The following is a 144179-nucleotide window of genomic DNA, read 5'->3' as shown; positions in this document are numbered from 1 at the left end:
AGCACCATAGTGGTTCGATGATGGATAAATGGATGTGGGAGAACTTTTTGCGAAATGCCACTCACAGATTTTGAAAATAAAAATGTTTAAAAAAAAAAAAAAAACCCGATGCGTGACTGTAACCTATGCATGTGCGTAGACAATGAGTTAATACTTTATTGAGAAAGAGAGATTAGCCCCATAGTGGTTCGATGATGGATAAATGGATGTGGGAAAACTTTTTGCGAAATGCCACTCACGGATTTTGAAAATAAAAATGTTTAAACAAAAAAAAAAAAAAAAAAAAACCCAGTGCGTGACTGTAAATTAAGCATGTGCATAGACAATGAGTTTTCCAAACCTGAAACAAATTTGGGATTTGTTGTAGGACACAACCGAAAACCGAATAAAGTTACCGTGAAGTCCCTTAAAACAAATGCAAACAAAAGTTTAAAAAAATAGAAATAGACGGATAAAGAGTCATCATCTGAAAGCGTCGGGTTTCGCTGGTGAACTAATCAAACAAATGGATGGTGGATTAGTATTTGTGTAATGCCACAATCTGGGGGAAAAAAAAACGTAAAAGTCTGTGCGTGATCTTATTGTAGGCATGTGCATGTATAATGACATTGGTGCACCCGCTATTAAAAATAAATGGAACATGAAGGAACATCATTATTACGGAAATGTTTACGTGGAAATCCAAAAAATACCACCAACAACTGGGAAATGGGGACACGCGTGTAACACCACATTATTAGGATATCCGAAATAATGAAAAAAAAAATTAAAACAAATGAGCGGCCTTCAACGGCCTGCAGCATTCAAGCTCTTAACACGGGCGACATTCACGGCCCTATGCGTGTTGCGTTGGAACAACAAAATATCGAACATGTACCGAACACATAATTCAAGTAAGGTACGCGCATCACCCCTACGGAGCCCACAATCCCATGAAGAATACGCCTGGCCAACATAACACTCCATGTGACGCATGGCAAACACACCGCAATCGAGTTTGTTCTTTGCATCCCGCCATGGTAACCGAACTCTACGAGGCACCAATTTTGAAGCCTTCAGATACAATGCGATCACTCCCACATCCTCAAAGAAAACGGTAAGCAAATCATGCTACAAAAAAACTCCAAACATTTAAAACGCAAACAACGGAAACATATATTACTGAGGGAAACTCAGAAAAAATGAAGGAATACAACAAATAAAAAGAACATGCACTGACTGCACATAGCAACGCCGTTAGGGTATGACCATATTTGTTGAGCGACGGATCATCCGTGGACGAATTATCAATAACGTCAAAACGCATACGCCTGAAATCCACTAACACGACATAGTAGTGCTGCGTCTGATGTATAGGGAAAAACAACTGCAACACAAACAAATGCAACAAAACCCATTTTAAAAAATAAAGGATGGCAAATGCGCAGTCCCCAAATGAACACAAAGTTCACAAACCATGTCTATAGCATCCCACGGATTATAAGGAGACAACTTCAACTCGTCCTGCATGCTATCTGTAAACCACTGTAAGCGACTTCCACGAGGAGCCGAAACATCAACCACGGTGTACAACTACAACGTTAAAAAACAACCCAAAATCTAAACACCGGACCATGAAAAATCAAGGGATCAAAAAATGACAGCTAGAGACAAACCGTAGTTATTGTGGAGACGAAGAGCCCGGACGGTTCACCAGCAACCTTTGACATTTCCCTATAAGATAACACACAAGTCCACTCATTTAATATGCCCACTAGCACTTCATTACCTTCCAACAGAGACACAAACTCAGCCCGGCGTGCTGAACGACCACACCAAAGAAACAGCTCCTCATCCCTGTTTACAAAACCCCAAAAGAATAAGGAAAATCATATCACGCATAAAATTGGGAATAAAAAATCAAGTTATCACAATGGAAATACATGTCGGCACGCCCAGATCTAGCAATCCAATCGTAAACGTCTTGCGCAACAGGTCCCTGTGCATGTTGAACGTGTATAGCACGTGAGCGTGTCCGATGTTCGTATGAATTCAAGTCAAGAGTTCTCAACGCGCGAACATTATCGAACGGCTGACGGGACTGCTTTGTTGGTGCACGGCAACGTTCTGAGTCAACTATGGTGCTAACGGGCTGCATCCCTGGACGAATGCGCTGCACAGCAAACCAATCCCGAGTACCACATTGTGTAACAAAATAATAGTTCCACATATAATAACATATATTGTAGAAATGGAAACGCCATTGCACAACATACCTCACCAGGAGTGAATAGGCTGACAGCATCAACATTAACCCCCTCCGGACGAAGACGTTTAGTAAAAGCTCGTCCGCGAACATCATCGCCAAGAGAACCAGTAACACGAGCACCAGACAAAAGAGTGCCGGGTGCAACAACCTACCACCATAAATAAAAAAGATAAATGATGCTGGGTAAACCCCAAAAGTACACGCACAGACCAATATTAAATATATTTAAAAGCGATCGGAACGTATCCAAGCATACTTACAGCATCAAATGGGCCCGAAGAGCACCCCCGAGGCATTACATTCGTTGAATGTGCGTTATATTCACGAACAATTGCATCCACCACGTCCTAACATTGGGAAGGCAGATCCTGCGACAAACCATCACCCACACCCGAAAAATCCTGAGACAACCCATGACTGAACGAGGGGCGGAATGCATCATCCTAATAAATGAAAAAAACCGTCATACAAACTCCCCAATATATACAAACATACCATATCTAATTGGACACCGAAGGAAAAAATGGAATAATAAAAACTTGTAAGTAGACATCACATGAACGCATAGCACCAAACATCCTGCACCTGCATAAACACCGTGCAGTACCAAAAAAATATACATAGTTACCAACATGTCAAAGATACAACCACAACCCATTCATGCCATCAAAACACATCAACTCCCCCCCCCCCCCCCCAACACCTACTAGCAAAAAAAGTCCAAAACAAATACATACTAGAACAACCACTCCAAATCTAATAACGCCTTCTTTTCCTACAACGACGAACAACCTTACTTACAGCATCGGGCCTACCCCCTCCAGTCTCCGCCTCACTCGGAGCATCACCGGCAGCCTCAACGCACTGACCGGCACCCTCTACAACATATGCCTGCTGCACAATGGGATCCTGCTGGTCCAAACCCGCACCAGATAGTGGAACTTCATCGACTGTAGACTTCTGCTGAACAGCACTAACAACCGCATCGACCGTCTGCAAGTTCTCTGGGTTATCCCAGATATCATCATCGCTGAGCACACCAACCCCTCCCAGCTCAGCAGACAGTGCCCCACTGGTGGACCCAAATTGATCAGCCAGCAAGATTATCCTCCGAGCACCTGCAACAACTCTAAGAAAGCCATCTGTCGGTCCTGGGTGGTCATCATGGTGGTCCATAAAGTGGACCATGTCCTCAAGAGCTGCAGCTACGGCATCGGTCTTTTCAGCATAAATCTCAGCCACAGTCTGCATCAATACACAAATTGAGATTATGCGACAATGCATCCACCACTATACCCCCCCCCCCCATGCACACAGCATACTACCACCCCAAGAATAGGTAAAGGCACACATGTTTATACTATAATGCATTCACCTCCCCCCGTACGCACGCACGTGCTTGTCACACATGTAAAGACACACATGGTTATACCCCCCCCCCCCCCCCCCCCCCCGTACGCACACAGCATGCTGCCACCCCCAGAATAGGTAAAGGCACTCATGCGTATACTATAACGCATTCACCTCCCCCTCCGTACGCACACACATGCTTATTCAATAATAAAACAAAACCCAAACAACATTACCTGCACCAAACCAAGATCATTACAAAAAAAAAAAAAAAAAAAAAAAAAAAAAAAAAAAAAAAAAAAACATTTCGGAGGAACAATGACACACCCCGAACCAGAAAAGCACAAACAGCATGACCACCAACCACCCCTCCCCCCCCCCCCCCCCCCTCTCTGGACAAAATAGTAATACGCACAAATTAATGGCTATAAACGCACAAACACATACTGATCATAGAAATACCACGATTATGCTGTACTGCACTCACCTCCTGCCCCATGCGCATACAGCATACTTGTAAAAACAAATGGTATTACCACACAACACATAACCACGGACACATGCCAACCTCATCACAAAAAAACAAAAATAAAAAAGAAAAGACCATTACGGAACAAAAACACACACCGAACCATTTAAGCACATCAATAGCATGACCACCACCCGCACCCCCCCCCCCCCCCCCCCCCCGAATAGCAAAACACACGAATTACAAGCTATAAACAACCCAACCCTATAGTAAACATAGAAACAATTCGATTATACTGTACTGCACTCACCTACCGCCCATGCGCATATAGCATACTTGTAAAAATCAAACAGTATTACCACACCCCCAACACCCCTCATGCCAAAAAAACTAATAGTTGGCACAAATCGAAGACTCTATACGCACAAACGGATATTACGTAAAGCTACAAAAACAGTATAGAATACTTCATCACCCGCCGAATCAGTTACGCGCATAGCATACTTGGAAGAAATAATTAAACAATATCACCAGCAAAAACCCACCCCCTTTGCAAAGATTATCCATTACAAAACAAATAGAAACACAACACCAAAAGCATGACCACCACAACACCCTACACCCCCCCCCCCCCCACACACACACACAAAAAAGCAGTATGCACTAGGTACCAGCTCTGTACGCACAAACTGATTCGCAAACACATACGAACCGCCCTCATAGACCACCCAAAATCACGGTACACACGTTCACCCAGAAATAACACCCCCTTCACGAAAATGACAAAATTACCTTTTCAGGAGCAGCAACGTCAGGTGGATTGAGACCCCCTCTTCATCGTGACCCTACTCCCAACACAAAGATAAAACACGCATATAAGGACAAACGAATACTTAACAAGACACTTTGAAGAGACTATTCCCTAGATACACAATTTCACAATTCAATCAATTTTAAAAAAGACCTAAAGTTAGAGATTGATCAATAGGTAATGTTGCACCAATGCCCAACCAAAGGGCAACGGGTAAACAACAAAAAGTATCTGCACTAATAATACCTGCGAACTGAATGGTCCAACCACCTCACCCCGTCCAAACCCACCACACCTGAACTCAGCTAGTTCTCGGGCCTTTAAAAGCCTAGTGGACCACCCTCGACATGCTGACATCGCACGGGGCACAACCCTCTTTCCGTGTACAAGTCTATCCACATACAGCAGCTGCAAGAATGAAAAAGAGTCATTGATACGCACCAAAAACAAATAAAACACAAACACATATATTCACGAATTAGAACATACCAACAAGAAAACAGTAGGGCCCGAGAAAGGCTGATTGGGATCCTTGAACCAATTCCCATGCCGATGAACCAAACACTCAATGACGAACCTGCACCAATTGAGGTTCTTAATCTCATCCACGTCCTCAAAGTGGTGATACACACGCTGATTGGCATATCCATTCATCATGGGAGAAGCCAACACACTGATTGCCAGCATCGCGAAGTTTCTCTTCAACCATACATCGCCCTCAAGTTGGGTCTTGATCTTAGTAGCAATCATAGGCAGTGTAACAGAATGATTGACCTTCTTGAACTTCCATCGCCATTCTTTAAGGGAGTCACTGATATCATCTTTAGCCCTTTTGAAAATAACAATCTCGCCGCGGGCAGACCTAAAACCAAATGCACATCTGCCTCCGACACTCGAATAACGGACCCATTCTCCACACGCAAAGACATATCAACCGGATCGAAGTTTGAAAGCAGCCACCTAGCTAGCGGTTTCGGAATGTCATACACATCAAGGTTGAACAGCGCCCCCAAACCCAGCTCGTAAACGGCTTTCCGTTGGCAAGCATTGAACCGCTTCATTGGTTTCACGAGATGCGTGGGCGAAGCACGGATCTTCAATGGTGGAAATAAAGCGTGGTCGACTTCGTCGGGCTGGACATCCGAAACATCCGAATCCGGGGGTTGATGTGCCAGCTCAGTGGGTATTTCAACCGCAGCAGTCTCGGGCAAATCTGTCACCACATCTGCCGCAACCACAGGCGCACTAGCGACGTCGAAAGGCACTGCAGAAAATACCACACACGAACACAAAAAAAAAAAAAAAAAAAAAAAAAAAAAAAAAAAAAAAAACATATTACAATCAAATAGTGACACACAACTATAACTATAACCTGGAAGCACACAACTAGAAATAACCACAACCCCCCCCCCCCCCCCCCCCCCCCCCCGTATTCTATGGATTCCACCCCCATGCACCCACTAACCTGCAGACGCACATACCGAAACGACATAAACCACAACGACATAAAGAAACAAAGAAACATAAACCCTGGTAGCCCACAACAAGAAACAACCACAATCCCCACCAATATTCTACGGATTCCACCCATGCACCCACCAAACTTTCAAATGCACATACCAGTAATTCAACAGTAATGCCAATTTCCAGAAAAAAAGAATACGCACACGGTTACACCCCCAAACGCACACACCATGTTTATAATGACATTGTGAGTAATCCATTATGATTATGGCATGGGATGATGCCATCCCATGACTGTACTAAACCAAGTTATAACTAGAGGTATTTGAATCCGTTTTCTATTTTCCATAAAAAATGGAAAATTTTCAGAAACTAAACCCACCTTAAACTTTGTCATACACACGTAACAAAATTTGATTACAACAAACTAATAAAAAACTTAAAAATTATACTTTTTTTTTTTTTTTTTTTGTGGTCTGAAACTAAGATATGAAGAATGTTGAAAAATATATGGGTAGAGCTAGTTCTGGGCATGGCTGGAAGTGAACAAATTGAATTAAAGAGATGAACCCAAATTACCAAAAACGAAAAGAGCCATTCAATAGTAGTTCCAAGTTCCAAAAACAAAGAATATGCACATGGTTACAAACCAAACCGCACACACCATGAACCGCACCCCCCCCCCCCCCCCCACTTACATACATCACAACATACGACACCCACAAATACAACAGAACATACAGACAAAAAAACACTTTCCAATCCCCCACAAATTAAAAAATAATAATAATAACCACCAAACGCCCCACCATAGCTCCGGCCAAAAACACCATGAACACCGCAATCCCCGTCCTCCCAGCCATGGGCATCACCAATCCGCCCACCACCCCCACCCCAAAACCACCAACAAACAACGAAATACACAATGACCACCCCCACCCCAAAACCCCCAACAAACAACGAAATACACAATGACCACCCCCACCCCAAAACCCCAACAAACAACGAAATACACAATGACCACCCCCCCCGATACCAAACCTGAGATACACCAGTCGACCCGCCCCTCGCCCCCCTCCCCCGTACCGGCCGATAACCCATCAAACAAGACCCTCATACATCACCCAAAAGAGAAACTCATGAAACCCACAGCAGAAATTGCAGAAAAATTTAAAAAAAAAAAAACAAAAAAAAAAAAAAAAAAAAAAAAAAACAAAACAAAACAAAACAAAACAAAGAATCCGAAACCCCAACCCGGAACCCCAACAAACCCCAAATCAGTGAACACACACCCCCACACCAGAAACGACACTACATAGCCAAGAAACACACGAAGATAAGCGCGAAACGAACAAAAACCATACGATCAACTGAAAAAATGGGTATAAAGGTTAAAACCTGGAATAGGAACGGGCGCGACACCTTTACGCCACTTAGAATTCCTCGACCTCGACCCTGCCATGACCAACATCGGTACAAGCACTGCACACCCGCCGCGAATGGAGATGAACCTGCGAGAAAACCCCTTGTCTACGCGAATGAGGATGACCCTTCACGATGAAGCTACCCCTTTGAATCGACGGCAAAGTGAGAGAAACGGGCAAGACTCCTAATTTAACTCGTGACACGACACCACACACACGCGAATCAAGGACTTGACATAAATGGACCCCATCGCAAAAGACAACAATACCCCCCAATTTAATAAAACAGAGAAACACACGGCTAAATAAAAATACATCATCCGTACCGTTAAACGTTGATAATGAAGGACCCAGATTAAAACTCACAAACACACCTAAATAGGGGGTGCATCGGATTCAAAATCTATATATATTATCATAATTCTTTTTTCTTTTTGAACTTATACTGAATAGTGCGTTATTCACTATATCTCAAGTAGTGAAAAGGACAGAGAGAAAACATTCTCAAGAGATATTCCAAGGCAATTTGTTAAGTATAAATGTTCAAGCTTAAACTTAAACAATTACATTCAAGTTTGTTCAAATCCAAATCATATTTGTTAAAATCAAATTTCTTTGTGTAAAGACATTATAAGCACCAAATTTTAAATCTTGATACAATTCACTTGAAACTTTCTGTATTAACAAATGGGCAATAGGATCTACATCACCTATTCCAAACTCTTCTTACAACAGTTAAGAGATTTGCACAACTAATTTTCTACTTTATTCATCGCCACCAAACTCTCATACATCATACCATCATGTTCTTCCAGTGTATGCATTGCAGGACACTGGACATAACATAGTTCTAAACAGGATAAAAAATAGTTGAAAACAAAACGGATCGACAAAGGCAAACACCAAGAGATCGATGAGGGGGGAAGTCAGAATCCATTCCTCAAACTGCTCTCACAGCGGTAGTGTGGCTTGAGATCCGATTCTCCTCTTTCTCAAGCGTTCCGCGATAATGAATGCAAGCTCGAGGGATTGGGAGGCGTTCAATCTAGGATCACAGTGGGTGTGGTAACGTGAGCTCAGATCATCGAAAGTCACAGTTCGAGATCCACCAATGCACTCTGTCACGTTTTGGCCCGTCATTTCTAAGTGCACACCTCCAGGGTGGCTCCCCTCTTGCTCGTGCACATCAAAGAAAGCTCTCACTTCGGCCTGATTGCAGAAAATGACACTTTGAGATATACATTCTAGCATTTAATGTGCATTCTTGAACATTGAAACTATATCATTAACAACATCTTCAACAAGAAATCATTATTAGATATAAGTTTTCTAAAAAGATTGCCACTTGAGAAGAAGATGAAAAGAAAGCCACACCAAAACTAGTGGGTCCATCACAGATAGAGACGCAAACCTAACTACATATAGTATCACAGTGATATTCTTTGTATGATTGAATCCATAGTTTAAAAACTCAAAAACAAAATATTACCTTTGACTACTTAACACCCAAAATGCATTTTCCACAGCTAAACAATCTATTTGAGATTCTTAGTCATAGTCTTTGTTAATTGAATATCATTAAATTTTTTGTCTAAACGTAACTAGTTTTTTCCCTCATTATTTAATGTTGATTTAGTAGGGTCATCTGTTCAACTTGTCAAACAATTGTAGAGAGCGGCCCTATGGGCAAATCCCGATAAAAGCTAGAATCTGCTGCCATGATTATTCATGAAATATTCAATTATTGGCCCTTCTGATGAATTATTGAGTGGGATACCGCAGCATAAATGTTTCCTCAGACAGTTCTATTTGTAGGGAAAGATATCATCCATGATATTAGTTAACAAAGTACGAACCACACAATTATGGCTAGTAGAAGGCATGCTAAATTAAGGATATCCATATGAAACATGAAGGAACTTAAAATCGAAATGGAAGTATTTACCCGGATTGAATCAAAAGGTCGAGTTTTTAGACCGCAAGGAGCCTTAATAGTATTTCCATGCATGGGATCTGATACCCAAGTAACGATTTGCCCTGCCCTTCGGATTGCCCTAATCAAATGAGGAAGCTTGACCCTCATGTTCTCCGCTCCCATCCTTGTAATTATTGTGATCCGCCCTGGCTTGTTCTGGGGATTCAAAATTTCAATGAGCTTGACTAAATCGCCTGGATTCATCTTGTCACTCACCTGCAGAGCAACACTCTGTTAGTTACAGATTTCTATCATGGGTTTCATATAATCAGCAAACAAACAGAGCCATGTTATCGAAACGAATACAAGCAACTGTAGTCTAACAACACGGAAGAATATTCACCTTAATTCCCAGAGGGTTAGCAACTCCTCTCAAGAACTCGACATGAGCGCCATCCAATTGCCGGGTTCGCTCTCCAGCCCAAAGAAAATGAGCAGAGCAGTCATAGTACAGGCCAGACGTTGAATCCAGCCTGGTGAGTGACTGCTCATATGGCAAGTGCAAGCACTCATGGGATGTCCAAAAATCAGTGGTTTTCATGATAGGATGATCCATTGTAAGACCAGCAGCATTCATGAAACCAAGGGCCTCATCAACTCTATGAGCTAGTTCACGATACCTGATCAAGCCAAAAGAAGAAATCACAATATATTCTATGAGCTAGTTGAAAAAAAAAAAAAAAAAAAAAAAAAAACTACTTCATCATCTAAATTTAGCTTCTAGTTTTTGAGTTTTTTTTTTTGTTATCAGACCACCAGGTGTCCTGAACAGGCCCTAACTGTAGGAAGCACCTTTAAGCCCGTACCATACTCAGATTAATCCCCATTTGCACCGGCCCGCCCCAATTAAGGGGCAAAGTGCTGGCCAGATTGGTTTTGGCATACGAGAGGAGGTTCGAACTTCCAACCTCTCTTAAGAGACAAGAGTGCACGGTCACCCACACCAACCAAGCTAGTTTCTAGTTTTTGAGTTTAAACGTGTTCTATAAATTCATTTTTTTGGACTTTTGGAATAGAAGTAATACTCTGAAACCAAACAAAGTATGCAGAACCTGAACATCACAAAACACATATTGCACATAGATACAGTATGGGAGAAAATACCTATCCCCCTGCTCACTATGCTCGGTGAAATCCAAGTTCCATTGAGTTACCCTCTGCATAGAGGCATAACCTCCAGTAGCAAAAGCCCTCAAGAGATTCAATGTAGCTGCAGATTGGCAATAGGCCCTGATCAACCTCTGGGGGTCAGGAATCCTCGACTTCTCATCAAATGCATCTCCATTCACGTTGTCTCCCCTGTAACTTGGCAACTTTACACCATCCTTTTCCTCAAAGGACTCTGATCTTGGCTTAGCGAATTGCCCAGCCATTCTTCCTACCTATTTATAAAGATATTAGGTATATAATACATGTTAGAATCAAAATACTAGGTCCTCACCAAAAAAAATAATCAAAATACTAGGTATCGAATTCAATTTATTATCATTACAACATAAGTTTTAGTATGTAAACAATAACCAGAATCCAAACGAGATTGATTCTCAATATTAATCAAACAATAAGCTGAATAACAAGATACGTAGGAAATTAACATTAGCCCGAAATGTGAGATTTTACAAAAATTGGAAATTTTAATTCTCTGAGAGATTTTTTTTTTTTTTTTAAAGCAAGAAACTTGATGAAAATGAGGATAAAAATGGTTTAACCTTGATAACGGGCATTTGACCACCGAACATGAGAACAGCTCCCATCTGAAGGAGGATTCTGAAAGTGTCCCTTATGTTGTTAGCATTGAACTCCTTGAAACTCTCGGCACAATCTCCACCTTGGAGCAAGAACGCCCTACCCATTGCGGCCTCTCCGAGCTTCTCCTCCAAGCTGCGTGCCTCTCCAGCAAACACGATCGGCGGGAAAGACTCAATAGTCTTGAGCACCGATTCAAGCTCAGCCTGATCAGGGTACTCGGGGAGCTGAAGCGCCTTCTTGGATTTCCAGCTTTCCACGGCCCACTTACCCTCACCACCTCCCGACTTCGACACAGTCGGAGCCGCCGCCGCGGAGGCAGAAGTGGAGGCAGGCGGGGTTTGCTTGGAAGACGACTTGGAAGGGTCGGCAGAATGGACGGCGGAGATGGGGCGGACGGATCTGGCTGGGGGTTTGAGGGAAACCCCATGCTTGTAGAAAGGTGAAACGGGTTGTTGGTGGGTAGGGGGAGCAAGGGTTTTGTTGGGGAGAAGAGAGGTGGCACTGCCGGATGCAAGAGCCATTGTTAGAGAGTTATCCAAGGTGTTCGACGATATGCCTGTGAGAAGCTTTTTAGCGTGTTGTGTTGAGAAAATGCGAATGCGGGCGGTGGCGCTTGAAGAATGGGGAGGGAGAGGAGTTTATAAGAGCATTTGGGTAGTGAGTTTGGTAGTTGTGGGGAGGTTGATGAATGAAGGAAGGAAGAGCAGAGGAAATAGGGTGGGGCCCAAGCTGCCAAATGCAGTGGTGGTTGAGAGGGACTGTCTCGTCATTTTACCATTTGGTTGGTGCAACTCGCTCATTCCTGCAATCCTGCTTATCACTTATCACCTACTCAAATAGTGTTAGACTTCTCCCCAAAAATTGTCACCCAATAAATAACATAATTTTTTTTTTATATACCAAGGCTTCAGAAAATGACTCCTTTTTAAAAAAATATTATAATTTTTTAGTGTTTGGTTGAAAGTAAGAAAATTTTCTTCTTTTTTTGGTTAAAAGTTAAGAAATTTTATTTTTTATTTGATTTACTTCCATAAAAATGAACAATTATTTGTTTATAATAATAATAATAATAATATTATTATTATTATGTAGTGGTGGTGGTGATGTTTGTGGTGATGGTGGTGGTGTGCTCATGGTCGTGGTGGTGGTGCGCTCGTGGTTGTGATTGTGGTTGTGATAATAATAATTCAGAAATTAACTTGAAAAAAGAAGAGAGTGAAGAGAGATGAAAAAATAAAGAAATTGTAAAATGTCTTCCACCAAAGAAACTAGGATGACATTTTCTATCAAATTGGTCATTTTTTATGTTGACCATAATGAATATTTTACTTTGACTTTATTTTTTTTGAATACTAAAACACGTGAAAATCTGAAAAATAACTTCCAAATTTTCATATAGACCCTTAATTCTTGTCATCAACACTTTATTAGTGGAGCTGGTTGCATAAACTTTTCTAATATGACAATTTATCTATATTATATGATTTATTTACAAGTTACCACATAAGAATGCTATATATCTATCTAAACAAAAAGTGCTAGACTAATTCTATTTACAATAAATTTAATAAGCATATGATAATAAATAAATCTAAAAACATAATAAGCCTCAATCAAAGTTATATCCCTCATTTATGTCTATATTTTGAATGCTAATCATTTTGTATATTATGCTTTTAGAGTTGTACTATATAATTTTTTGGACAAAAATATCCCTACCGTTATAACTTCCGTTATCTTTTCCATTATTGTTACCATACACATGCATCCACCATATATTTCTTATATTCTTTAATGAGAATAATATTTGTAGACATTATATATTGGATTATTATAATAAATAAATTTGATTTTATATAGATTTTAATTAGTAAGAATTTGTTAATTATTTTTAAAAAATATAAATATTAGACATATATTTTTGCACATCCCGCATAGAAAAGATTAGTTAAAGCAATAAGAATGAAAAGAGTATTTTCGATTTAGCATTGATAATAGTTTTTTTTTTTTTTTTTTTTTTTGAGTGAGCTGATAATAGTTTATTACACGTGGCTTCTTGGCCGTTTGCTTTGAGACTTGGGTACGCCAATGATAATCTAAAGCGAGTGTATTAAATCATAATTTCTATAACCTTTTCAAAACTTTAAAATTCGGTGGTATTCGATTTAAACTTTTAGGGAGTGTTTGATTCAAGTTATATAACATAATCTAGGGGATGTGAGTTTTGAAATGTCACATTCCCATATTTGGTTCAAGTTATATTATTTTTTCAAAAGTGTTTAGTAAATTAGTTGTTAGCTGATAGTTGATTACATGCAAAATGATCATCTAAAAAAGTTGATCGAAAAAGCTACTTTGAGCAGTTTTTTAAATTTTAGTATTTTGGTGCAATAAGCTGTTACAAAAAAAAAAAAAAAAAAAAAAAAAACTAATTAATCAAACACTCATATTGATAGTTTTTTTTTTTAATGAAAAGGAAGGGGTGGAGCCCCGTGAGAAACAAAACAACAAAGACAGTCACCACGGGTGTAAGGAACCCCGATACTATCACAATGAACCCGTGCCGCTAGGTCGGCATTGGGACAAAAGTAAAACAAAACCAAATTAGGTTCAGAACTATGATTTTTAGCAAGACAATCCGTCACTTGGTTCTGTTCCCGCAGCACGTGATGGCAAATGACACTCCATCTTCTTTTGATCAAACTTTTGCACTCTAAAATGATGTTATTCAGGGTTCCGCCGCACGTAGCTGTTGGATATATGTTAGTAAAAACACTGCTGGAAATCATCAGATTTCTGACCACCCAAAAGTGGTCGGAAACAGCCTAAATTGGGTCAGAAACCGTGTTTCCGACCACTTTTCTGATCAAAATGGGGATCCGGAAAAAGGCCCGTCGCTAATTCCGACCACCATAGAGAGTGGTCGGAAACAACGAGCACATTTTTATAATCGTCGGAAACAAACGACGGGTTTGATACTTGGACAGATCCATATTTCCGACCACCATGTGGTCGGAAATTCCACGATCGGGCGGTCGGAAATTTGGAACCAAGAATTCGTTCATTCCAGATTTCCGACCCATAGTGGTCGGAAAACTAATAAATAAATAAATATATATATATATATATATTTTTTTTTCTTTTGTAATTTACAATTTCTATTGCTACTTTTTCTACAAATTATACACTGCTTTACCAATTTTAAAACTAGTAATTTCATAACACAAATATTATACATTTCAATATCAAATTTAATTATACATAATGTTGCAATTCTAATATCCACCATCATTCAAAATGTGCTAATACAATCAAAATATTTCCTAAATCACAAAAAAGTTAGAAGCTTGGATCTATTGCTGAAGATCATCTAACCCATCACAAAAAAAAAGTTAGAATCTTGGATCTATTGCTCAAGATCATCTAACCCATCACCAAAAAAAAAAACGTTAGAATGTTGGATCTATTGCTCAAGATCATCTAATCCAACACCACTACTTTCATGGCTAACGGCGGGATTAGTAGACTGAAAAGAAGGTTGATTTGCACCACGAATTGCAACAAATTCCGCTTCTAACCATGCCATTTTTTCCTTCATTTGCTTGTTCTCTTCTTTTAGTTCCTTAATTTGATCCTCATAAACTGCATGTGCCAATGATTGTCCGGATTTTGAATTCTTTTGCGTCACAGCCTCAGGGAAGTAGCGCGGTGTATCTGATCCAAATCCATAAACAGATCCTCTTTTCTTGAGGCCACCGGCTGCCAAGAACCATGCATTTGACTCTCCAAGCTCAGGTTGAGTTTGTTGTTTTTGAATTGCAGCCTCCTATATTTAACAATTTTTACCAAACACAATCATTTTATCATCTCAAAATCTAATAAATGTTATGACAATCATTTTCCTAGAAATTCCTCAAACAATTACCAACAAAGTGTAGCAAAACTCAATAAGACTCTCAAGGTAGTAAGACTTCATAGTAGTAAGACTCTTGAAGTAGTAGAAGGCAGTAACTCTATCTTCTCTTCATTATAAATAAAAAGATTCAATACAGTAAAGGTTTGCACAATGAAAATGATATTTTGAGTTCTGGTTTGTGAAACCAGAACTCAAAATAATTTTTTGAGTTCTGGTTTCACAAACCAGAACTCAAAATGATGTTTTGAGTTCTGGTATGTGAAACCAGAACTCAAAATAATTTTTTGAGTTTTGGTTTCACAAACCAGAACTCAAAATGATGTTTCTGCTCTAATATAATCTGCATGTTCCATCCCCTAACATGTCTAAACTAAGCATATTTTTAATTAGTTCTCAAGTCCGTATAGTTTCTGCTCTAATATAATCTGCATTCTAAATATCAAGATATGGGGTATTCTTACTACTATATTTGGATGTTGGCACAAGTATATTATGGAATATACTTTTTAAAACAAGTAAAACTGCTTTACTAGGCCTACACTTTTAATTCTAGGAAAAGTTTTAGTATCTTACATTTACATGATCAGCCTTTTTGCAAACAAACTCATTTGTCTTTTTGCGTTTGTGAGTTGCTTGGAACAACACTGCATGGGAGGGCTCTTCTCCAGACTTTTCTTTCTATCCAAGACAATAAACCAAATATTAATGTTGTTGTTTAACTATGAATTGTATTTAAATAGTAGTAAATGACTTATTAATCTTCTCCTATGCTCAGAAATGGAGATTGAACCTACAGTGTGCAGTGATGGTCCCAATCCCCCGCAATCTGAATTTCTATTTCTTTTGTTCTTCGCAGCAGTCTTCTTAAACTCCTCCGTATTCCAAATGCTGCGGTATTGGGCCAAAACCTGATCATTCATCCAATTTGGTGGTGCATGGCCTCTTGCCAAATTGATGCGAACCTGCCCCAACGTGTCACATAATCTTCTAGCAGCCTTTTTGTGAAATATACTCTGAATTACTGCCTCATCTTCTAGATTCCACTTATACTTTTTCTTTGATAAGATTAAAAAAAATCAAATTGTAATTAGTAAATGTATAAAGTAATAGTTATAGCATCTGGAGCATAAAGTAGGTATAAAGTAATTAGTAAATGTATAAATTATTAAATGTATATATTAGTAGTTCCCTATGGTAGTTATAAAGTAATTTACTAATAGCAGTTATAAAATAAGTTACCCTGAATTCATTAAACCATACGTCCTTCATATGTGTAGGAGCATCATTGTATGATTTTATAGCATCTGGAAATATTTTAGTTACATAATCGATAACTTTATTCGCACGTCATGGCTCAAACCTGTAACAAATTATAAATGTTAGAGATAAATGTTAAACACATTATAATTATTATAGTTATCAATATAAGACTTACAAATTGTTCCCAATGGGGCTTACTATGGGCCTGTTGCTTGGTGAAGTTGGAGGTGATGGAACATCATTTGGTAAGGCTGATATAGTTCGCTCCGAATCACTATTTCGGCTGGACTGTGGGAGAGTATTTGATGGTGGACTTTCAGAGTTAGATATTGGTGGTTGGGACATCAACGTTGTACTATTTTGCCTTGCACATTGAGACATTTTCTGCTTAAAATTCAAAGAAAGTTAGTAGTGTAAAATGTCATTTCTAAATTTTGTGTTTGTAAATGATCATTTTGAGTTCTGCTTTGTGAAACCAAAACTCAAAATGATCTTTTGAGTTCTGGTTTCACAAACCAAAACTCAAAATGATCTTTTGAGTTCTGGTTTGTGAAACTAGAACTCAAAAAATTATTTGAATTCTGGTTTCACAAACCAGAACTCGAAATGATGTTTTGAGTTCTGGTATGCGAAACCAGAACTCAAAATGATCTTGAGTTCTGGTTTCACAAACCAGAACTCAAAATAATTTTTTGAGTTCTGGTTTCACAAACCAGAACTCAAAATGATCTTTTGAGTTCTGATTTGTGAAACCAGAACTCAAAATGATCCTTTTGTAACGTCGTAAACCATTTTCATACATTCTACAATACTGATATATATATATATATATATATATATATATATATATATATATATATATACACACACACATTTGAAATCAAAATGAGAAAAAGTGGAGTACACATACCTTAAAATCGGTTGAACCTCCTCACAATTCAGTAACACATATTGATGAGCGGTGAAACGTTCTTCTACACTCAAATATCTTGTCTTTCTCCTGCCCATCGACCGACCAGGTCGATTGAATATTGACAAAGTAACTGGTAAGTTCTGATCAATGTCGTCATCATTTAGGTTCCGACCTATCCTTGTTCTTCTACTCTGCACATCATCTTCAAAATAAAATGATGCAAAGTGTGTTGCCTCTTCAAGCATATATGCATCAGCAATTGAACCTTTAACATATCTCTTATTTTTCATTTTGGACTTCAAGTGATTGAGGAAGCGTTCAAATGGATACATCCAACGATATTGTACTGGGCCACCTAAACGTGCTTCATAGGGAAGATGGACAGGCAAGTGTTCCATGCAATCAAACAGTGCTGGAGGGAAAAATCGTTCTAACTTACACAATGTTAAAACAATTGAGTTTTCCATTTCCTGTATTTTGTCTACACGTAGGGATGTAGAGCAAAGATTTCTAAAAAACGCACTTAACTCAGTCAAAGGCTTCCAGTGACAGCTTGGTAAAAACATGAAGGCTACAGGCATAAGAAACTGCATAAAAATATGACAATCATGACTTTTCATCCCTATTAATTTAGAATATGTGGAATCAACACATGTAGCCAAATTAGAAGAAAACCCATCAGGTAACTTCAAAGTTCGTAACCACTCATAGACAGCTAATTGATTAGTACGATTCAAACTGTAGCTTGCCTTGGGCATAAGATAACGTCCATTCTTTTCCACCAACTCAAGTTCGGGCCTATTACACACGTCCTTCATATCGAGACGTGCATTAGGCGTGTCTTTATTTTTAGCTGTGCCTTTGACATCCATAACTGTGTGGAAAATGTTATCAAACACATTTTTCTCTATATGCATCACATCAAGATTGTGACGTAACAAATTATCCTTCCAATAAGGCAAATCCCAAAATATGCTTTTTTTTTTCCAGTTGTGTGCTTGTCCAAACGCCTCAATGCGACCAATTGGACCATCAATAATCCTTGGGATATTTTCCAAACTATGAAACAACTCATCTCCTGTCCAAATTGGTTGAGGTCTTGATTTCTCAGCTCGTTGTTTGACGAAGGTATCTCGATTCTTCCTCCATGAGTGATTCATTGGAAGGAATTGACGATGACAATCAAACCAACATGTTTTATGACCATTCTTCAGATAAAATGATTTAGAATAATGAAGACAATAAGGACATGCTAGTTTCCCGGCTGTCTGCCATCCAGATAACATACCGTATGCAGGAAAGTCATTGATGGTCCACATTAACGCAGCGCGCATCATAAAATTTTGTTTAAGTGATGCATCATAAGTTAAGACACCTGTTTCCCATAACAATTGAAGTTCATCAATTAAAGGCTGAAGATAGACATCAATATTGGCCTTTGGATTCTTCGGTCCAGGAATAATACAGGTTAAGAATGTGTATGGTGTAGTCATACACATTGAAGGTGGGAGATTATACGGAACAACCATAACAGGCCAACAAGAGTACGGCTTTGCATTGAAACCAAAAGGAGAAAATCCATCAGAACATAAGCCCAGTCTTACATTTCGGGGATCTACTGAGAAATCAGGGAACCTTCTATCAAAGTGCTTCCATGCTTCACCATCAGAGGGATGACACATAATACCAGGTTCGCGACGATTTTCATAATGCCATCGCATGTGTGAAGCAGAGCTATGTGATGCATACAAACGTTGCAATCGAGGAATGAGAGGAAGGTAATGCATTCTTTTACGAGGCACCTCTTTTGCACGAGTAGATCCAGATGGGCAAGGTTTAAATCTTGTCTCACCACAAAACTTACAGTGCTTGTCATTTATTTCAGACTTAGAGTACAACATACAATTGTTTACACAACAATCAATCTTCTCATGTCCAAGACCAAGCTTTGTAAGTAACTTTTTTGCATCATAATACCTGGTAGGTACTCGATTATCGGGACCCATCAAATGGTTAATATACTGAAATATCTGATCCATTGCTAGCTGTGGTATATTAAAAGTTGACTTGATATTCATCATCCTCAATGTATATGCCATCTCTGTTTCTTCATTAACATTCATTGATAAAGGTTGTCTCGCAGCATCTAACAATTCATAGAAGTTTTTTGCACTACTATGTGGTTCTTCATCTTGGTCATTTTCGACATTTAATGGAAAAAATGATGGACCAGATGCATCAAAAACCATTTGTTCATATTGGTTATTTTCACTAGGGCCCTCATTCATGTGGGGTTGTATTGAAGGTGGAAGCTCACCGTGACATGTCCAAATCCAATAACTTGGTTCAAAACCCTTCCTATATAAATGAACACGAACATCATCTGCAGACAAGTGTACTCTATTCTTACACTTACTACATGGACACCTAATCTTCATTGAAGCCTTGTATACAGGAAGTGTGCTTGCATAATTTACAAATTCCTCAACACCCAATAAGAACTCATCTGTGTACCCCCTTTTTCCGGGTAACAATCGATTATACATCCATTTCCGATGTTCAGGTATATTAGCCATGTAAAACAACTGTAAAAACATATATACAGTGCAAACACATATATAAATGTATTAAAAATAATACTAATATTTTAAATAATCATATACACTCATACTAATAATTAGACACATATAAAATGTCATTTGTAAAAAGTACAAATATATAAATAATTATAAACATACTCACATATACATATATGCACACTATACATTCTTCAATCATATTAAAATAAATAATCTAAATAAGTATTCACAAAAATATATTTAAAAAATCAAACTAGATCTAAGGAAAAAAAAATCATACTAGTTAATAGACACACATATAAAATGTAATTTTAAAAATGTACAAATATACAAATAATTATAAACATATTCACATAAATACACATATACATATATGCACACTATACATTCTTCAATCATATTAAAATAAATAATCTAAATAAGTATCCACAAAAATATATTTAAAAAATTAAACTAGATCTAAAAAAATTCATACTAGTAAATAGACACACACATATAAAATGTAATTTTTAAAAAGTAAAAATACACAAATAATTATAAACATATTCACATACACACATATACATTCTTCAATCATATTAAAATAAATAATCTAAATAAGTATTCACAAAAATATATTAAAAAAATCTAACTAGATCTAAAAAAAGTCTTAATAAATAGTAGATTTAAGAATGTAAACACATACCTTAACTTGATATGATGTAGTACAACTTGCTTTTAGCACTATTATGCATGAATTATTGAAAGAAAACCTGCAAAGAAGAAAAAAAGCAGTAGAAAGGGGTAAAAAACAGAGAAAATAGGTCTGGAAATACGCAGTGGAAGCATTTATATATAAAGGTATTTCCGACCACCATTAATTGTCGTCGGAAAAAATATATTTAAAATTCAAACCGCCGACAGTTTCCGACCACTGTTAGCATGTGGTCGGAAGTTCCGACCACCTACTAATAATGGTCGGAAATTCCGACCCCGTTCCGACCCCTTACCCATTCGCCGGAAAATTGCAAAAAAATGATTTTTTCCGACCACTTTTTGCGGTGGTCGGAAAGTGGTCGGAAATACGATGATTTCCAGCAGTGAAACCCAATAATAATCCTACGAAAATATTATTATTTTAGGGAAATATTTGGGAAGGAAAGGACGAACAAATACAGTATAGGTTCGGGTTGGTGGTTAGCACGAGTCGAGCGAAACACTCTTTCCTTAAAACCTTATTTGCTACCTCTCACAAGTGCTAGGAACGTTGTAGCTTAGGTTTACCAAGATAAAACGTACTACGGTTCAATTGTTTGAGCACCCAAATAGAGAGCCCGGCAAACTAGAGCATAGCTTACAACACAATTGGCTAGAAAGGAGTAGAAGCAGAATTTTGAGAGCTGAAAAATATGATTTTCGTTGTTGTATAATCGGGTTAATTCCACCAGAGGTCCCTTGCCTTTGATGGCAATTCCAAATTTAGTCCCAGACTATCGTTTTTTGGACACTTTTAGTCATTCTTATGACTTTTTCTATTTTTAGTAAGGGCATTTTTGTCTATTCATATTTTTCTTTTGTTATTTTTCCAGTTGCAAGCGGTTTAATTGGTTTAGGACTTTACTAAAAATTGGTTGAAAAATATGGTTACTAAAAATCAGAAGTTACCTAAAGTTCTAAACCAATTAAAATTGTTGAAACCGGAAAAATAACAAAAGAAAAATATGAAGAGACAAAAATTCCCTTACTAAAAATAGAGAAAGTCATGAGAAGGACTAAAAGTGTCCAAAAAATAATAGTCTCAAACCAATGCTATACAATTCAATAAATCTTAGAAAGGCTCTTGTATAAATAGTGGTGCAAACCTACTTCCCAAACCAATGTGGGACAAAAGCAACTTTCAAGCTTTTCCCTTCATTTTCCAACTCAAATGGATCTACTTTGAGAATCAATTTCTCATTCACTCATTATCCGTTTTGAGCGTACAGTATATCAATCTCTTCGTCTCACTACGAAAAACCCGAATCTACTTTGACCCGACTCAAATCAGAAGTAGACCCCATTAATATTTGTACCACAAAATAACTACTTAAAATGTCATTTTTATGTTATTTTTCCAACTGTAGCTTCAAAAAGGGGGCCATTGATCATCTTGACCACATTCGCTAAGTCGCATTGAATAATAACTTTAGTGAAAGCCTCTTGCCAAGCAACTTTGAGCCCAAACAGGACAACCCAAGCTTCAGCAACATCCGCCGAGCACGCACCAAGGTTGGTTTGGAAGCTAACTAACCAGTGGCCAAGGTGGTCTCTCAAGATGCCGCCACAGCCAGTAGTGTGACTAGAGGTTCTGCTACTCCCGTCGATGTTGATCACAATCCATTCCTCCTCAGGTTTGTCCCACGCTCATAGAGTCCTCCTTTGCTCTCCTGGATGGCAGCCGGTAATCAAGTTCCGTTTAAGAGCCCTGTGGATTTTGTTACAGTATCTCCTGATCCAGTCGACTTTGAAATTTTTATGAACGTTTTCATTATTGAAAAGCATATTGATTGTTTAACCAAGTCAAACAACTTATAGTGGTCAAATAAGTTAAAATTGACGGATAAGCTAACTATGTTACCAAACATGGCCTAAAGGAGGGTGGGTGTATTCAATAATCACGACTTTTGTATACTTTTAAAGACTTTTAAAATGATAGATTTTAATAAATTTTTATTAACTTTCATAGAGTCGTTCAAAACTTTTTAAAATTTTGTAAGATTCTATAAAAGTCTATATAAAAAATATTTATAAACTTTTATTAACTTTTTTATTTTAAAAAGTTTACAAAGTTCATTGAAATTCTAAATTGAATACATCTTTACAAACTCTCAATGATTTTTATTCTTATCATTTATAATTTTCTTACAAAACATGTTATAATAAATCATAAAATTTTCTTATTACATAGTTCTTCATCCACATCAACATTCTTATTTTTATTCATAGTATGATAATAGTTATATGCTAATTATTTATATCAATAAGCATAAAAAAACTACTATAATAAATTCATAACAACATCGAATACTAAAATTTATAGTAACATAATTGTTCAAATAAAATATTTTAAAATATAATTACTAGTCGCATAAAATATATAAAAAAAATTAAAAATATAATATTAATAATATATAAAAATAATATTACTTATAATTTTTTGAGGAAGATTGTAAAGTTTAGGAGAGAGAAAAAATTGGTAGAGTATGATATATATGAAGAAACTATGGGATAATGAAGAAAAATAATTTATTGAATTTATATATCTACTATCTATCTACTATACTAATAAGAACCCAAGAGAGTTAGGCCTATAATGGGTAGAAAAAATGGCGGTCAAATTTTTTAATCAAATGAATTGCTCAGATTGATCATATTTTAATTTGTCCTTATGATTTCCTAATTTATCCTTAATGAATATGTTAATTTGTCCTTATGATTTCCTAATTTATCCTTAATGAATATGATTATCTGTTAACTTTTCCGTTAAATATTGTCTTTTCCGTTAATTTCTGTTAGTTCACCGTTAACTTACTCATTGATTTCAATAAGAAAGATCTTAGGTTCGAACCACATCCCAATCAAAGTTGGCATAATTAGTACTCTATTTCACTCTTATTAAATTAAAAATAAAAATAATAATAATTTAGTAGCTACAACAAAAAATAATACATATGCATTTCTTTAATTTAGAATTATGTGTCTACAATGTCTTTATTAAAAAAATTCATTACATTCAAATTCATCATTATATTCGCTACATTTTCCCTACAATGTCTTTATTAAAAAAAAATTATTCATTATCAATAAATTAATTAAGAGAAATAATTTTATTAGTTACATTGTCTTTATATTTCTCCAATGTAAAAATTCTTTACATTTAAATTCAATTCATCAATTGATTATATTCACTACATTGTCTATTATTTTTTTTTTGTGAACTATTTTTTAATTAAATATCAAAGTTATAATACAAAATAATGCTATATATTTATTTACCAAGTATTTTATTAATACCATGAAAAAATTAAAAAATATAATTAATAAAATCAATCATATTAACTACTAGAGAGATATGTTGACAAAGAGAGTATTCAAATCACACAACAGATTGAAGTGAGAACTATCTCGCAATGTCCTTATTTGACAATCAGCAGTTAGCGGTTAGCGTTAGTCGATTATATTAGCGAATTTGACTAGTGAATTATATCAACGGTTGGTAAAAAGATATTTAAAAAAATTAACTGTTTAGATTAACATGTAAAATGACCTAAGGGTATATATATATATATATATATATATATATATATATATATATATATATATATATATATATATATATATATATATATATATATATATATATATATATATATATATATATATATATATATATAATTGTTTTAAAAAAATAAAAAAATAATAAAAAATAATTAAGCCAATCATATTAACTACTTGGGGAATTTATTGACAAAAAAGAGTATTCAAATCACACAATAAGTTGAAATGGGACACTATCTCGCAATGTCCTTGTTTGGCAATCAGCAATTAGCTCTTCAATAATAGTATATATTTAATATTTTATAACCTAATTTTTGTTTGCTCTCTCTTATATCCTGTATTTGGTTTCAACCATACCTATACAATTATTTTATTGACAATTATAATCAATCTTGACTATATTATCTTGCATTTGTAAACTTAGATTTGTCTATTTAAATACGCAAATTTAACATTCAATTATCTATGCATGGACAATTCCAATAAAATCTTGCAATGATATACTTTAAAGTACTTATTAAAAAAAACATTGGGCATTATCCCAATCGCGCAATGCGCGTAAAAAACTAGTAAGGTTTATAAAGTTTAAATAGGAAGAAAAAATAGAGTTCCCTTCAAAAAAAAAAAATAGAGTTTAAATAGAGAGAATAAAAAAAACATTCAGAGTTAGATAGAAAGAAAATTTTGAAATCTTGACATTGATGGTTGGATTTCAACTATTTATATTTGAAAACGAAAAGTCTACAAAAGTCCTAAAATTAAAAAGTCTATAAAAGTTCATGACTTTAAAAAACTCTTAACCACCCGACTTTAATTTTAAAGACCATTTACAAATCTTGATTGAATACCTCATGATTACTTTTAAAACTCCCTAAAAGTTTGAAGTGAACACCTCCAAACTTTTAAAGTTCATAAAAGTCTTTAAAAATCTATGAAAGTTAAGATTGAATACATGTCCCTAAGTTATTTTAATCTTACGAATAAGCTATTTCCTTTACAAAGAAATAACTATTCTGAGGGATTGATATTAAGTTATTTGTGAGTTTTTAAAAATAACTTAATTTTAGAATTACCTAATTTTGGTTTACTTATTATATCTCTTATTTTAGACAGATTTAATTTCTACACGAAACATAGTGCAAAGAGTTATTAATATGAACTTAAATTGGTCATTCAAATAGTTGATTGAAAAGGATACATATCCAACGTAGGTATAAAGTTTTGAATTGGCATTTAAAATAAAGTAAAATAAGCTCTTATTTAAAAGGATTTTACTATTTTCTTTTAAAATAAATGATAAAGGAGTGGACAAGTGGTGTGCTAAACAGGTGACAGGTGTTACTTGCCTAATTGTACACGACACTATCTGGGCTTCATTTCCATTTTATTAATATTATTAATTAATATATACTCCTTAAAGACTTATTTGGGTGGTAGTAGGGATTCACCGACCCTCTTTTCATGCCTTCGCTCTTTAGGAGTTAGGACTTTACCAATCGTTATGCCATGGAACCGTGTTCACCATCCATGGTAAATACGGTCCCAACGGTGTTAGTGCACCGTCATCTTATTTTCTTTTATTTTTTTTCTTAATTAATTACGTAATTTTTTTTCTTCATTTTCACATTTCGCGGTTTCACTTTAATTTGAGGTGAGTAATGATTTCGGACATTTATAAATTATGAATCCATGCCTGCACATTTACTTTGGAACAATGCCTACACATTCCTGTCCGAAACCATGGCCTCACAAACTTCTTCAACATTCATAAATTATGAATTTTCTGTTATGAGATTATGAATTTACAGTACATTCATAATCTCATAATAGAAAATTCATAATCTGACCAAACGCTCGCCGTTAACACCACTGATAGTGTTAATTACCACGTAAGCAATAATTAAACAAATACGAGACCAATTAAAGCAAGTAAATATCTTTATTGATCACGGTGAAGGCCCTAAGTACAATCTACTTGGTTGCTCTGAGTACCGACTGACTGCGGTCGTGATTCTCTAACAACAACCTATCGATCGTCCAAAAGTCCTCCACACTGTAGCTATCGTGGGTATTTATAGCCGCTGCGCCGGAGACACAAATCCGGTCGTTCGGCATGCTCTCCACGTAGCCACCACATGTCATCCTCCCGGGTGCCCTGTCTGTCGTCGCATGGAGCCGCCACGTGTCCTTTGTCAGCTCTCTCGCCAAAGGGCTACCGCTCGGTGGTCGACACTGCCGCTCGGGCAACTCCCGGTCGGACGCCGACCGGGTTCTTCACAAGAAGCCCGACCTGTTACCTGCAAAGACAGGAAGACAAAGATAAAGGCACACCAGCCGGGGTAAAGTTATGCCGGTCGGGATATTCCCTACCAAGAGCCCCCCAGCCCGGGCCTTTTTAACCGTCCGGGAAAAAATGGGACGGGATGAAGAAGCCCAACCGTCGGCTACCAAACCGACCGGCCAGCTGTCATTCCTCCTCTCGCCACGTGTCGGCAACTGCCGGCATCTACGACTGCAACGGTCGCCTCGGAATCAGTGCGGGTCACGTCGCGCAAGTGGATTGGTTTCCCGCCCAAATGCTCTCCTATAAATAGGCCTTTGGGGCCCTCATTTGAACTTTCCTCAATCTTCTGAATCAACCGGTACCCACAGAGAGTCCCGAGCGAGCTATTCAGCAGATCAACCGAGCAACTCACCTGCTACCTTCAGCAAAGTCTCCCTGATCGGTAAGCTCTCTACTCCCTAGCTTTTGTTTATTTTTAGCTTTGCATAGGAGTAGGATAGGACTAACTCCGACCTAACGTCCCGAGCCCTGTACTAACCCCGACCGACCTTTAGGTAGAAAAGATGTCAGACTCGGATAGCCAGAATGTCTCGGTCGCAGATTACGACGACGCGGTCGAGCAAATCAGCGAAGAGGTGGACATCATGTCCTATTCTCCAGAGGTCGAGCAACGACCGCAGCAAATCCCCGACCGAGCCCTCGAGCAAGAAAGGTCGTCAGGCTCATCAGGAACGTCGGGGTCGAGCTCCAATGGGTCGGGGAGCTCGAGCGGAGAAAGCGGGAAAACGTCCACAAGCGGACGGGATTCCCCGGTCGAAGGCGTTAGGGAAACGCCTACGAGGGTAATAGGGGATTACCCTCAGGTTGAGCCCGAAGAGGGCCACCGGGCGGACGACGCGGAAGCGGTCGAGGAAGACCCGGCCGGGCCGGCGGCGCCAAGCGGGGACGGGTTCGAATTCCTTAACAGCGAAAGCGTCGAAAGCGAGATGAGCTTGCTGACAAAAGGAGAAGCAAGCAGAATCGCTGCAACTCTTGCCGGTCGGGTCGAGTTCGACACTAGCAGGCAGCTCGGGAACATCATCGAGCGGCACCGAGGGAAGTGGCTCGGGATGCATTACGACTCACTAATGGCCCCGATCACTTTCCCATTTTCAAGCCTCCTCACCGCATTCTTGGGCTACTACCAGGTTATGCCCGGACAGATCTGCCCGAACGCACACCGGATGATCGCGTGCTTCCCCCAGATCTGCAGTCGGCACAACTTGGCCTGCACCATGGAGCTATTCAATTTTGTTTACCAGGTGAAGGTGTTGGCAGCCGCGTACGGGGGCGGATTCTTGATGACCCAGATAAGTGCTCGATTGAGGGGCTGCCCGGGAACAACCGGGGGTGGAAGAACCGGATCTTCTCAGTGAAATACGATCCGTGGATCCTCCCGGTCGAGAGGGTCTGGAGTCAGCGCTTTCGAAAGCAAGTTATCCCAACCGAGACCCAGGCCCTTATAGACGCCGTTACCAAGATCTCGGGCGAGATTTATGAGTACCGAATCTTCAAATCGCCCGAATGCTACGAAGCGGCCCAGCTGCCCGATCCGGTCTATGATCTGACCGAGAAATACAAACCCGAGCCGGCGGGTGTAACAATCGCAAGGATGCCCGCTCGGGGCAAAAGGAAGGGTAAAGGTTTGAGGCTAACCATTTTTCCCGACCCTTAACATCCCGATCGTTCATTGCTTTCCCGAACTAACTGCCTTTATTTTCAATTTGCAGAAATGGCGGAATTTGGAGACGAAGATGCCCCTCTACCCCCGCCCGCCAAGATCTCACTGGGCGGCAAGAAGAAGCCGAAGGCCAAACCGGCCGGGCAAAAGGAGGTCCCCCTAGCCCGACCCATCGAGGCCTCGACCATTACAACGGCCGAGGGCTTCGTGGTCGAACCGACCGAAGTCCTGGTCACCCGGGTGGAGGTCGCCCGAGGAAAAGAGAAGATGCCCGAGAAGGGCGTAACCGAGACCGGCGGCATCAAACGCCGCAGGAAGCAGAACAGTCCAAGCCCCTCGGCCGGGGGAAATAAGGATGGTTCGTCCGTCCTCGCCCGGATCGGCAATGCCGGGCCAGCTCGGGAGGATCTAAGCAAGATGACCTCGACCCAAGTGGCCGAGAAAATCGGCCTCGACCTGGCCGAGGTAAACATTCTTCTCTTGATTTTTATGCAAGTGCCTCTAACCGGGCTAACTTTGACCGTCTTCTGTATTGCAGATCTCCCAAGCGGCTTAGCTCCTGCAAGGTCGAGCTATGCTGGCCGACGAGGCCGATCGGCACAAGAAGGCCGCTGCTCGACGCCTTCAAGAGGTCCGGGAAGTCCAAGCGGAGCTGGAGAAGGTCCAGAAGGACCTAAAGAAGAGCGAAGAAGACCGGGTCCTGGCGGAAAAGGTCGCACAACGGGCGATCGGGGAAGCCAAAGAGCTAAAGGCCCGTCTGGAGAACCCAAACGATCTGGCCCGGTCCGTTTTTAAGGACAATGAGACGGGCTCGGCGTTCCTCACGGCGGCACGAGGAACAAGGATCGGGGAAGACCTGATCCTATCGTTCGGTCGATGGGCCTTTAACGCCGGGCAACGAAAAATGCTCGAGCGGGCCCATAAACGACTGGGGCAAGCTCTTGAGGGGGACGACCTCCAGTTAGTTCTTTCTGCGCTTCCTCCCGACCTGGCCGATCCCGGTCCTTCCCCCTTCGCCCCAAAGGATAGAGCGGCAGAGCCAAGCGGGTCCACGGCGGCTACCTCGAGCGGAAAAGAGCCGTCCAAAAAGGGTGAGGCCCAGGAAACGAAGAAGTAGAATTAGTACTTCTTATTTTTTGTAAAGGGACGCTGATCGGGAGCTCGGTCCCGAGATTGTACCGGGCACTTCTTTTTAATTAATGAAATTCGTCTTTTTCCCTTTGTTCGCACTTATCCTTATTCAAACACACGCCTAACCCTTAACGCTCGACCTCATAGCCTTTTGGCCCGGTCATGCGTTACTCAACTTCATCGACACCCGACCTAATGGCCTTAAGGCCCGGTCGTACTTCTGTAATTTTGACGTCAAGCTGGCCTACCCGATCGGGATTTTCCCGAACGACGGGCCTATAATTACTTCTTTCATCCCAGCCCCCACACTATTGTGCCCTCGAGGCACGAGTGGGTGCGATAGTGGAAAGAAGTTGGACAGATCGGGGAATTATGCTAGGAGCTCTAGCTTTCCCGATCGGTGGCGTGACCTAGGTGTCCGCCGAAGAGGAGCGCATGACCGGTCGATAGACTCGTCCGGTCGATGTAACTTGACGATGAACTGACCTGCATGTAATGAAGGTAAAGAAAATAACCGATCGGGCCGCCGTATGCAAACGGTCGAGCAATCACCGATCGTATATACATTAAACCTTCCCGCTCGCAGGCGGTTGAAGACATATTTACAACAGTAAATTTAATTACAACTGACGACCAGGACTAACTCGCAGGTCTAGCCCCCACTTCGTCCAAAAATTACAAAAAATAGGCTAATGCCTAAACATAACGAGGTACTCGGAATTCCAAGTCCCCTCGATTACTCGACCGATTGTCGTCTCCAGTCGGTATGTTCCCGGCCGTATTACAGCGCTGATGATGTACGGCCCTTCCCAATTTTGAGCTAGCTTCCCGCCTTCCAAAGGTTGACTGGCCTCCCTTCGTCGTAGAACGTAATCTCCCACCTGAAAGTAACGAGGGTTGACCCGGACGTCCTTTGAACTCTTGACTCGCTTCTGATACTCGGCCATACGCCGAGCGGCTAGCTCTCTTTTTTCCTCGACCCCATCGAGATCCACGACCATCGCATGTTCGTTCTCCTCCGCGTTGTAAGTTCTTTCTCGATCGGTCGGGATCCAAGCCTCGATCGGGAGTCGGGCTTCTGCTCCATAGACAAGGGCGAACGGAGTTTCCAAAGTAGCTTCCCTCGGGGTCGTCCGATAAGTCCAAAGAACATATGGCAACTCATCGGCCCAACTACGACCGGCCGAGTGTAGCTTCTTTTTCAGACCTTCCAGAATCGTCCGATTGGCGTTCTCTACTTGTCCGTTCCCCTGTGGGTAAGTCACCGACGACCGGACATGGGTCGTCCCGATCGTGGCCAAGAAGTTTTGGAAATACTGGCTTACGAATTGGCGACCGTTGTCGCTGATGAGATGCACAGGCACGCCAAAGCGGGAAATCACATTGCGCCAAAGGAACCGAGCACACTGCTGAGAGGTGATCGTGGCTAAAGGCTCGGCTTCTATCCACTTGGAAAAATAATCAATGGCGACAATCACGAACTTTCTCCGACCGGAGAGCTGAGGGAAAGGGCCCAAGATGTCTACCCCCCACCTAGCAAAGGGAATTGCAGTCGTGACCGGCTGATAGAAGGTCGCCGGTCGTCCAGGCATCCGGGCAAACAGTTGGCACGTCTCACATTCCCGAGCTAACTTTTCACAGTCTAGCTGGTGGGACGGCCAATAGTACCCGATCAGCATGATACGACGGGCTAGCGATCGGCCTCCTTGATGTGAAGAACATATTCCCTAGTGCAATTCCTTCATGACCAAATCGGCCTCAAATGCGGTCAAGCAACGCATGAGAGGACCTCCATACGATCGCCTGTAAAGACGACCGTCCAAGACTTGGAACCTCGGGGCTCTAAGCTTGGCCTTCCGAGCACGTTGAGGGTCGTCCGGAAGCCGACCGTGCTCGAGGAACTCTTTCAGATAGGTGATCCAACTGTCTTCTACCGGTTGGATTGGATTGACCGGTAGGCGATGGATGCTGTGTCTCGGGATCACCAGAATTCGAGCTATCTTCGACATGTGTTCCGGGCGTCTTGAGCCAACTTAGACAAGATGTCCACGTCGGCATTATCCAATCGGGGTATGTGCCTGACGGTATACCCCCGGAACTGAGCAAGCTTCTCCATGGCTAGGTCTCAGTATAGTTGTAGACGCTCTCCATTAACTTCATAATCTCCGAGAACTTGCCCGACCACGAGCGCGGAATCTGTTTGAGCTCGAATATATTCAGCCCCCAAGTCCCGAGCGCACTGTAAGCCATTAACAAAGGCTTCGTACTCGGCTTCATTGTTGGTCGGATGGAACTGATACATAAGAGCGAAATAAACTTTGAATCCTTCCGGGCTCGTGACCACCACTCCTCCTCCTGCTCCTTTCTTGCTACTCGACCCGTCAGTAGCTAACGACCACCACTCGGCCTCGGGATCCGCATCCTCAGGGGGTCGGGTATCCCGGGCGGTGCACTCGACCAAGAAATCAGCAAGGGCTTGACCTTTGGTGGCTGGTCTTGGTCGGTATTCGATCGCGTATTGGGTCAGCATTAACGCCCACTTGACTAGGCGACCGGATGATGAAGCAGTTCGGAGGACTGGCCCGATCGGCTGATCGGTCAACACGCGAATTGCTCGACCGTGGAAGTAGGGAGCCAACTTCTTCGCGGCAATGTATAAGGCGTAGACGACCTTCTCTAACCGGGAGTACCGGAGCTCCGGACCATGTAGCGCGTGGCTTACATAGTACACCGGTCGCTGGACCCCTTCCGGATTGGTTCGGCACAATACTGCGCTTACTGCACGATCGGAGACGGCGAGGTATACGTCTAGCTCTTCCCCGAGCTCGGGCTTTGAGAGCACGATTGGTGACATGAGATACTCCTTTAACTCATCAACAGCCGCTCGACATGCTTCGTCCCAGACGAAACCGTTGACTTTATCCAGTACCTTTTAGAAAGGTAAAGCGCGCTCGGCTAACTTAGAGAGGAACCGGCTGAGAGCTGCCAACCGACCGGTCAATTGCTGGACCTCCCGAACGGTAGAAGGTGGTTGCATGTCCAGAATCGCTTTCACTTTGGCCGGGTTGGGCTCGATTCCCCTCTTGGTCATCATGTAGCCGAGGAACTTGCCGGTCTGAACCGCAAATGTGCACTTGGTCGGGTTCAGCCGCAGCTGGTACTTCCTCATGATCTGGAAGCACTCCCGGAGATCCCGAGTGTGGTCGGATCGGTCCCGACTCTTGACCAACATATCATCTATGTAAGCTTCCATCGTTCGGCCTAGCAGATCGGTGAAGAGCATATTGACCATCCTCTGGTAGGTCGCTCCCGCGTTACGGAGGCCGAACGGCATCACTTGGTAGCAATACAGCCCGTCCGGGGTCACAAAGGTTGTCTTGCTCTCATCTTCATGGTGCATCATGATCTGATGATATCCCTTGAATGCATCCATGAAACTCATCAGCTCGGCCCCGGCCGTCTCGTCGACCATCTGGTGGATACTTGGTAGAGGATATGGGTCGAGCGGACAGGCCTTATTGAGGTCGGTGAAGTCAATGCACATCCTCCAAGCTGGGGGCTTCGGAACAAGAACAATGTTGGCCACCCACTCGGGATAGATCACCGGTCGGATGTGCTCGATCGCCGCCATCTTCTTAACTTCTTCCCTGACAAACTCGCGGCGATCGGAAGAAAGGTGCCGTGTCTTCTGTACGACCGTCTTTGCTGCGGGATCGACGGCAAGCTTGTGACAAATTACTGATCGATCGATCCCGGGCATGTCTTCAAGCCCCCATGCAAAGATATCGGCATACTCCCGGAGTATGGCCAAGATTTCCGCTCGAAGCTCGGGGGTGAGGGCCCGGCCAATCTTAATCTTCCTGTCCGGTCGGTCCTCGGACAGGGGAACTTCCTCTATCTCCTCGGAAGGCTCGGGTTGTTCCTTTCGATCCTTAGCCTCCTCCTTGGCTATGGTGTTCACCCGGGAAGACGGACCGGAATCGCATCTATTGACCGCTCGGGTGTAACACTTCCGGGCGGATTGAACGTCGCCGCGGACTACACCGACCCCATTAGGGGTGGGGAATTTCATGCACAGGTGGGGCATAGAAATTATCCCACCGATCTTCATAATGGCGGGTCGGCCCAAGATAATTTTGTGGACGCAATGGAGGTTGACCACAACGAACTCTAGCTCCGTCTTGATCGACTTTGGGGATGTGCCGATCTCAACCGAGAGCGTTATTTTTCCCTCGGGGTAAACAAGAGCCCCGGTAAAACCCGACAGTGGCACACCGACCGGAGTCAGCTCCTTCCTGTCAAGTCCAAGTTTCTCAAACACGTCCAAATAAAGGAAGTTCACACTGCTGCCAGTGTCCACCATAACCCTCTAGACATCCGTCCCTTTGACATCAATCGTGACCACGAGCGCCTCCATACCGTGGTCACCGCTGCTGGGTTGATCTTCGAGGGTGAAGGTTATGGGCTCCATCTTTTGCCTCTTCCCGGTCTCCCGGGAATCCACTATGGCGACCGGGCAATTACCCCTCGGTCGGGAAGCGTCATCCAATCCACCAAAAATGACGTGGATGGTTGACTTTCCAGCTGGTCGGCTGCTAGACGGAGGGTCAGGGTCCCGTCGGTCATCATGACGATCGTCTCTTCGGTCCTGACCTGACCGATCGGAGTGTCCCTCACGATCGGAACGATCGGAGCGGTGATGGGAGCGCCGGTGATCTCTCCGATCGGTATTCCTTTTGGTGTCCACTCTCTTCCCCACACACTTGTCCAACTTTCCAAGATTCAGCAAATCCTCCAACAGTTGGCGCAAGTGGGTACACTCCTCAGTGTCATGCCCGGCACATCGATGGTAAGCGCAATGCTTACTCTTGTCAGGGCCATCTCGATCGGGATGGGGGAGTTTGATGAGATTGCAGGACTGAGCGTACTGCATGGCCTCCGCTGCGGATCGGTTCAAGGCCGTAAACTCACCAGGCCTGGTGCGGGATCGCGGATGGTCATCACCCGATCGGTGTTCCGCCCGCCCGGCCGGTTTACGGGACGAAGACCCGACCTCCTACTAGCGCTTTACGGCATTCGCCTCGCCGGCGTTGGCATAATCTGTGACCCTTCGAAGGGCCTCCTCATAAGTGGCCGGGGGGTGTAGAATGAAATCCTGATACAAATAACCCGCCCGGAGGGAGATGTGAAGCATGTGGGTGGCGGTCGCATCATCCATGGGCTCGACCTCCCCGACCGCCGCCTTCCATTTGACGAGGAAGTCGGTCAAGCTCTCTCCTTCAAGCTGCTTGGCCTTCTCCAGGTACATATAGGACTTCTTCACCACCTTGGAGGTGATGAATTTCCTCACGAACTTAATCGCCAAGGCATCAAAATTTTCAATTGAGCCCGGCTGCAAAGTTCGGAACCATTCCGCCGCCCGACCGGTAAGCGTGGAATAAAAAGCCCTACACATTACGGCGTCTGATACGCCCTTCAATATCATGTTGCCGTAGAAATCATTAACATGGACCTCAGGGTCCGTTCGGCCATCGTAACTTTTTTCCCCGGAGACCTTTAAATCGAGCGGGTAAGGCTGAGCCATCACTGTCGTTGTAAAGGGCGTCCTAAGCAAGGTCGATTGGTCGACCGGGGGTGTTGCAGGGTGCGCGTTCCTGAATTGCGCAAACTCCGCCTAGAGGGTGTTCAGCAATCCTCGGGTCTCAATGAGCTGGGCCGTCTGGGCGGCTTGGGCGGTATCCCGAGCGCGTCACCGACGGTGAGATCTCGACCCACTATGCCCGGATGAAGCCTCCTGGCTGGCTTCCTGCATCTGCACGTCTTCCGGCTGCTGGTTCGGGTCTTGGGGCCCCAAACGTTGTCGCATCTCCAGTCGAAGACGATTAAAAGCTACCGCTCGGGCAACTTCCTCGGGGTCCTCCGCTCGGGCGGGAACCTCCTACGCTTGCTGGGCCTGCCGTGGTGCCTCCATCGCATCAGCACCCCCCGACCCCAACCGCGAACGAGCCGAGCGTCGAGCCCGGGAAGTGGGCTGATGCTGCGGCTCTACATGGGCGGTCGGGTAAACTGGAGGGGCGGCGGCTGGAGCCGTGTACGCAGGCGTGAAAGGTGGGTAGCCAACCGGGGGCGTGTAATGCATCGGTTGGCCTGGCCAATACCTGTACGGTTGAGGCGGAACCGGGTATGGATACTGGCCGGGGTACATCATCGGCTGTTGCTGATATTGCTGACCGGGTGTCGGGAATCCCGGTTGTATGTAGTTCACCGGCTGTTGGGCGGCCGGGTATGTGTTGGATGGGTGCGGTGGTGAAAGATTGAGGTTTAGATCCACCGTCTGACCTTGCTGTTGGGTTGCGTGGTGATCGGATGAGCTCGCTGCATCCGCTTGGTCGTCAGCGAAATTGTTGTATGCCCACGGATACATTGTTGATGAGGGACCGGGTGCTCGTCAAGACGTTTGCTTTCTTGCACGGGTTCCCCACAGACGGCGCCAAAATGATAGTGTTAATTACCACGTAAGCAATAATTAAACAAATACGAGACCAATTAAAGCAAGTAAATATCTTTATTGATCACGGTGAAGGCCCTAAGTACAATCTACTTGGTTGCTCTGAGTACCGACTGACTGCGGTCGTGATTCTCTAACAACAACCTATCAATCGTCCAAAAGTCCTCCACACTGTAGCTATCGTGGGTATTTATAGCTGTAACACCCCGTGTTACGACCTTCAATCCCGGATTAATTATTTAATTAATCCCGTTAATAATAATTAAATATGATTTAATTCGGTTAGGTTTCCTTTAATTAATTAATAAGGTCCACCATGAACCGTGGACCCTTGCCTAAATTAGAGTCTTAAGCCTATTAGGAATAAAGAAAGTAAACCCTTTACTATTCAGATTCTAATTAGGAATCCTAGACCTAGGAATAAAGGAAGTAGGCCTTTTACTATTCAGACTACGATTAGGATTCCCTTTAATTAATTAATATGGTCCACTATGGACCATGGACCCTTATCCCTAAAATAAGCCCTTAGTCCTATAAGGAATAGAATTAGTAAACCCATACCATTCATACCCTAATTAGGAGTCTTAAATATATAAATAGGGATATAGGAGACACCTAGATCTTTCACCACCATAATCTCTCACCACACAAGAAGCTCCAAGAATCCCCTTAGGAGGAATCAAGAAAGAAGAAAGCTTAAAGAAAGACCCTTCGTAGCCAAGGAATTAATTAAGGCTAAGAGGTAACCCATGTCTCAACAAAACCTATTTTCATAGCTATGATTTCCCCCGTAGGATTTCCCCATATTATTGTGTATTGATGATTTGTGATATTATTATTGATGATTGATGGGATAATTCCATGGGTGATCTTGATATTGGGAGATTCTTGATAACTATGGTGTTCTCGATAATTATGTGGAGTTCTTGATGATTATATGTCGTTCTTGATAATTGTATGGCATTCTTGATGCTTATGTGTTATTTGTACCGAATCTTGTAATTAGAGGACGAATCGTATTCTTGTTGATGTAAAAGTAATTAGAACTCTAGGTTGATGTTCTTGTTGGCATTCTTGATGCTTGTGTGATGTTCTTGATTGCTATGTGATATTCTTACCGAATCTTGTAATTAGAAGACGAATCGTATTCTTGTTGGTATAAAAGTGATTAGAACCCTAGGTTGTATCGTATGATATTATTCTTGGTGTATCGGGTGGGGAAATCGCATGTTTGGGTGTCGATTATGTTTAGAAAAGCATGATAGGTTATGTGCCGTACGTTTCTCGTATTTGATCCGTTAATTGTCTACGTGTTGATCGTTAATTGCGTTGTAAAGTGTCTAAGCATGGTTTCGGGTTCCACAATGGTTCCCGGGGCGTTTTGTGTATAAAGAGTCAGTGGGGGGTAGGTGGGGGGTAAGGGACCCACCACCTACCCGCGGCCAGAAGGGACGTCTCCGGCAGCGGGCAGCCGGTGGGCAGCTGCCCGCCGGCGACCCGCTGCCCGGAACAGTGCTTACCGGCAGGCAGCCGACGGGTGGCCCCCCACCCACCGGCTACCCGCTGGAAATCTCCCCCATTCGGGACCCCGGCTTCCCCGTTTGATGTTCCCCCGTTCCCCGTGGCGTCCCAACGGACTCCGTCTATCGTGCCTATGTCTAGTTTGATGCTTCGGGTACCGTTCGTAGGTTTATGAGTCTTTTATATTACATACTAGTTGAATTGGTATCCCGTTGACCTAGGTGGAAGAAGTATGAACCCCTTAGGACCATTCTTAGTATGTGAAGAATCACGCATAGGTTTTATTATACGCTTTCTCCCCTTCCCAATGTGTTAATGTGGGTTACATGTGCTTGCTATGTGTTATGTGTGCATGATACCCCAATTCGGTTGCGATCGGATTGGTTACCCTGAGCTGCGGTTCAGAAGCTGGCTGCGGTCAGATTTACACTTGTAGACACAGAAAATTTGAAGCCGACAAGTGGACCGATTAAATCATTATCAAGCCCAATTTCAGGGTTAATCATTAGTCCAATTTAATTAATTGGGCTATGATAATTAAATTAATTTAATTAGCCCAAGTAAATTTGATTTGGGCTATTGAATTAAGTAATTAATTGGTCCAAACCCATTTCATAATTGAATTATAATTATAATTATAATTTAAATATAATATGATTTTATTATATTTGAATTAGATAATTATAATTTAATTTGAATTTGAATTAGATGATAGAATAATGAACCTATACTTGATTTTGGCAAGGTTTATTTTAGTAGATAATTAATTAATTTAATTAACTAAATATTAGTGGAGTTTGTTGAGGGATTTTAGTTACAAACTTCACTATAAATAGAGCCTCAATTCCATTCTTCAAATCACACCTTAAATACATTGAGAACAACTTGAAGACTTGAGAGCTTGAAGGCATTGAAGAACGCTTGACAACTTGAAGGCTTGAAGATTTGAGAGCTCTTTTGAAGGCATTTGAAGATCTGGAAGAATTAAAGGCATTGAAGGCATTTTTTGCAGGTTTTAAAGATCTTGAAGCAACTTGAAGCCTTTTTGTAGGTACTTTGAAGATCTTGGAGCCTTTTGAATGCAACTTGAAGCCATTGCAGGAGCTTTAATTTGATGTTTTCCAGAGTTTATTGCTTCGGAGCTTGACGTTTGCTGTTGAAGATCGCGCCACTTGAATCCCGGAAGCTACGCTATTTAAATCCCGGAGACACGCGCCACTTGAATCTCGAAGGCTACGCTATTTGAATCCTGGAGGCACTTCAATAGATAACGACATTGAAGAACGCTTGAAGACTTGAACGCATTTTTTGATTTTGCAGGCAATTGCAATCCATTGCAGGGTTGATTACTTCTAAATTCTTGACGCTCGTTGTTGGAAGTCACGCCACTTAGATCCCGGAAGCTACGCCACTTAAATCCCGGAGGCACGCGCCACTTGAATCCTGGAGGCTACGCTATTTGAATCCCGGAGGCACTTCCATAGATAACGTCAGTGAAGAATCAGAGGACTAGACAGAGATTTTGTACCTGCATTGAATTATACACACACTGTACAAGGAATTCTGTGAATATATACAAAGTTTACTTTTTTGTGTTTACAACACTCTTGGGCTGCGGTCCACCGTTTGGTTGCGATCAAACGTTTCTACATGAGCTGCGGTTCATATTTCCTGGCTGCGGTCAGATGACATTCTCTTGGGCTGCGGTCCACTGTTTGGTTGCGATCAAACATTATGATGAGCTGCGGTTCATCGGTCGGTTGCGATCGACCCCTCCGTGTTGCGATACGGGGCAGGGTGCTGCGGGGCCGTGTCAGGGCTATATGCGCTGACCCTCATGTATGGGCATGCGATTGGTCCTGTGGCGCCAACAAAGTGTGCTATGTGATGAGATATGGATGGGTTGTGATTATGAGTATCTTGGGGGATGTGACTATGGGATTTATGCTGGGGATTGTTTATGTTGGGTTATGATTATTAATTGTGCTCAGCTTTATCTGTCTTGCCTGTTGTGGATTGTATACGCTTGTTATAATTGTTGCTTGTGTCCAGCCTTATCTGTCGAGTCATTCCCGGTTTTAAAAGCTAGAGTTCGTAGGATATATCTTCATGCTCAAAATGGTTTTCGTATATCTATATATATCTCTATATGTATTGTATTTCAACGCGTTGGAGTGGGTTACCAGCATCTCTCGCTGAACAGATATATTTGGCTTTCAGGCACAGAAGAATAAGTCACTGGAGCGCGCTAGAACTTGGAACGTAGAAGTAGATAGTTTCCCTTTCGGCCTGCGTGCCATGCTTATGCATTTACATTATTGAGGATATTAGTTAGTTAGCCTGTGCACCTGAGTTCTCTAGCTCAGGTGTGGCATAGCACCCCGTACTCTTGTATTATGTTTTGGGATTTAATGAGATTTCACCTTTATTTTATAAGTTTTAAATGTCTTGAAAATCTAGGGTGTTACAATAGCCGCTGCGCCGGAGACACAAATCCGGTCGTTCGGCATGCTCTCCACGTAGCCACCACGTGTCATCCTCCCGGGTGCCCTGTCTGTCGTCGCATGGAGCCGCCACGTGTCCTTTGTCAGCTCTCTCGCCAAAGGGCTACCGCTCGGTGGTCGACACTGCCGCTCGGGCAACTTCCGGTCGGATGCCGACCGGGTTCTTCACAAGATGCCCGACCTGTTACCTGCAAAGACAGGAAGACAAAGACAAAGGCACACCAGCCGGGGTAAAGTTATACCGGTTGGGATATTCCCTACCAACCACATTAGTGATTTTTTTTTTATGTAAAAACGGCGTCGTTTGGACCCGCGTTCACCATGACAGGGCATAATTTGCCGGACTTTACCATCCCAACAAATTCCATATTGTTGTAATTTGTTGTCTATGCTTGTTGGCCCGTGAATTGAATATTATTTTTAAAGTATAAAATAAAACAAGAAATAACAACATAGTATAGAGAGTAGAGAGATATGGAGAAGAGTCAAGTTTTCAATCCACTATCATCCATTGTACATCTTACAAGAGGATATATATATATATATATAATAATAAACTATAACGGAAAACATAAATGTGGACATAAATATGTTCGTCACATAATAATGTCCACTAATGATATTATTTATTATACTCACCCTTCGACATTATTTGACTATGATCTCGTCTCGTTAAAAAATTGTTAGGAAAATCTTATAGAAAAAACCTAGACAAGAAAATAGTGCAAGGTATATGAATAATATATTTGTTAAAAACTTCACTAGGAAAATCACGTGGGAAAAACCTAGTTGAAGAAAAGAATACATGATATTTGTAAAATCATATGTTGTACTGATTGCCTTATTAAAAACCTTAACTTAAGAAAATCCTTTGAGAAAAAAACTTAGTTAAGGGAAAAAGAGTACAACCATCAACCTTCAAGGCATAATCTTCAGGATGGGGGTTTGTCTATTTAATTAAGTATTTATTTGTAACTTTCACCCATTGACATTACTATATCATACTCATGTCTCGTTAAAAATCACGCTAGAAAAACCCAATTATGATATACTAACAGGATGAGCTACTAACAGTATAAGGGGGAGGGGGGAGGGGGGGGGGGGTTCTGGTATGGTCCGTATAAGACACACTTGAAGACATTGAGACTTCTCTGGTCAAGTGATCTGGTTTCCTCCCTCTTGCTAGTATATCTAGGGTCAATTCCTTAGTAACACATTTAGCTTTATTTTATTTATTAGTTCTTGGTCTATTTATTTATTCCTTTGGACCGCCATTCTGGGCCTGCATTTTGGGCTTTGTATATATTTTATTGGGTCTCATACCCCTGGCTATAAGAATATTATTTTCCTGTCCCCGCTCTATAATTTCGTACTCGATTTATTTTGGACCCGATCCCTATAAAACCATCTATTATATATATATATATATATATATATATATATATATATATATATATATATATATATATATAATTGTGTTAACCATTATGTTGAATTGTTATTAACAAGTAACAACTTATGTTTATTATATTTTTATTTGAAATTATATTTTTAATATTGAATTATGACACCGTATTAACTACTATACAAAGTATTTCTTTATAATTATAACAATATTAATAATAAAACAAAAAATAATTAATAATAACACAACTATAACAATAAAGTATAAAAATATTTTAAAAGTTAAGTAAATAGCATAATACAATTATGCCCTTATACGTCATTTTACTCGTAATCAGCAAAGAGTAAACAACTAATTTACTAAACACATTTTTATAATCAACTAATATTAAATAACGGGTTAAACTAACTAATACAATCACATTTCAGCTAATTGTCAGTTATAAACTAATTAATAATAAATTGTCAAACACCCCTAAATATTATTCCTTCAACTCAAGCATGTTGCAAGTGACACGTTGAAATCCTTGTTATCTGCATGAAAGATCAAGAGAAGCTTGGTTATTTCTTCAAAGTGCCAAACTACCTGTAAAGAAAATACGAATTCCATATATTACGTTGGAGGTTAAACAAATAGGACGATTTCAGTTTTCAAAAAAAAAAAAAAAAAAAAAAAAGGACGATTTCTAATAATATATATAATGGATGGATATATGTGTAAAAGTTAAAAAAAAAATATTATTGTTATTTACACTTATGAGTTATGAGACAAAATAAAATTAAAGCAACTACGAATAACAAATAAGACGTAATATAAAATAGATAGTATATTGTAAAAAATTATGAGTATTTTAAAATATCATGAGTATTTTTTTAACAAAAAATAATAAAACAACATTAAGAATAAACAACACTGTGAACAAAGAAAATTGAATAAAATATTGTAATATTCAAAATTCTGAATTACATGTCAAGTATCAATGTGGTGTGGGTACAAGTCTCTGGATGATCTTCTGATTCTTCAATTGGATGCCTTGAACACTCCACCATTGAAGGGCCTCCGGGATTCAAGTGGCTTGATCTTCAAAGAAGGGCTGGTATATATAGCTTGATCTTCAAAGAAGGGCTAGTATATATAGCTTGTTCTTCTTGAAGGGCCTTTCCGGGTTCAAATGGCTTGATCTTCAATAGAGGTTTGGATCAACATGCATCAACATATGGAGGAGGAGGGGTTTTTGCTTTCAAGATCACATTTTTATTGTGATCTCTGAATAAGCTTTAAAGTTCTTTCTATGATTTTTCCTAAGATGTGTGTGATTACATAGAAATAAGATGTCCTATTTATAGCTGTAAGATAGAAGAGTTTTGATAAACTCAAACTCTTTTGATATTATCTAATTAAACAAATTAGATACTATCAATATTATCCAAAATATTTTAAATATATTCAAATATACTAATATTGATAAATAATCAATATTTATCAAAATTTAAGTGTCTACAAATGCCCCCTCGAGACTTGCTTGTACGCCACTTGAGAGCATATAACACTCGAAAGTATGTAGTGCAAGAAAGTCTCGACACTACAACTTAAAGATATAAGGCCGTTTCAACTCGTGCCAAGGAGCCTTGAAAGATATGAGGCCGTTTTTACTCGTGCCAAGGAGTATTGTCTAGCTTCCTCCATTTCAAATTTTATACAGGGTTTGCCCCCATATCGGTTGAATGGTATGTTCCTATGAAGAGATGAGAGGCAAAGATGTCCCACTGGCGTGCCAATTTGTGAACAAAGAAAATTGAATAAAATATTGTAATATTCAAAATTCTGAATTACATGTCAAGTATCAATGTGGTGTAGGTACAAGTCTCTGGATGATCTTCTGATTCTTCAATTGGATGCCTTGAACACTGGGCCTCCGGGATTCAAGTGACTTGATCTTCAAAGAAGAGCTGGTATATATAGCTTGTTCTTCTTGAAGGGCCTCCGAGTTCAAATGGATTGATCTTCAATAGAGGTTTGGATCAACATGGCATCAACATATGTAGGAGGAGGGGCTTTTGCTTTCAGGATCACATTTTTATTGTGATCTCTGAATAAGCTTTAAAGTTTTTTCTATGATTTTTCCTAAGATGTGTGTGATTACATAGAAATAAGATGTCCTATTTATAGCGGTAGGATAGAAGAGTTTTGATAAACTCAAACTCTTTTGATATTATCTAATTAAACAAATTAGATAATATCAATATTATCCAAAATATTTTAAATATATTCAAATATACTAATATTGATAAATAATCAATATTTATCAAAATTTAAGTGTCTACAAACACAAATTAATTATTAAGAACCAATTTAAATATATACATAAATTTACTTTTCATTGTACAAATCCAATAAATGATTGCCTTTAGAGTTTTGACTTGGGCCTAGTGTCTAGTGATAGATCCAATGGAAACTCTTAAAAGATTTAATGAAGATTGGAATTAATTATTAAGAACCAATTTAGATATGTACATAAAATTTACTTTTAATTGCACAAATCCAATAAATGATTGCCTTAGAGAGTTAGAGTTTACCGTCGTTATATTGTAGACCGCAGGGCACGTGCACTGCAGTTAAAATGACACTGTTTCTTTAAGTAATTATTAAGTCTGCATCCAGTTGTTATCAATCATTATTGTCTGAACCATGGTCTATACAAATTGTGTGGACCATATTTTGTATGTTGTAAAATAATGTACATTCAGTACAAAAATAATGTACATTATATTCAAAAGATGTACATTATTTTTGTATTGAGTGTACATTATATTGTATAATGTATATTCAGTACAAAAATAATGTACATTTAGTATATTAAAATGTACTTTTTGTTATAGTCCACATAACACTGTGTGGATCATGGTCCACACAATAATTTGCCAGTTGTTATACCATAGATCAGGGTCCACCTTGTAAGGTGGATTTTGATCCTAAATTGTATATTTTTAATATTGAAATTCTAAATTCTAGAATATAAATTGCGCTTCTAAGTTTTGAGAATTTGTAAATACAATATAAAATCATTATAAATTGTAAAATTTTAAAAGGTAAATTGTGAACAATTAGTATGTAAATTATGTATCTTTGGACTTGGGACCACCTTGCAAGGTGGACCCGGCCAGGTCCACAAAATAATTTGCCGACTTGCATCACCTAGCTACTTGTCCATCAATCCGTATACCATGGGCCAAGGTCTATTGTGCACTATGGACCTGGTGCTAGTGTATGTGTTTTATGTTGTGAGTTTTTGTGTCTTTTATGAAATTTTGTACCTTAAATAGTATGAATTCTGTACCTGAATCAAATTAGTAATTGTGTATGTTAATTCTGTGCATATGAACACAAATAATGTACCTAAATCATATTTGAAAATAAGTAAATATATAACATATGTATGTCTTGTATTGTGAAATTTTGTAACTTACGAGTATAAATTTTATACCTCGTCGTTTCAATTTAAGTCTATAATGCAATGTGGACCCTGATCCATGATATAAGTTGCTCTTGACCATCAAGAACTTCACATTCCTGCCGTTCTAGACAAGGCTTTTGCTTCCTCTCCCTACTTTTTCCAGAATAGGTGTTGCAGCAATGATTCCTCTCCAAGCAATGTTAGAGGGAAGGCTTGTATTTTTTTTTTGGAAACCAAACGAAGCAAAAATGCATTATGAACTCAAAAACTCAGCAATACAAACAAACGGGATAGCCCACGAACCCAGACGAGGAATTAGTTGCCCGTGGAAGCACATGAGCCACGTGATTCGCTGACCTCTTGACATGACGAACAGAAATGTTCCCAATGTCTCTAGCCAAAGAGCGGCATTGTTTAACAACGGAACCAACATACGAGATGTCTAAAGTATGAGAATTAAAAACAAGACAAAAATTTAAATAATCAGTTTCAATAATAAAAGGGAAGGCTTGTATTTAGTCTCTCTGAAATGTAAGGAAAGTTTTTATGCGAAGTAATAAGATCAATTTCCTCTTTTCTTTCTTCTTCTCACTCCCTAAACCCTAATCTTCTTCATTCTTCATCCCCAACTTTCTGCTAAACCCCTTGAGGAGCATTTCAACTTTCTCATCAAAGTCTTTGCCCATAGATTGTCGATCTCAACCCTTAAGCACCACCCAAGTTTAGTGAGGCAATCCAGGTTCATGTCATAGAGGTTTTTTATTTAGGATCATGCTTAGTGTCCCTACATTTACCACTCACAAACTTATCACTTCTTGATGTGGCACGTTTTATTAATTGGTTTATTTTTCTTTTTAATTTCATATCTTAACCAATTAAAACTATCACATCATGAAGTGACAAGTTTGTGAGTGGCAAATAATAAGAGCATCACCTATAGTTGTAGTTTTTGAGGAGTTTTTGCTGGTGATGCGGTATGGACCCAATAGGCTAGGGGCCCAAGAAAATAGGACGGATCAAGAAATGGGCTTGCTATAGTGGGTCTGAAGAATAAGGAAATCTGCCCCATGGGCCTAGAGAAGACCACATGGAGAGCTCGGACAAGTATGGAGCCGAGTTCGGGGAGTCGGCATCAACGAGAGTCGGCTCAGCAGGTGACCGTTGCCACTTCAATGTCCGCCATTAATGTGGGTCAACTCAACAGTTGGGAGAGCCCAATAACGACGACCCAACATCTCTGCGCCTTTATTTTCCATTATTATGCATTAAAGTTGGTATTTAATTGGTATAGGTCGGACACTTATAAATAAGTCTCCCCCAACAATGTAGAGGGCAGGTTTTTTAGTCAAGAAGAGACCCAGAAATCAGAACGTAGAGATATATACCTCCTAGTCATTCTTTTTCCTTTCAAAGTCGCTTTAATTTACATATTTTTTATCAGTGAATTCACCAATCTATAGGTTATGTTGGACCTCGTGGACCCCAAAAGTCCTAAAATCAACAATATGTTTTTTAACAAATAAATCTAGTAATAATTGTAATAACAATAGTCTCCGTCGAGACAACTCAGCAAGTAGTCGACCAATTAACGTCAGGTGAAATTGAAAATTTTAGGGTATCAAAATAATAATAATAATAATAATAATAATAATAATAATAATAATAATAATAATAATAATAATAACAACAACAAAGACAACAATAATCGCTCCACTAACCAAATGAGTAATAGTTATTGCGTGGATCACGGTCTAAAAATAACATCGTTTCACGTAATTTTTTTTTTCACTCGACTCACTGCAATATACATTTTTATAATTCATAGTATAAATTATTCTAAAGCATAATGTACTTTATTCTAACTCATAAAGTATATTATCTTACCCCAGAAGTTTCATTATTCTAACACAAAGTATATTATTCTAACACATAATGTATATTATTTTAACACATAAAATATATTATTCTTATTCATAAAATTCAACGACGTTATTTTGAATCGAAGTCTACACAACTATGTGGAATAATTTGTCCCAAATGAGCCCTTTATGCAAAAGTTCAATAACGGGCCGCTTATTGACGATCCATATTTGAGTAGACCTGCTAATTTAGGGCTCTAATGGGTCGACAGAGGAAGTAAATTATTGGGCCTAGTTGGCTGGCTCAGTTAACTCTCTAAATGCAAATTGGGCAATTAATTTTATTTTTCATATTAGATTCTCACTATTAAGGGGCAATTTATATCCTGCATCAGGGCGCACATTGCATTGTGCGCCCTGAAGCAAAACGACGTCGTTTCAGATTATTTTTTTTATGAAATTTCGCTATTTTGTGTGCGGTTAATTTTCTTTAAAAAAAATTTTGTGATAAAAAATGTACATAATTTTATACTAGAATACACATAATTGTATACATGAATGTACATAACTGTATAACAGAATACACATACTTTTTTTTAAAAGATAATACATAAACTTTTAACATAGTAAACATCAACTCTAAACACAATACACATAAATTTCCTGTTTTGGATGTACATAATTGTATAAAAAAGATGTACATGATTGTATAAAAAATGTACATAATTGTATAAACAAATACACATAATTTGAAGATTGTTAAAATTCCCTGGGGTCTTTTTGATATTTTAATTTTTTTATTACTTGGAAAAGAAAAGGTAGACATGTTGAGATAATACGGAGTATTACACTTGGTTTAGGTTCAAATGCGGTCATACAGATATATTTGAATCGTAGGATGAGATCAGATACGACGGATGAAAATCAATGAAGATGAGAAAAAGTGTAGGGATAATTTTGTAATTTTATCGACTTTATATGTTTCAGTGATGCATTAAGTGCTTGTGTATGGTACGGTGCACTTATGAGAGGTATGTTGTGCATTACGTGATGCTCTAAGGTGCACCACTAGGTGGCTGAAAATCAATCAAAGCGAAAAATACACCATAGAGAACTTATAAATGCACCACACACTAGCACGTAATGCCCCGCAGACGGGTCTTTTGAACCCGTCAACGGGTTTGACACCCCCGTTGAGTGGTACAATACTAAGTGCACTACAGATCAATGCATTATGTATCACTCAAAAATGCACCACACACTAAAACGTAATACACCCCACTGGCGAGTTTATTGAACCTGTCGACAGGGTCTGACACCCTCGTTGAGTGATGCAACACTAAGTGCACTACAGATCAATGCACCACGTATAACTTAAACATGCACCACAGAGCACTCAAAAATGCACCACACTCTAGCACGTAATGCACTCCGCTGACGGGTCTATTGAACACGTCAATGAGTTTGACACTCCCGTTGAGTGGGGCAATACACCATGTATCACTTATAAAAGCACCACTGGACACATAAAAATGCACCACACTAGCACGTAATGCAACGCCGAAATATACATGATGCAAGAATTTATGAAATTTCAAGGGTCACCATCATGTAACTGTTGTAAGTTAAGCACGCTTAACCACAGAGTTCTTTCGTTATCTGGTTGTCATATCCTACTTAAAATTAATTGGTGATAAGTATGTGAATATTAACCATTTCATGTTGAGCATTATTAATTTAATCGTGCATTATAAGTAGTATTATGGAATAAAGATTAGCTCCATTGTATATAGAGAATGATAAGTTTGAATAATTGATTATATATATACTAACAATAATTTTTATTTCAATAATAATAATAATAATAATAATAATAATAATTATTATTATTATTATTATTATTATTATTATTATTATTATTATTATTCAAAAGTTTAGGGCAGTTGGTAAAGCAACACTTTTTAGAGTTCGGGGCACAAATAACATGATTAATATAATAGAACTAATAATAATCCATCATAATCATTAAATAAATTAGAATTAGATACCCTTTTATAAAAATCAAAGAAACTATAAATATTACAATGTATTAAAATTACTAATTGTGATAAAAGTTGACCTCTTTTAACTTTATCTTAAATTAATTGATTCCCAAATTTGCTAATTTCATCGATTAGTGAGTTTTGACTTTGAAGAATATGACTGCGGGATTTTATTTTGATTGTGATCTATGGGGTGGTTTTCAAGATCCATACGCGCAGGCTGTGTATATAAGTGTATAGCTAGCAATCCAGCTAGGAGCTAGCTAGAAACAAGAATTAATTATAGAAATAATCCCTTGATTATAGAGTGTATATTGGATAAATTTTACTTTGTGATTCTAATTCGTAAATGATCACAATGAGATAAACCAACTTAGACTGTTTATAGCTGTCAGCTCAAATCATGAGGGTTAGAATTAAAACTCGTAACATTGTAAATACAAATTTGTATCTTTAGTCATTTTAACTGGGTTATCATATGGTCGTAAGATTTGATGTATTGAATGGTACGTTTTCAAGATCAACTGCAGACTATTTATTACAGGCCGTTTGGTTGGAATGAATGAATTAGGGTGGAAATGAATTGTAATTCAGTGAGAAAAGAATAAGGTTGGAACAAAGTAGGAATTCAAATTACAGTGTTTGGTATGTAAAATAAGATTACAGAGAATTGAAAGGGAATAAGTAATACAATGACTGAAATGCCCTCATGTACTAATAATAATAATAATAATAATAATAATAATAATAATAATAATAATAATAATAATAATAATAATAATAATAATAATAATAATAATAATAATAATAATAATAATAATGCCCTCAGGGACAAAAATGTCTTTACAATCTCCAATTCAACACCGAATTACAATTCCTAGGGGGGAGTCCGGAATTGTAATTCAGCATTTGGAGAGAATTGCAATTCGGTGGAATTGCAATTTCCTCCAACCAAACGGCGTAATTGTGATCTCCGCGGAATTACAATTCAACTACACCTAAACTATCTCTAACCAAACAGCCTATTTAGTGCACAGTAATCCTGCTTAGCTAGCTGTTTTCTTGGATATTCAATTCTTTGACTAGAATAGGTCAAAGGCCAATTAAGGTAGCCTAGCTTGTTTTTAACTGTTTTTAGTCATAGTAACAAAGAGGATTAGTTAAATCTTTTGAAAGCATATATCTGAGCGAGGTGAAATTTTAGTGTAACGTGAACTATTGTTTTATTAAGAATGAACAGGGTTCGCATAAAGGGGTGTTTGGTTACCGGCTGATCAGCTAAAAAATACGGAGTAGTTTATTTGATCAAGTTTAGCTGTTTGACTCATCAATAAATTGTTTTGGATTATTTGGTAAATAGTTGATTTGCATTGGTTGATTGAGTCAATCAACTGAAAATTGAAACGCTGGTGAGTGTTGCGTTTCTTCTTCAACTGGTTAAGATTAATTACAAATTCACTAATTTATCCTTTGTAACCCATTATCCCTAACATCAAACTCTCCTTCATCTAACCTCAAACTCTCATCCGTCTCTAGTTCATCTCTGTTTTCCCACGCTTTCACCACCCACCATCAACACCTTCTCGATCTATTGTCCTTCACGCCAGTCACCGCTGCTCGCGCCGAAGTCATCATCATCCGGGTTAAAAAAAAAAAAAAACTACAACAACAAAAATGGAATAGATTAACCTGAGCCATCTTAATCCTTCCTGTCATCTCCAATCACCATATCTTCACGCCAGTCACCACTGCTCGCGCTGGAGTCATCATCATCCAGGTTACAAAAAAAAAAAAAAAAAAAAAAAAAAAAAAAAAAAAAAAAACCTACAACAACGAAAATGGAATAGACTAACCTGAGCCATCTTAATTCTTCCTACCATCTCCAATCACCAGATATTCATCCTCTCCCACCAGATCTTCATCATCTTCTTCTCTACGCCACAAGCTATAGCTAGTAGCTTAGACGTAATTTTATTTCCTTGTAACACCACATTTTCGAGAGACATGGTACTAGACTTTACCCTTCAAGTCTCAGCTCAAAAATTCCCAAGCCATCTGGTATTGGACTTGGCTTTCACCGGTGTCAGCCATCTGGTGTTAATGTTCTGTGTTCTTCAACCTAGACGGCTCTCTTCTATTGTGTAGGTTTGAGCAAATTCTACTTTTAGTCATCGACTATTGTGGCATTGTCACATTGAGTCATACTCTTTTAATTTTTGTCATATTACATCCCCGATTTTCATTTGATTGCCCACATTAGTCTTCTATTAAAATTTCTGTTAATTTACAGTTAACAATAAGGTCTATAATGTAATTTCATATTTTTCCTCGGCCCAAAAAAAAAAAAAAAAAACTTAACATTTTTTTATTAAACTTCTCTCCCTCTCACTCGTAACCCTCTCTGCGCTCCCAAATAGTACATTTATTTCTTGGAGTATACCAAAAAGGATGATGCCAGTAAAGAGGGGTGGGGGTGGGGGGATACTGCAGTTTCTCTTCAACAAAGCCTATACAACAAATCAAATTCCAACTTCTACAAATTGAGATTATACTCAGTTTAGTCTTTGAGATCTCTTCGTCCAAAACAGTATTGTGTATGTAGCAATAGTCATTGAATAAATATACCAAATTTTCAAGTGCAGAAAGGTTGATGATAAACTGTACGGTTCGAGCTGATCGAAGCCACCATTCAATGAATTTTTCTGGCAGAATCCCCACAGTCAATATCCAGATCGTGCAACATATGAAATTACATTATTGACCTTATTGTTAACGAAAATTTTAACGGAGGATCAATGATGGCAATTAAATAAAAGTCAAGGATGTAATATGACACAATTAAAAAAGTATGACTAAATGTAACAATGCCACAATAATTAAGGACTAAAAGTGGAGTTTGCTCCGTAGGTTTTATTCCTCTTGAGTCTTAAGGTCTCCTTCTCCTTTAATTTCAATTAAAATTGATTAGCATAAAGGTGTCTTTCTATGAAGTTTTTCCTCACAACCCTGTTGTACAAGAGCCAATTAATTCCATGAATCAATCTATGTTATTTGTGGTTTTATTTGGTATAATTTGTTGATAATTTATATGCTAGTGGCAACGGTTGATATTTGTTTGCAATTTGCATAAATTTGATAAGTACTAAGCTAACTTATTGAATTGGAAATGTATGACATATATAGAGGTCAAAGTACCTACGAGGTCCCTACACTATAGCGTTTTGTTCAATTTAGTCCTTTTACCTTTATTTTGTTCAATTTAGTCCCTGTATTTTTAAAATGGTGCAATTAAGGACAATAGTTAACGATTTTAATATTACCGTTAACTTAGATTACATGGCGCTGGCGATATTTATATTCCTACTCATATATTACTTTATAAATATTTAAAAATATTTATTTTTACCACCAATATATTAAATTAGTATGTCCAAAATAAATAATTACAGTCATGTTCTTAATAAAATTTGGACAATTGTCCTTAATTTCACTACTTTTTAAAGTAGATGGACTAAATTGAACAGAATAAAGGTACAAGGACTAAATTGAACAAAATACTATAGTACAGGGACTTTCTAAGTACTTTTATACCCATATATAGATGATGGATATAGAATGAATTAAAGTAATTTTTTAAATATTCATTATATTAGTTTCTTTTCTCTTTTCTCTCTACAAAGAAAAAAATTATCAATCACTCAAATCACAAACAAAGATAAAACTAAACCAATAAATTGGATATTTGGAAGAAGAGATTGGTCTATGTTTTCAATGGTGACGGTAGCACGGGTAGATCTATAATTTCTTTGTAGTAGTAGTAGTTTAATAATAATAATAATGATGATGATGATGATGATGATGATGATGATGATGATGATGATGTTTATTGGCAGAAAAAACTCAAATTTTTATGCATTGTGATAATTATATTTAAACCTTTAACATTAGGTGAAAAAAGAAAATATAAAGCTTTGTGTTTTGTGGAAATTATAGTCAATTATAATATCAACCTTAAAAATAATTTAATTCTCTTAATCTAGGTATAATTGATGGCTATAATATTTAAACATCTTTTATATATGTAAAATATATTTTTGAATAGTTTAATTCTAAACTTTAGTTGTAAAAAGTAGATATTTTGATACATTATGCTTTTAAAAAATGATATTATGTTATTTTTTTAAATAGCTTATGCGAAAACTCAAGAAATTAGAGTTAAATGGATTCATTATTAGATTGAAAATTATAATTATTGCGAAATAAAAATGTTTGATATTAATTTGTCAAATTTTAAATATTTTAATATAATTTCTATGCATATATAATTGGGTCAAAGTAAAATGATTTTAGTTGTTTGTACCAAGTTTTAAAAATTTGGTTATAATTGTCCCAACACATAAATGTTTGAAATTTTTCTGTCAAATAATAATAATAATAATAATAATAATAATAATAATAATTATTATTATTATTATTATTATTATTATTATTTTACGGTCTAAGAATTAACATGTTATATAACATTTATTCGTTAAAACATACCACAAGAGTGACACATAAGACCAACGTCATCATTAACTTGTTATATCTTCTGAGCTAGCATCCCATTCAACTATGATAAACCCAAAGTTTACAGGTGATAAAAGATAAAAATAAGCCAATTGTATTTATTATTTTTCAAATTTGATGGCTTATTTGTGAAGAACAAAATATTTTGGTACAGGAAAGATCCCCTAATTAAGACTTTTAATGTATTGGAAGGAAATTTGTATCGTTTGCAACGTCAACGCGGCGCAATATGTAGTTGGTTTTTTCCTTCTTTCTATGATTGTACATAGGCTAGGAAGTCAAATTTAGGCCTACAAGCTACAACTGTTAGTCTTTGGTGCACCACTTGGTTGTACGTTAGAAAAATATTATAATGATGGCTCACTTGTACACTAATACCTTAAATTTTAATGTATTATACTCTGTATTATTTAAAGGAAAAAGTATCAGATTGGCTACTGAACTTTTACACTTATGGCCCGTTTGGTTTACGGAATAGGCCGGGAATGGCATAGCATTCCCAGTAATAAGCCTATTCCGTTGTTTGGTAACCATTTCTATTACCAGGAATAATATTCCTGGTAATAGCCTATTACCTCAAATAAGGTAATAGCTATTACTAGGGCCCCCCCTGGTATTAGCCTATTACTGAGCGCTCAGTAATAGATTTTAGAATTTATTTCCTTTTTTACCCCTTTCTTTAACCTAATTTTTTTTATCATATATATAAATTTATCCTATTTCACCACCGTCGTCGCCGCCGCCACCATCACCGCCGCCACCACCACCACCACCATCGTCGCCGCCGCCACCATCACCGCCGCCGCCGCCACCACCACCACCATCACCGCCGCCGCCACCACCACCACCACCATCGCCGCCGCCGCCACCACCACCACCATCGCCACAACCATCACCGTCCCCACCACCGTCGCCGCCCCCACCACTGCCACCGCCGCCACCATCATTACCACCACCGCCACCGCCGCCACCACCGCCACCGCCACCGCCATCGCCATCGCCACCGCCACCAGAACCACCACACAGCAGCACCACCGCCGCCACCACCACCACCACCGCCACAACCGTCGCTGCCCCCACCACCACTGCCACAACCGTCACTGTCAACACCACCACCGCCACCACCACCACTACCACCCCAGCACCACCACCATCACCGCCACCACCACCGTCACCATCGCCACCATCACATATTTTTATAAGGGTATTTATGTCTTTTAAAACATATTTCATTTCTATTCCTTAAATCAACCAAACACTGTAATATAATTCTTAAAGTCTATTCCTTCCGCGAACCAAACAATAGAATACAAATCCTATTCTATTCCTTGCCTATTCTATTCCTTTTGGAATAGCATTCCTATTACCTCAAAATTCATTCCGTGAACCAAACGTGCTGTTAGTGTAATTGCACCATCGAACTAAAAGAATATACAATTAAATCATTAAACAAATAAAAATTATGAAAATAATATTTTTTACAAATCATTTCTAAATTTCTGGTAAAATATGATGTCATAATGTTAATCCAGTGGCAATTTCGACGGCAGGCAAATTATTTCAAGGCAGCTTCGTATTTTGGTTTGGCAATTTCAATTTTTGAGCAAATTGGGCAATAGCAATTCTCTTCGTTCTGAATTTTTGGGCAACAGCAACAAACCCTCTTTTTTTTTTTTCGTTTTCTTTCTTAAATTGCTTTCTATATTTGTTTGGTGTGAGGGTTAGTTCAATCCCATCATCCATGGCTACCACCCCCTTCATCCACAGCAAATGAACTTCTTCTGATTTTTTTTTTTTTTTAAAATGTTTTTCTTTCTTTTAATTTTTAAAAATAATTATTAAAATAATATTTATATATAATTTGACATTATGACATCATATTTAATGGAAACTTAGAAGTAATCTGTAAAAAATACTATTTGTACAATTTTTGAATTTTTAATGATTTAATTACATACTTTTTTTGTTTGATGGTTCAATTACACAAAGTGTATAAGTTTAGTGGCCTATTTTTCTGTTAAAGCGGTAATGGCCTGGTAGTAGCAATCCATCCAGTGCCGATTTTTAGATTTTTGTGGTCTTGTTCTGGTAAATAAATGAGGCCCCAACAAAATCACAATCTTTAAAACCAATACCGTATTTTTTCTAATAATAATAATAATAATAATAATAATAATAATAATAATAATAATAATAATAATAATAATGTGTTAAAATATTACTATGCGCAAAGAAAAAGCCAAAAGACATATTATGGAATAAATTATAATTATAACATTATAAAAATAATAATAATAATAATAATAATAATAATAATAATAATAATAATAGTGTGCGCAAAACTCACAATGCAAAAGGATTTTAAAAAATAGGGAAAAAACAAAAGACATATTATGAAGCACACAAGTTTCGAACCTTTGACCTTCAAATCAAAACACAATAAATAAACATTCTTACCATTTTTTCATGAAGCCTTTTAAAATTTATTGAAAGTTTTTAATTTTTATTTTTAAACTAGTTAGGTAAAAATTAAATATTAGACCTCTAAAATTTGGGGGTCCCTCTAAAATTTGCGGTAGCCCAGCTTGCACAGTCTAAAATCCGGCCCGGAATCCATCCGCCCAAATATCATTGTCACTACTTTAGCTGCTCCAATAATTTCACTATTTTTCGATCAAAAATTTTATTATTCTATCTTATATAAACCCAACTTTAAGCGAGCATTGGTATTTATATTATCATCTTAGGCACAAAATAAGTATAATCTTCAACCTCCTCAGATGTTTCAAAAAATAAAAATAAAAGGAGTTTTTTAATACATAAAATATTAGAATTCCTATCTCTTGACTTTTAGTGAAGTGTTAGTGTGATATTAAGTAACAATCAATTATAGCGTGAATTAGGACAGGCTGTTAAAATATGATGTTAAAAAAAAAATGAATTAAGCTTAATTAAAACTGAGTTAAAATTTAAAAGCATTAAACGAGAAGAGAGGGCAGAGTGAAATGCCAGCTTTATAATCAGGTCTTCTTCTAGATACAGCTTTAAGATGGTCGTCATTTTCTCACTAGCTGTCTATTTTATTGAGTTTGACTTGGAAACCAACAAATTAAAAGAGGAATGAATTTATCAGATTATAAGTTTTATCTGTTTTTGGCGTAATTATTATTAAAAAATAGTCAAAATATTAATTTTAAATCAGCATATTTTGGTGAAGGGGAGTCACAAGCGGATTCCACATTCGAGAAGCTCAGCTCAACACGCTAAGACTAAGGAATTAGATTTGTGTGCCTTTGTTTTAAGACAAAAATTTTGGTGCCACTAGATAACAAAGTCATGTACATTTAAAAATATATATTCAGTACATAAAAAAATGAATATTAAATAACCAAAAATTGATATTCAACAAAATACTAAGGGGGCGTTTGGTTCAGGTTATATAAGATAACCAAGGGAATGTGACATTTCAAAGCTCACATTCCGGTGTTTGGTTCATATTATCTCAGGGAATCTAACATTCCCAAGGAATGTCACATTCCCTCCACATAGGATTTTGAAGGGAATGTGATTCCCTTCAAAATCTTAGGTAATCTAAGATAACCTTGGTTATGTTAGTTTTATATATATATATATATATATATATATATATATATATATATATATATATATATATTTATTTATTATGTTATGTTAGTTTATAAAATAATTTTGTTTCTCAAGTTCAAGATTTTAGTTAATATTTTAAAATCATGTGATTATATATGATACCGTTATCTTATTTATTTATTTTAATTTTTAAATTTATTAAAATATATGAAAATATGTTTAAGGATATTATAGTGTGTATAAAAGATAACCCTAAACCAAACATCATTATATTACATACCCCAATTTTAACCAAACACAGGAATCTAACATTCCCAGTAATCTAACATTCCCAGCAATCTAACATTCCCTAGGTAATCTTACATTCCGTGAACCAAACGACCCCTAAAAGTAAACATTATATCAGTGATTTATCGTATAATAATTGTTATTTTTGTGATTGGAAGTGTGTAATGAAACATCCCGAATTGGGTCGCAATCGAATAGCGTAGTTTGATGCAATGTAGGCTAAAAGGAGGTGCCAAACAGCGCATATCGATTGTTTGCAGCCGATGCTTGCTTGGAAAGCCTCACTCAAACTTTCAATTCCCTAACGCAACTTCTTAATCTGCCCCAAATTATGCTACTTTCACTATTAAAAAATACTGACTTATACTTTTACGAATATATATATTTTCACCATACAATTTCAACCCCAAAAAATAGAAATTCCACTTCTAAAATAGTATATAACTCTATCAAAATTGTGATAGGAATTCTAGGTATAAGGTTTTGTGAACTTAGAGCAACATTATCACTTGGGGAGAATTTGAAGAGAATGTAAAGGTGATTATGAAAGAAAATGTGAGAGGGGAGAGAAAAAAAAAAAAAAAAACAAAAAACAAAACAAAAAAAAGAATTTAAAATTACCAAAAAATTAAAGGTTGACGGTCGCACGCGCCACCAGGCGCTCCTGCACGCCCTTCCTCCTCAGCTACGCGATACGCGTAGGGACTGTGCTGTTTTTTTTTTTCTTCCATTCTCCCACTCTTTGCAGGAGAATTCTTTTTTCTATCCTTCCATTCTCCCATCTGTTGAGATGTCTCTCCATATTATCCTCTTTTGGGGATGCTCTTAGAATTATTCCGTTAATATTGGAATAAATAAAAAATTAAAAAGTTTGCACATGTTTAACTCAATAGTTCAGTATTTGAAAAAAAAAAAAATTAATGTTCAAACTTCAACAACAATGTGAAAATTATGTCCAAAATTAACATATTTCTTATGCGTTTCGACATTTGATCACGTCTACTAATTATTAAATCACTGTGATTTATATTCCCAAATACTTTGTAGAGTGTGGAGGACCAATGAGGTTGGAAATTCAACCTTTGGAAGATGGAAATAAAAAATTAAAAATTTTGTGATAGTGTCCTAACTTTAAATTGACAAAGTAACCCTGCACCACGGAACATCATGTTTGGTATTTAAATTAGATATCATTAAAAACAAAATACCATGGTCGATGTTTGCGAAGCAAACCAAAGTAGTTTGCCATTTTATTATCCAAACAAATAAACGAATCAATAAATTACAATAACGCCCTCTATATAATACTACTAGCTTATACTTTTTCATTTTTCCTTTATTTTTTTTCCGTTTTTAAAATCTCGAGAATTCTAAACCAAAGTGGAACATGAAGTAGTGGATGGATCATACAAAGCAGGGAGCAAGTACTTTCTCCCGTTTGTACCATGCGCATTGTAGCTTGCACCAGTAGTCGGGTCGGTCAACAAGTCTCCGGCGTAACCCGGGTAAGCCCCCTTGCCGTAAATCCCGGGGCAAGCCGATGCGGCTTCCAGCGGCGCGCCGGCTTCACCCTGATAATACCCGTTTCCAAACGGGTTCGTGGCGGTCCCGGCTAAGAGGCTAGCCAAGTTGATCACCATCCCGTCCAAGCCGACGTCGTTGTTGGGCGCAATGAGGGCCGGGCTTTGCGGGCCGTAAACGGGCTGGTGGAAAGGCCACGCGCAGTAGCCAGGGCACTGAGTCTCCGAGTTCCCAACCCAGATATACGCAAACTTGTAATTCTTCCCTTTTACAAGGGCAGATTTGGAAACAGAGGACCCGTGGGTCCCACACCGGTTAACGCAGAACCCGTCGACGGTAACATCCGCGGCGGTCAAGACGACGTTGACGGCGTTTTTCCCCTCGCCCTTTCCAGCCAGGTCAACGATCTGCTTCTGGGTCAACAATTTCCCCAGCGAGTAGCTCTCGTCGAGTACCTGCCTGTTCAAAAACATCGACAAACTGTTTTTGGAGCTGGCTAAGTGGTAGTATTTCTCGGTGATCTTCCACCAGGCGGCGACGGAGGGGTGGGGTTTCGCGGCGGCGGAGAGAGAGGATACGAAATCGGCGATTATAGCTCTCTGGGCCGGCTTGAATTTGCCGTACCAGATGAGATTGACGGAGATTTTGCCGGCGAGCAATGGGCCCTTGTGGTACTGGAGAAGCTGGCCTGGCTGCTCATTTACCAAGGCTGCCAGCTTTCTAGAAGCGAAGCAGACATTGAAGAATGAGATCACAAGCAGTGACATTATGAGTAATTTCGAAGCCATTTTAGGATTCGGAAAGTTCAAAAGGTTTCTCTAGAAGACAACGTTTGAAGAGAGAGAGAGAGAGAGAGAGAGAGAGGGGGAAGAGGATTGTGATTGTGAGTTTGAGTGGTAAGGATAAGAGGAAGCTTTGCCTTTTATAGAGGGAGGGGATTTGTGAGCATTGGGCAAATAAAAATACTCCGTAGAAAAATAATTTCTACACTAGTTTCATTTTATTTTTTAAAAAAATAATAATTCACGAGCTTGGCAATCACGATTTTCTTCATTTAAAATTCTTTAAAATTTGGTGTGAGTTCGTTTCACGAATCTTTATTCATGAGACGTGTAGCATTGTATCGTGTTAATATACAAATGTAATACTTATACTAATAAATGTAATATTAATTTGAAACAAAATATTTATTACTTATAAAGAAAAATATAATATTAATTTGAAGGAAAATGTAAGACTTTTACATCAATATGTAAAAGTATTACATTTTTCTTCAAAAATATTATATTTTTTATAAGTAATAAACAGTTTATTCATGATTTAATATTACATTTGCTAGTATATAAATATTACATTTGGTTTTCAACAACAAAAAAAAAAGTATTACATTTCATCTTGACTCGACTCGTCTGACAGACATGGATCTGTGAGACGGTTTCATACAAATTTTTGTCTTAAAATTTTTATCATACTTTGTAGAAATTATAATAATTTGAACCAGCCAAGTAGCTTGACACTCAATGGCATCTTGTAACTCTTCCGGATGGGAGGTCACATGTGCGAACCCTAATGGGGACATTGGCTCTTGACTCTTTGTATTTCAATATGTTGAGAAAGTATGTATCAACATTACACATATATTACATTATAATAGAGTAATACTCATAAAAAATTTTGAACAAAAAATTTAGAGAAACAAAAATTTGAGAGTTCAAATCACACCATCATCACTTCAACCGCGTCAAACTCACGATTTTCTTGTATATTTCAACATAATGATAAATGTACAATATGTAAATAGTTTGAATATTATTAACTTTTTTTTTTTTGTTTTGAAAATAAATATTATAACTTTTAAAATGTACTTAAAATAAGATAAAAAGTAAAAGATATATTTGATAAAATAGAAATCGCAATTCTACCCACACCCGATAAGTTACCTGCATTCCCGCTCCATAATAAAATACCTGAATGATTTGAAAAATGGGTGCGAAGATGTGAAAAAATTCCTATATTCTCACAGGTATATGGGCGTGTGCGGGTGAAGTATCTCTGGGTTAATGCCTTGGGAATTCAATTGCATTAGTTTTTTTTTTTTTTTTTTTGAACTTTTATACATATGTTTTTGTTTTTTTTAATGAATTTTTATAGGTATGTTTTTGTATAATACTACATAATAAACTATAATATGTAATCATGTGTCTGGTCCTATTGATTCATTACATCTTTTATACATAGTTTTATTTTATTTTATTTTTTAAATAATAATTCACGAGCTTGGCAATCACGATTTTCTCCATTTAAAATTCTTTAAAATTTAGGTTACACTTGTGTGAGATCGTTACATGAATCTTTATTCATGGGACGGGTCGCATCATATCGTATTAATATACAAATGTAATACTTATACTAGTAAATGTAATATTAATTTGGAATAAAATGTTTATTACTTATAAAGAAAAAAATAATATTTTTGAAGAAAAATGTAAGACTTTTACATTAATATATAAAAGTATTATATTTTCCTTCAAATATATTATATTTTTTCTTATAAGTAATAAACAGTTTATTCATGATTTAATATTACATTTGCTAGTATAAGTATTATATTTAGTTTTCAAAAAAAAAAAAAAAGTATTACATTTCACATTAACTCGACCCGTCTCACAAATATGGATCCATGAAACAGTGTCACACAAATTTGTCTTAAAATTTTTATCATACTTTGTGGAAATTATAATAATTTGAACCAGCCAAGTAGCTTGACACCCAATAATGGCATCTTGTGACTCTTCCATATGGGAGGTCACATGTGTGAACTCTAATGGGGGCATTAGCTCTTGACTCTTTGTGTTTCAATACGTTAAAAAAAATATGTATAAATATTAAACATATATACTACATTATAATATATCAGTAATACTCTCAAAAAATTTTGAACCAAAAATTTAGAAGCACAAAAATTTGAGAGTTCACTTCAACCGCGTCAAAACTCACGATTTTCTTGTATATTTCAACATAATGATAAATGAACAATATGTAAATAGTTTGAATATTATTAACTCTTTTTTTTTTTTGAAAATAAATATTATAACTTTTAAAATGTACTTAAAGTAATAAAATAAGATAAAAAGTAATAGATATATATGATAAAATAGGAATGACAATTCTACCCACACCTGATAGGTTACCCGCATCCTCGCCACAATGTGTAGTAAAATATTCGCACGATTTGAGAAATGAGTGCGAAGATATGAAAAAATTTCTATATTCTCGCAGGCATGCATGGGGTTGTGTGTCGACCTGCCGGGAGGTATCTTTGGGTTAATGCCTTGAGAATTCAATTGTATTAACATCTTATTGTCTTAATATTTTTTTTTTTTTGAATTTTTATATGTATGTTTTTGTATTTTTTTTTGATGAATTTTTATAAGTATGTTTTTGTATGACACTACATAATAAACTATAATATGTAATCATGTGTCTTGTCCTATTAATAATTCTGAAAAAAAAAAACAAATGAAAAATAATTTTAAAGGAACAATTAGTTGATATCATTGTGGTTTTTAATTTGATTATTGTTCTAATTACAATATTCACTTATATATAAATAAATTACATACACGTAATATAGTATTCATTACATCTTATATTAATTATTATCGTCACAACTTATGTTAATTATAATCGCGAGTGCAAATATGAAGGGATAGGGTGGGAATGCAATGCAGGCCCCCGCCCCGTCCCGTTGCCATTCATAGTCAAAGATATAAATGAGTGGAATAAGTGAGGAAGTATTAGGGGAGGGGTTGAACGATAAACGTAATTTAACATTGACCTGCAGGTATTAGGATGGATTGGATGATGAGGGAAAATTTTAAACAGAGCGGGAGAGAGACGTTGAGTGACAGGCTGGAGGGGTGTTTGTGTTGAGATGCGTGTGCCCTCTGCTACTGCTTCTGCTTCTTGGAAATACGGACTACCCAACACAGCATCCAATGCCAAATATGTACCCAAAAACAATTAAATTGCTATTAATAAGGCCTAATATATTGTACCGTAATAGGGGTATATTTGTAATTTACTTTAAACCCAGTTATATTAAATACAAAACCAATATTAATTATATAAAAAAATCTAAATATACAGTATTTTTAAATTATTTTTTAAGGGAAAATGATATATTTGTGTCCACATTGACGATTCAGTCGCTCAGTTATGACCGTATCTATTTTTACCCTTTATGAGCGAAGTGGTGTGTTTGCTTCCCAACATTAGGTTTCCGTCTCAATCTGACAAAAAAAAAATTCAAAAAACCATCTATTATTAGAGAGGTAAAATAGAAAATTTACATCAAATTCTCTTTTTATATCAAAACCACTTTCAGAATATTATTTTCCAATTCACAACCTTCTATTTCAAGGTTCTTCAACTCCAAAAACATTTCAATAACACTCGTATGACTTGTTTGGAATCTAGATATCATATAAGGAACTTGACACTTGATAAAACAAGGAAACACTTGATCACTATCTTCAGGCGTGTGAACATACTATATTAAAAGTTTCTGATTTTCCTTACTAAGCAACAAGGGAAATCAAACCATAATTTTTGAGATAGAAGAAGATGCACTACAAGAAATTTCACATGTAAATTCTGGTTTGATTACACATGTTACTTAGTAAAGGAAATCAAAATTTTTTAGGATAGTGTGTTTCACACGCCTAAAGATGGTGATTAAGTGTTCACTTGTTTATACTGAGTCTCAAGTTCCGTATATGAGACCCCGGTTTAACAAGTTATACGAGGATTATTGAAATGTTTTTGGAGTCGAAGAACCTTAAAATAGGAGGTTGGCAAGTGAGTAGAAAATAATGTTGCAAAAGTGATTTTTAATATAAGAAGGAAAATAAGATGTGAACTCTTTACTTTACCCCTCCAATAATATGAGGGTTTTGGGCTTTCCATCAAGTTGATACGGAAGCATAATGTCAGTGCCCAAACTCGTCACTTCGCTCATAAATCATGGGTAAAGAATGATTATAGTTATAACTGAGGGACTGAGTCAGAACTTAAGTATAATTCAAGAACCAAAGATGCAATTTTTTCAAAAATTTACAATTAATTACTGATAAAAAATTACAATTTTTAATTAATTCATGAGTTAACCGGTTGAAGTTATTATGTCCTATTTTATATATCTAAATTCATGTTTGATAGAAGTTATTTACTCGTATAATTCACTTTTTATATAATATTAAATTTTGTAATAGTATATTAAAATTTATATATTTAGAAATTATATTAAAAATATGATTAAACTCAAAAAAAATAAATTTAAAAATTAATAAATAAAAATACTTAATTTAGCTATGAATAATAAATAAGTATGTAAAATGAGATGAATAAAATAAATATTCCGTAGTAATAAAAAAAAATATAATTGAATGAAAAAGATATAGGTGAGCATGCAGGTAGGGGCATAATGGTGTAAACACAAAGTACTCGTGAAGGAGGGTTTGGTCAAGTTCCAGCTGGATCGGAGGAGCAGTCCACAGCTAGCTGTTAATATTTAATCTTAGCTTTCTCAAATTGACGTTCTAGAATAGAATTAATGCTGTTTCTGTCCAATCCAATCTTTGCTAATTAAATGGTATTCATAATTACAGCCTTACAGCTAGTTAGCTCCAATTGTTTCAATTGCTGAATTTGGTATGGTCGTTGAGTATTGCTTTGGATCTACGTACCCATTATCACCAATTATATCATATGCCTGCCTATCAACTTTACCAACAGGTCGTTTGGTTGGAAGAAAGGAATTGTAATTCGGTGAGAAAAGAATAAAGTGAGAATTTAAATTACATTGTTTGGTAAAAAGAGAATAGGGTGATGGGGAATTGAGAGGGAAGAAGTAAATAAATACTAAAATGGCCTTATATAATAATGAGGGTAAATTGGTAATTTATAATGAGATTGCAATTCCACAAAGCATTTTAGCTTTCAATTCTTTTACAATCAAACTACATTGTAGGAAACAAGGAGCCCCCTCACTTTGGGAGGTTGCTCCCATACTGCCACTGGTGAGACTTGATCCCTGGTCATTCTTTTAAAGTTTCATCTCTATGACCAGTTGAGCTACCCATGCGGGCCTGGTCTAATATACATGATTTGACTTTATGAAGTACAGAACTTATGTTCATAATGTACAGAATTCATGTTTATAATACACATACACATAAACACGATATAATGAACATAAAATCTGTGCATTATGAACATGAATTATGTGTATAATGTTAAGTGTTTAGGTGTTCTAGGCGCCCGTCTAGGCGCTCTAGGCGCCTGGGGACCGCCTAGCGCCTATGCGCGATTTTTGCAACACTGGTTGAAAGACGTCATAGACACATTATCGAAATTGAACTCACCTTACTTGCTCGAACCTATGTGCCTTCTAGATTTTGAGCTTATGTTTATGAAGGTGCATTTTTTTTTTTTAAATTAACTGTATGTCCTCTACAACCTTAAATAATATGAACCCTATGTCATAATCAACAAAGCAAATCCCAACTACTCCTTCCTCTGTGTCTTTGATTGTCTATGTTTTCCCTATCTCCGTCCCTACAATAAACACATAATAGAGTTTCATTAAGCCCTGTTTGTCCTCTTTAGGCACCCGGAGTCATTTAGAGGATATCGTTGTTTGAAGTTCAATATTAGAAAAATTATTATTGTTCGTCATGTCCGATTTGATGAGAATGTTTTCCCTTTGCAACTAAAACACCTCCATAGGTTCTTACTTATGCTCGGGATGATGTAATGCCATGGGTTGTTTTCAACACACCAAGCAAACTAAGTTGCCAAAGATCGACATGACCATGTTGCCCATCCAAAAAGGGGATACACCCGTGTTGACGATAATGACACCCAGTGATGAACAACACGACCGTATCACCTCGTGTCACAGCCATGTTTCCAATCCAGAAAAGGACATAACCATGACACGCCCAGGACATGGCCATGTTGACGATGACCACCCTCGAACATATTTAGCTCCCAAACATCCCCAATTGTTCCTTCCAGGTTCGAGTGACATCGACCAACACCCCCACTTGTCAGAATGCTTTGACTGCATGTATAGATGACATCGAGCCCACCTACCACTCTCAAGCCATGAGGAGACTTGAATGGCGAACAACAATGGACGAAGAATTCAATGTACTACTACACAACAACACTTGGAAGCTAGATCAATCTTAATGGGATATGAACATAATTGGATGACCTCAAGTCCATTAGTGGCTTTGATGTCTTCATTGTAAAAATTTAATATATTGGGTGTGTCGCAAGCAAAAGACAGTGACTAGATTTTCAATAGAAACAGAATACAAAGCAATAGTTGATGTCTTAGTTGAAGTAACATGTTTAGTTTCTCTCCTTTGAGAACTTGGTCTCATTGTGCTAAAATCAACCTAACTCTAATGTGACAATCTTGGTGCTACCTAGTTGTGTGCAAATCTTGTTTTCCATGTCCGAACGAAACATATAGAAATATACTATAATTTTTTTTTTTTTTTGTGACAAAGTAGCATCAAAAGAACCATAAGTGAATTACATCTCTACAAAATATTATCTGGAAGACCTCTTCACCAAGTCATTCACCGTAGCCAAATTCAACATTCTAAAGGATAAGCTCAATGTTCTCTCTAGAGAATCTTGAGAAAGCATATTAAGATCCCGTATTCTATTCACATTATAATTCATTCTCTCTCAGTGTATTATTGTAAACCTATTTTTATCATTGCGCACCTAACTAAGATTAATCTATGTACTCTTCTAAATACATCTCTTCCTGTATTTTATAAATCGAACTGATAAATACAAAATTCTTGCAAGAACTATTAGTCTGATAAGAGATTCTTATCTAAACTGCATTACCAAATTCCTGTGTTTTTTTTTTTTTTTTGTTTGTTTTTGTTTTACGTTTTTACTATATTTGCTATTTTACATTTTGTTTACCCTCCGTACCAATATCTGTTATATTAGTGAGTGATATAATATTTGAAAAATCTGTGAATTAATAATTTGAAAATTCATATTGCTTTAATTTCGAAGAAAACTCAACTTTTAATTTTAAAACTTTTTAATATATGTTGAAATAAAGATGATAATAAATTAAACTTGTACTGATCACTTTCACAGAGTAGCAGTGGTGTCTAAAATGACAGATCCATTGAACCTCTTTACGGTGCAAAAAAAGAAACTCCTTTAATTTGATTCCACTTTTCTTCAATTCATAGTTATTACTGCCCACTAATTGTCATTTTCTGGGTTAAACGAATAACAACCTGTCACTACGTACTGTGAAAGCTGCGCCTTAGTTTGATTAATTATTGTTTTAATGTTTGTTTAATCATGGATTAGTGTCCTGATCTACTAACGAGACTAATGTTCACCGAACATAGCTTGTTTGCAGTTTGATGGTTTAACAAAGATGCCCAATTCCCCTGGATCTTTTAGCTTTACCATAACTTTTAATTTACTCTGAATCGTACTATACAATTATTTAACATCAAATTTTATTTATTTGAATTGCTACAATTAATTAATAATGACAACATATGGATTTTATCATTTAATTAATGTTTTCTTAACTTTTATCAAAACGAGGCTTTATATATATATATATATATATATATATATATATATATATATATATATATATATATATATAGAGGCGGGTTCAGGTGCGGCAGTATCTTACGGTGCGGTTATTTCTTACGGTGCGGCAACACCAATAGTTCACCAAATATGCACCATCAACGTTAGGAAATACACCACACAAAACAGAGTAAACAGAGCCCTGCATCACCAAACACACACCATTAGGTGTGAGTAAAAACACCATACACTGTTCGGAAATACACCATTGGGGGTGGTGAGTTATATGGTGTATTTTTTTGAGTCTGTGGTGTATTTTGTGATGTTTTATTACATTTCATTGGGGTGTGTTTTTATTACACTGTTGGTGCATATTGTTAACACTGTTGGTGTATTCTGGAATTTGACCGCACCGCCGCACCGTAAGACCCCGCCGCATATGAGCGCTCTTCTATATATATATATATATATATATATATATATATATATATATATATATATATATATATATATATATATATATATATATATATATATATATATATATATATATTTATTTATTTATTTATTTATTTATTTATTTATTTATTTATTTATTTATTTATTTATTTATTTATGTTTTATATCTACATCTACACCTACAAACCTAATAATAACAAATAAAGTTAGACCGCTAACAGAAACAAAAAAAAAAAATGTTGGTGTAGTTGTTTGTTGAAATGAAAGATTCATGTTATTTTAATTTTATTTTTTCCACTTTACCCACTATTATGTCATTTAATTTTTCTAAATATTCCATATTTAGCGTAAACTTTAGTAACACAATATTCTATTAACTATTTATTATTCTTAATTTACTCATTGATTTTCATAATGAAGGTATTAGAGTGTATTAAAAAAATACAATATAAAATATAACATGGACTTTGGTTAATTAATTAAAATCACGCATTGAGCAAGCATTGATGAAATGGTACACCTAAGTTACCGTATATATTCAACGCATATGAGAAACTATGGCTATTATCATTGTCTTTTTGAGGAAGGAAGATTCGATTATGTTTTTGAAGGTGCACTGAGCCAAGTCACTAAAATTGCAGTGAAGCACACCAAAAGACTAGATCACATCAAGAATTTATTTCTGGCAGAAGTGGCAAAAAGAGGAAGCATGGGTCACGCCAATTAATAGGATTTTGTATTGCAAAAACTATGCTTGAGTACTATCCAGTGAGGGTCCCTCCCTCTAAAATTGCTATTGCACTAGTTAATCTAACATTTCTGCCAAAAGTCATAATAATCAATTTTTGGAATATTTACTTTTATGAAAAATTTGAAAATTTTGCATTGATGTACGCCAAGATACCGAATGATACTTTGATAAATTCTAAAACACTACTTTGAAAATACACATTGGACTGGTATGTATTTATGTTAATAATAATATATATGTAAATGCTAATTAGATCATTATTTTACGTAACTACATTTAGAACTCATTATTAAAAATGTCAATGTAGGACAATAGAATATCGTGACACACTTGACGTATTGGAAAGCTGAGACTACAACAATATAATGATGCAATCAATCTTGCAAATCCAGAAAATGAAGAAATTTAAAAAATAGTAACCGTTGCAGCATTCATTGATCCTGTATGTAAAATACTTATTATGCATCTTTTAAATATATTAGAACTAATATAAATTTATAATTCATTTCATTTTCTAGACTCAACCTACTCAGATTAAAGAGTTAATACCCAAAATAGTCCCTCGACTATGTCGTAATTACCAATTTGGTCCTCGACTATCATTCTTACCCAATTAAGTCCTCAACTATACAATTTTTACCCAATTTAGTCCTTTGTCAATTTGACTGTTTGTTGACTGTCAAAAGTGGAAATAAAGTTGTAATTTTACAAGTTTTCTCCTTCCTCCTCATTTAGCAGTGCCAAACCATGTAGCAATAAGCTCCGGTTGGGTTCTAAACCTGTTAGTATCGAAGTAGTGGTTATGCATCGGATAGCCCATGAATTTGATTTCCAACGATTTTTTGACGATCGAAATCTGATCGGAGTGTATTGCTGCATGGTTTGGCGCTGCTAAATGGAGAGGAAGGAGAAATCTTGTAAAATTATAATTTTATCCCGACTTCTGACAGTCAACAAACAGTCAAATTAATACAGAGGACTAAATTGGGTAAGAATTGTATAATTGAGGACTAAATTGGGTAAGAATTGTATAGTTGAGGACTTAATTGAGTAAAAGTTACATAGTTGAGGACTTAATTGGGTAAGAATGGTAGTTGAGGACCAAATTGGTAATTATGGCATAGTCGAGGGACCATTTTGGATATTAACTCCAGATTAAAGGCAAAAACAACATCAACATTGACAACAAAAACACTTGATATATAGGATGTAGTTACTGTTCAAACAAGGTTTATGCACAAAGTGATGACAAACTATTTAACAGCATGCATTTTGGTGAAAAGACATCAGTGGGTATAGTACTCCAAGGTTAGTATCAATTAAACCAAAAAAAAAAAAAAACAAAAAAAAAAAACAAATACACACACACAAAATCAAGTACTATTCTCATTCATACTAATTTCAAAAATATGAACTTCAAAATGAACATGTGAAAAATGGATGTAGAAATTGATGATGACATTGGACACATTGCGGCATTAATATTCAGACTACTTGTAAAGTCATTGTTGTTACTATCAAATAACAAGTTACGGAACTATAATATTTTGTTTAATACTTTCATATGAGAATCTACGTACGACACACATCTCACAACACATGAAACATGTAGGGAAAAAAACTACCGCTGCCAAATATCAATAGGCGTTTGCAAGATCAAGAGTTCATAGTACAACTAATATCTCAGCCATGTACAAAAAAAAGGTAAATCCACAATTTTATACATCATAATGTCATTATATGACGTTGCCCTTTAAGCGTCAATCTCTCGGGACGTATAAAATTGGAGTATATATAACAATATAGTTGGGCACTCAAAATTAGAGATAGACTTGACTTGTGTACACCCACAACCAACATACACTAATGTTGTCCAAAAATTGCTCAAGCTACATTATGCCAAAATTTTGAACGGACTTTTTATGTCTCCTACGTGCGATGGAGAGCCTATATATATGCTATACAACTCAAAATCCTCAAAAAAAAGATAATTGTATATATATTGGTGCAAACACACATACATTTCTCAATGTGAGACAAATGCTACTTACAAGCCTTTCCAACTCATATGAATAAACTTTGAGAATCATTTTTTTTTTTTAAATAAAGAAGCTAATTCATTAATCATAGGCTGAAATGTTTACAATAAAGATCGATTGAATGGTTAAACATTCCTTACAGTCAGACATAGAAACAACTTCCGTAGCAATGCTAAAGAAAACTTCATTCACAGACTATTTCACAAATTTGAAGCTGGATTCTTTGGAGGAACTTAAAGCTTCTTTAATGATTTGGTCAAACGTACCCAAGACTGACAGTGGTTGAAGAGTCTTGCACACCACCTGAGTATCTATTTCCATTCTTTTATCAATTGACAATATCTCCATCGGGTTGAACTGCATATCATAGTTCATAGGAGTCTCTTTTTCATTGTCATGTTTGTCACCCAGGATGAGATTCACATACGCCATGACCAGTGATATCGTTTCACGCTTTATGAAAAAAGAATTCGCCAAGTAAACGAGAGGTAGTAATTCGTCAAACAACGAGAGAAAAAACACAGAAACGACAAACAAAATTAAATCGGTAAAACAAAGTAAAGGGAAATAACTGTGCGAAGGCGGAAAATGAAAGAAAAAATGGTGAAGGCAAAAAAGACAATGAAGGCGGACGCTGTCTGTGGTGGAGATGACGGTAGGACAATTTTTTATTTATTCATTATTTATTTTGTGTGTATAATATATCAAATTAAACCTCAAAGAACTTGAATCCACTTTAACTTGACACAAATCAAAATTAGACCTCACACATAATTATACTACAAACTAGCCACTTTAATTGTTATTTAAGCCTTTTTCCAACACTAAACACTTTAACAAGACACATATATAGATCAGACAATCATGTAGCTCTTCCCATTGGGTTGTACGGTTGTACCTGCTTCATACACCTCATGAGTCCTGGTTTGAAGTCCTTGTTGTTCTTTGAAGTCTATCTTTAATTTATACTCGATTTAACATAGATATATATTTGTTTCCTTTATCCTCCCTTGTACCCAAAATAAAATAAAATAAAATAAAAACTCAAAGACTTAGCATTATTTAATTAACATTAAGAAGTTATTAATTGTTTAATAATAAAAAGTAAATTGTCATGTCCCGCTCTAATGGTATTGTCCATTTAATTCATGGACGAGATTGGCGATTTAAAATTACCTTACTAGGAAAATGGAAGCCCATAACATATCACAAATTAGATATAAACAAGCTAATTAAATACTAGTTAAAGGATTAATGACCTTGAGATCAAATGACATAAAATGATTCTTCCAAATGAGAAGTCATGACTTTAAGCCCCCGTTAGTATATTTAAATAGATACTACTCTTTCGATAATACTAAAAAATACAAGTTAAAAGAATGTGAAAATAGTAAAACTAACAAATTTCCATCAACAACATTATATTAGTCTTTGAGAGTACGTTTAGTACACATATTTGGCCTGTCGAAACTTTATAGTGTGTACTACCACAAATTAGGTAAAATTAGGAAAGTACAAAATGTGAAACTCAATAATTAGCAGTCGTAAATCCTATCGTCATTATTGTACGAAAAAATATTTTTTTTTTTTATTTTTAAAAACGTAATAAGTTTCTGGGCCACGGGAATAACAAGGAATATAAAACAATAATATCCAGAAGAAACGTAATTGTTTAGCATGCAATTGAAAATTAAGAATCCCAAGTTTTGAAGAACAATAAAAAAAATAATAATAAATAAAGGGGATGGTGATGTATGTATGGGTAAGGGTAAGGGTAAGGGTAAGGTGCAAAGCCCTAAAACCACGGTAGCCGTGAACAATAGTAAACAACAATTCAGGGATTGTCTGATGGGTGTTTCCCAGCCTGGATATATATACATATATAAAAACGTTTTTTGTTAGCTTGCGCTGCTTTTGTTTCACCATTCCTTAACATTGCTTAGCTCATACATACTTCCTCATTCTATATATATATATATATATATATATATATATATATATATATATATATATATGATCATATAAATCTACCATTTTTCATGAGTCTATGTGAACAAATTCAATCCATTAAAATATGAAGATCAATAACTTACAATTAAAAAATTTTAAAAATTTTATTCCCTGTTTTTTTGCACGTTTTTAGGCGACTAATCAAGGTTAGGGGTAAATTAAGAATTTTAATTGCTAACATATCCCAAATTTTGTGAGATTTTAATTAATTTGCTTGGCCCTTTCCTTATTCTTTGTTGTTAAAATATGGTGGTTGTTTATTTATTTATTTTGGTTTGTGATGCATCCAAACTTGTGAGTGCGCCTGTTTCTGGATTCGTTGCTATCCTGAATAAACTCATTCACATAATTGTAAATTTTTGCACAAAGAATTGTGTGTTGTTGCACAAACAAGTGTACCTTATTGCACATAGTAGTATTAACAATTGCACATGAAATTATACAGTATAGCACAAAACAGTGTGTACCAATGCACACATGGGTATACACGGTTGTACACAATAGTGTGCATACTGCACACTGTTGCACACAACCAAACAGCCACACAGTAGTGTACTTAGTTGCACACAGAAGTGCACACTATTGCACATGGAAAAACGACGTGCTTCTTGTACCACGCCATTAAAAAAAAAAACAAAAATCATAGCAATTTTTTTTTTTTTTTTAAAAACACATAATATCCTAGCCATTAAAGATCAATGGATAAATCCTACATTACCATCCAAATATATCTCTAAAATCATCTACACTATCTTAAAATAATATTAAATAAAGTTTAAATGTAGATCCAAATTATCAAACAATCCTTGATTAATAACAAAAAGATCAATGGATATGACTTGTCTACATGAACTCATTGGAAGTGTGGACTCACTTAATCATTGCATATATATATATATATATATATATATATATATATATATATATATATATATATATATATAGAGGAAAAAGTTCAAATGCGGCGAGAGCTTTAAGTGCGGCGGAATTTCAGAATACACCAACAATGTTATCAACATGCACCAACAGTCCAAGGGAAACACACCACAATGAAATGCAAAAAAAACACCAAAAAATATACAACAGATTCAAAAAATACACCATATAACGTAACTCACCACCCCCAATGGTGTATTTCTGAAGACTATATGGTGCTTTTATTCACACCTAATGGTGTGTTTTTGGTGATGTGTACCTAATTTGTGTGTGTTTTTGTGGTATATTTTACTAATGTTGATGGTGTATATTTGTTGAACTATTGGTGACGCCGCACCGTAAGACACCGTCGTATATATATATATATATATATATATATATATATATATATATATATATATATATATATATATATAGTAAATTACAGTTTTAGTCCAATGACTATTGATGTTTTGTTAATTTTAATCCACGACTTTCAAAACTAACAATTGAGTACCTTAACTATTCAATTTTTATCAATTTTAGTCCATCCGACCAAATTACCGGCGAAAAGTGACCGGAAATTTTTAATGACTAAAATCTTGAGGGCATTTTAGTCATTTCCACTTTCTCTTTTCTTCTCCCCCGTTTCTTCTCTTCCCTACGTCGGAAAATTCGAGTTCGACGAACAGGCGAGTGCATCCTCAAACCTCTTGTTTTCTTCCGTGGTCCATTTCGCCGCCTTTGACTCATCGAACAGCAGTTCGAGTCATTGAGATATGTTTCAGATGAGAGAACTCCCGTTTCTTGGCTCATGCTTCACTGTTGTGGGTACTTGAAGGAAAAATAATAGGAATATGAATACTTATTTTGACATAAATATGAGGTGAGGAATCCAGAAAAGACCACCCAACTTTCTCAACCCCAAAGAAAAAAATTCAACAAACTGTTTTATAAAAATAGATCTTGATAAGAACTTGAAGGCTTCAGATCGAGTTCAAACTCACTGGGCAAAGACTCTGATTACTAAGTTTGCTGCAGAAATGAAAATACAAAAGTTATATATCCTATAGAAAACAAACATTAGAGGGGGAGAGATCTGAGTACCAAAAGAGGTCGCCTTCTTCGATCTCAAATTTTCCGGTGTAGGGAAGGGAAGAAACGAGGGAGAAGAAAAGAGGAAGTAGAAATGACTAAATTGCCCTCAAAATTTTAGCCATTAAAAATTTCCGGCCACTTTTCGCCGGTAATTTGGTAGGATGGACCAAAATTGATAAAAATTGAATAGTTAAGGTACTCAATTGTTAGTTTTAAAAGTCGTTGATTGAAATTAACAAAACATCAATAGTCATTGGACCAAAACTGTAATTTACTCTATATATATATATATATAGAAAATTTCAATTTTGGTCCACTGACTATTAGGGTTGTGTTAATTGCAACACTTGACTTTCAAAAATGTTAATTTAGTACCTTGACTATGTAATTTCTATCAATTTTGGTCACGCCGGCCAAATTGCCGGCTAATTGTGACCGGAAAATCTTAACTCATTAAATAAAAGGGTAAAAGCGTCATTTCATGTTATTCAAACCTCCTTTGGCTTCCTTCTCTTCTCCGACCTCGTTCCTCTCCTCGCCGTCGGCGCCTTCATGAAGAGCCGTTTTCATAAATCGAAATTCCATTGCCGCTGGTTTCTGAGTTTTAAAACCAACACAAAACCCAGTTCAGATAACGATTCTAAACGATAGCATTTGCAGCACTGGCGATCCTAGGCCAAAGGTCAGCACATTCCTTCCCAATAGGTCCAGTAATGGCAGATCCTTTCATTTCACCCTTAGGATTCACAATGACACCAGCAGAAGGCAACCTGTTGAGGCCATCCTTTCGGCCAGAAACCCAGTTCGAAATACATAAAAACGCCATCCTTTCGGCGCCATGGCTTGCGTTGACGGAGACCATGTCTTCTACGCAAGCAGAAGGAAACCTGTTGAGGGGCCCTTGATCCCCTTCACGAATATGATATACAAGTTCTTCGCTCCAGTGTTGTCGGCGCAGTTCACAGTCCCCGCGACCTGCAGACCGAGCGACATCCTGAACTTGTTCCCGGCGGAAACTCCGCGTCCTCGCTTCGACATCGTGAATCCTCTGCTCTCCAAAAACTAAAGATTAAAAATTACTAAATTTTCTCCCTAAAATCAGCTCCTCCGCTTGATACGCAGGTCCAAGCTCACCCGCTCTGCCATTATGTTCTCCGATCTTGTGCCAAGCTTCAGCTACGTCGTTCACTGTGACTCCACAAACGGAATCGACTTTCAGGTGTCGAGGTCCAATGAAGCTGTGACTCCAATGATCCAATATCGAAAGTGCAGATGCCGTGACTATACCTGCGTTTCCGGAAGAAGAAGCAAAGAAGGAGAAAGAAAATGACGATTTATTCTCCGAGCTTCTCTCAATTTCCTGAATCTGCCCCTGCGAACCAGTATTATTTTCGTTGAGAGATAGAGGTCTAATGTGTTTTGGCAGTGATACCAAATGTTTCAAATTTGAAGCAACTAATTGCAATTAACCAAATTATTGACCTTACTTCACCGTAAGCATGAGATTCGAAATTTAAAGCGAGTTTGAAAGCATGAGATTCAAATTTTAAAGCTAGTTTGCATAAAGAGAGAAAGCCGTCGATGAGTATTGACGTACCTGCGAAGAAGAAATCCTGAACTTTCCTTCGGAAGCCGCGAAACACAAGCTTCAGATGGCAACGCAGGTCGCCATGGACGGTGTGATGAAGCAACGGTGAAGAAATCGTCAAGCTGAAAGAAAAAATAGAGTGAAATGACTAAACTACCCGTATTATTTGACCAATTAAATTTTTCCGGTGAGATTTGGCCAGCAATTTGATTGGCGTGACCAAAATTGATAGAAATTACATAGTCAAGGTACTAAATTAACATTTTTGAAAGTCAAGTGTTGCAATTAATGCAACCCTAATAGTCAGTGGACCAAAATTAAAATTTTCTCTCTCTCTCTCTCTCTATATATATATATATGTGTGTGTGTGTGTGTGTGTGTGTGTGTGTGTGTGTGTGTGTGTGTGTATATATATATATATATATATATATATATATATATATAGGATCGCGTTCAAATGAGAAAGGTACGCCCACATGAGAGAATTCAGAACGCATGACATCCGTCTACGTGTCCAAATCTAACATATGAGAAAGACTGTTTTTTTTAATAAAAAAATACGGTGGCATTTTCGTAAATAATTGAACATCGAAGTGCAAATAAAATGTATTACAAGTGCAAGTAGCAGTTTCATACAGTGCACCTAAGTGCAAGTAAAATGTATTATAAGTGCAAGTAAAATGTATTACAGGTGCAAGTAAAATTTACACTGAGCATCAATACTAAGTGCACCTAACGTTAGAACTAGTTGCACCTAATGTTATAATTAGTTGTCCTTAGGTGCACGAATGTTAACAAGGTAAATTATTTGCACTTGTAAGTGAAAATAGGTTTTCACTTGTAAGTGATCTTACTTGCACTTTTTACTTGCAAAGATGCACCAGCTACTTGCACTTATAACACATTTACTTGTACTAAAGTTCAAATTATTTACGAAAAAGTCACCTTGTTGTTTTTTAAAAATTACATCTTATTCGTTGATTTGGACACCTGAACAACTGTAAATGGTTCTTATTTCTCTCCTGGGCACTTGTTCTCATTAGAGCGTTCCCACACATATATACATATACATACATATATATTGGCTTACGATCACATGAGAACACACTCTTGGAGAAAACTATAAACTAGTCTCAACCTTACATCTATAAAAATCGAACGGATCAGATCAATTTTTTTTTTTAATGGGGTGGCATTTTGTGATTATCGTCAACTTCATTATGCATTTTAGAACACTATATTATGCATTCTATGACAACAAAATATACATTCTTGGATAACTTTTAAAAAATCATTGAAAAATGTAGATTTTAAATCTAAATCGTAAATCCTAAACCCTAACTAGTAAAGAGTGGATCCCTAAATCAACTAAAACAAAAAAATGCAGTCATAGACTCTAAAATTCAAATCTTAAGTGCAATGCACTTTTACATTTTTGCAAGTGTAATTTTTTAATACTAAATGTGCAATATGTTAATACTAAATGTTCATTTTCTAACAACTAAATGTGTAAACTTAAAAAATATGAGAAGTGCAAATTTTAGTATTCTAAATTGCACAGTAAAATTGATTATAATTATGAGAACCATCGTATTTATGATCTGATCTACACAATACACAGAGGGAAAATTGTTTATAATTATGAGAATGCTATCGTATTTATGATCTGATCTACACAATACACAGAGGGAAAATTGTTTAGTCCATTAGTTATACTTAAATTGTAAACTCAGTCCATGAACTGGAGTAGAAAAGTCAATACTGCTCCCACCTTCCATTTGGGAGAACTATTTCATACCACTAGACCAGGTCATTGACTCATTTGCACTATTTGTTTTAACTTATTTTAGCACATTCAAGATTACCAACTAGTTTCAATTTAATGTTTTAGCCATTTCTCCATGTATGCCAATTTCAATGTTTCAGGTAAGATAATTATACTCCGTATGCTTTTTTTTTTTTTTTTTTTTTTTTTTTTCATTATTTGTGTCATTTAAAGATTAATAAAGATAATTATTCCACCCACCTAAATCTAAAACCAACAGTATGATATATATGGTGAAAAAAATAAATGCATCTCCAACGAAATAAAATAATACTCACAAATACTGGTTAGATTAAAGTAGTAATCAACTTTATTCACCTTTTGTATAAATCTCTACACATAATTAATTAGCATATTAAAATCAATAAATTACATATATTGCATGTATTACACTTTAAGGTATGAACTTAATGAGATATAATATAAAAGAAGAGTAGTTTACATACAACAAAAGGAAAAATTATAATAAACTAACATATTAAATTTACAATTCGGTGTATTTTCAATCTTAAGTAATCTCATGCTTATCATTTTTGTTTCTCGGAATCCTCCTCAATTAAGACAACATTTAGCGAAGGTTTTTCATAAGAGTAGCGTATATACGATGACTCTTGGATGGAATTTTGAAAATTTTACAAAATGGATAATTTATCCTTTAATAATTTGGAAATTAAATTAAAAATAAATTGTTAACGTTAACAAAATTTATAAGTAATATATTGAAACTACACTTTCAACATAATTAAACGAGAAAATTTTTATAAAGTAATTCATGATCAAACTTAAGGTGCGGTGAGAGGAGAGCCATTGATCTTGCCAAAATCAACATTCATGATTAACAATTATTAAAAAACGCGGTGACAATTTGGTAATTTTCTGTATTGTTCAAACTTGAGGTACGTAGTTAAGGTACGTGGTTTCTGTGTTTAACGTGCGTCAGTTCTTCAGTGAGAACTTAAAGGTGTGTTTTTGTTGAAACTTAGGTGCGTCGATCTAAAACTTTAGGTGTATTATGTTCCTTCTTAAGGTATGTGGTTTGTGTGCTTAAGGTGCGTCAGTTGTTGAAACTTAAGGTGCGTCCGTTTAAAGCTTTAGGTGCGTGGTTTTCCTTCTTAAGGTGTGTGGTTTATGTACTTAAGGTGCGTCAGTTATAATATTTAGGTACCCAATTTTAAAACTTTAGGTGTGTGGTTTGTGTTCTTAAGGTACTTTGTTTGTGTACGTGCTTAAGGTGAGTGATTTGTGTACTTAAGGTCCGCCATTTTCATGCTTAAGGTTAAGTTGCTTGGTTCCTTACAGATGCGCGTTTTTTATTTAATTTTCATTGATTTAAACTGTTGATCTAGGGTTAAAAAAAAATTTGTTGATTTAGATTTGATTTACGGCTCAGATTAAATTTCACATTCGCACCTGAGCAAATTCCCTTACCAGAATTACTCCCTATATATATATATGTGTGTGTGTGTGTGTGTGATGCTGCCTAGCTATTTACAACCCAGCATGCACCATTCACCCCTATCTGCCCCGGGAATCACTATACCTATATACCTAATTAAAAACATACAAAACATTATGGAAACATGTTGGCATTCACCCCCCCCCCCCCCCCCCCCCCCTCGCCCTCCTAAAGAGTATATACTCTTGACACACTTCTATTATTGATAGATCTATCTATATATTTTAAATAAAAGACGAACAAGAAAAGGAAAAAAAAAAACCACCTCTAACTCCATGATCAGATCAACCATTACATTATAGAAATATGAAATAAAATAAGAATACGTATAATAAAATTACAAAAAGTTATATGTATTTATGCTTGGTACGGAGTCCTATGAGCACTACTGTCTATTTGAAAACTGTGGACAAATATTTTTGGGTGTTGCTATTTGTACCACTTTTTGGTTAAAATTATGTATAAAGTATTTTGAAATTGTAAAAAGGTAAAAAATTTTAATAATTACATAGGTGGTGTAAATAATCAAATAGGGGTTTATTTTGCTATTTGCACCACTTGGTCAAACCTCATTTATGAGGTGTAATTAATAATTTTTTAATTCAAAATTTAATTAATTAAAATATTAAATTAAAAAAAAAAAAAAGAACCCGCCACCTTTAATATTTTATTTTTTTTTAAATATTAAATTAAAACCTCATTTACTGTTTTGTTTTGTTTTTTTAATGCCTAATTATTTGTGCAATTTTTTTAAATTTTTATTTTCAATACATATTTTTTAAGTTTCTATTTTCAATACATCATTTTTTATTTAATATATATATTTTTTGTTCAATACATATTTTTAAGTTACTAATTTTAATACATATTTTTTTTAAGTTCTTAATTTCAATACATATGTTTTTAAAGTTTCTAATTTCAATACATATTTTTTTTTTAAGTTTGTAATTTCAATACATATTTTTTTTTTAAGTTTATAATTTCAATACATATTTTTTAGTCAATATTATTGATATTTGTGAGATGAAACTACTGGTAATTTAGGCGGTAGAGAATACAAATTGGACTCATATGACTCATGAAGCATATATGTCCCGTTTAGCCCAACTAAAAGCAATTTTGTTTGACTTTCCAGGTATTATTCGATGTATATTTTAATATATTTTTTTTAATAAGGCATATTTGTTCAACTAATGCAATTATTCACATTTTCAGGTGTTTTTGGTTATATTGATGATAATTGGCTTCAACCGTATAAAGAAATGTTTGTATCTGTTTGGACTGATAGATTTCTCAATTTTAGAAATCACATCACGAACAGAGTTGAGAGTCAGCATGCCAAGTTAAAAAAAAAAAATACTTGAGTCATTACCGTCAAATTTGGAGACATCATTGGTTTATATCGACCGAGTCATTCAGTCACAAGACACATCAATCAAATCAAGTCTTGAACAAAGCTAAATTATCATTCGATATCGGTTCAAACAATTCACATTTTCAAGAATTTCATGGATTTGTGTCAATTCATGCACTGAATCTCATTTTTAATGATGAGTTTGAGAGGTCAAAAGCTGGCGGGTTTACTTTTGAAAAGTGTGGATGTCGATTGCGAACAAGTTGTTGGCTTTCATGTGCACACGAGCAGGTAACATATTTTAACAATGGTAAGCCTATCCCACTCGATTCAATTGATATATTTTGGAGAAAGCTCGACTTATCATCTTCCATCTCTCTAACCAATGAGGATTTTGGTGTTGAGCATGAGCTTCATATGTTTAAGATCAGTTCAAGAAACAATCAAGAACTGGTAAATTCAGCATATTGAGAAAGTTGAGGGAGTTGATCGTGCCATCTACAACTCCGATACGTGACCTAGCCGTGCAAATAAATGTTCGTGGGCGTCCCACTTCAAAAAACAAATCTCTCATAAGTACTCTATCTCTCAGAAAAACTCAAGTTGAGCCAAATAATATTCAGTTTCAAGAACTAGCTCGGAATAGTTTTTCAGCTGCATCAACTTCGGGTGATAGACATTTTTACCATCCATATATTCATCAACTTCCGGTTATGTTCCATCCTTTCATCATGCAAGTGCAAGATGTGAGATCTGACGGAAACTGTGGATTTCGAGCAGTAGCTCTCTGTCTCGGTTTTAAGGAGGACGAATGGTTCAAAATTTGATCCAATTTAATCGAAGAACTAGAGTCTCACAAGATGGAATATAGCAATATGTTTGGAACTCAAGGATGGTATAATGTCTATAACACGTTGAATTTTTTTGCACAAGATCGGTGTGCACCAGTTGAGCATTGGATGACTATGCCGGAGATGGGTGTACTAATTGCTTCTCGATACAATGTGATACTACATGTTTTGAGTATAGCCGGCAGTACAACATATTTGTCACTCCAATCTAGCCCACCACCTTGGTACGAGCATGTAGCAATTGCCCTTGGTTACGTTAATAATAATCATTATGTTAAGGTAACATTGACAGGAGGGTACCCAATGCCTACTATTACTTCACAATAGGCTTATTTTAGATATGATTGTGCAAATGCATGGATTACTCCATATATGAATTGGATTGAAAGTTACAATGAGCATGTACGCTCTAATTGTACTCGGAAAAATGTTATATTAGATTGAAATTGAATGAAATTTGTTTTTATTTTTTTTTTATTGTGATGTTAATGTGTTTTTACAATTTTTAGCCATTCAAATTTAATTTATTATATTTTTTTATAAAAAGGTAAAATAATGTATACAACAAATTTGAATTATAAAGAATATTAAACTAACAAATTTGAGTTCCCATATGTACAGACGATTTTGCATGAATCAGTGTCAAGCGCCCCCGTTGTGTCTTTATTGAATGAACAAGGTACGTACTGGGATGTGGGGTGTGTTATGGACTTGTTTGACATAAGGGATGCTAGTCTAATTTTGCAAATACCGATTAGCATCCGGAAGCCGCCGGATACATGGGTGTGGCGGTGGGATTCTAAAGGCACCTTCACTATGAGGTCTTGCTATAAACGCCTTGCTAGACATGTTGATGATGATAGGCCATGGGCAACTATCTGGAACCTCAGGGTACCACCTAAGGTGAAAATGTTTATTTGGCAGCTAGCTTCGTCCTACTTGCCTACACGGGATGTTTTGACAATGAGGCATGTTAATTGTAATTTGATGTGCCATATGTGCAGGAACGAATATGAAAGTTCATATCATATTTTTGCTGCTTGCCGTGAGACGAGGTTGGCATGGAGGAAGTTGGGACTTCCAATAAGTAATGTGGCTGCCGGTGATGTAAGTGAGTGGTTCTTCAAGTGCGTTACTTTTTTGCATGGGGACCAATTATGTAAGTTTATGATGTTGTGTTGGGGCTTGTGGACTAGCAGGAATGATTCAGTGTGGAATGCAAAACCATGGGATATGGAGTTGGTGTTGCGCCGGACAATGGTCTACTGGGAAAATTGGTCTGCAGCTCAGGAAAGTGATGGGGTGCAGCAGGGAGAGAGGGTTACGGAAAGGTGGAGAAGGCCAAGAAGAGGCAGGTTAAAGCTGAATACGGATGCTTCTATTGATAGCCAGAGTGGTCGGACGGGGCTTGGGTGGATACTAAAGGATGATGATGGGCGTTTTCTTGCGGCCAAGACTCAAAGAGTGGACGCGGCTTATGATGTTAAAGATGCTGAGGCCCTATGTGTCCGAGAAGCTCTAACTTGGCTTAAAGATACGGGTATGGGCTCAGTTGATGTAGAGACCGATTCACAACTGCTTTTCAATGCTATAGTTGGTGAAACTTTTTTTTTCTTCTTTTGGTCTTTTAGTAGGAGATATAAAAGAATTGGCATCTTCCATTAATGATGTCGAATTCTGTTTTGCAAAACGGTCTGCGAATCAGGCTGCCCACATTCTTTGCCCGGGCGGCTGTTTATATGCCAGATTGTGATGAGTGGTTGGATATGCCACCCGTTTATCTTGTAACTTGTCTTGAAGATGATTTAATGCATTAAGGTTACTTTCTCAAAAAAAAAAAAAAGAACTTAAAAAAAAAAACATGTATTGAACAAAAAAAAAAATAGGTATTGAAAATAGAAACTTAAAAAAATATGTATTGAAAATAAAACTTAAAAAAAATTGCACAAATAATTAGGCATTAAAAAAAAAAAAAACAAAACAAAACAATAAATGAGGTTTTGATTTAATGTTAAAAACAAAAAACAAAAAAAAAAAAACAAAACAAAACAGTAAAGGTGACGGGTTCATCTTTTTTTTTTTTTTTTTTTTTTTTTTTTTTTTTTTTTTAAATTTAATTAAATTTTGAGTTAAAAAATTATTAATTACACCTCATAAATGAGGTTTGATCAAGGTGGTGCAAATAGCAAAATGAACTTTTATTTGGCTATTTACACCACCTATGTAATTATTGAAAATTTTTATTTTTTATTTTTACAATTTCAAGATACTTTATACCCACTTTTGACTAAAGGGTGGTGCAAATAGCAAATTGGGTGGTGCAAATAAAATTTTTCATATTTTTAACACAAAAACACTAATGACTATTTTTGTATATCATGGTGTTGTACTTATTATAAGTACGTGTTACACCTTAATTACTCAATCTTTAATATATATATATATATATATATATATATATATATATATATATATATATATATGATCATATGAGAACATGTGTTTAGGTGAGAACGTGAGAACACATCATGTGCATCCATTTAATATTTTTTAATGGTCTAGATTAGATTAAGTGTGTGCGAACGCGCATTAAATGTGTGCAAACACACTAAATCGCGTTTGCACACATTTAATGCGCGTTCGCACACACTAAATCTAATCTAGACCATTAAAAAAGATGGATGGACATGATGTGTTCTCACGTTCTCACCTAACCACATGTTCTCACTGGAACCCTATATATATATATATATATATATATATATATATATATATATATATAAATCAAATAAAACCAAAAACTTAGTCATAAACTATAAAGTCGAAACCCTAAGTACAATGCACTTTTACATTTTTTTCAAGTGCAATTTTTTAATACTAAATATGTTAAATATTAATACTAGATGTGTAAACCTGAAAAAGTATGAGAATTGCAGATTTTAGTGTTTAAGTTTGCATAGTAAAATTGGTGATAATTATGAAAATGTCATTGCATTTTTTTTAAAAGTTGATATGATCCATCGGGTTTTTCAGATGTAAGACAGAGATTGGTTCTTATTTCTCTTTGATCCAACACACACACACACACACGTGTGTATAATATAAAGGCTCAGTTTATTTTGCTCAAGACTTTTTCAGGCGAAATTTTTTGTACTTTGTGCAATGATGGTTGTTCCTCGAAAATTGTTTGTCTATTGTGTCCTTGTTGGTTTCTTGTCGTTCAAATTCCGGCGGTATAAAGTAGAAGACTTAAAGTCAAAAAGTATTTAATAGGTGACTTGGAATGATTTTCTTATTGTACTGCACTATTGCTTCAAAGGTCGTAATACTATACTTCATAGACTTCATCCCTTTCATCTGTACGTCTTTCAATTTTGTATCATTTTATGTCTATTCTTTGTACATAGATTGCCCACGCTTTCTACTAGTACTCCTTACTTTACTCCCTTAAGTCATACTCCCTGAAATGTAATTTTATTTTATTAAAAAAATAAATAAATAAATTATGTGACATAGATTGTTACATCATTTTTCTCTCTCTTCTTCGTCTCTTCCGCCCACCCCCCTCTCTTTCCCTATCAACGCCATTTTTCTATGTTTCTTCTCTCTCTCTCCCTCAGTCATTTTCTCTCGTTTCTTCTCCGTCGCTTACCCTATCTCTCTCTTTGTTATTTTTCTCTCGTTTTTCTCTTTCCTTTACCCTTGTTTCTTCTCCCTCTCTTCCTCCACAACTCTTTGACTGTTATTTGTAATTCATCTTGCCTTAACTATATCTAGAAAGATTACTCAGGTATTCAACACATTTGATTTTTATTATTTGTGAAGTTTATTCTTCGTATTTTAATATTAATTTTAATAATTTTAGGATTTTGTTATCTGTATAGATTCGTTGGCACCCAATTGCAGTTTAAAGCTTTTCCACGCTATCAACCATACGCTCAAAGCAGATTATGTTTTACCAGAGTTTTTATTCTCTCTTCTTTTATTTTTTGTTATGTATTTTTATTGTTTTATTGATTTGATTTTACTTTATCTACCTCTTGATCAGTAACAATTGGATAAGAAAAAAAAAATCTCCCTTCCATAATATTTTGTTTGATTTTTTTCCCTCTTGTTTCTCTCTCCGATCCTAAGCACATTCACCCTACACTACACTACACTACTCTGTATCTAAGAAAAAAAGAAACAAACTCGCACGGGTTTAGCTCAATGATTTAGTGGTATTTGGAAAAAGAGATCATGGTTCAAACCTCGACGACGGCAATGTGAGAATTATGTGCCCAAAAAGTGGACAGATTCCTTGTGCGCACGGTATGCTCTGTTGGGGCGGAGTGACCATGTAGAATTTTCCTTTTAACATTTGACTTTATACACTTCATCCCTTTCATTTTATTGTATTCTTTCAATTTTATTTTTCTATAAATTTGTCTTTTAATTTTAGAAGGTGATTAGGGGAATGGATATGACCAAAACAATTTTTCTTTCAAGTTCAGATTTAAATAATTAATTTTTTTTTTAAATTATTGCCTGCCATGTAGCCAACTTGGAAGAAGGCAGCATATGCCTTCTTCCGTCCAGATTTCACTGCTTTTCAAGTCATTTTTGCGCAAACTTTAATATGTTGCTACAATTCAAATCAGACCAATTCCCATTCTTGGACCACTTTGAAGTTATTGCACCCTCTTCAAAGTGGTATAATGGTATAACACCAAATATGATCCAAGTTAAAGGGCATGCTAAACTTATAATTAAGTTTATTTTTATTAATAGTCAATCGCTTCTTGAAATATAATTTTCAGTGTTTATTTAAAAGTACTTCTAATATTTGAGGACAAGAATCCTTTTTCATGCATGCTTAAATTAATGTAATAACACTTGAAATTTGTTTATGTATTTGGCGATAACATATTATTATAACTTAATTAATTAACTTGTGGACGTGCATTATTAAAGCTTCGGCTTTGAATTCAAGACATGATGAGGAAAGTCTGAAAGATAACGTTGAAACTTGAAATTAATAATGTCTTATAAATTAGTAGTGCATGCTGGCTTTGAGGGGACCAATCTAGAGTTTTAGACAACCATATTGTTTCTTGCCCACAATCTTTGAGCCATATTGTTTCTTGTCTATTCATCCACCTGTAATTTCAATTTCTAAAAAAGATTCTGCAAAATAGTTAATGAAATAAAAAATAACTATTATAATCTTATAAAACATAAATTTATAAGAGTAACCTAATGAAAAATTTTTAGTGGCTTTTAGAGCATCAATAGCGGTGGATTTTACACAAATTTTAATTTGACATTGGGAGAGATCGAGAGGAAGGAGAACAAATAAAGAAGAAAAAGAAAAAGAAAAGAAAAAAAAAAATAAATCGAACACAAAAATTAGAAAAAGAAAAAGAAAAAAAAAAACAAAAAAGACAGTAATTAACGTGCTAGCAGGCGCGTGCATTCGCCCGCTGTCACACACACGCAGAGCGTTGCGGTTGTATTGTTTTTCTTTCTCAAATTGTGGACCCCACAAAAATCTAACTCTTGCAGAAAGAAGAAATGAGAAAAAACCAACTTCCACATCTGTTGAAAAACCAAGCACCAATTTTTACTTCTGAAAAAAACATAAAAAATTCGCAGATGTGGATGCTCTTAGTGCCATGTAAAAAAGATATGGAAGAAAAATGAGGAAAAAGAAAAAAAAAATTCTAACACAAAAAGTAAAAAATATTTAAAAAAATAAATAAATTTACCGTCCGCGCCGAACACAACAATGCCTTTCCATAATTTTACTGCATGTACTTTCAAATCTTATATCTCAATTTTAGTTCCTAATATGACAGACTCATATAAGCTATTTTTCATGTGAATTTTAATATAAATGTGTATATCAAAATTTTATGTATAAGAGTGAAAATATAAAATACTAAAGTAGGAATATACATAGTATTTTCCCTTTTATTCTTCCCAATGACAGAGCAATTAGTAAGATTGGCTGTACCACATGTGTTCGGGCTTGAACGGTGATAGCATTGAGGTTCTTTTGTCAATTCATTCTGTGGTGTCGTACCAATCTCTTCACCCGTTGTGCTCTGTGCCTCTGCCCACATTTTGTTTTGTTGCTATTAAGACTTAATTAAAATTATTTTTAATATAATTTTTTATAATGTTAATTTTAGTATTAATATATAAAATTTATATATTATTTCAAAAATATAAAATTTATATATTTACAAATTATATTAAAAATACTATTAAATTTAAAAATAATTAAAAAAATATTAAAGAAAGTAAACAAAAAACAAAGAGTTAGTTTATAACAGGGAAATAATACTCAATTTGGTCATTCAACTATTAGGATTTCATCACTTTGAACATCGACTTTCAAACTTGCTCAATTTTATTCTCAACTATGCATTTTTTATTAAAATAGTACAGTTATTTGTCTAAACCAAAATAGGCATGATTAGGATCATTTTGATTAACAATTGTATAGTTGGGGATGAAATTGAGCAAGCTAAGTTAGGAAGTGGATGACCAAAGTCTTTAAATCCAAATAGTAGAGATCAAATCGTGTATTAAGTCTATGACAGATAAAATGTAATATAAAAAGCACATTGATGGATATATTATACTCACGACCCAACCCGGGGTAGCAACATGGACCCGGGGCACCATGGTGGAGCCCAAGAGCAACACGGACCCGGGACACCACAGAGGTGCCCAAGAGCAACACGGACCCGGGGCAACATGGAGGTGCCCGAGAGAACGCGGACCCGGGGCACCACGGAGGTGCCCAAGAGCAACACGGACCCGGGGCACCATGGAGGTGCCCGAGAGCAACGCGGACCCTGAGCACCATGGAGGTGCCCAAGACCAGTACGGACCCGGAGCACCATGGAGGTGCCCCGACCCGAGCCGACCTACATGGAGCTCGGTCCCACCCGAGCTCGGGACCCGACCCGACCCGGTCCGCCCGGGCCCGGTCAAAGTGAGATCTAACCACCCCCCGATTTAGGGGGAGGCGGTTGGGGGGTTAGCTTGTATAAAACCCCCCTCCTTGTCCTAACAAAGGGCGATTCATTACATATTCTACACTTATTACGCACTTTGTCCTATCGGATCTTTGTAATACCCAAACACTACGGCAATTAATATAATATACGGTCCCCAGCGACCTTTACGACATCGTTCTATATTATTCGCTTATTATTCTTATTATATTACGTTCTTATCCGGATTTATTGATTCGGGCACACCCCCGGGTTAATTAAATCCATCACACATGAATTTGTTTCATTTTAACTTTTTAAGTACATGCCATAGTTTACTTTTCTACTAAAATTCTATAATAAAAGTATATGTAGGACTTTCAATGTGCAAACCATAAAAGTTAAACGAAAATCAAACAAAAAGAAATATTTTTAAAAATTGATATTTTTCTAAATTGATCCTTTTCTATGAACTAAAAAAAAAAAAAAGAAAAAAAGAAAAAAATAAAGAGAGAGAGAGGATAAAACTACAACATTAATTTTTTGTTTTTCTAAATTATTAACTCTAAAAAGACTTGACTAAAATTATGACAAAGTGCCAAGTTTGAATTTTACTAATACACATCAATTTAATTTGCATTATTTAGTTAAAGAACATTAATTTTCTCTTTTAACTTTTTTTTTTTTAAAAATCCACTTATATTTACTGATTTCTCATTAACTAGTTGACCTATGTTTTTTTAGTATTATTGACTCTATTACAATATAGTATATGTCCATACATACTTTTTCAACATACTGAAGCACGAATAGTCAATGCCCCAATTGAGGTTCAAACCTGTTGACCTATGTGTAATTATAAAAGTATCTAATAAATAAATAAATAAATAAGAAATAATAAAATAAATTTAGCAAGATATGGAGCAAATAAATAAAATAAATTTGCGGCTGGAAGAAATGAGAAATGTATAGTGTGTGGTTATGGCTTTTGGATCCGTGAGTGTGTGTGCGGGCAAGGCTGTCTTGTTTCCCAATACCAAACATCATGCATTACAAAATTCCCCTATTATTATTATTTTTTTTGGAGAGATATTATTATTATTATTATTATTATTATTATTATTATTATTATTATTATTATTATTATTATTATTATTATTATTATTATTATTATTATAGTTAAAAAAAAAAAAAACAATGGTAGTGCATAGTGTATTGGCAAATTATATTATGCACCGCGGTGCATAATCGATTATGCACCGCGCGTCTTTTTTTTTAAATGAAAATTAACAGTGTTTATTTCCGCCGTTTCGCACCCTTTTGTAAAAAGTAACTCTGTTATTCAGTGTCATTTTGTATACACTGCAGTTTCAGTTGAACACAACTACAGTTTCATTTCGATATAAATATAGTTTCATTCGATATTTATATACTCAAATATGTGAAAATGTTATTTAATTTTATTTTATATACACTATAGTTTCATTAAAACACAACTACATGATCATTTTGATATAATTACAGCTTCATTGTACAATATACACTCAAATATGTGAAATGTTATTCAGTTTCAGTTTATATACACTGCAGTTTCATTTCACTATAACTACAGTATCATTTTGATATAACTGCAGTGTCGGTTTGGATATACTGTAGTGTCAGTTGGTGTTTAATATACCAAACAAACGGACTCCGTTAACTCTAACGGCGGGCCGTTTCTTTACTTAAAGAAACGGCGTCGTTTTTGACCGCGGTGCACATGCACCGCGGTCTATAATATAACGACTGTAGTGTATTTGTGTAGGCTTCCTGCACGTGCAGTCTTGTGATTGTTGGGAAGTAGTGCCTATATTTTAGTTTGAATTAATTGAGCTTTTGACTTACTTCTCTCACAATAATGTGTTACAGAGTATAATATGAGTTAATTCCAGCAATGGTCCTCCAACTATATTGATTTTTCAAAATTAGTCATTGACTTTTAATTTGGACACTTTATGTTCCTTGACTTTTAATTTCTTTCCAATTGAGGTTCTTTCGTCAGAATACGGTTAATTGAATTTTAAATGAAGGGGTAAACTCATTATTTCACATGCCTATGTATTATTCTTAGTATTTCTTCATTGTATACGCGATATATATGAAGATAATCTTAGTCGAAACCTTAAAATGTTCCTCGTCGTTCCCCATTTGCTGACTACTCGTGTGTGCGTTCCTTTATTATTGAGATGTTTACAAGGTATATATAACAGCGAAATACGAAGGGAGAAATACGAAGAATAATACATAGGCAGGTGAAAGGACAAGTTTACCCTTCATTTAAAGTCTAATGAACCGTATTCTAACGAAAGGATCTCAATTGGAAAGAAATTAAAAGTCAAGGGACCTAAAGTGTCCAAATTAAAAGTCGAGGACTAATTTTGGAAAATCACTATAGTCGGAAGACCATTGCTGGAATTAACTCGTATAATATTCTACATACTCAAATCCTTTTATTAACTCTTGTTGTGTGTGTGTGTGTATATATATATATATATATATATATATATATATATATATATATATATATATATATATATATAGAATTAGGTTCTAGTGCGGTTAGGGTGCCCAGGTGCAGTTGTGCGGTTTAATATGGGTCATTAATCTCGCTTAAATCAACGTCTAGGATTGTCAAAATTAAAAAAAAAAAAAATACGGTGGCGATTTTGTAATTTTTGCATCTAGGTCAAAATTAAGGTGAGCAGATCTGTGATTAATGTGCGTGAGTTTTGTATATAAGATGCGTGAGGTTTGTGCGTAAGGTGCGTGAGTTTTGTGCTTAATGTGCGTGAGGTTGTGCTTAACGTGAGTAGTTATTAAAACTTAAAGTGTGGACTTTTGTGCTTAAGGTGCGTGAGATTTGTTCTTAATGTGAGTGGAGTTTGTGCTTAATGTGCGTAGGGTTTGTGCTTAATGTGTGTGAGGTTAGTGATTAATGTCAGTAGTTGTTGAAACTTTAAGGTATGTGAGTTAATACTTAAAGTGCGTGGGTTGTGTGCTTAATGTGCGCGAGGTTGTGCTTAATATGCGTGGGTTTTGTACTTAATGTGCGTGAGTTTGTGCTTAATGTCAGTAGTTGTTGAAACTTAAAGTCTGTGAATTAATATTTAAAGTGCGTGGGTTTTGTGCTTAATGTGCGTGAGGTTGTGCTTAATGTGTGTGAATTTTATACTTAATGTGCGTGAGTTTGTGCTTAAGATCTAACACTTTAGGTGCGTGTTTCTATTACTTAAGGTGCACCATTTTTAGCTTATGCTTCTTTCTTCCAATCACGCGCGCATTTTTTTTTTTTAAATTTTCATTGATTTGACCGCACAACCGCACGGGAAGCTATCCTGTACCTGAACCCTTCCATATTATATATATATATATATATATATATATATATATATATATATATATATATATATATATATATATATAGTAAATATCCAAAATGGTCCCTCGATTATAGCTAAATTCATAAATTGGTTCTCGACTTTCAATTTCAACCAATTAAGTCCTTAACTTTGTAATTTTAACACAATTTGGTCCTCAGTCTATTTGACCGTTTGTTGACTGTGATTTTTGAGGATATTTATGTAATTTCATGGTCCATCATCGATTTTTTAAGGTTCTGGTTGCATTTTCATACCGCACTGTTACATTTTAACCCAATGCCGAAAGCAATCTACCAAATTCAGTCGTCTTTCTTCATTCTCCATTTGGATTCAATGTAGTTGAGTTCGTACCAAAGGGAAAAAGACGACGTGTTTCCGAACCAGTGCAACGTCATCCTGGAGGCCTCCATGTGCTCCGACGAGAGCTGAAGGTTCTTCTGGAGATCGTCTATCACGGTCAACAAACGGTCAAATAGATGGAGGACTAAATTGTGTCAAAATTACAAAGTTAAGGACTTAATTGGTTGAAAATGAAAGTCGAAGACCAATTTGTGAATTTAGCTATAGTCGAGGGACCATTTTGGGTATTTACTCATATATATATATATATATATATATATATATATATATATATATATATATATATATATATATATATATATATATATATATATATATATAATGTTATTATGATTCATCCCGAGTTTTAAAAACCTACCATTTGTGAAAAATTAAATATTAATAAAATTCTGCCAAGCACTTTGTGCTCAAATCGCACCTCTGTGACTCCCATTGAGGGAAGATCACAGGATTGAACTCCAATGGTGGAATATTAACTCTTTTGGTTGCAATAGTTAGAGAAAGTATAGAAGATATATTACCTTGTAAAAGAGTCCATAAATGAGATGGTGTGACTTGTGAGTTTCTTTTAGCTTAAATAGATTTCTTGGGCAAATTATGCTGCCAAAATTGTTCATAATTATGAATATATAGTTCAAAAATTATGAACATATAGTTCTATAATTATGAACATAGAGTTGTGAACATAATTATGAACATATAGTTATGTAATTATGAATATAGAAATTCAATAATTGTGAATATGAAGTTCAAAAATTATGAATATATAGCTTATAATTATGAACATATAGTTCAGTAATTATGAACATAGAGTTCTGTAATTGTGAATATAGAGTTCAATAATTATGAATATGAAATTCAAAAATTATGAATATATAGCTTTATAATTATAAATATATAGTTCAGTAATTATGAATATAAAACCGTGTTCATCTATTCTAAAGCATAACGATTGGATTTCTTGAGTTTAAAGCTTAAGAATTCAGCTTTACTTTAAAGCCCATGAAAGACTGTACCTTTCGAGGTTTGTGGTTACAAATTTGCTTATATTGTTAATGTGTTCTTATCACATTGATTGAAGTATTTATAGGGATGAGATTGTCGTTCTCAACTATTTCAAGGTCACATCTCCATGAATCAAATCTACATCTCTATCTCCCTCTTAATAGAATTATTCACACATGATTGTAATAGAAATGACAATAGATTCACAATAAAAATAGCAATTCAAATCAATCTCAAAGCAAAGAATCAAAATAGCAAGACAATAAGTAAAAGTGCAATAAAATAAAATTACAACTAACTAACTTATCTAATTGAAAAGGAAATTACAAATCAAATCGCCAATCATTACTTAAAAAATGTAAATGAATTTGAATCTAAGAGCATCAATATCAGAGGTGAATGTGAAGTTTATTCACGCCTTTTGAGGTGTTAAAGCCATGTTGGCAAAGAGAGATGCAAGAGAGAGAGAGAGAGAGGGGGGGTCAGCAGCTTCTGCAAGGGATGAGTTATTTCTCTTCACGAGGGAAGATAAATAAATGAAGAGAGATCAGTTGTAGTGCGCGTTTCGTGCACAGCAACTACCACGCCGGGCGCTTGACAGATCCATTGAATATTATTATTATTATTATTATTATTTTTTAAATTTGTTTTGTTTTGTTTTTTTTTTCTTTTTTTCTCTCCCCTCCAATCTTCTCTTTCCTAATCACACTTACAAAAACTCCTCAAAAACTACAAAATAACTCCACCATTATGGATGCAGACATCCTCAATAGTGTGAAAATTTTAAGGAGGTTTTACAGGTGCGATTAGAAAAGAGAACATGGGAGGGGAGAAAAAAAGAAAAAGAAAAAAAAGAAAGGGAAAATTGTAAAAAATGTCCCTCTATAATATGCCAATTATCAATGTCACCCCTGAATTATGAGTGGTGTAAATATTGCCCCTCAATTATCAAAATGGTGCACATATAGCCCCTCCCGTAACGAAAATGTGGTTCCATGTTAGTGTAGGACACCGTTAAGTCAGAGTAAATATGTAATTTAGTTATTTTTTCCCTCCCTCGATTCGAAGTACCGGCGATGGACAGCCGCGGGGAACCACAGGTCCGTTATGGGAAGGGCTATATGTGCACCATTTTGATAATTGAGGGGCAACATTTACACCACTCATAATTCAGGGGTGACATTGATAATTGACATATTATAGAGGGGCATTTTTTACAATTTTCCCAAAAAGAAATTAATATCTAAAAATAAATAAATAAATTACGCGCCCACAAAAATAAATAAATAAATTACGAGCCCAAGCGGGCGTGAGAGTTGCTCCTCATGCACGTGAGGTGCAGCTCTCTCTCCCACAATGGGACCTACTATCTCTGCAAAATCTCCATCTTTACAAGACATCTCAACCCTTTCTCTCTCTTCCCTCTTTTTCCTCCACCTCACCTAAAATCCCTCAAAACCTAGTCAAAAGCTCCTTTTCGGAATGCTCTAACTAAAACTTGAATTACAATTGTAACTGAAATTGGAAATTGAATTCTAAGGTTCTAAAGACTAAAGGAATTTCAAATAAGTATTGAGGTATTCTTCTTCAAGGAAAAGTAACTCTAAAGTGCAAGAATCCACAAGTCTCCAAAAAGCTCCAAGGTCAAAAAGTCACTGATAAAAATTTGACTTCTCCTATTTAAAGTTCCAAAATATGATGATGTGTCACGAGGCACGTCAAGCCGTGACAAGCCTTGTAATGACTTTAATCAACTCACAGAATTATGTGCATCACGAACGACTTCACGATGTGATGACCTCTAGTGATAGTTGAACACCCCTTGCAGGAGATTGCTTCACGCCCTCTTTGTCACGTCGTGATACTTGCTCATGGTAGCAGAAAGTTTCTTGCATATTTTTTTTTCACGAGCCATTGCCACATCGTGATGAGGCTTGTGATAGCTAAGAATGACTTTCTGAAGTTGTTCCTCATGAGTCATGAACCTTGTCACGTGTGTGATGTCCCTGCATGATAGCGTCATTTTGTCTTCCATCACATTTTTGCTCGTTTTCTCCAAATTCTCCAAATGGCCATTGAATTTGTCAATTTTACCTTCAAAACACATTAATGTTCTCAATGAGCTCATCCATAATTTTTTAAGAGCACACTATATTCAACAATTGGTTACTTTAAATACAATTAAAACAATACTAAATTAAAAATGACCAATTAATACACAACAAGAGTAATACAATTAAACACCTATCACACATGTGTTAAAGGATTAATGATTTAATGTATTATTATATTTTGTTGCTTAGTTTCATCTTGTAGAATAGTTCCTTATTGTTATTTTGTTACCTACTTTATCTCTCTGTACTTGTAGAAATAGCTTATTGCTCTAACTTAATAATACAAGCCTTTTCACAATCTCTACATGGTATCTGAGCCATATTTCTCTAACTGAGAATTTCCTGAAGATCTCTATTTTTTCCCCTTCCCTCAATGGCTTCCGCTTCTACAACCATATCGTTGGTTCATTTAACTGCCCCAACCCACTTCCCTATCCGGTTAACTGACACTAATTTCCCAGATTGGCAGCGCCAAGTGAACACCTTCTACAATTTCATTGATATTACTATGTTTCTATATATGTTTCCCTTGTATGTTTTGTCAAATGAACATTATTCAATTTATACATATTAATTATCAAACAATAACCAATATTATATTTTAAATAATGCAAGATTACTTTAGAGATGACTCAAAGTCCGTAAATTATGAATTATGATTATGGAGTTTGAAGCTTATCCGATCCACTTGCCAATGCCACTAGTAGCAGTTGATTGTAAATAGTACATTACTAGTACTCCACTAGCCATGGAAGGACGTACGGTTACCAAACCCTACATGTTGGTGGCAATGATCAAATAGGTGAAAATAAATTTAATTCCTTTATATATATATATATGACACCCATCTTTCCAACGAAAATGAAAAAGACCTGGCGTGAATACACAATCTTATCCAGTAAGAAATAAAATTGGAAAAAAAAGAAGAAAATAAATAGGTAGCTAGGGACCCTAGGGTCCTGCAATCTGCAAAAATATCCCTAAAGTATGGATAGAGTTGCTTTATTGATGCATGGAAAGAAAAACACTCAATAACAGTACGTACAATTGTCATGCCCATAACGCCTATGTTCATTGCACTTTGTAATCATATCCATTATCCAAACAAGTAATGCAGGCATCAGCAGCAGCACCTACTTCCCTTTCCTGCCCATATCCATTCCACTCACTCATTACCCAACTTAAGGGACCACCGGATAATGTCACTCCAACCAAGTATATATGTTACGTTACATTAAATCTCGGAATTTGCTTTCTATATGAGGTTGTTTATACACAAAATTAACGACATGGATTGAATATGAGGTTGTTTGGACTACTCGCGATTTACTTTTTCCAGACTCTTGAGTAGGAGTACTTCTAGAGGTCGGCTTATGATTAATCTAGCGTAAGCTGAGAAACCTTATGTATAGAAAAAATCAAAAATGGAAATCTTATTGGTTTGCTTCAACAATATTAGTAGATCCATGTCAACTATTATGTAGTGTGATGACATATATATTACCATTCCAAATGGATGGTTATAAGATCAAATCCTGTGACGAAGATATTATTTCTTTGAGCTGCGAATATTTGAGAAAATATATAACATATACTACTTGTAAATAGTGCTGAATCTAATTTCTTTTTTGAAGCATTCTTGTGCTATTTCAGCCAGTAAGTTACGCACCGTTTGTGCTTAGGGTTTACTAAATAATTATTGACTTACTAAATCCTCTATTGTGACCTAATATAGGTACTAATCTCTCAATAGTTAGAGCATCCTTAGCACTAGATGTGTGTAAACTTCGGATAATTTTTAGTTAACTGACCGAACCGACAAAGTTCGGTTAACCGTTTTCGAACTGAACTTTTTCGGTTCGGTTAATGATTAAAGGAATTTTAAAATTTCGATTAACTGTTAATTCGGTTCGAAAGGTCGGTTAACCGAATTAATCGAACGGTTAACCAAAGTTTTTAATATATATAAATAATTAAATATAAATACTAATTTGGCTAACCCGATCTGCTCAAAACATCAAATCCCTAATTTTATAGTGTTATTACGGTATTGTTTTTGTATATTTTGATATGAATTTATTATGATATGTATTTTATTTTAATTAGATTTATTATTTTAGGAGTTATTTTAATAATTTTAAATTTTAGGGTTAAAAATTTCGGTTAATTGGTTAACCGACTGATTAACAGAAAAAAAGTTCGATTTGATTAATTCGGAAGAGCAAACTTCGTTTCGGTTAACGGTTAAAGAAAAAAAACATCGGTTAATTCGGTTCGGTTAACCGAACGGTTAACCGATTGAACACCCCATATTATGAGGTTTTTGAAACCGTGCTTAGTGATATGGAAGAGAGAGAAGGTAAGTGAAAGAAAAATTAGATCCCTTTGAAAGGAAGGAGTTTTTTTTTTGCAAAAATGTGGGATCCATTGAAGAAATCTGCCAGTCACGTGGGTGACACAAGTGCGCCCAACGGTACACGCGCCAGCTGGGCACGCTGACATACTTTTTTTTTAAAAATCATTTTAAAAAAAATGTTTTTTCTCTTCTTTCCCATATTCAATCGTTATACCGTGCACCACGGCGCACATAGCACTGTGCGCCTCCCAAAACGACGTCGTTTTGTGAAGTTGTTAAAAAAAATATCTGTTTCGAATGAACATAAACTCATAATAGAATACACATAAACTCATAACAGAATACACATAATCTAACATAATACATAATACACATAAACTTTTAACTGAATACACATAATGGGGTTTGGTTAACATAATACACATAAACTCTTACTGAATACACATAAACTCATAACACAATAAACATAAACTTTTAACTGAATACACATAATAGGTTTGGTTAACATAATACACACAAACTCTTAACTGAATACACATAAACTCATAACACAATACACATAAATTTTTAACTGAATACACATAATGGGATTTGGTCTGTTCGGACGGACAAAGTGATGTCAGCATGAAACGCGCGCGTTTTGTGCCTGGGCGCATATTGCTATGTACGTTGTGGTGCACGATATAAATTGCCTCCCATATTCTCTTTCTTAAACACACTTACAAAAACCACAAAAAAACTTAACTATTATGGATGTTCTTATTGCTTGGACCGTGATCCACATAGATAAGGCCACAATAGAGAATTTAGTACGGTTCACACAATAATTTGCTCTAATCCCTAGTATATACCTTGGGTTAACAAAACCCGTCAAAATTCACATCATTTGGCACAATATTTTTTGTCAGACTATGAAGTATCCTGAGGAAGCCCATTTTGCACATCATTTGGCACAATATTGATACAAAATAACATATATTTTATGGGGACCATTTGTACAGTAGTTCACTACTTTATGGATTAGTATACTAGTCCCAACAACTCACATAATTAGATGAGACTTTATTGTACATTTGTTGAAATCGATCTAAGGAAAATTATTTACATTGAGTTAGTTCATAATCAAATTAGCTGTGTGGGGATCTTTAATAATTTAATATAATTTGAAAATTACTAAATTAAATTTTGTGATGGTGCGATAGTACATACAATGGAGATGAATGAAAAATTAATAATGAACTTATTGCTTTTAGGGATTCCACTCTTAACTTAGCAAACACCTACAAGATAGATATGATGTTATCTCAAAAACAACTATACTCCATCAGTTTTGTTACGTTGGTGAGTGATCATACATTTTCATCACGTACTTAAAAACGTTGAGAATTTAAAAATCCCATCTCATATGAAAACCTAATATAACCAGTACTTTATCTCAAAATTAAATGAATCAACCGAATGTGAATGAGAATTAATCTAAATATAATATGAGATTATTAATGGTACGTCATATAATTAGTGCCTACTAAAAATACTTTGTGGTCTAACAAAAAAATAACACTATTCTACTCTACTTTTGTTGCATAATGCCCGATTAAGTGATATACATATGAGTAATTAAAAAAAAAAGTTTAGCAAGATTTTTTTTTTTTTTTTGAATGAAACAATATAATAAATTTTGCTACTCTATATACTTGTATAAATTAAATACAATAATCCTTATACCATGGACCAAGGTTCACAATGTACTATGGACTCTATTACATTTGTATGTGTCTTATGTTGTGAGTTTGTGTCTTGTGTCACGAAATTTTATACCTTAATAGTATAAATTTTGTACCTGGAACAAATTAGTAATTGTGTCCTATGTTATGAATTTCTGTGTCTTGTCACTCTTGTGTTGTGAAATTATGTATCTAACTCAGATTTGAAAAATAAGTAAATATATAACATGTGTATGTGTCTTGTGTTGTGATTTTTTGTGTCTTTTGTTATGAAATTCTATATCTTACAAGTATGAATTCTTTACCTTGTTGTTTCGATCCAAGATCCATAATGCTGTGTAGACCTTGGTCAATGATATAAGGAAAATTACGGCTCACACAGCTGTGTGGACCACGGTCCAAAGCATCGTCATGAATATTATGAGTAAAAATAATGTACATTATGTGTTTGAGTAATGTACATTATGTGTTTGAACAATGTACATTATGTTTTAGAATAATGTACATTATGTGTTATAATAATATACATTATGTGTTAAAATAATGTACATTACGTGTTAGAATAATGAAACATCTGAGGTAATATAATGTACATTATGTTAAAATAATGTACATTATGCTTTAGAATAATGTACATTATGTTTTAGAATAATGTACATTATGAGTTGTTAAAATGTATGTTGCAGCTGGGCGGGCGAAAAAATAAAACTAAGCAAAACGACGTCGTTTTTGGACTGTAGTCCACACAGTTGTGTGGATCACGGTCCACGCAATAACTATTGATGATATAAGCCAAATTATGTCGTGGAATCGTGCCCAACTTGCAAGGTGGGCACGGTTCCATATCCATAATTTATATATTGTAGATTCATAATTTCTATACTGTAGATTCATAATTATAGAGCTATATGTTCATATTTCCAATTGTTGAACTCTGTTTTCACAAATCACAGAACTATATGTTCATAATTTGATAACTATACAATTTAGAAATTATGAATCTGCAGTACGGATATTATGAATCTGCAGTATAGAAATTATAAATCTATTGTATAGAAATTATGATTCTACTATATTTAAATTATGAATCTACGATTTTAGAAATTATAAATCTAAAGTATAGATTTTATAAATTTACAGTATAAAACTTATGAATCTACAATATAGAAATTATGGATATGGAACCGTGCCCACCTTTTAAAAGGTGGGCGCGATTCCACAACATAACGTTCCATGATAATTGCCAATTAAATAAGCTTAGCTAAATTGGCGGAAAACTACTAGGCTAAGCCTTTTAGCTTGGTCTGGACCTTGGGCCTCAAAAGTTCTAAAATGAAAGTGTAGGCCCAAAAACTCAATAAAAATGGATCTGTGCTGTGTTACCTGTGTACATTTCGCATGTGCTTTCTGTGGGCTAACATTCAATCTTTTTAACTAATACGGAGTATGAATTTTTGGTCATTCATTTCACTAAAATGAAATTCTTACGTTGGTAACTTTTTATTAAAACTAAACCCAGAAAAGAGGCAAATTATTGTATGGATCATGGGACACACAATGTTATGTAGGTCATAATATAAAATATATTTTTAATATACTAAATATACATTATTTTTGTATTGAATATATATTATACAATATAATGTACACTCAGTATAAAAATAATGTACATTAATGTACATCCCCTGAATACAATATACATTATTTTTGTGTTGAATGTACATTATTTTTGTACTGAATGTACATTATTTTATAGTATACAAAATATAGTCCACACAACTTGAATGGACCATGGTCCACATAATAATGATTGCAGAAAAGATGCCCAAAATTAAATAGTTTTTAAATTTTGAAACTATTTGAGAAAAAAATTTAAATAATTTGAGATTATGACAATAATTATATTAGGTGTGAGTCAAAACACCATACAGTGTTCGGAAATACACCATTAGGGGTGGTGAGTTATATGGTGTATTTTTTTGGGTCTGTTGTGTATTTTTTGATGTTTTATTGCATTTCATTGTGGTGTGTTTTCCTTACACTGTTGGTCTATATTGTTAACATTGTTGGTGTATTCTGAAATTTCGCCGCACCGCCGCACGGGAAGACCCCGCCGCATATATATATATATATATATATATATATATATATATATATATATATATATATATATATATAAAGTGAGGAGAGAAACCGCAATTAGTATCCAAAAGTGTGCATTAGTTAAATTTTACTTTATGATCCTAACTGTCAAAGAATCACAACGAGGTAAACCCGTATAGAGTGTTCATAACTAATTCCATCCTCAAATAGATTAACTAATTCTATCGACAGGCTGAGGTGCAGGCTCAACTACGAGCTAAAAGATCTCAAATGCAAGCTTAGATTACAAGTTTGATGAACGAGTTGCGTCACAACGGTATTCTACTCACTTCTATGCCACGACCTCCAAATACTCAAGTTGAACATTCTGCTAATTCAAATCCTAAAAACTTAGGAGACGATTAGATTATGTGTATCAATATATTTGGTATCGTTTTTAACGATGTAACACTTTACACTGTTATACTTTTGGTATTGGCATTGAGTTTGAATTTCTTAATATAATATATTTACAATTATATTATTGAAGGATTATATTATAGATTTAATACATGCCTGCGATATTAATTAGTGGTCAGTTTTTTTTTTTTTTTTTTTTTTTTTTTTTTTTTTTTTTTTAATTTTAAAAATTTAGCAATGAACAAAAAATTGTAATAAATCTGTAGCTAAATACTTTTTAACAATAAAAAATGACAGTGAAATAGCGGCAAAAATAATTTAGCGATGAAAAATTTCGTCGCTACAATTAGCGACAGAAGCGTCCGTCACTATTTTCTTGCAAATTTTCTCACACAAATCGTCGCGAGAGGTAATTAGCGACGGATGTTTTTAGTTTAGTGACGAAAAAATTGTCACCTGAGGAAAATAGCGACGAATTTTTTAAGTTTAATGACGGAAAAATCCATCGCTAAATTTAGCGATGGAATAAAATTGGGTCACAAAACTTTAGCGAGTCAACTTTTAGCGCTATACGGTTTAGCGATCGGTTTTTCCCTTTCTAGCGACGGATGAAATTTAAATTTCTTCATGGAAAAAATTATTGGGAAGAATGATTCCATTGTTTGGTTGATAGAAAATAAATTACTAGGAATATTTATTCAATTATTTGGTTGGGTTTGAAATTATAAGGAATAATGAGCATAAAGACTAATATGTCACTACATAAATAATACTGATAATAAAAGTAATAGAAATTTATAAATTAAAATATTATAAATTATAAATTAAAATATTATAAATTTTAAAACTTAAATTAAAATATTATAATTATATGTTTTATTATAATAATATAATACACATTATTGCAATATTTAAATAAGCATTATTTGATAAATTTTATCCTCAAATTATGCTAGATACAATCAAATCATATGAGGGTAGTTTTATCTTGTTAGTTGAACAGTCATTTCCAAATGTCATTAGGGGTGCATCGGTCGGTTCGGTTCGGTTGGGCAGATAGGCAACCCTTTCGGATTTCGGATATCATTATGTAAATCCTATTTCGTTTTTTAATCTATGAAATCTATTCGGTTTTACTGAACTTCGGTTGGGGTCAATTCGGTCGGATATCCGAATCAATTTCGGATAGTAGATTAATAATGAAATAAAAGAAATAACTACAAAATTGAACAAAACACTGTAAATATAAAAAGTTAATATCACATACATGCAATTACATATTACTCTAACTGCAATTACATGCAAAAATACTACTGAATGTCTGAATATGCACTTAAGTCAAAAAATTATCATTGCAAATTGCAATTACATGCCAAAAAACTGAATAAAGTACTGAATATTCCAAGTTCCTAGTCTTCCTAGAGTTCCTAATCTCTTCCTATTGTTCTTCATCTTCCTGTAAACACTCAAAACATAAGCAAAGTTAGCAATAAGCCAAAATGCCAAATAGCAAAAATAAGTTATTGAGCAACAAAATATCATTAGACAATTATAAACTTGGCTCAGTAAGCTTTTTATCCATATCAAAGTTAGGATTAAGGGGAAATTGCTACAACATCCCCATGAGAATGGAGCAACATACCAGCTTAATCCCTTATTTTTCAGATCATTGGTGGAAGCTTTCATCATGGCCATAATATAATAAAAGTATAAAACATAAAAAAAATTGTAAAATGTGCCAACTTACCAACAATGTAACAACTTACAATGGCAGCAACTAATTTAATTAGTTACCAAGCCAGCTGCAAGCAAGCCTCATGAGTCATGAATAACAAGCAAACAGCATAAATGTATTACAGAATACATTCAAACAGAAACAAAAGTATAAAGTATAAAGTACAAAGCATAGCATTACAGGAATTGTAGCAAGTGTAGAACCACCACTCCTTCCAGTTCCACTGCCACCATCAGTACCAATTTCTGCAACAACAAAAAATTATAAGGAAAATAGGAAATAACAAATGGTTAAAAAAAAATAGAATAGAATGTGTTACCTTGTTCAAATCTCTCCAATTCCTCCAGATTTTCCTCAATTGATAATGGGGTATTTGATAGCCTAAGCCAATCCTGCGTACATACCAAAGCTTCCACAATTTTAGGAGTTAATGAACTCCTAAAAGGATCCAAAACCCTACCAGATGTACTGAAGGCAGATTCTGATGCAACAGTAGATATTGGTATAGCTAAAACATCCCTAGCTATCTTAGAAATGATAGGAAACCTTTCAGCATTCAACTTCCACCATCTAAGTATGTCAAAAGAGGTTTCCTCTTCAACTATTGCCTCAGCAAGGTAAATTTCTAACTTTGTGTTTTTTTTTTTTTCATTCCCCCACTCTCCAATCTTTGTTTCTTAATCTGTGACTTTAACAAATGTTGGGGCCTCGCAACTGTAGACTGTGAAAAATCAGTAGGAGTACTGACAGGAGTAGAGGCAGCATAATCATTAAACAACTCTTTCAAGGCTGCAATCACTTTCTCATAGTATGGTTTACCTTTTTCCTCACCATACATGTGATTCATCTGTGTTGCCATGTACTCTAACTTGTCTCTTGGGTCTAGAATGTTTGAAAAGAATATCATCAAGTTTATTTTATCTATATCCCCCCAATATCTCTCAAATTTAGCCTTCATATTTTCCCCCATCAGTTTCACAGACCCTCTAGCTTCCACCATGCCATTCAAGAGGCAGTATAAATCAGAAATTTCAGAAAAGAAAGTGTTAGAAGTGACATATAAAGAACCAGAAATTCTTATTGTCATATCATAAAAACATTTCAAGATCTCCACCAAACTCTTCACAGACTCCCAATCAAGAAAATTAGGAACAACATCATACAGATCTGATTTGTAGGCAGTATCACTTTCTTCAAGTGACTCAAACACTTTCTCATAAGTAATTGCAGATTGTAACATAAGATATGTAGAGTTCCATCTGGTTGGAACATCTAGACACAAAGAAGATTTCTGTTCAATCCCATTCCACTCAGCCAAGTCCTTAAATTTCTTAAGTCTAGCAGGTGAACTCCTCACATATCTTACAACCTCCCTTACCCTCTTCACAGAAGCATCACATTGTTTCAGGCCATCTTGGACAACAAGGTTCAGAATATGAGCAATACATCTCATGTGAATATACTTGCCCTTCACAGTAGATGTTCCCCAAGACTTCAATTTCTTTTTTAAAAAACCTATAGCAGTGTCATTAGATGAAGCATTGTCTACAGTTATACTATACACATTCCTAATCCCCTAATCAAGTAAACAGGTTTCAAGGACTTTTGCTACAGCCTCACCCTTATGTGATGTAATAGGGACAAATGAGATAATCTTCTTGTTAAGCTTCCACTCTTCATCAATAAAATGGGCAGTCACTACCATGTAGTTAATTCTCTGAATAGAAGTCCAAGTGTCAGTTGTAATACTGACTCTTTGAGTGTTCCCCCTAAAAACACATTTCAACTTCAATCTTTCCTCTTCATAAATCAGATTGATGTCCCTACTAATTGTCCATCTAGATGGAATCTTAAACCTAGGACAAGCCACCAGAATGAACTTCTTAAACCCTGGACCCTCCACAAATCTAAAAGGCAGTTCATCAATTATATATAATCATTTCAACCAAGGCCCTCCTAATAACTTCCTGGTTAAAGACCCAAGTTCCTAACTCACCAACAGTAGCAGAAGATGCATCAGAATTTGTAATAGCTTGAAAGGTTAACAGTGATTGTCTAGTGTCTTTAGAGTGGGGGTTTTTCAAACAGCTAAGCATGTGGTTTCTCAAGGAGGTAGTACCATGCTTTTTAGATTGACATTGATATATTTTGACACAATATATATACTTGCCTTTGATAGTAACACCAGTACTATCCTTAATTTTTTCATAATGATCCCACACTGGAGATCTGGAGTCAACAATCTTCCTCTTCTTCTCAGGAACTGCAGTAGTAGGTTGCACATTCTGTTGATTATTTGTGTCAACAGTTTGGCCTTCCACCACTGTAGACCCATCAATTGAAGATTTAGAAGGTTGACTTCCAGACTCTATGATATTTTCCATCTAAGTAAATGGAATACTATCAGTATAGTGGTCACTACTCAGTGGGAAACATATTGAACAAAATCAGATATTCATATAGTCACAGAGAACTGAGAGAACTAGAGAAATCCAGAATCAGAAGACAGGCACCTCTTAACTTCATCATTTTTCTAAATTTCATAGTTGGGACTTTAAGGAATTAACTATTAAGGGTCATACATCCATAAATTTATAACTTTTAAGTTATAATCTATACAGACATATAGGGATACAATCACAGTATCACATTTAATCACACAAAGTGACAAAGAAATCCAGAAATCAGGAACCTGTTAGCCTGAACTGTACATTCATCATTTTACCGGATTTCACAGTTGGTAGTTACAATTGGGGCTTCCACCATTTTCACCAACACAGGCAACATCCAACAGCCGGGGTTAGGGACTTAGGGGCTTCCACAAACAATACATACAAATCATACAATCACAACTAAGTGATTCTAAAAAGTCTCAACAGATTGACATTGTCACAGTCCACATACTCATAGAAACCCTAATCAAAGGATCAAAAATTCACAAATAAGGGACAACTGGACAAGTGACATGCCATCCGGAACTTCTCAACAGATTCACATTGTCACAGTCCACATAATCATAGATTCATCATTCATAGAAACCCTAATCAAAGATTCAAAGGATTAAAAATTCACAAATAAGGGACAAGTGACATGCCATCCGGAACTTCTCAACAGATTGACATTGTCACAGTTCACATAAATGACATAATCATAGAAAACCTAATCAAAGGATCAAAAATTCACAAATAAGGGACAAGTGACATGCAATCCGGAACTTCTCAACAGATTCACATTGTCACAGTCATCAGAATCATACAATCACAACTAACACCAAAGTATCACAACATATAAGAGTATAATCTAAGTATGTCTAAGATTAGGGTTTAGAGATTACTTCGTTTCTCCAAATCAAACCCCCGAGAACAAAGGGCTTCAAATCCGTTAGACCGTGACAGCACTCTACAATCCACCGCACCGGCCACCGGTCGTCCAGAATAGGGCTTCCACCGAACAATATTACCTAGCTTCCACCGGAGACTCACACTCTCAGTCTCTAACTGAGCAAGTCTACAACTCTAGAAGAAACTCAGAGAGAACGAGAGAACTCAGAGTCTCACACTCTCACAGAATCAGAGAACTGGAGAAGAAACTAAGAAAGAAGTAAGAACTAACGAGAGAACGAGTCTAGAGAGTTCTCAGAGGTCAGAAGAAAGAAGAGGAAGCTGCGCAAATGAGTGGAATGGCTAGGGTTTCCATCGAACGCAACATATATACACCGCTAGGACGACGTCGTATACCTTAGGGTATACGAACCCTTACCCTAATTCGGGTAGTCGGACGGGTTCGGGGAGATTTTATAACCCCCAACCCGCCTCCTTCTAACCGGCTTAGTTTCGTCACGTCGGTTCGGGTAATGCCGTTCGGGTTCGGATTGCCCCAAATAGTGTAGAATCGGGTTCGGGTCGGTCGGGTTATTCGGGTGGGTCAGTTTTTGCACAGCCCTAAATGTCATGGAAAATAAAATACCTAAGATGAGTTAATAAAAAAAAAAATCATATTTAAGCAATTTCACCTTCCGCCACTGTTGTGGAACAGTGGCGGAAAGTCAACGACTTTTAGTGACTATGCGATCCGTAACTATTGTACAACAGTTGCGAAAAGTTATTTACAACAGTGGCGGATGTGCAGTTCTATACTAGTGTAGGTTTCAACTTCGACTCCAAATACGATATCCTAGGCGGTCGTCAACGTACCAAGCAAAATAGGATGCCAAGAGATCGACACGACCATGTTATCCCTATGTTCCAGAGAGGGACATGATTGTGACACGCCCATGTACAAAAAATAGGGGTATTTTTGTCCAAAAAATTATATAATACAACTCTAAAGGCATAATGTACAAAATGATTAGCATTAAAAACATAAACATAAATGAGTGATATAACTTTGATTGTGACTTATTATGTTTTTAGATAAAATATTTAATTTAATACATGTATTATAAAATTAATCACTTTGAGTATTATTAACCCTTTTACAGGTAGTATCTATTCAAATATATTTTCTCAAAGTATCAAAGTCCAATAAGTCAATATCGCCCCCACTGAAGCTCAAACCCATGACCTTCCAATTGAGAAAGTCACTTCATGTCGCTTGACCACAAGGTCTTTGGCATAAAATTGATCAATTTAATTCTTATACTATTACAAATAAAATACTAAAGTAAAATTATTAACATCATCAATTAAGCTGCTAAATATGTTGATGTGGCTAAATTCAATGGAAATAAATGACTCTCAAGTCACTAATTAATAATATGTTAATATAAAATATTTAAAATGTCGTCATTAACAAGAATTTGAACTCATAATATATTAGAATAATTAGTAAATGCCCATGGCTTAATAAATGAGGCGCTCATGGCCTAATGGATAAGGCGCTTAACTTCTAATCAAGCGATTGTGGGTTCGAGTCCCACTGGGTGTGTTAAATCATGCGGCGCTCATGGATAAGTTGCACAATCAAGTGATTGTGGGTTTGAGTCAATTTTGGAAACAACTTTCTTGACCCAGGGTCCTAATAATACATTGAGGCGCCCATGGCCTAATCAAGCGATTGTGAGTTTGAGTCTCATTGGGCATGTGTTAAATCATAATAATAATAGTTGTTAGCATTATATATAATTTACCATTACCTTAAAACACATTAGAATAATAATATCATATTTTTAAAGAGAAAAAAAAAAGTAGAGTGGAGAAGGGGTGGGTGTGAAAGTCTGAAAGAGAAGACTGTTCACGCCGTGATTTTCACTTTTGAAAACAACTTTCTTGACCCAGGGTCCTAACAATACATTGAGGCGCCCATGGCCTAATGGATAAGGCGCTTGACCACAAGGTCTTTGGCATAAAATTGATCAATTTAATTCTTATACTATTACAAATAAAATACTAAAGTAAAATTATTAACATCACCAATTAAGCTGCTATATATGTTGATGTGGCTAAATTCAATGGAAATAAATGACTCTCAAGTCACTAATTAATAATATGTTAATATAAAATATTTAAAATGTCGTCATTAACAAGAATTTGAACTCATAATATATTAGAATAATTAGTAAATGCCCATGGCTTAATAAATGAGGTGCTCATGGCCTAATGGATAAGGTGCTTGACTTCTAATCAAGCGATTGTGGGTACGAGTCCCACTGGGCGTGTTAAATCATGCGGCGCTCATGGATATAGTGGGCGTGTTAAATCATGCGGCGCTCATGGATAAGGCGTTTAACTTCTAATCAAGTGATTGTGGGTTCGAGTTAATTTTGGAAACAACTTTCTTGACCCAGGGTCCTAATAATACATTGACTTCTAATCAAGTGATTGTGGGTTCGAGTTAATTTTGGAAACAACTTTCTTGACCCAGGGTCCTAATAATACATTGAGGCGCACATGGCCTAATCAAGCGATTGTGAGTTTGAGTCCCATTGGGCATGTGTTAAATCATAATAATAATAGTTGTTAGCATTATATATAATTTACCATTACCTCAAAACACATTAGAATAATAATATCATATTTTTAAAGAGAAAAAAAAAACACATTAGAATAATAATATCATATTTTTAAAGAGAAAAAAAAAAAGTAGGGTGGAGAAGGGGTGGGTGTGAAAGTCTGAAAGAGAAGACTGTTCACGCCGTGATTTTCACTTTTGAAAATAACTTTCTTGACCCAGGGTCCTAACAATACATTGAGGCGCCCATGGCCTAATGGATAAGGCGCTTGACCACAAGGTCTTTGGCATAAAATTGATCAATTTAATTCTTATACTATTACAAATAAAATACTAAAGTAAAATTATTAACATTCATCAATTAAGCTGCTATATATGTTGATGTGGCTAAATTCAATGGAAATAAATGACTCTCAAGTCACTAATTAATAATATGTTAATATAAAATATTTAAAATGTCGTCATTAACAAGAATTTGAACTCATAATATATTAGAATAATTAGTAAATGCCCATGGCTTAATAAATGAGGCGCTCATGGCCTAATGGATAAGGCGCTTGACTTCTAATCAAGCGATTGTGGTTTCGAGTCCCACTGGGCGTGTTAAATCATGCGGCGCTCATAGATAAGGTGTTTAACTTCTAATCAAGTGATTGTGGGTTCGAGTCAATTTTGAAAACAACTTTCTTGACCCAGGATCCTAATAATACATTGAGGCGCCCATGGCCTAATGGATAAGGCGTTTGACTTTTAATCAAGCGATTGTGAGTTTGAGTCCCATTGGGCATGTGTTAAATCATAATAATAATAGTTGTTAGCATTATATATAACTAGTATTTTCACCCGTGCGATGCACAGAATGGAATTGTTGTAATATATTAAGAATATTTAAATCGATATATAATTATTTAAGAGTTGATTTCAAGGTCGTTTATCTTTCCTGACAATTCCAAATTTAATCCTAGACTATAGTTATTAATTATTACAATTTATTCTATGTTACAACTCTTACGTTAATATTCTTAATATTATTATTAACACTTAATTAATTTTAGATATTGTTATTACCACTTATATTATATTATTATTATTATTATTATTATTATTATTATTATTATTATTATTATTATTATTATTATTATTATTATTATTAGTTTCTTTTCAAGTACTGTTAGTATATAATAGTCGTGAGGCACAATAATAATACAACCATAATTAAATATTCTTGTATTGTATTCCGGAGTTAATGCCATTTTTGGTCCTAGACTTATTGAGGCATTGACACTTTTCATCCTCCATAACAAAAATTGTCACTTTGTAGACACTGTTATTGGTCGTTGGACAATTTTGATCATCCGTCAATGAAGCCGTTTGTTGACCGTGAATTAGAAGGGCTTTTCTGTCTTTTTGTGTCTTATTCTTCTAATCTTGTTTAGACCAGCGCTGCTGTGACTCCTGTGAGGCGAGATGGCGAGACTTGGCGGCTAAGTAGTAATCGTCGGAAGTGAGTAGCAGCGAGGTTCTTCTCCGGCGAGTTGTGGGTATGGTGGCGAGCATACGAGGCAGTAACTCCTTCCGGCGACGGACCAGTAAGGCAGATCTGGCGGTGCAGCAACAGATCCGGCGAGGTTGGGGCCTTCACCGATGGTTTTTGGTTCCGGCGAAGCAGAGAGGGCAGCAGGTCGGCGAACCCTCCTATGGTAAATAGCAGTTGTAGTTGTAGATGGCGTGATGTAGAATTTGCACCTGTAAGTCCTCCCCTCCATATTGACCACAAATATCCTTCCCATCTCTCTCTCTCTGACCACAACTACTTGGTACACAACCTCAAAAACTCTGTTATTCTACCTGAAATTCATTGAAGTTTCAAGCTGAAAATGTGGAATCCGCCGCTCTCCAAAATTCGCATTGTCTGAGGTGTTGGAATGACCGGTGTTGACTTCCTGGCTGTTGTAGCTTCATTCCCCAACCCGGATGATAAAATTTGGAGCACCAGCTTTGAGGTTCAAGGAGGTGGTAACACTGGCAATGCTTTGATAAAACCCGGATGATAAAATTCGTCTTGGTCTTAATCCAAGGATCTTATCTAAGGTTGCTGATGACTCGCATGGCGAAAGAATACTTGATGAGCTTGAAAGGGATGGTGTTGATACATCTTTTATGGTGGTGTCCAAAGGAGGAAACTCACCATTCACATATGTCATTGTTGACAAAAAAAAAAAAAAAAAAAAAAAAAAAAAAAAAAAAAAAAAAAAAAAACTCGCACGTGCATTTTCACTCCAGGATATCCACCCATGATATCTGAGGGTCTACATACCCAAATCAAAATTATCTTCAGCGCTTGAAGTAAATATTGTCTACTTAGATGGAAGGCTGCATGAGACTGCTTTGATTGTAGTGCAGGAGGCAAAGAGTAGGGGCATACCTATTATAGTTGATGCAGAAAGGTTAAGGGAGGGGTTGGGTGATATTCCTGACTTTGCTATTCCAACTGCACTTGTTTCCATTATCTTGAGATTGATGTCAAATGTAAAATTCGTGATTGTTAGTTGGGTGAAGATGGTTTCTTAATGTTAGAAAGGACTGAAGCGGATAACCTTAGTTTGAAGAAATGGATGTAGCAGTGACCAATGGATGGAGAAATACAAGGATTAGAACATAAAAAGACAGAAAAACCCTTCTAATTCACGGTCAACAACGGCGTCATTGACGGAGGATCAAAACTGTCCAACGATCAATAACAGTGGCTACTAAAAGGCAATTTTTATTATGGAGGATGAAAAGTATCAATGCCCCAATAAGTCTAGGACCAAAAATGGCATTAACTCGTGTATTCCGTGAGTCACAATAATAATATAACAATAATTAAATATTGTTCAATTCTATATTCTTCTAAGATTTCTATTACCATCATTAATTATTCCCAAATTTACCATAATTAAATAATTTGACCAATTATAAAGAAAGATTATTAAATAATGCACGGGACAATTGTTTAATTACAAATTTTAAAAATTCATTAATAAAACATAAGGTTCTCATAGTTTTAGAAACTCTTTAATAAAGCATTTTTTTTAGAAATTGGTGAGCCAAACCGCCTAAGGCAGTTTGCGGTGGATAGATCTCAAAAAAATACGCGATTTCAAAAAAACATTTGTCCAAAACGGACAACGGAGTCAAAAGTTATGTCGTGCCGAACTTTTGACACTTTACAACTTTAAAAAAAAAAAAAAAATTAAACGTCGGTTCAGCCGGCGAGGCGGCAGTTGAGGAGGCCGATTCCGACCATCCTCGCCGCGGCCAGCGACACGATTTTTGCAACACTGATATATAAAATATATATAGATTAGAATAGGAATAGTATTACACAATTTTATAATATTACAATAAAATTTTAACCCAGAATTATTGTAGAAATCAATATATTTTATAGGAAGAGAGATTTTTTAGGAATTGGGCGGACAGTTAAAATTTCAGGATTTTATTTTTATATATAGTATAGATTGTATTACACTATTTTATAATATTAGAATAGAATTTTAACGCAGAATTATTGTACGAATGGGAAAGTAGAAATCAATATATTTTATAGGAAGAGAGATTTTTTAGGAATTGGGCGGGAAGTTAAAATTTCAGGATTTTGTTTTAATATATAGTATAGATTGTATTACACTATTTTATAATATTAGAATCGAATTTTAACACATAATTATTGTACGAATGGGAAAGTAGAAATCAATATATTTTATAGGAAGAGAGATTTTTTAGGAATTGGGCGGGAAGTTAAAATTTCAGGATTTTGTTTTTATATATAGTATAGATTGTATTACACTATTTTATAATATTAGAATAGAATTTTAACGCAGAATTATTAAACGAATGGGAAAGTAGAAATCAATATATTTTATAGGAAGAGATATTTTATAGGAATTGGGCGGGAAGTTAAAATTTCAGGATTTTGTTTTTATATATAGTATAGATTGTATTACACTATTTTATAATATTAAATTGAATTTTAACGCAAAATTATTAAACAAATGGGAAAGTAGAAATCAATATATTTTATAGGAAGAGATATTATATAGGAATTGGGCGGAAAGTTAAAATTTCAGGATTTTGTTTTTATATATAGTATAGATTGTATTACACTATTTTACAATATTAGAATCGAATTTTAACGCAGAATTATTGTACGAATGGGAAAGTAGAAATCAATATATTTTATTAGGAAGAGACATTTTTAAAGAATTGGGCGGGAAATTAAAATTTCAGGATTTTGTTTTTATATATAGTATAGATAGATTGTATTACACTATTTTATAATATTAGAATAGAATTTTAACGCAGAATTATTGTACGAATGGGAAAGTAGAAATCAATATATTTTATAGGAAAAGAGATTTTTTAGGAATTGGGCGGGAAATTAAAATTTCGGAATGAAATTGTTGTAATATATTAAGAATATTTAAATCAATATATAATTATTTAAGAGTTAATTTCACCAGAGGTCGTTTATCTTTTCTGACAATTCCAAATTTAATCATAGACTATAGTTATTAATTATTACAATTTATTCTATGTTACAACTCTTACGTTAATATTCTTACTATTATTATTAACACTTAATTACTTTTAGATATTATTATTACCACTTATATTATTATTATTATTATATTATTATTATTATTATTATTTTTAGTTTCTTTTCAAGTACTGTTAGTATATAATGGTCGTGAGGCACAATAATAATATAACCATAATTAATATTCTTGTATTGTATTCCGGAGTTAATGCTATTTTTGGTCCTAGACTTATTGAGGCATTGACACTTTTCATCCTCCATAATAAAAATTGCCACTTAGTAGACACTGTTATTGGTCGTTGGACAGTTTTGATCCTCCGTCAATGAAGTCGTTTGTTGACCGTGAATTAGAAGGGCTTTTCTGTCTTTTTATGTCTTATTCTTCTAATCTTGTTTAGACCAACGCTGCTGTGACTCCTGTGAGGCGAGATGGCGAGACTTGACGGCTAAGTAGTAACCGTCGGTAGTGAGTAGTAGCGAGGTTCTTCTCCGGCGAGTTGTGGGTACGGCAGCGAGCATACGAGGCAGTAACTCCTTCCGGCGACGGGCCAGTAAGGCAGATCTGGCGGTGCAGCAACAGATCCGGCGAGGTTGGGACCTTCACTGGTGGTTTTTGGTTCCGGCGAAGCAGAGAGGGCAGTAGGTCAGCGAACCCTCCTATGGTAAATAGCAGTTGTAGTTGTAGATGGCATGATATAGAATTTGCACCTGTAAGTCCTCCCTTCCATATTGACCACAAATATCCTTCCCAGTTCTCATCTCTCTCTCTCTCTCTGACCACAACTACTTGGTGCACAACCACAAAAACTCTGTTATTCTACCTGAAATTCATTGAAGTTTCAAGCTGAAAATGTGGAATCCGCCGCTCCCCAAAAATCGCATTGTCTGAGGTGTTGGAATGGCCGGTGTTGACTTCCTGGCTGCTGTAGCTTCATTCCCCAACCCGGATGATAAAATTCGGAGCACCAGCTTTGAGGTTCAAGGAGGTGGTAACACTGGCAATGCTTTGATAAAACATGGATGATAAAATTCGTCTTGGTCTTAATTCAAGGATCATATCTAAGGTTGCTGATGACTCGCATGGCGAAAGAATACTTGATGAGCTTGAAAGGGATGATGTTGATACATTTTTATGGTGGTTTCCAAAGGAGGAAACTCACCATTCACATATGTCATTGTTGACAACCAAAAAAAAAAAAAAAAATCGCACGTGCATTTTCACTCCAGGATATCCACCCATGATATCTGAGGGTCTACATACCCAAATCAAAATTGTCTTCAACGCTTGGAGTAAATATTGTCTACATAGATTGAAGGCTGCATGAGACTGCTTTGATTGTAGTGCATGAGGCAAAGAGTAAGGGCATACCTATTATAGTTGATGCAGAAAGGTTAAGGGAGGGGTTGGGTGATATTCCTGACTTTGCTAGTTATGTTGTATGCTCGACAAAATTTCCACAAGCATGGACTAACGCCCTTTCTATTCCAACTGCACTTGTTTCCATTATCTTGAGATTGATGTCAAATGTAAAATTCGTGATTGTTAGTTGGGTGAAGATGGTTTCTTAATGTTAGAAAGGACTGAAGCTGATAACCTCAGTTTGAAGAAATGGATGTAGCAGTGACCAATGGATGGAGAAATACAAGGATTATAACATAAAAAGACAGAAAAACCCTTCTAATTCACGGTCAACAAACGGCGTCATTGACGGAGGATCAAAACTGTCCAACGATCAATAACAATGGCTACTAAGTGGCAATTTTTATTATGGAGGATGAAAAGTGCCAATGCCCTAATAAGTCTAGGACAAAAAATGGCATTAACTCTTGTATTCCGTGAGTTACAATAATAATATAACAATAATTAAATATTGTTCAATTCTATATTCTTCTAGGATTTCTATTACCATCATTAATTATTCCCAAATTTACCATAATTAAATAATTTGACCAATTATAAAGAAAGATTATTAAATAATGCACGGGACAATTGTTTAATTAAAAAATTTAAAAATTCATTAATAAAACATAAGGTTCTCATAGTTTTTTCTTAGAAACTCTTTAATAAAGTTTTTTTTTTTTTTAGAAATTGGTGGGTCAAACCGCCTACAGCAGTTTGCGGTGGATAGATCTAGAAAAAATATGCGATTTCAAAAAAACATTTGTCCAAAACAGACAACGGAGTCAAAAGTTATGCCTTGCCGAACTTTTGACACTTTACAACTTAAAAAAAAAAAAATTAAAGGCCGGTTCAACCGGCGAGGCGGCCGTTGAGGAGGCCGATTCCGGCCTTCCTCGCCGTGGCCAGCGATACGATTTTTGCAACACTGATATAAATAGATATAGATTAGAATAGGAATAGTATTACACAATATTATAATATTACAATAAAATTTTAACCGAGAATTATTGTAGAAATCAATATATTTTATTAGGAAGAGAGATTTTTTTAGGAATTGGGTGGGAAGTTAAAATTTTAGGATTTTGTTTTTATATATAGTATAGTATAGATTGTGTTACACTATTTTATAATATTAGAATAAAATTTTAACGCGGAATTATTGTACGAATAGGAAAGTAGAAATCAATATATTTTATTAGGAAGAGAGATTTTTTAGGAATTGGGCGGAAAGTTAAAATTTCAGGATTTTGTTTTTATATATAGTATAGATTGTATTACACTATTTTATAAAAGGGAAAATGGCACTTTTCCCACCTAAGTTATATATTTATAGCACTTTTCCCCCCTCAATTATTTATGTAAGCACATTAGCCCCCTCAATTATTTTAAAAGTGGTGGTTTTTCCCCCTAATATATTAAATTGACATTTCTACCCTTAAAGTAAACATTTTATTTATTTTACTTCTCCAACTAATTATTGCGTATATGTAGCGATTACCACGGTTCGGTTCAAACTGAACCAGACACTATAGCAATCGAATTAAAAGTTTTCGGTTATGATTCAGATCTAGAACCCAATATTTAGATTTCAATTTATTAAATTTAAGAATTAAAAAAAAATTGGATCATGAACCATGAACCGGCGGTTCCGGATCCGATTCGCAATTTTGAACCGTCTTTATTTTAAAATTTTATTTTTTATTTTAAAATAGTCTAAATTCAACAATAAATGTATTTTATTTTTTCAGTTCGGAACATGAACCGGCCATTCCGGTTCGCGATTTTAATAAACTCTAAATATCGCGTTTTGATTATAAATTGTAATTGGAATATTTTGGTTTGGTTGCTATAGTATCTGTTTGGTTTGAACCAAATTATAGTAATAATTTGTTGGAGAAGAAAAATAAATGAATTATTTATTTTAAATATTTATTTTAAGGGTAAATATGTCCATTTAACATTTCAGGGGGAAAAAGAGCCACTTAAATAATTCAGGGGGAAAAAGTACTATAAGTATATAACTCAGGGGGGAAAAAGTGCCATTTTCCCTTTATAAAATTAGAATAGAATTCTAACGTGGAATTATTGTACGAATGGTAAAGTAGAAATCAATATATTTTGTTAGGAAGAGAGATTTTTTAGGAATTGGGCGGGAAGTTAAAATTTCAAGATTTTGTTTTTATATATAGTATAGATATAGATTGTATTACACCATTTTATAATATTAGAATAAAATTTTAACGCAGAATTATTGTACGAATGGGAAAGTAGGAATCAATATATTTTATTAGGAAGAGAGATTTTTTAGGAATTAGGCGGGAAGTTAAAATTTCAAGATTATGTTTTTATATATAGTATAGATTCTTTGGCAAAATGTGTAAATAAGAGTTAATACCTCGTTTTCAAAAAAAAAAAAAAATTAATACCTCCAATGGTCTTCCGAGTATTAGGGGTTTACCAGATTGGTCCTCCAAGTTTTAAATGACCTCTAATGGTCCTCCATGTTAAAAACAAAAAACAAAAAATAAAAAATAAAATAAAAAACAAAAATTAAAAATAAAAAAAAAATTAAAAAAAAAAACCACTTCTGATCCTTTTAGGACGTCTCGTGGTCATTTTAAACTCCGAATGTTTTAAAAATTAGGACCACGAACGATTATTTTTAAAAACATGAAGGACCATTGGAGATCATTTAAAATTTGGAAGGCCATAGTTGGTAAACTCCTAATACTCGAAGGACCATTGGAGGTATTAACTCGTCTAAATAATGAGTAAACAAGATCAGATGCAATATATAAGTTGATATCACTAACATGATATTATTAGATATAATGAAAAAAAAAAAAACACATAATAAAATTACATAAAACGTAATTATGTCTGTAGAGGCGAAATTCAATTAGTGCACATAAGTCTTATTGTCACAAATGCGGTTATTGATTATGAGTGAATAATGTACATACAAGAGAAATAATTAATTAGTCCTAATTCATTTATACAATTGTAGATAAGTTCATGATAATGACTAATATATAATCAAAAAAGTATAAAGTGAGGGAATGTATAGTATAATAACTATCATAAAAATTCAATTAAATTCAGAACAAATTTTACTTTTAGTCATAGACTATTGTGACATTGTTATATTTAGTCATTTTTTTTTAAATTTTGTCACATGATAATATCCTTGACTTTTATTTGATTGTCAAAATTAGCCTTTCATTAATTTTTTTTTTCATTTTATTGTTTAATAAAGATGGCTAGCATATAATTTTATCATTCAAGTCTTTTGCTCCAACATGTAAATTCTATCCTCGTCTTGTAAATTATCTTAGTTGAGTGATTAAATTACATATTAGTCATATTTGTTAAATGACTAAATAACAAATTTTTTTAAGAGGAATACTAATTATGCCTAGCAAATGATTGTCAATGATGTAATATGATAAAATTAAAAGATCGAGCAAAATTAAATATGACAATGCCATAATAATTGATGATTAATGAAATTTACACTTATTTTTATACTAAACAATTTAATAATTAAATTGTACCATTTATGAGTTATAAGATAATAAGATACTTAGTGATGTAACCATCAAGATGATTAAATAATTTTTTTTAATTTTTTTTAATTTTTTTTACCAAATTACCTCTTATACTGATAATAGTGGTGAATAAAGTTTACCTATTTTTGACCAAATTACTCCTTATACTCTCTTTTTTCTCAAATTCTTTAGTTTATAAATATTTTTTTAATTTTCTTTTACCAAATTACACCTTATACTGATAATAGTGGTGAATAAAATTTATTAAATTATTTTGTTTAAAACTTATTCAACGCTCGAAACTCCTCATAACACATCATAACCCATCATAATCTCTCGTAATCCGTCATAATCACTCGTAACTAGGGATATCAATCGGGCCAGCCCACTCGGTTTCGGGCTAGTCCTGTCGGGTTGTCGGGCTAATCGGTTTATTAATATTTTATTTTCGGGTTCGGTTTGGCCCTAACCCTAAACTTCGGGTTGTCGGACTAATCGGACGGGTTGAACCATCTAAACTAAAATTAGAAACTGAAAGTGAGTACCCATATTTAGAGTAGGAATGACAACGGGGCGGGGCGGGACGGAATGGGGTGGGGCGGGAAGTATACTCCCAATCTCCGTCCTCAACGAAAAATTAAAAATAGTCCCTATCTACGTTCCCGCGGAGAATTTAGCGGGGACGAAAAATTCCGTGCTCATCAATTTTTAGTCAAAATATTAGATTAAAGTTGATTTAAATTTTATAAAACTAAAAATTTAAGTTTTAATTTAAATTATATATATATATATTTTAAAGTATAATAATTATTCCATATATGTTAGGTTTCACATTACTTCTATAATAAAGAATAGTTTTCAATAGTTCGGGTTGTCGGGCTAGCCCTTTTAATTTCGGGCTAGCCCTGTCGGGTATCGGGCTAATCGGTTTCGGGCTCGTCGGGCTAATGTGTTTTATCGGGCTAGCCCGTTCGGGCCATAGCCCTGTCGGTTTCGATTTTTTTCGAGTTGGCCCATCGGGTTCGGGCTAAATTGACATCCCTACTCGTAAGCCTTCGTAATCACCAAGGTCCCTGCATCGTCTTTGCTAGATACAACATAGTCTGGAACAAATCAAAGGAGTAGGGCAGAGTACCAAACAATCAAGAATGGAATTTACATATATATGAAAGGATAAAGAGACGGTTTCTTAAGGCTAATTTAAATTGAAAAGGAACTTAGTTTTCATTCAAAAAGTAAAAATAAAAAAAATAAAAAAAATACAAAAATACAAAAATAAAACAAGAAGATTATAAACATATTCCATGCTACTCTAGCCCTAACCTAGTTAGGAATAACCAAAATAGCTTATGAATTGTCAAAGAAACTTAAACATAAAGTAGGACTCACATACCTACATGTTTAATTATAAGGAAAAATGGCACTTTTTACCCCTGAGTTATATACTTATAGCACTTTTTCCCCCTCAATTATTTAGGTAAGCACATTAGCCCCCTCAATTATTCTAAAAGTGATGCTTTTTCTCCCTAATATATTAAATTGACATTTATACCCTTAAAGTAAACATTTTATTTATTTTACTACTACAACAAATTATTGCGTATACGTAGGGATGACCACGGTTCGATTTGAATTGAACCGGATACTAAAGCAATCGAATTAATAGTTTACGGTTATAATTCAGATCTAGAACCCAATATTTAAATGTCAATTTATTAAAATTATGTATCAAAAAAATTGAATCTTGAACCGTGAACCGGCGGTTCCGGATCTGATTCCCGGTTTTGAACCGTCTTTATTTTAAAATTTTATTTTTTATTTTAAAATAGTCTAAATTCAACAATAAATGTATTTTATTTTTCAATTCGGAACATGAATCGTCCGTTCCGGTTCACGATTTTAATAAACTCTAAATATCGAATTTCGATTCTAAATTGTAATTGGAATATTTCGGTTTGGTTGCTATAGTGTTTGTTTAGTTTGAACCAAATTATGGTCATAATTTGTTGGAGAAAAAAATAAATTAAATATTTAATTTAAGGGTAACTATGTCCATTTAACATTTCAGGGAAAAAAACGACCACTTCAATAATTTAAGGGAAAAAAATGCTATAGGTATATAACTCAGGGGGAAAAAGTGTCATTTTCCCTTTATTATAATCTTCAAATCTCTAGAAACTCAAAATAAGAAGGTTACATAGAAATTAATCTTAGTTTTTAATAGTCTTAAATGAAATCAATCAGATTTTGATGAGAGAGTTATAACCAAATATCAAAATATGTGCAATTTGTTTAATGTTATGAAAATAATCTTTTAAATTTTATTTGGACTTTATTGATTTTTTATAATAGATCATTACTCGAATAGAATCTAACTTGCGGACATATGAATTTAAACCAGATTGAACAATTAAGCTATTCTTCACCTCATCACTTAGGAGTTTGGTTGGATGATTTTTTTTCTCGAGGAATTAGAAACAAAGAAGAAAGTTGTTTTCAAAAGTGAAAATCACGCATGAACAGTAGTAGTCCACCCATCGACTCCAGCCAGGGTTTTTTTTTTTTTTTTTTTCCCCTTCTTTCTTCCTTATTTTCTTCTTTCTTCTCTTTCAAACTCCATTTTCCTTCTCTTTCAGACTTTCACACCCACTCCTTCTCTACTTTACATTTCTTTCATTTTCCGATCTGATTTGCTGCTGATGCTACCAGAGAGACGAAAGGTGCTGCCTGAGGAGGATCCAACGTCGCTGCCCACCTCCGGATCCACATCCTCTCGCCACCCAATCGGAAAACCCACAAAAGAGATCGTCGGAGTTCACAAAAATCAAAATCTTATACTATATATATTTGTGAAATAATGACAAAAATCAAAGTAATATATAATTTATGACAAAAATCAAAATATTATACTATACGTTTGTGAAATAATGATTAACTTCAAAAAAATTAATTAAATAAAATTGATGTAAGTACTTAGTTATTCCAGATATTACTAAAAATTGTTCAATTAAATCAGTGTACTATAAAATTGGTCAATTTATCTCATTTGCTATTAAAAGTGACAAATTAAGTAAAATCATTAATGCATTTAGTTAAATTGTTACATATGCTAATGTGACTAGATTACATACATAGAGGTAGTGTGGCTACCAAATCACTAATTAATAATATGTTAATATAAAAATATTTAACATATCATGTCATTAATAAGAATTGAACCCATGACATAATAATAATAATAATAATAATAATAATAATAATAATAATAATAATAATAATAATAGTAATAATAATAATAAAATCAAAGCCAACTATAGTAATTTTTTAAATTTTATTTGGACTTTATTGGTTTCTTATAATGGATCATTACTCGAATAGAATCTAACTTGCGGACATATGAATTTAAACCAGATTGAACAATTAAGATATTCTTCACCTCATCACTTAGGTGTTTGGTTGGATGAAATTTTTTTTCGAGGAATTAGAATTCCTAAAATTTGAGGAAAAATATGTTAAACTTTGTTTGGTTTATGAAAATTTCTTTCTAGAGAAACTTAGGGGGTGTTTACTAACAGAAAATTTTCGAGAATTTCTAAAAATTGAAAATTGAAAATTGAAAATAGTAGCTTGGTGTTTATTATGTTGTTTTCCCATTTCCAAAATAGAGAATTATTCTCTACGCGCGGTGGCCATGATTTCCCTTTAGTTTCAAAGACACAGTACATCACTTTGTTTCTATGAAACTGACGTAATGAATTGTATATCATCGTATATTGTACTGTGTATTGTTTTTATCCCATAATACAAACATTCATTATTATAACTTTGATTATAATAGATTTTACTGATATATATATATATATATATATATATATATATATATATACACACACACACACACATTCACGTAAAAACACTCCTTAAAATAAAAACGTGTGGACTCTTTATCACCGTTTGATTTGCGTTTAGACGGTTAGGATTGTATTTATCTTTATGCGTTGTTTTAATTCTTCCGTTAGTTTTTATTATTAGCATGGGGGTAGTTTAGGGTTTTTACTACGGGTGATCCTAGACAGATCCGATTTTTACTCCACAGGCACACGATTATGTTGTAGCACTACCGTAGTTCTCTTTCTCTCTCTCATTTGCTCATTTTATGAAGTTGGGTGTGGCGACGCTGTAACACAAGTTTGTATTTAAGAGTGTTTGTCCCCCTCTTTTTGCCATTGAACCTCCCAATCAAATTCGTCGTAACACTCATACTGATCGATTTTACGAAGACCCCATTCGATTCCCGAAGCTCGTAGCATTGGTACCGATAAAGTTTCAAAAATAGATAATTTTGCATCTAATTGTATAAAGGCGGACGCAGATCTATGAATAGGAGACGTTGTATTAGTATCTACAGGACCTAAATTATCAACTGGTCATTCGAGCACGTTGAAAATTCGTCCCAGAGTCGATCCACTGACCGGAACACTTATAGGAGCTCCCGTGTCAATCACTTCCATATATAGGCCAGGTTGCATTCACATGCAAATACTCTTAAAATACAAATTTGTGGACAAAATGAGACCATATGATTAAAGGGGTTGGGCGGCTGAGATTAAGATGCTAATCAAATAGCATTCAGATTAAAAATTTAAAAAGGGGTAGAAAAGACAAAGCATTCAAATTTTAAATATGGCTAATATCATAATTCGATATTATGCAAGATCTTAGGAATTTTAATTAAAGGTAGAATTCGATTTTCCTTCAGTAATGGGTGTGGCAGTAGACGAAGAGTTCACGCAAGGCGTTCCCGGAGTAGAGGAAAAAGACGATGGCGACTTCAAAAACGGGTAAGCACTTCTGTACGAATGACGCTGTGTTGGAATTACTACACTATTTAGTATTATTTACTGTTAATTATACGTTGGGAGGGATTAATGGATTAGCACAACAAAAACATGAAGTTAGGCCTTGGAATTCATCATGGGTATTAAATAACCAATTTGTGATGTATTAGGGGTTGATAAATCTGGGGATGATAATGGGTAGGGAATAAAAAAAACGAACGCCAGATGGGTGTTATGCAACAGAGATGGGTAGAGTGCACATACGTAGATGGGGAATTGCACAAATGATATACTATGTGTGCACAAATAGTTTTATCACTTTTATGTGTGTGCATAGGAAATCAGAAGTGTTAATTGTCGCAAATCGTAAATTAATACTCCGTAGCGTAAATTAATACTCCGTAGCGTGCACTTAAAAATCAGCCGTAAAGTACAATGTTTTTTTTTAATTATTATTAATGTGTGTGCACTAACAAAATTGATGCGATTTTATTTCAGATACAAACTAGTCTTTGTCCTATTTATGGGGGTGGACAAAAATAAGAAGTCAATAATATTTGGAGCAGGCCTTATTGCCAAAGAAGATGTAGACTCCTATGAGTGGCTTCTGAACAGTTTCAAAACCGCCACGCAATATGCACCTCAATGTACCGACACAGATATATAGACTGTCATAATGTTTTAAACACGAATATATAGACTTTGAAATAGATGGAGTGTTTAATGTTTGCTTGCTTAAATGAATTATTATTTATTAAACTGAAGGATATAGTATTTGATTTTGTATGTAGTATGCTTGCATGGAACTAGTCTATAGGGGATTGTGTGAACACAATACTGGAAGCCAGTGCACACAGCAACCAACTGGATAAACAAAAGCGAGCATGGCGAAGTGTAATTCGAGACAATGAATTACATTATATGAAATTGAAAGATAAAGACACTGATTTTGAAAGTAGTAGCCATGGATGCAACAACAATGTTTGCACCATTGCCCACACATTATTGCTAATCAGGAAAATGGAGCAATAACATTGTGTTCTAAAACTGAAAGTACTAATTTACTACATTATTTTCTTGTTTCTCCTTATCATCAAGAATACAAAATGGAGATAAGTTCAATGTTCCAGGTGTGTGACATAATTTATAATGTTGGCAAAGAACTAATCAATATAAATTCGTAGATTTGGACTCAATTTGGGTAGTAGAAAAAAAAATAGTTGGCCGGCGGCACACACTTATATGTAGATTTGCACACGGGTTCATAGTGTATAAACCAATCAGGAATAATACCAGTTTCAGCTGGATGCTAATAACCAAAAACATATTCTAGTAGGAAGTAAATGCAAAGTATTAGAGGCAGTAAACTCATCAGTTTATACAAAACTGGGGAAAAACCTAGCAGTTTGACAATAAGGATTAAGTGTATATAAATATAAACTGACAAAAAGTAGCCCACATCATGTGGACAAAAAACAATCAGACCAAAATGGAGAATAAATAGTATATACAACAACTGCATGTAAGATCCTTCAAAAGCACGTGGAAAACACATGTCTACAAAGTATGATGAGGAGCCGAGATAGACTGGTACGCCCGACATAGGTTGCGTGATTTGTGCACATTAAAGTCAAACATAGGTTGACTCGGGTTGGACGTCTGAAAGTCTAGCCGAGATGAAACAAATCGGTGCCGCACAAATAAGCCCTTTAGAACCAGCAGGGTGATCGCCTCCATTACCATTTAAAACTCCCTGCACACAGTGCGCAAAAGTAGTTGAAATATGAATTGAAGAGAACATGCACACACTAGGATAAAGTTGTGCACACAGCATACACGTAGCACACATCTTAAAAATATCTCCAAAATACCAAAAGGATAGAGCCCGTCATAGCATCATTCAACTATGCACAAAATTGTGAGTGTGTGTGGACGCATGGCCATGTGTGGCTTATATAAACTAGACTGTGCACACCAATAAATAGAAATGGTTAATTAAAAAAAAAAAAAAAAAAAAAGGAATGTTACCTCATCAGGAGAAGCAAACTTTGGACACTCAGAAAGATGGGCTACAACCACGTCCTTGATTCACGATCTGAGAAGCAGACAGAAGGCCTTTGTTCCCATCTTTGTAATGGCTGCTCACATTGGTCGTCCAGGCACAACCACCATCTTTAACATTCTCATTTTCGTACTCCTAAAAAAAACAATGCTCACATTTATTAAAAAACATAGCACACATGCATTAAAAATAGTACACAACTAAACCATTAGTCGAGCTGTAGTGACCACAAACCTAGCAAGAGAGCACACACATACCAAAACATGCACACACCTACCCCAAAGCCAAAGAACTTCAGAATACGCACAATCACAGTGACATACATACATTCCTCGGGCAAACACACTGCAGACATTATAACCCACCAATGCACATACCCTATCCAAACGGCCAACCACGAGGAGAAAAATTAAACAGACAACTATACATACAACTCAAAAACCAAACTGCTGACACCATTAGAACTGAAAACACATATAAGACCATATCCTAAGGTAATACATACATATATATCAAACACGCAATACATACATATATATATATATATATATATATATATATATATATATATATATATACATATATATATATATATATATATATATATATATATATATATATATATATATATATATATATATCATTAAGAAAAATACTCCCACACATTATATTGTTAAACCATGGACCAGAAAGCACAACAAATATATACCATTTACCATCAAACACAACAAATATATACCAGTACTATATATGTCATACTGCATTTCAAATTGATCATTGATTTTGAAGATTAGGGGAAATCGTCAGCATGCAGAAGGGAGAAAACACCCTTAGAGGATTAAAATAAAATATATCATATACACACAGGAACATATACTATCACTCAGAAATGGCAAACAGCCACCCTCAAGACCGAAATTAAACTCAGAATTTTCAAGAGAAATTAACAAAAATATACCCCTACCGAAACACCTAAACACAATTTTTTGAAAAACTACAAAAAAAAAACCCTAGAGATACAAAATTCGGCCAGCCATTAACCCCCTAACCCAAAAGTCGACTACGAAATACCGAGAAGCATGAATACCACCAAAGAAAATGACAACACACACACGGAAAACAAGAACACAACAAAAGAAATCGAAAAACGCCAAAAGGGAGAAAAATTACCTCTGCCGACACCCCGACAAGGTGGTCTCCGCCGCTTGCCTCTACTGCGATCATCAATGACGACCATCTGGCTTGTGGACAACTGCGAAGGAGAATCAAGGTCACAGGATGCGAAGAACGAACGGCGTCGCCACACCCAACTTCATAAATGAGCAAATGAGAGAGAGAGAGAGAGAGAGAGAGAGAGAGAGAGAGAGAGAACTACGATAGTGCTACAACATAATCGTGTGCCTGTGGAGTAAAAACCGGATCTGCTTAGGATCACCCGCAGTAAAAGCCCTAAACTACCCCCATGCTAATAATAAAAACTAACGGAATAATTAAAACAACGCACCGTCTAAACGCAAATCAAACGGTAACAAAGAATCCACATGTTTTTATTTTAAGGAGTGTTTTTACCTGAATATTTAAATCTCTCTACAGTATTCTCTTTCAGACTTTGGGTCAAGAAAGTTGTTTTCAAAAGTGACTCGAACCCACAATCGCTTGATTAAAAGTCAAGCGCCTTATCCATTAGGCCATGGGTGCCTCAATGTATTGTTAGGACCCTGGGTCAAGAAAGTTGTTTTCAAAAGTGAAAATCACGGCGTGAACAGTCTTCTCTTTCAGACTTTCACACCCACCCCTTCTCCACTTTACTTTTTTTTTTTTTCAATTTAAAAATATGATATTATTATTCTAATGTGTTTTGAGGTAATGGTAAATTATATATAATGCTAACAACTATTATTATTATGATTTAACACATGCCCAATGGGACTCAAACCCACAATCGCTTAATTAGAAGTCAAACGCCTTATCCATTACGCCATAGGCGCCTCAATGTATTATTAAGACCCTGGGTCAAGAAAGTTGGTTTCAAAACTCAATGTATTATTAGGACCCTGGGTCAAGAAAGTTGGTTTCAAAACTCAATGTATTATTAGGACCCTAGGTCAAGAAAGTTGTTTTCAAAATTGACTCGAACCCACAATCACTTGATTAGAAGTCAAACGCCTTATCCAAGAGCGCCGCATGATTTAACACGCCCAATGGGACTCAAACCCAGAATCGCTTGACTAGAAGTCAAGCGCCTTATCCATTAGGCCATGAGCACCTCATTTATTAAGCTATGGGCATTTACTAATTATTCTAATATATTATGAGTTCAAATTCTTGTTAATGACGACATTTTAAATATTTTATATTAACATATTATTAATTAGTGACTTGAGAGTCATTTATTTCCATTGAATTTAGCCACATCAACATATTTAGCCGCTTAATTGATGATGTTAATAATTTTTACTTTAGTATTTTATTTGTAATAGTATAAGAATTAAATTGATCAATTTTATGCCAAAGACCTTGTGGTCAAGTGCCTTATCCATTAGGCAATGGGCGCCTCAATGTATTGTTAGGACCCTGGGTCAAGAAAGTTGTTTTCAAAAGTGAAAATCACGGTGTGAACAGTCTTCTCTTTCAGACTTTCACACCCACCCCTTCTCCACTCAACTTTTTTTTTTTCTCTTTAAAAATATGATATTATTATTCTAATGTGTTTTGAGGTAATGGTAAATCTATATTCTATACTATATATAAAACCAAAATCCTGAAATTTTAACTTCCCGCTCAATTCCTAAAAAATCTCTTTTCCTATAAAATATATTGATTTCTACTTTCCCATTCGTACAATAATTCTGCTTTAAAATTCTATTCTAATATTATAAAATAGTGTAATACAATCTATCTATACTATATATAAAAACAAAATCCTGAAATTTTAATTTCCCGCCCAATTCCTTAAAAATCTCTCTTCCTAATAAAATACATTGATTTCTACTTTCCCATCCGTACAATAATTCTACGTTAAAATTCGATTCTAATATTGTAAAATAGTGTAATACAATCTATACTATATATAAAAACAAAATCCTGAAATTTTAACTTCCCGCCCAATTCCTATAAAATATATCTTCCTATAAAATATATTGATTTCTACTTTCCCATTCGTTTAATAATTCTGCGTTAAAATTCTATTCTAATATTATAAAATAGTGTAATATAATCTATACTATATATAAAAACAAAATCTTGAAATTTTAACTTCCCGCCCAATTCCTATAAAATATCTCTTCCTATAAAATATATTGATTTCTACTTTCCCATTCGTTTAATAATTCCACGTTAAAATTCTATTCTAATATTATAAAATAGTGTAATACAAACTATATCTATACTATATATAAAAACAAAATCCTGAAATTTTAACTTCCCGCCCAATTCCTAAAAAATATCTCTTCCTATAAAATATATTGATTTCTACTTTCCCATTCGTTTAATAATTCTGCGTTAAAATTCTATTCTAATATTATAAAATAGTGTAATACAATCTATACTATATATAAAAACAAAATCCTGCGTGTATCGCACGGATGAAAATACTAGTTCAAATAACATGTATAACTGTAAAATTTTATGAAATTAATTTAAGTGGTTTCAGGATAAGCCCTCAAATGCATTCATTCCAAAAAAAAGAAAAAAAAAAGGTGTAATAATTCTCTAAGCAATAAATGTTACATCAAAAAGTATAGTGATATCTTTGTGCACATGGTAGTGATGGTAGTGCTTGCCCTATATAGCACTAGCTATTAATTGAATGATCATGAGATCGAATTGATGCTTCTTTTCATGCAAAGTCTAAATGATATGATGTATATATGTTACCCCTCATAATTTTGTATATAAGAAAGCATGCATGCAATGTCCCCATTCATTAGTTATTTTAAGTGTAACATCTCAATCTTAGATAGTAGGTGTGAAGATAAAAACACATCACATTCATTTGTTAGAGGACTAGTGCAATATGATTGGATTTGCTTCGTTAACTAAACACATCTACAAAGATATTAATAGGTGGTATATATACTAATATCACACCTTCTTTCATAGTTACATTGATATTCTCTTATTCGGTTAGTACACGTTTGATGTCTCTCTTAACGGAATTCGTCCACCAAACTAATTTGTAAACTCTGTTAGTGTGATTTGTCCTAAATTTATATAGGGGTGTTTGGTAAATAGCTGTTAGTTTTGGATTAGTGAATTTGACTAGTTAATAGCATTAGTTGATTGTAAAAAGATGTTTGGTAAATTAGCTGATAGCTGATTATATGCATGAAAAATGACTTTCTCAAATACCTAATCGAAAACGCTGCTTTGAGCAGTTTTTTTTTTTTTTTTTTTTTTTTTTTGAATTTTAGCATTTTGGATCGATCAATAAGCTTTTACAAAAACTTAATAAATTAAACACTCATTTAACCAAGTCAAATAGCTAATAGTGATCAAATAAGTCAAAATTGACTAATAAGCTAACTATAATATCAAACAGAGCTATAGTCATTTTTTTTTGAGTGGGCCGGGGGGGTTAACATTCATTGATCACAGGTGCACTTACTTTCACCTACAAGTACACCGATTTTCACACAGGTGCACCTAGTTATTACTATATGTGCACCTAGTTCTGGACACGTGACGCGCCTTGATTGGTTCGCATATTCGCACTGGACACACCATGCGCACCAGAACGAGATTTTATATATATATATATATATATATATATATATATATATATATATATATATCTTTGAGGGCAACACTAACTGTCAAGTCAGAATGTGGAAGTGCTTAGGGTGAGCAACTCTAACTTTGTCACAAGGATTGAGTAAAAACAGTAGAGAACAGTAGCCAATCAGTTTCTAGTGTACGTATAGGCGTATAGCATATTGCAATTGTAGATGTGAAGGCATACAGAAATCCCCACTTAATAAGTGGGAATCATAATGATGGCTTCTGTATGAATTCAATTTGGTTTTAATTACTGAAGGCTTAACTTGAAACAATTAAATCAGATCTAAATTCAAGAATAAATCCATCGCCCCGGACTTCTCCCAAATAATTGGATCTCCAACCTAACTGTACTACACCCTGACTCGACAAAGTATTTAAGAAGGTAGTTCAGTAGTGACTCAATAGAGAAGGTCAAATATCAATATGAACACACAAGGGATGTATTTACTTTGGTCATAATCCCAACATTGTTGCTGTGGAATTTCAAATATTACTTATTGAACCGGTGAACTAAGTTCGTGCGGACACCATCGCCCCAAACTTAATGTAGTGATTCGTCGTCTGACTTGATGTGATGATGAAAGGTGGTAATGTGGAAGTTTAAATCTCATTATAAACATGAATGAGAAAAAGGCTATGGACAATTTCTTGTGCATTCATAAATACTAATAAGATCTGCCCGCATGGGTAGCTTAACTGGTCATAGAGGTGAAACTTTGGAAGAATGACGAGGGATCGAGTCTCACCAGTGGTAGTGTGGGAGCAACCTCTCAAAGTGAGGGGAGTTCCTTGTGCGTCGTGAGCACTGGTCATAAACTATAGTTTATGTTCAGTTGAGTCACTATGATTTACATCCTCCCAAATGCTCTATCGGGCCGAGGTGTGGGGGAGCCTTAAGGTTGAGATTCTATTAGTTTAGAATACATAATCCGAAAAAATTGAAGTCATCTAAAGTATTAAAAAAAAAAAAAAAGAAGAATCGATTTGCAGTCACATGCATGGAATTAATTAAGCTTGCCACCCACTTACACATGGCATGTATTTATTATTTAATAATATTAGGCAGCCAAACTGCCGACAACAACAAAACGTCTCCACCGCATCCTATATTATTTCCATCTCAAATCAAATCACTTCACATTTGTGATTCATCATTTTGAAATTTGTTTTTTATCCACGAGAAAACTTTTATGCTATATAATTCAACTTTCTTTTAAAAGAGTCTTTTATATATATATATATATATATATATATATATATATATATATATAGTGGTGCAAATCAACTTTAATTTCCAAACCAATATGGTACAAGTGTTTTTTACATGTCTTTCCACCTTTATTTTCCATTTCAAATGGGTCTACTTTGATAATCAATTTCTCATTCACTCATTATCCGTTTGTAGTGTACAATATATTGATTTTTTCGTTTCACTACGAAGAGTGTGAATCCACTTTGACCCGATCCAAATCAGTTGTGGACTCCACATATATTTGTACCACAAAATAGCTACTTAGGTCATCTCCAACCCATTACACTAAATTCTGCACCAAAATTTACACTAAAAGAAATATTCTCAGCATATTCTTATACCAAATTTTATTCATCTCCAACTCATTATACCAAATTCTATTTCTACACTAAAATAATTTGTTTTCTCATAAATTAAAACTTTAATTTTTTTTACTTTAATTTTGTTATTATAAAATTTAATTTTAATGCAAATAATATTTTTATTCCACAATAATATAACATATAACAATTATTACATTTAATTTTCAAAATTAACATATCGTTTTCATATATGCTCAACGAGCAAACATATCGACGTGGTGGTCTTGGAGACTATTAATTCTACGTATATTTTGTTTAATTTCAAATGTATTCAGTTTAATATTATGAAAATTATGTTTTATGTACTTTAACTTTTAATATATATATATATATATATATATATATATATATATATATATATATATATATATATATATATATATATATATATATATATAATATTAGGCTTGTTTTAATCGTCTTGATGAGATCTTTCAAATGGTATAATTTATGTTTAATTATTCAAAATTTATGTTTATGTATTTAATAAAATATGTAAATTCATAAAAACAAAATAAGAATACAAAAGGAATTAATAAAAAAGACCAGGGGTAAAAATGGAATGCAAATAGCTTACACCATTTTGGCGTAAAGCTACAGTGCAGCGCCAAATATGGCGCTGCACTGTAGCTTCATGCCAAAATGGCACCTAATTTGGCGCCTCATTGGAGATAATCCAGCGCCAAATTGGGCACCATTTTGGCGTTGGTGGCCAAAATGGCGCTGGGTTGGAGTTGGCCTTACAATGTCATTTTATGGTAAAATTTCAACAATTTCCCACATGAGTGGAAATTGATTTTAGAGACGTGGAAAAACTACACAAAATGTGCTTTGTGGTCGATCTCTGCATAGGATAGGTAGGTGTTACCCTTTGAATCTTCCCTTGTGAAGATATGTTTACTCTACTTGCTATCCGGTAGAACTTGATGTCTTTGAACCGCACATCTGTTTGTGTAGACAATGACATATTCCACACAGGAACCTTCCAACCTTTGTTCTGTTCTCATGAATGTGAACTTTTTGGTCATGGGTCACCATTCCTAGTTCTGCAAAAGTTTATAAAGATTGAGACCAATCAATTCTCCTTTGAAGCAACCCAACTTCTCCCTCACATAGGTGATTCTTCCGAGTATCCCGCATACTCACACATGTCATCCGACATTTGAATCATTGAAGCATTAACGTGATAACCTCGTGCGGGAGTCACTGTTTTAACGAGAAATGGTAAGAAGTGCGAGACTCACATATTGACACGCTTCGTTCCATAATTTAGTTTCCCCGTTGAATCTAGGTGCCAGCTAGACTGGGTATCCACTATAGAACTTTAATTTCAAGGGCTTTAGACTCATTCCTCGTGCCAACTTCTCAACAACCTCTCTACTCAACCCTTTGGTGAGCGGATCTGCTATATTATCCTTTGACCTTACGTAGTCAAGTGTCAACAGAGATAACACACGTTGTGAGAAGTTGTTTAATGGTATTATGTCTATGACGTATATGTCTAGACTTACCATTATACATATTACTCTGTACCCTTCCAATTGCCGCTTGACTATCACAATGCACACAGATTGGGGGTACATGTTTTTCCTAACTATGAATATCCTTGAGAAAATTGCGTAGCCATTCAGCCTCTTCACAACATGCTCATATTCCATTGTGGATCTGGCTATCACAGTTTGTTTTGAGAATTTCCATGAAATGACTGTACCGGCTAGTGTGAACACGTAGCCACTCGGTGGACTTAGAGTCCTTAATATCCGATATCTAATTAGCGTCGCTATATCCTTCAAGTACAACATGATATCTCGTATAGTGCTGTCCCAAGTCACGAGTATATCTCAAGTATCTCATAACTCTCACTATTGCCTTCCAGTGAGCATCATTAGGGTTACTTGTATATCTACTGAGTTTACTAACCGCATAAATACATCAAACTTCCAATAATCATAGTGTATTCTACTTGAGAAATACACTCACCGCGATTTTTAAACAAATGTACATTTGTATATATCTAACGGTGCCCTAGCCAATTAATTATCATCATTGTTAAACTTTGCAAGTATTTTATCATTATAATGAGATTGACTTAACATGAGACCATCCGGTCCTTTCACGATTTTAATCTCGATAATTAAATCCACCAAACACATATCCATCATGTCAAATCTTGAATTTAATATCTTCTAGTAAATTTGATCATTCGATTTTTACTAGTTCTTGTGGTTCTAGGATCATGAATAAATTGCTATGAAAATTCTGCACTAGTTTTGAACTTGATATTGTCTATTGATTATGATTTTACAATGTGATTAATTGTGCTTAAGTATGACCAACTTTAGCATAGGTTAATCTTTTGAAGGGAGTTACTAAGTACACACCATGCATAGTAATTGAATACTCAGTAGGATAAAATGATAAATAATTTAATTATCTTATTAGATTGTTTATTAGGTTTCTAAACCAGATATTCCGTAGTTCTTCTTTATTTAATGGATTTTAACTGTTTAAATAAACGTCTTAATCATATGAACAATTAGAATACGTAATTAAATTTGGATGCCATATGGATTAGTTAGATAAGAGAAAGAACGAACCCTTAATTGATTGGCAAAGTTAAACTAAAATACAGAATTAGTAATGATTATCGATTCATGTTCGTAAACTTTTCTATTTTTTATTGTTAATTTGATTTTCTAGTTTCTATTGATTCATTTGTTTAACTTCCTGAGTTTTAATTTAATTAATTAGCATTTGAGTTGATATTTATTTTTGGTATTTGTTTCTAGTACTTTGAATTGTTGAGCTAATTATTTTTAAGTTATTAAATTGCGTTGTATTAATTCTCTGTGGATTCAATACTTACTTTTACACACTATTACTACAATGATTCGTGCAATTTTTGGCGCCGATTTTTTTTTTTTACTTTGCAATTTTTCCCTTTTTACATAATTGCTTTATTCTTGTTTTAGTTGCCCCGTATTCCCTTATTTCTCTTTATATATATATATATATATATATATATATATATATATATATATATATATATATATATATATATATATATATATATATATGATGGGGATATGGGACCCTAGGGGTCCATTTTATTAGGAAAGTATTGACCCAAGTGGGGGTGGTGAAAGAAGGAGGTTGGACCAAGTCTTGTTGGGCTAGGAAGACAAGCACGCATGGTGGGCCAGGGTGAAGAACATGGACCGGAAGGCGGGAGGAAGTAGGTGCGGGAGGTAGGTACGACGTGAGGGGGAGGTAGGGGGGAGGTAGGTACGATATGAGGGGGGGAGGTAGGTACGGCGTGAGGGGGGTAGGTAGGTACGGCGTGAGGGGGTAGGTAGGTACGATATGAGGGGGGAGGTAGGTACGGCGTGAGGGGGGGAGGTAGGTACGGCGTGAGGGGGAGGTAGGTACGGCATGAGGGGGGTAGGTACGGTGTGAGGGGGTAGGTAGGTACGACGTGAGGGGGGGAGGTAGGTACGGCGTGAGGGGGGAGGTAGGTACGGCATGAGGGGGGTAGGTACGGCGTGAGGGGGTAGGTAGGTACGGCTGAGGGGGGAGGTAGGTGCGGCGTGCATGGTGGGGGATGCGGGAGTCGCGGGGATAGTGGCGGCGTGACATGCATGGCGACAAACAAGCGGAGTGGGGGAGGAGCAACGTGGGACACGCGGACGCCAGAGGAGGAGGGGGGCTTGCTATAAATAGGGGCCCTGGATCTTTGGCTAAGGGGCAACTCAGACACGATAAGTACTACAGTCTAGTGGTTTTGGTCTTGTACTCTCAATCCAGTCACCTGGGTTCGATTCCTACCAGTAGCATAGTTCGCTATAGCCCATCCTGTGGGCCTTGTTCTTTGTAATTCGGCTGCTATTCTGGGCCTGTACCTCGGGCTTTTGTACGCATTGTTCTGGGCCTAGCGCCCTATCCCCCCGTCCTATGTTCCTATACCCGGTTTATGGTGGACCCGATCCCAATAAAACCATCAATATATATATATATATATATATATATATATATATATATATATATATATATATATATATATATATATATATATATATATATATTATTAATTAATTAATTTTTAGTTGCTCCCCTATTATTATTATTATTATTATTATTATTATTATTATTATTATTATTATTATTATTATTATTTCGTTATTCCATTGTTTGTGATAATTCACATGAAAGGACTTAATGGAGGCATTGTTCGAGGGATAACCTCGAGTTGACAGTGAAGCTAAGTGACACCAATTTAGTTAGTCAAGGTTCTAGAATGGGTCTTACATGAATATGGTGGATTCTTGGTATTATCTTTAACTCAATATTCTGTATTTGTACTTGAAAGAGTGATAATGGATTAGGCTATTGCGGAGTTGGGAGCCCTATAAATATAAGAGTGATTATTCTGAACTGCGTAAACATATGTGTTGTTCCTTGTGTCTTTTATTGCTTTACATACATTTATTTGTATTTGTTCCCCTGGTTCATCATCTGGATCGAACAAAACTAACTAGTATAGAGCAAGATTTCTTCAACTTGTTAAGTCTATGGTTTTTTTTTTTTTTTTTAAATCTGAACAACACATTAATTAAGCACAATTTCACTACTTAGCAAAATCACTAATTAGCCTAGTCAAACTTGCAAATGGTATTAGGATTACTTCAACAATCCCATTGCCTATCCAACTTCGTGCACTTGTATTTTAATTAACATGACTCATGTAGTCATGTTGCACTTTATATTCTGGCTTGTCTGCTTAGAATGGCTGTTGGGCTTGAGCTCCAATATTATTCCCCTCATGTAAAGAGTACAAGTTTTTAGTAAGTTGCATGCCGAGTTTAACTCAATGGTTCATTATGTAGTATTTGGAGAAGAGATTAAGGTTTGAACCTCGGCGGTGGCAGTATAGGGATTATACCTAAAGTGGGCAGATTCTTTGTGTGTACCGGCATTTGGCACTGACTGATGAGCCTTGTATTCAGTCACCATGATTTACATCTTCAATTCCCAAATGTTCTGCCGGGTCAGGGTGTGTGGGCCTTTTGAGTTGGAGATTCAACCTTTTCGAGAGAAGTTTTTGCTAAGTTGTATTTTTAATTAATAAAATATGTCTATGTTAATAGTTATATTAATGAATTGTAAACAAAAATAAATAAAGGGAATAATATGCTTTCTTGTTTAGACCCAGGATCCAATGTTATATGATATTGTAAATTGTACGTGTATATAATTATACAATTTTTTGAACCGACATCAACGATGAGATGTGAAATGGATGAGAATAATAATTCTGAGAAGAATTTATTATTGAATAATCCAATTTACAAAGTACGAGATATATTTATAAGAATATAAAGGGTCTTAGGTAGAAATAATAAGAATTAATATCATATGAGGTCCTCCAAGTATAGTGATTTTGTCACGTTTAGTCCTAAACTTTCAAATTGACCATCTGTAGTCCTTCAACTTTCAAATTTAACCATTTCTGGTCCAAGTTAACCAATCATGGTCCTTTAAGTTTCGAAATTTAACCAGTGATAGTCTTGTTGAAAGGACCATGGTTGGTTAAATTTTAATAGTTGAAGGACCATGGATGGTTAATTTGGACCACGAATGGTTAAATTTGAAACTAGAAGGACCACATATGGTCAATTTGAAAGTTTAGGACTAAAGTGGCAAAACCACTATACTCGGAGGACCTCAAATGGTATTAACTCAAATAATAATAAAAGGTAAATTCACAATAACACAGGGAGAAAGAAAATGAATTCTAGTGTGTTTAGAATACAAAGTCCTAATAAAGAACACGCATATAATAATGTGTAATTATGAAATTAAGGTTTTAAAAAATTGTAGTAATAATTAACCAAAAAAAAAACGCTGTAGATATTGTAGTTAAAGGTAAAAATATGTTCACCGAGTAAATAACTATTTGTTTGGAGCTATCCTCCAAAAAAAAAAAAAAAAAAAAAACTATTTGTTTGGAGCTCCCAAAGTGAATAAAAGGAGAAAAATGACAAAAGTACAAGTAAATTTTAATTTTGATCTCCAATGTGGTCGCTATTGACTCTTTGTGTTTAAGTTAAAAAGTAGTTATGAACAGATACTATATTGTAACAAAGTCATAGTACTAAAAAAATAATAATTTTGATCACTCGATTATTACGTTTTTTAATTTTACAGTTTAATAAAATCTAATAGATTTTACCCATAAGGAAGGTCTCAAGTGCGAGTCGCATCCTAATTCAAGAATCGGCATATTTATTGAGCAGATACTATTTAAGGAAAATGTCACTTTTTTCCCTGAATTATATGTTTATAGCACATTTTCTCTCTGAATTATTCATGTAAGCACATTAGCCCCCTCAATTATTCTAAAAGTTGTGGTTTTCCGCCCCCACCCCCCCCCCCCCTCCCGATATATTAAATAGACATTTCTACCCTTAAAGTAAACATTTTAGTTATTTTTCTTCTCCAACAAATTATTGCTTATACGTAGGGATGATCACAGTTCGATTCGAACTGAACTGGACTTTATAGCAATCGAATTGAAAGTTTTCGGTTATGATTCAGATCCAGAACCCAATATTTGAATTTTAGTTTATTAAAATTATGAATCGAAAAAACTGGATCCTGAACCGTGAACCGGCGATTCCAGATCCGGTTCGCAATTTTGAACTGTCTTTATTTTAAAATTTTGTTTTTTTTTTTTAAATAGTCTAAATTCAACAATAAATGTATTTTATTTTTCTCAGTTTGAAACATGAACCGGCCGTTCCGGTTCGCGATTTTAATAAACTCTAAATATCAGGTTTCGATTCTAAATTGTAATTGAATTGGAATATTTCGATTTAGTTGCTATAGTGTCTGTTCGGTTTGAACTAAATCGTGATCATAATTTGTTGAAGAAGAAAAATAAATAAAATATTTATTTTAAGGGTAAATACGTCTATTTAACATTTTAGGGGAAAAAACAACCACTTAAATAATAGAAGGAGAAAAAGTGCTATAAGTATATAACTCAGGGGGAAAAAGTGTTATTTTCCCTACTATTTATAGGTTAGAGTGTAATAAGAAAAATCTCTAACAATTAAAAATGATTTATATGAATTTTAAGGTATGTTATTTTTTTATTTTTTCACCATTCCATAAAAGTTATTTTTTACTTTTATGGAATGGTGAAAAAAATGTAAGAATTGAGAGAATAAAATTAGAATTAATGAAAAGTGAATGGATGACAGAAAAATATATAGTAATAAAAGCGCGTAACGTAAAGGTCTTCTTGATGATTCAGTTGTCATTCAGCCAAACTGGCATACATATAATCTTTTTTGAATGTGGCATACATATAATCTATTCTATAACTCATTGACAAAAGCGAAATCACCTTTTTAGCACAATGATAAGACAAAGACTTTTATAAATTGAGTAGTTTGAGTTTTACCGAATAATAAATATTAGGCAAAAACATATATGATATCGTCTCACGAATCTCTATTTGTAAAATGAGTCGGGTCAATATGAAATGTAATACTTATACTAATAAACGTAATGCTAAATTATGAATAAAATGTTTATTATTTATATGCGAAAATGTAATACTTTTGAAGAAATATGTAATACTTTTACATTTTGATGTAAGCTATATTTGGCAAACCTAGCTGAAAAGGTAGCTGAAAGCTGAAAAGCAATAAGCTAGGAGCTGAAAATTGAAGAGTTGTTACGCTTGAAAGTGTTTGGTAAAATTAGCTTTTTTTGATAAGCTGATAAATGTAAAAAGACAAAAAATGACATCTTCATAAAATTTAAATTAGTTTGTTTACATATTAAACTTTAACATTTTGTTTTAAAACAAATTAACATTTTGAAATAAAATTATTAGCATAATAATGATGTAGCATTCCATAATGAACTAACAATATTGTTGCAAATCTCCTCCGTATAATAATAATAATAATAATAATAGTAATAATAGTAATAATAATAATAATAATAATAATAATAATAATAATAATAATAATAATAATAATAATAATAATAATAATAATAATAATAATAATAATAATAATAATAATTGCGGTGAAAGTTGCGAATAAAGGAGAAGAGAAAAAGTTTTTTGTTGGGAAAGGTAAAGGATGTCATTTTTTTAAAATATAATAAGGACAAGGATGGAAAAAAAGTTATGAAGCTACTAGCTTATTATGAAACGCTACCTAAGATAGCGTTCCAAAATAAGGTCTTATTTTAAGTTACGAGCTTATTTTGTGAACATTATCAAACAGAGTTTATAGCTTATTAGTAGCTTAAAATAAGCTATAAGCTCCTAAATAAGCTAGTTCTGCCAAACTGAGCCTAAAAGCATTACATTTTACTCAAAAGTATTACATTTTTCCTTTATAAGTAACAAACACTTACCACTAAGTATGTAATACTATTATTATTATTATTATTATTATTATTATTATTATTGTTGTTGTTGTTGTTGTTGTTGTTGTTGTTGTTGTTGTTGTTATTATTATTATTATTATTATATGTGCAAATGTCATACTTATAAATCTCATAATTAATATGAAAAATGAAAAAAAAAATCACAATGTCACAAATCAAAACTACAATTAGAATGCCTCTAGTATAGTTAGTTCGTCGCATGATTTAAATGTCATAATTGGAGGCGAGGGTGTGGGGTTAAAATCTCACTGGAACACATGTTTGGAAAAAAAAATGCTCAAAGGATGATGGAAGGTGAATACTGATGAGTGCCAAAGATACACCTTTTTAAGGGTCAATTTTGGGTTATTTGGAGCTTAATTAATGATCTTTGTACTTGGTTTGGATGTTATGTGACGCAAATTGACATAATTGTGGTACAAAGACTAATGGTGAGTGCATTTTGGTGTTTTGTAGTAGATTGGGCTGAATTGGAGGCATTTAGATAAGATTTGGAGCATAATTGGAAAAAATCCCACAACATTAGATGTCACGCAAGGTATCACGAGCGTGGAACCAGAAGTACACTATATTCAAAGAGTTATACGCCAGGTTCCACGAGTGCGATTTTATTCTCCATCACAAGTTGTACGCATGATATCATGAGCGCAGAATGCGTCGTTCAACCCAGGCGCAAAGTATTTAAGAGATTTGAGAAGTTGACTTTGTAACGTAGACTTTAGTTTCCACTTTTCACTTCTAGTCATAGTTCAAAACACTCTCCAATTGTAGGGAGAGAAAGTACTTATAGGGTTCCAAGGTGATTTGACAACTCATCTTGATCTTGGAGCTTCTTCCTTGCTTGATTGGATTTCTTGTTTGATTGATCTCAATTGTGATTGAAGCTATGTAACTTCCTGCATTATTTCTTCTCTTTTAATTCATCATCCATTTCCATTGTTAATTAGCTCAATTGTAATTGTTTCTCAATCTAGAACATGAGCGGCTAGATTCTCCTAGGGATTGGATTAGCATTTACTAGCATGGTGCTAATACTGTGATTATTAATTGCTATTGGAAATGTATTTGTGTTGATTGCTTGAATTCTTGATGGAAGTAGAAGGTTTGTTTGTTTCTATGGAGTTTAGGGCCCAACTTCATGAGAGATCTAGGGATTATTAGCCTAGTTGCCCAGATATTATGACTAAGCTAAGCCCTTACTCTACTTGCATTTTCCGCTTTAAATTCGAGAGGACAAAGTCCGGAATGAGGTGTAGGCAAGGTGTTTGACAAAATGTCTCATGGTAGTAACATAGGCACTCAGGTGCTATATTACTCCATGATAAGCCAAGAAGACCTAAAATGGCTTTGACAATAGCAATCATCTCTCTTGAATCACAATTAACACAATGTACATTTCCTCTCTAAGACACTTCAAGGCACCATTGCAAGGAAAGGCTAATGAAAGCCCATTTCATTCCCTTTGATTCTTCTAAGTGATTTGTTTAGTTACTCTCTAGCCCTTGCACATTTGATTGCGTTGCACACATTGGACTTGGCTCTTTAATTTATAGGTTCATTGCTCACTTGTGATCCGCCATGCATCAATTGCTCCAAATTTGTCTATCCTTAGAGAACGACATCTGAAGAAATCTTTATTCTATTCTCCACCCTACTTTCCATCCACCGCTAACTACAAGGTTTGTCAAAGACTAGGATCGAACCGGTGATCTACCTGTGTGGCTCGTGATTAAAAGAAAAAAAAAAAACCTACAATTAGAATTAAAAGTAAATCAACATTTATTGCAAATCTTATCTTAACTATAATATAGTCATATGGTTTGGTGAACAATTATTGGCTCACCAAACCATATGGTTATATTATAGTTAAGATTTATTTATTTATTTATTAAATGATGCATAAAAATTTAAATTAACATTAATTCATTTTCATCTCTCTTGCCTCATCCAATCCATCCAAAAACTCACAAATAAACTTCAATTGAGATTATTCTAATGAGGTCAATCTTAAAAATGTAGTACGTAGTATTTAATATTACAAATTTTTAAGAACTTAGTAACTACAATAGTAATTGAATTACAATTTTCAGAGTCACCACGGATTAAAAATTTTAATATAGTTTAAGATTTGTAGTAATCACCCCCCTTAAATATCAATTCTTATTTTAATTGTAAATATATTTATATTCATAATTTTATCATAACAATTCACACATAATTGTTAAATAACAAAATTTTTATATATGAATAAACCTCATATATGGTATATTTTTATAACATATTTCCGTGCACGGGACAAATACTAAGTATTCGGAATGGTAAAAGAGAGTAAAATGGAAAAAAGGCATGCATAGTTAATAGCCATAGGATTAAGAGACACTCCACACTACTAGTTAACCTATCTCAACATTCAACATTTTGCATCTACATTATAATAATCGTCTACTTTAATATATATATATATATATATATATATATATATATATATACACACACACATACAAGGGCGCATGGAGGAGGAAGGGGCAGTTCAGTGGTGGATTCAGAAATTTTGTCATTGGTACGTGGAAAAATCATTAAAACAAAATGGATAGTTTAAAAAACAATGAAACACTTAAGAGATATAGTCATACATATTATTGGGTATAAGTGAAAAATAAAACACATCAAAACTTTATAAAAATATTCATAATAAAATATGAAACATAATTAATTTGATAAAATAATTCAAAACCCGTTATAAATTACACATCTCTTTATTAATATTTAAATATATATATATATATATATATATATATATATATATATATATATATATATATATATATATATATATAGATGCTGTTGAAAGTCCAAAAAGAGTCA

General features: G+C 35.2%; 4 protein-coding genes, 1 long non-coding RNA gene, 3 other non-coding genes and 1 pseudogene across 8 annotated transcripts; 3 read left to right on the top strand and 6 right to left on the bottom strand.

The window, feature by feature from the left end:
* Positions 1 to 8426: 8426 nt before the first annotated feature.
* LOC109184823 (phospho-2-dehydro-3-deoxyheptonate aldolase 1, chloroplastic-like) lies at positions 8427 to 12103 on the bottom strand. The gene is made up of 5 exons (XM_019334870.1): positions 11451 to 12103; positions 10846 to 11123; positions 10085 to 10361; positions 9712 to 9957; positions 8427 to 8975 (listed from the first exon to the last, which is right to left on the bottom strand). Exons 1-5 carry the CDS (start codon positions 12009 to 12011, stop codon positions 8718 to 8720), a joined length of 1620 nt encoding a protein of 539 aa, XP_019190415.1. The 5' UTR covers positions 12012 to 12103; the 3' UTR covers positions 8427 to 8717.
* Positions 12104 to 16760: 4657 nt separating this feature from the next.
* On the bottom strand, positions 16761 to 20155 carry LOC109184736. The gene is made up of 4 exons (XM_019334775.1): positions 17577 to 20155; positions 17262 to 17325; positions 16865 to 17050; positions 16761 to 16766 (listed from the first exon to the last, which is right to left on the bottom strand). The coding sequence occupies exons 1-4, from the start codon at positions 20153 to 20155 to the stop codon at positions 16761 to 16763; spliced, it is 2835 nt and encodes a 944-aa protein (XP_019190320.1).
* Positions 20156 to 58564: 38409 nt separating this feature from the next.
* On the bottom strand, positions 58565 to 59756 carry LOC109184861 (protein EXORDIUM-like). Its single transcript, XM_019334921.1, has one exon. It carries the CDS (start codon positions 59652 to 59654, stop codon positions 58716 to 58718), a length of 939 nt encoding a protein of 312 aa, XP_019190466.1. The 5' UTR covers positions 59655 to 59756; the 3' UTR covers positions 58565 to 58715.
* Positions 59757 to 75408: 15652 nt separating this feature from the next.
* On the bottom strand, positions 75409 to 76882 carry LOC109184759 (annotated as a pseudogene).
* A 26819-nt stretch (positions 76883 to 103701) lies between these two features.
* On the bottom strand, positions 103702 to 106455 carry LOC109184735 (zinc finger BED domain-containing protein RICESLEEPER 2-like). The gene is made up of 7 exons (XM_019334773.1): positions 106238 to 106455; positions 105675 to 105978; positions 104820 to 105572; positions 104391 to 104598; positions 104252 to 104316; positions 104131 to 104138; positions 103702 to 103792 (listed from the first exon to the last, which is right to left on the bottom strand). The coding sequence occupies exons 1-7, from the start codon at positions 106453 to 106455 to the stop codon at positions 103702 to 103704; spliced, it is 1647 nt and encodes a 548-aa protein (XP_019190318.1).
* Positions 106456 to 108924: 2469 nt separating this feature from the next.
* TRNAR-UCU lies at positions 108925 to 108997 on the top strand. The gene has a single exon. It is a non-coding gene; the product is annotated as a tRNA-Arg (tRNA).
* A 657-nt stretch (positions 108998 to 109654) lies between these two features.
* TRNAR-UCU lies at positions 109655 to 109727 on the top strand. The gene has a single exon. It is a non-coding gene; the product is annotated as a tRNA-Arg (tRNA).
* An 823-nt stretch (positions 109728 to 110550) lies between these two features.
* Positions 110551 to 110623, top strand: TRNAR-UCU. The gene has a single exon. It is a non-coding gene; the product is annotated as a tRNA-Arg (tRNA).
* Positions 110624 to 125759: 15136 nt separating this feature from the next.
* LOC109184767 lies at positions 125760 to 127793 on the bottom strand. The gene is made up of 3 exons (XR_002054864.1): positions 127623 to 127793; positions 126419 to 126587; positions 125760 to 126143 (listed from the first exon to the last, which is right to left on the bottom strand). It is a non-coding gene; the product is annotated as an uncharacterized LOC109184767 (long non-coding RNA).
* Positions 127794 to 144179: the final 16386 nt, after the last annotated feature.

Source organism: Ipomoea nil, unplaced genomic scaffold (assembly GCF_001879475.1).
Source record: "Ipomoea nil cultivar Tokyo-kokei standard unplaced genomic scaffold, Asagao_1.1 scaffold1286, whole genome shotgun sequence".
Taxonomy (NCBI): Eukaryota; Viridiplantae; Streptophyta; class Magnoliopsida; order Solanales; family Convolvulaceae; genus Ipomoea; species Ipomoea nil.
Note: the sequence above shows the minus strand (reverse complement) of the source record. Positions and strands in the feature narration are given on the sequence as shown.

Excerpts from the sequence above, each read along its gene's own strand:
- LOC109184823 (XM_019334870.1), bottom strand. The coding sequence starts at position 12,011 with ATGGCTCTTGCATCCGGCAGTGCCACCTCTCTTCTCCCCAACAAAACC. Across the intron at positions 10,362-10,845 it reads CATAGTGAGCAGGGGGATAG|GTATCGTGAACTAGCTCATA; the intron begins GTATTTTCTCCC and ends TGGCTTGATCAG. Across the intron at positions 8,976-9,711 it reads GACCTTTTGATTCAATCCGG|GCCGAAGTGAGAGCTTTCTT; the intron begins GTAAATACTTCC and ends TTCTGCAATCAG.
- LOC109184736 (XM_019334775.1), bottom strand. The coding sequence starts at position 20,155 with ATGGCTAATATACCTGAACATCGGAAATGGATGTATAATCGATTGTTA. Across the intron at positions 17,326-17,576 it reads GAGGTTCAACCGATTTTAAG|AACTCAAGATCATTTTGAGT; the intron begins GTATGTGTACTC and ends TTGTGAAACCAG. Across the intron at positions 17,051-17,261 it reads AAACATCATTTCGAGTTCTG|AAAATGTCTCAATGTGCAAG; the intron begins GTTTGTGAAACC and ends AATTTTAAGCAG.
- LOC109184861 (XM_019334921.1), bottom strand. The coding sequence starts at position 59,654 with ATGGCTTCGAAATTACTCATAATGTCACTGCTTGTGATCTCATTCTTC.
- LOC109184735 (XM_019334773.1), bottom strand. The coding sequence starts at position 106,455 with ATGGAAAATATCATAGAGTCTGGAAGTCAACCTTCTAAATCTTCAATT. Across the intron at positions 105,573-105,674 it reads AGGGTGAGGCTGTAGCAAAA|AAATTGAAGTCTTGGGGAAC; the intron begins GTCCTTGAAACC and ends TTTTTAAAAAAG. Across the intron at positions 104,599-104,819 it reads ATTATGCTGCCTCTACTCCT|ATAGCTAGGGATGTTTTAGC; the intron begins GTCAGTACTCCT and ends ATCATTTCTAAG.